The sequence below is a fragment of the Betta splendens genome, chromosome 16, assembly GCF_900634795.4.
Source record: "Betta splendens chromosome 16, fBetSpl5.4, whole genome shotgun sequence".
Classification (NCBI taxonomy): domain Eukaryota; kingdom Metazoa; phylum Chordata; class Actinopteri; order Anabantiformes; family Osphronemidae; genus Betta; species Betta splendens.
Genome location: NC_040896.2, coordinates 19838443 through 19943888, shown reverse-complemented (window position 1 = coordinate 19943888; position 105446 = coordinate 19838443). Strand labels below are relative to the sequence as shown.

General features: G+C 43.5%; 4 protein-coding genes and 1 long non-coding RNA gene across 26 annotated transcripts; 3 read left to right on the top strand and 2 right to left on the bottom strand.

Annotated features, from left to right (window-relative positions):
- Positions 1 to 3166: 3166 nt before the first annotated feature.
- On the top strand, positions 3167 to 7897 carry prss35 (serine protease 35). Its single transcript, XM_029130462.3, has 2 exons — positions 3167 to 3373; positions 5555 to 7897. The coding sequence occupies exon 2, from the start codon at positions 5574 to 5576 to the stop codon at positions 6837 to 6839; it is 1266 nt and encodes a 421-aa protein (XP_028986295.1). The 5' UTR covers positions 3167 to 3373; positions 5555 to 5573; the 3' UTR covers positions 6840 to 7897.
- Positions 7898 to 8070: 173 nt separating this feature from the next.
- Positions 8071 to 32808, bottom strand: snap91a (synaptosome associated protein 91a). 17 transcript variants are annotated; one of them, XM_029128865.3, is made up of 28 exons: positions 32009 to 32808; positions 23398 to 23540; positions 22455 to 22530; positions 21846 to 21948; positions 21454 to 21547; positions 20910 to 21021; positions 20728 to 20834; positions 20593 to 20634; positions 19217 to 19278; positions 18589 to 18601; positions 18315 to 18493; positions 18112 to 18206; positions 17996 to 18010; positions 17519 to 17719; positions 16327 to 16404; positions 15575 to 15826; positions 14582 to 14665; positions 14223 to 14291; positions 13825 to 13929; positions 13402 to 13473; positions 12827 to 13036; positions 11265 to 11450; positions 11164 to 11182; positions 10930 to 11020; positions 10491 to 10580; positions 10279 to 10401; positions 10069 to 10157; positions 8071 to 9911 (listed from the first exon to the last, which is right to left on the bottom strand). In XM_029128865.3, exons 1-27 carry the CDS (start codon positions 32136 to 32138, stop codon positions 10077 to 10079), a joined length of 2832 nt encoding a protein of 943 aa, XP_028984698.1. In that variant the 5' UTR covers positions 32139 to 32808; the 3' UTR covers positions 8071 to 9911; positions 10069 to 10076. The 17 variants fall into 17 exon arrangements, with proteins under 17 accessions (XP_028984698.1, XP_055358896.1, XP_055358898.1 ...); XM_055502921.1 differs by having other exon boundaries at positions 15578 to 15826; XM_055502923.1 differs by having other exon boundaries at positions 16327 to 16383.
- A 562-nt stretch (positions 32809 to 33370) lies between these two features.
- Positions 33371 to 52573, bottom strand: dop1a (DOP1 leucine zipper like protein A). 5 transcript variants are annotated; one of them, XM_029129504.3, is made up of 38 exons: positions 52395 to 52573; positions 50792 to 50987; positions 50410 to 50591; positions 50148 to 50318; positions 49728 to 49917; positions 49300 to 49398; positions 48825 to 48924; positions 47994 to 48103; positions 47269 to 47383; positions 47045 to 47165; positions 46807 to 46926; positions 46514 to 46631; positions 45728 to 45757; positions 44705 to 44971; positions 43234 to 43756; positions 42850 to 43133; positions 42613 to 42765; positions 42429 to 42529; positions 42042 to 42307; positions 39814 to 41929; positions 39189 to 39300; positions 38814 to 38996; positions 38382 to 38507; positions 38074 to 38208; positions 37784 to 37839; positions 37244 to 37348; positions 37093 to 37159; positions 36793 to 36937; positions 36447 to 36526; positions 36193 to 36302; positions 35790 to 35939; positions 35513 to 35574; positions 35119 to 35271; positions 34861 to 34997; positions 34728 to 34783; positions 34486 to 34650; positions 34213 to 34342; positions 33371 to 34000 (listed from the first exon to the last, which is right to left on the bottom strand). In XM_029129504.3, exons 2-38 carry the CDS (start codon positions 50927 to 50929, stop codon positions 33692 to 33694), a joined length of 7485 nt encoding a protein of 2494 aa, XP_028985337.1. In that variant the 5' UTR covers positions 50930 to 50987; positions 52395 to 52573; the 3' UTR covers positions 33371 to 33691. The 5 variants fall into 5 exon arrangements, with proteins under 5 accessions (XP_028985337.1, XP_028985336.1, XP_028985339.1 ...); XM_029129503.3 differs by having other exon boundaries at positions 52386 to 52572; XM_029129506.3 differs by having other exon boundaries at positions 47994 to 48076; positions 52386 to 52572.
- A 3007-nt stretch (positions 52574 to 55580) lies between these two features.
- On the top strand, positions 55581 to 83767 carry LOC129603182 (uncharacterized). 2 transcript variants are annotated; one of them, XR_008692886.1, is made up of 4 exons: positions 55581 to 55708; positions 56132 to 79090; positions 79225 to 80095; positions 80626 to 83767. It is a non-coding gene; the product is annotated as an uncharacterized LOC129603182 (long non-coding RNA). The 2 variants fall into 2 exon arrangements; XR_008692885.1 differs by having other exon boundaries at positions 56132 to 80095.
- Positions 83768 to 84783: 1016 nt separating this feature from the next.
- ube3d (ubiquitin protein ligase E3D) lies at positions 84784 to 97273 on the top strand. The gene is made up of 10 exons (XM_029129986.3): positions 84784 to 85083; positions 87709 to 87920; positions 88464 to 88554; positions 89600 to 89819; positions 90201 to 90273; positions 90358 to 90436; positions 90833 to 90941; positions 91301 to 91467; positions 94012 to 94150; positions 97053 to 97273. The coding sequence occupies exons 1-10, from the start codon at positions 84992 to 84994 to the stop codon at positions 97071 to 97073; spliced, it is 1203 nt and encodes a 400-aa protein (XP_028985819.1). The 5' UTR covers positions 84784 to 84991; the 3' UTR covers positions 97074 to 97273.
- The last annotated feature ends 8173 nt before the right edge of the window (positions 97274 to 105446 follow it).

Here is a 105446-nt window from a genome sequence, read left to right as displayed (position 1 = left end):
GACCGAGTGACCGGCCCAAAGTATTCTTCCCTGTTGTGAGGTTCACATACTCGTCCATGATGGCTTGTCCAGCACCGTCATCGGATCTGGAGGGCGTGGGAGACGCTGGACCAAGGAACGAAGGGAGGAGGGAAAGAAAAAAGCAGCAGGAAATCCAGCCTGCATACTGTACCTGCGAGGTCTGATCAGGGCAAAGCCACAGTCAGGCCGTTATCGCTGCAGTTTAACAATCACACATGACTGAATGGACTTAAAAATGCATTCTAGGTTTTTTACACCGTGTAGTGGTTCACCAATGATAAATAATATCCGCGGCTCTGTCAGTATCCTCCTCTCTCGCGTGTTTCAAGTCCTGGCAGCCGTCTGCGAAATGAAAACACCTCCTCTGTCCAAATCCTCGCTATAAACAAAAGGCCTGTCGGGGATAAATGTCACATTTCCACGTGTTTCTCTTTGCATGTCTAAACAGCTTTAACCCCGCGAGGACACGCTGCAGCTCTGTTGTCTTCAGCGCCATAAAGCCATAAATAGTTGGTTCCACTTTCCTCTGTTTTGCCTGTTGAGCTTTGTTGATGACACTGTGTAATCTGCAAAATACGGCCTTGCTGCTGAGATTATTGCCAAATAGAGGAACTGATTCATGTCTGCCTGCGTCTTGTGGAAGCCCTTGTTTAAAATGCAGCCGGGCCTGGTGTGTGTACCCATCATTATCCTGATCAGAGTTAGGCTCGTGTTTGCTTTGCTTCCTCTTCTCAAGTCCAGAGTTTCTAAAAAACTCTTCTCTCACTAGAAATGAATTCAGCGCTGCTGTACCTTATAAACTTTTCCTAGTGGTGGAATTTTGGGTAGTCAACGTGTAGTCAAAGATGATGTTCAAAGCATATACGGCTAGTGTGCAACTCATTGTATATAATATATAACAGATCACATTTTCACAGTGAAGAATCCATTCAGCAGGAGACTAGAGCTCCAGTGATGGATGATGAGGATGATGTGACGTTGGTGGAGGGATGAAGTTTGACTGCTATGCAATGATTGGTTCCCAGAAAAGGCCCAACCTGACCTCTTCTGCATGCTCTTCAGCTGCCGACTTCACCTGTCAGTCACCCACTGTAACCTCACTCCGTGATAACTCAACTTTTTGACTGCAGCACCTCAGTCCCATCCACTCTTGTGCATCAGCAACATGAAAATGAGCCCTGATTGGAAAAAGCTCCCGCTGACGTAAGGAGCAGGCGGTTTGCTGTCGTAGCAGGACTGTAGCTGCCTGTTCATGTATAAGATGCTAAAGAGCGTGCAGGACTTCACTCAGCCTTTCATCACATACAGTGTGCTCTCTGAAGCCAGCTCGCCGGACAGTTTACCCAAATATTGACTATTAAAAAGGGTTATAAACTACATGTGGCTTTAAGCAGGACCTTCAACCGACCGTCACGTATTTATCATAAATACTAAGTTAATGCTTGTGTGAGTCCTGTCACATCAATGCTTTTCTGTTCGGCGCGGAGCAGAACTAAAAGGCCATTGAGTTGTTGTCGGAGTGAAGTCGTGGGTCGGTCCAGCTCAGAGTTGCTTTATTGCTGTGGTCTGCGTGGCGGCGGCGGACGCTCTCCGTGCGTGAACGTCTGAGCAGAATGAGTCAAAAGGTCACAGAGTTGTCTCCATGTGTTGGTTTCAACCAGTACAACCAAACACGACTAATGAAATTCCTAGAAGCCCACGATGAACCCCCCCCCACCAGTAAAGCATCCGGGGACCACAGCACATGCAGAGGTAGCCCTCCTCATGAGGGTGTGACCCCCGACACACACACACACACACACACACGCACAAAGGCTCCTCTATCCACATGACCACGACTTCACTCCCTGCTTTTCTATCTGGGGGTCGCGGAGCACGGAACATACACACATCTCACCCCGTTTTCATAATCCAACGCTTGAACTTGAACTCAACTGAGAACATCAACATTTATTGTGTTTCTGCCAAGATCACAATAACACAACGTGTGTTCGGACATCTGTCCTGTCTCATCTTCATCTCCCCAAACTGACTCCTGTTTGAACGTACGGCACCTGAACACAACTGTACATTTTTTTTGTTTGTCAAATGGGGCATAAATGTCCTGGTGGAGCTGTACAGTAGTTCCCCAGACGACCTGTATCCAAATCACACTACCTGAGTCCACACACTGCAGCTCCGAGCAACTTTAAACGGAGGGAGATTTAAGAAGTCTGTGGCTGCTGCAGATCGATGATGCCACTTCTGCTCCACCCACACAATTTAAATAGCGTGGCTTAGGAAAGTACCGGTACAGCTCCAAAACGCCATGCGTGACGTCACACATGTGGTTTTGTGAGTGTCTTCTTATTTAGCAGATAGAATAAATATTGTGCTCTGGACCCTGTGACCTGTGACGAATGACAAATGAGCTGATCTCTCAAAATTAAGTTTTTTATTTTTTCATTATTATATTATTATACTTATTATACTTATACACACACACACACACACACACACACACACACACACGTCTAGCCAGATGAGCATCATCACACCTTCTCATCCGCACGTGTTTTCCGTGTATTTGCTCAGCTACTGTAAGTCCGACCTCACTCACAGCAGGGGCCCGGGTTTCTCACCCTCTGGTTCTGACCTTAAATAATGACACAACTACACACAGCGTTGCTCTGTGGAATCAGTGAGGCAGTACCCATCCATCCATCCTGTAAAGACGGATAGAATAGAATAGTGAAGGTAAAGGGTGACAGGCAGCTGAACATAATGTCTTCCTGCGGCACCCAAGCATCCTCACACATCACATATAATCATTATTTAAACCGAATATTCCCTCTATGTTTATTACTTCAGGTTCTAAGCCTTCACTAAGTGAGGCTGTGTCCATCTGCCAGGTTCACACTCGACTGGACCTGCAGAATAAAGTCGTTCAGTTGGAGAAGCTCAGGACACAAGCCATTGTAGAAACCAGTGGAACTAATTCCCTCTGAAAGTCTCTGTGACAGGGCGCTCCACGCCTCCGGTCAGGGCTCCACTGACTCCCCTCAAGCCTTCAGTCGGGCCTCGATGTGGTCCCACCCATATGTGAACGGCTTTTGTCACCAGTGAAAAAAAAAGTCCTTTTCGCATTTTGTCCTCCCCCCTTCCGCGCTCCTCCTCAGCATCAAGTGCAGCCCGAGCGCAGCGTCCCGGCCGCGACTTTCTCTCAGCGTCTCTGCAGGAGCAATGAGGAGCAGGGAGCCGGGCTCGCGCCGCTGAGACGTGTGGATCTAGCGGGATCACGGCTGCGTTTGTGTCCGGGCCAAACAAACAATACGCTGCTGACGTAGCTTGTCCATCAATCGGATGCAAGCAGGTAAGACGCCTTCGTGTCTTTGCGCGGTCACGAACCGGAGGAGCGCAAAATAAAAGCCTTTATTTTTTTATTTATCGGATTTTATTTTTACTTTCTGTTTGATTTTTCAAAGACTTTCCGGTGGTTGTTTATTGTAGTCTTGTGACTGATTATTATTTATCAATTTTCATATAATAATTCGTATTCATGTTTTTTACTATTGCCTCCATTGCTTCTCTCTGTCTGGCACTCTGTGCTGAGGCAGCTGCAACTATGTGAAATATCTCATTTAATACGGGTTCGCGTGTTTATGAAATAAGCTGGAACAGACTTTATTGGATTTCTGTCTTGTCACAGTTTCTTATAAAACTCTTTATTGTGAGACTGCCGCATCGTTGTCGGCTTTAAGCACTGAGCAAACCCAGCTCCAGGGATTTCGGCTTATTAACAACGGTCATAATAGGACAAAGGAATGAAAACGCCCATTTTAATAAAGGTGGTGTTGAACTCGACAGCTGAATTTGACCCGCGCTTGCTGGGGTAAAGACAGCGTTGCTCTCTAGCGCCATCCTCTGGCCTCTTCGTGTCCTGGCCGCCTGTTGATTCTATCCGTTGGGGGATGCGGAGGGCACAGCTTCCTGTTCAGCTGACTGCTGTGGAAAATAGTTCAGTTGAAATTATCCCCTTGTACAAGAGCCGCCATGGCAGCATATCACTTTCCACTCTATGCTGAATAATTGCAGGCTCTCTGCTGTACTCGTGTTATGTCTGAGTCTGGCAGTGGGAGTCAACAACTGGACACAAACTAAGGGTCCTTCATGAATGAGAGTGGACTTTGTCACTGTACGTTCATGCTGTTCATTTATTGGATGCTGTGTGGTTAAAGTCGCCTTTGAAGGCGAACTCGTTGTGGGTGGTAGTGCAGATACTGACAACTCAATCAAAGGGTCTGACTAAACATAGTCCACAGATGATGGGCATCTGGAATGTGTGTTGGTGGACCTCAGTCAAGGCCACAGATGTGCAGGACACCTCTGCATACAGCCTGTCTATCACGCACACAGGACGCTTGGCTCAGCTGTGCCACTTTAGCATTCACATGATCGTCTATTATAGTGTTTGAACTCCCTCCTGTGACGTAATGCCTGCAGCAGTTACAGTAGGCGAAGGTCTGCAGACTCTAATAACACATGGTGATATTGTCATTATCTTTAAAGAGTATGTGGATTATTGGCAGCATACGTACTGTAGCATGAAGCAGCATCCTGTGTGCAGCCTGCATAGACGTTGTGTGTATAGACAAGGAGCAGAGAGGCGCAATAAAGAAACCAGATCTGGTCATTACTGAAGGAGGAGGTTAACCATTGTGGCAAACCTCCAAGCCACTGTCTCAGCCCGTTCAGATCATCAGGGTTCATCCTCTCCTTCCACCCGCAGCCTCCAGCAAGACTCAGGGGACATAAATCTCCACTTAACCACAGAGCAAATGTATAAACTATAAAGAAGTGCTGCAAGAACTCGAGAGTATTTCCCCTGAGGAACAATGACGACAATCTTTATTCTGCGAACATCAGCGTTTTTGACGAATTGTGCATTTAAAGTAGTGAAACGCTCTCTAGAGTGTGCTGAGCTGACAGAAATCCCCCGAGCCGGCCTTGTGGTAGCTTAGATCCCTGCAGCCAGTGAATGGCTCTAATATTCTGGGGTATACTGCCTCCCTGTTGTTGTAAATGGGTAAATGAGCCATGGAGGCCTCAACGCTAAATTAAAGACCTTCTCAGTTCTGGAGAGCTGCTTTTCCCACATTTAGGCCGTGGCTAAGACTGATTGAAGACTGTTTGCAGAGCTTTCCAGCTCAAAGCAGATCCTTATTACACTACAGAGCCTCCACGTGGGCCGCTTCTCTAAACAGAGGTGTGCACTGGTTTCACAGATGCTAGCGCTGATTCATCGCTCTCACAAGCCAAACCAGTTGATTTTGAAACGTGGGCTTGTGTTGAACTGAAGGGAAACATAACAGGCTGAGTTCGCTTCTAGGTCCAAGACGGACAGGATGGTGAAATCCATGATTTTACAAAGCATTGATGTCGACACTAGAGCTTCACTATAACCTGATCTCAAAACCATGAATGTCAACAAGAGTCAAGAGAAAACCTTACCACCAGCTTTTTCTTAGTGTTGCTCTCTATTGTTTGCTTTCAGAGCAAGGCCCCAGTTAACAATGGGCCCCATACCCCTGCGCGTCCTTCTCCCGCTGACGGTGCTGGCTGTGGTGGTGGCCGCGGCCGCTGAGGAGAGCGACGAGTATACCTGGCCGCAATGGAAGGTGCCTCTGGTGAGGAAACGGCGAACCGTGCCCCTCAGCACCCCGGAATTCTCGGCTCCCTTTCAGCCGGAGCTGAGTGGAACCTGCGGGATCGAGTGTCAGCGGCGCCTCCCGTCGCCCTCTCTGGACGCCCTGGAGCACTTCCTGTCCTACGAGACGGTGTACGAGAACGGCACGCGCACCTTCACCTCCGTTTCCGTGCAAGGCCTCAGCGAGGCGACCGCCTGGTCCGGGAACGTCTCGTCCAACTCCCGCCACAAACGGGAGGTGTACGGCACAGACACCCGATTCACCATCTCCGATAAGCAGTACTCGACCAAATACCCCTTCTCCACCTCTGTGAAGATCTCCACTGGGTGCTCTGGAGTTCTGGTGTCACCAAAACATGTTCTGACCGCAGCCCACTGCATTCATAGCGGAAAGGATTATCTGGATGGGGTGCAGAAGTTACGTGTTGGTATTCTGAAAGAGAAGTCCAGACGGGGGAAAGGGGGTAAAGGAAGAGGAGGACGAGGGAAGGCCAAGAGGAGAAAGGGAGGGAATGGTAAAGAGGAGGTGCAGGAAAAAGAAGAGATTAATAGGAAGGAGCAACGGAAAGAAAAAAGCAAAGGAAGGAAGAGTCGGAGCCGCCGAAGTGCAGAATCAGAGAAACCTTCATTCAGGTGGACCAGGGTCAAGCAGACCCAGGTTCCAAAGGGTTGGATCAAAGGTGCGGCTGATGGACTGGCTGCTGATTTCGACTACGCTGTCCTAGAACTGAAGAAGGCCCCCAAGGTCAAGCACATGGATCTGGGGGTGATACCCTCCATCAAGAAGCTTCCTGCCGGCAGAATCCACTTCTCCGGCTTCGACGACGATCGGCCCGGGAACCTGGTCTACCGGTTCTGCTCCGTGTCCCAAGAATCCCAGGATCTGCTGTATCAGTACTGCGACGCCAAACCGGGCTCCAGCGGTTCTGGGGTCTACATCCGCCTCAAAGAACCCGGCCAGAAGAAGTGGAAGAGGAAGATCATCGGGGTGTTCTCTGGTCACCAGTGGGTGGATGTTACCGGGGACGGGAGGCAACAGGATTACAATGTGGCCGTGAGGATTACGCCCCTCAAATACGCTCAGATCTGTTACTGGGTCCACGGGACCTCCAGTGAGTGCCAGATAGCCTAAGACAACCATCCGATCAAACACCTCCTTACAAAGGGCCAATTTAGCTTTCTACGCCTCAGGCTCCCGTCACCAGAGGCCAGACGTGGACTCTCCTCTTCCTGCTTGGCTGTTACCTGCTGTGCTTCCCAATGACCCCTGCTACAGTACACGGATCTGAACCCAAGAGAACTATGACCCTCCAGCTTTTCTAATTTATTTTTTAAAAAAACAAGTCAGAGAAAAAATATCTGCCTTTTTGATTTCCGCTTAGTTTTTGTAAGATGCCAGACATTTTGGAATACAATGTTGGAAAATGTGTACAGCCACAAAAAGCTCTAGGATTTTAAAGGTGGAGAGACATGCATGTTCAAGTTTTTCCACTGTATAGAGGAACATATGCAGTGACTTTGACAATAATACTGTAATAATAAGCCTAGTTGTACCAATGAACCATACGGAGGAATTATTGATGTTATGGACTTTTTTAATGAATGATCTGGAGTTTCTCATTTTTTTTTGTATCACTAAGTTTGAGTTTGTTTTACAACTACCTTTTTTAAGTCAGCCTGTTTTCTGTCTAGTTAGAGGAAGGACCCTGGATAAAGGATCTTTCTTATTTGTGAGTCTCGCAATGTTTTCTCTGTTCTCACGACACGGTGAAATGTGGTTGCATGGTTGTGCACATAATTATACCGGTGCTTATCCAGGAAACGTGGTGCTAATTTATGAAACTGTAAACTTTTATGGGGGGCACGAGGGAAAGACCTTTTCCAAATATATTTTGATAGCCTAGTACTGTAACTATGTATTTAATGCGAGGCTACAAATTTGGGTTGTGTTAAGATGGGACTAAACCAGTCAATAATTTACTTGAGTTGTTTAGATTTCTCTACATCTGAAGGTTAGAAAAGCAATGTTGTGACAAAATACCTATTTTAAATTTGGGATGTAGTATTTTTTTGCCTTACCACATTTTTATGTTTTAAAAACATTAATGACTATTTCTTTGAAATACCAAATACCTGCAATTATTTAAGCAGATAGAATACTTCTAACCATTAAACAAAGGTTACTACTTGTCTGTGTGTGTGTTTGCTTTCATCCTGAACAACAAGGGGTTTGAGATTCCGGCCACTGATACTAACTGTTTACTCTACAGCTTAACTAACTAGCTGAACAACCCATAATACACTGGGTCACCAGATCACTGGTCACTATGCTCAACCAAGCCCACTGAAGAATAAAACAGGCATTTTAATCCATCATTGAATTTATTGCATCTCAAAGGGCTTACATGCATTGGGGTGGGGCCATTATAAGTAAAATAAATTTTCAACTGAACAAAAATACTATTTGAAAAATGTTAATAATCTTGTTTTTTTTTTCTGAATCACAGCAGATACAAATGCTTCCACAGCCCACTCAAAGGACGACACAGAGTATAAGCTTCATAACTTCTGGTAGTTCACAGCAAAGGACTGGGGAACGCTGTCGTCAGTGGTGTGAAAAGATGCGTTAGGATCAGGAATAAGCTCAACAGTGACATCTAGTGGCGTCATTGGTCTTTGCTCCCACGTGGCCACATACTTAAGGTCAATTAAAGTCGGTCAAAAATCAGTGTTGATCAAATGAAGGAATGTGTTCTAAGGCAACAACTGATTTTTTTGGTTCAAATATCACTCGTTATTTTTCTGGAGACAAGAACAGATTAGTGCTTTAAACTAAGGTTTGCAGGATTTTGTCCAATAACACTAAGTGTTAAGATACAAATCAAAGGCACCTTGGGGAGTTTTTGACTGCATGTTTAAGTGGGCCCTGATTTTTTGTAAACAAGAGAGTTTCTTATTAATTTCAGTTACAGCTGCACAGAGCAAGAAAACCTGAAAAGCTCCTTCCTGCTGGTTAACCACATTCTTATCTGTTAATCCTTGTCATCAGTTGCTGGGATGCACTAGCGATTACAAAACCACACACTGAAATTCAAACCTGATCCTAGATCTGATTGTGAACACAGCAGCTGACTGAGCCGTGGAATGTCACACTGAACCCAACACAACCTCAATATACAGGAAACAAACAGACCCAGGCCTATGTTGGAATGACAAGACAAGCAACACACATTGGAGGTGGTCAAATTGCAGGTACAGTGGACACTTGTACAGTTACACTTTAGGGCTGATTGAAGTGGTCTCTGCGATGACTATCTGAAGTGCTTTCTCTGGAAGTAAATTGTGGGATGTCCTTTAATAGTAATGCCAGCAAGTTTGAACAGCAGCCTGGAGGATTATTCAAAAGGAAACAGAATATAAATAACACAAGAAGACAAAAAAAAATAAGCCACGAGTGAAAATAACAAACAGATCAAAGTGATTCAGAAGCCGGAAGAAGTTTCTTAATATACAGTATGTTAATCATATAGCAGTTTTATTTGAATCCAAATACTCTCAAAGAAAGACGGGAAACAGAAGGATACTCACACAACGTCTTACAATTTCATGTCGGATTCACATTTATATTTCTCTTCAACAGACATACAGAATAGAGACATAATCCTCAGCGGAGAAGTCTATGTACATTAACGAGGACCCTTCTGTAAACAACACACAACATGTTTCTTTGAAAACCTACTGGGACTTTGTTTTCCACTCTCATCCAATCAGAGTGGCACAAAGAAGAGCTCCTCCCCCTCCACAAAGGGGCGGGGACAACAAGTGGACGATGAGTGGAGCTCAGGAAACCAAAGCACATCCATTATAAACGAAACACATACACCTTCACTTGCTCTCACTTACTCTTGAGGACTTTTTTTTTCAATCAGGGTTTTTGTGATTTTGTTTAGACAAAAGATTAGTACATCTACATACTGTAAGCACACGCTTGGATTTTTTTCCCTCACATATTTATATATATTCCGCTATAGTTCACTTTCACAGTCTGTGCTACGACATCACACAGTAGAAGGGTGGGGTGATGATGGGCAGGGTGGAGAGAAGAGGCTCTTATAAGGTTGAGGAGCTGGAAATCGCTGCCGTCCTGCGACGCTGACAGACGCCAGGTAAGAGCTGAGAGGCCCTGCATCCGAGAAGAAGGAAGCTGCAAGACAGTCAAGGCAGAACAGAGAAAAGCTGAAGCATAGAGCATAGAGTCCATCAAAGGGAGGAGCTTCATACATAGACGTATTTTGGCCCCAGAAGATGTTGGATATGTATTTTCATGTTAATAAGAAACAAATTCTGTGCTGAGGTCCTACCTGGGCCGTTATAAGAAGTCCTTGAGGTCAAGTTCTGCCAAAGGGTCCTTGGGCTTCTTGGGGCTCTGGCTTGTAGGTCCTGGAGAAATCTGAATATCAAGGAAAAGACAGACAAGGAAGACAGTGGTCATAAAATACATCCATGACAGAATCACAGCTTTACTCTATGGGCCTTAGGACCTGAAGGCTGGGTTGTGTGTGGCCCGTTACCGGTGCTCCTGGTGCTGCAGCTCCAGCCACGGCTGTGAAGGGAGGTCTCATCATCGGCTGCGCCATCATAGGCTGGCCCATCATGGGCTGCATCATGGGAGCGCCCGGTCCGGCTGCCGGAGGCTGGTCAGACAGGAAGAACAAGCAGATTAACCATGAACTGCGGAATATTTGAATGATTCAATTCGACCTAAGAACAGAACCGAGCTCACCATGCCAAAGCCGGCCTGTGCACTCAGAGGAGCTATGGCTCCAGCAGGTGGAGCCACTCCTGCCCCCGGAGCTCCAGGGGCGGCAGCGCCCTAAACACACAACACATTGTGGGTGACAATGACATCAGAACAGCTTGTAGGCTCTGTGGGCTTTGATGTGAGTCCATGTGGTTTGTCGATGGGGTGGTCTCTTCCCCATCACACTGTTTTGTGTACAGCACCACTGGTACAGTACAGTAACTCTGGCAGAGAAGGTGGAAGGGAACGCTCACTCACTGTTACCAAGCAGACATGCCGCCCACACCGGTACTGTCTGGAGAGTTCTATTGTTCCTGTGCACGGCTGAAAGCAGGTCATGCCAAAAGTTTTTTTATCCAAAAGACGCTTTTGGATAAAACGGTGGTCGATGCCAAGGCGGGAGGATCGCTGCTGTTCTTACCATGGGCGCTCCTGGTGTTCCCCAGCTGGTGGGGGCGACCTGCGGCATCCAGTTGGCGCCTCCGGTCAGTTTCTTCTCACTCTGAGGGTCTCTAATGACAATCAAACCCAGGACGAGTACATCACGTGAATAAATAATAAGAAATGTCACAAAATACATGCACAGTTTAAAGTACGTCTATGGGAGCCACATACCACCAAAGAACCACATTCACATTTTTAAACACAAACTTACTTTTTCTTTACTCCAAGGTCTGAGCAGAAGACAGAAAAAACGTGTTAATGTGTTACTATTTATTACACAGGGAAGGTTTGGTTTCAAAACCGGGAGTCTACCTCCAATCAGGTTGGCTAGCGACGAGTCCAGGTCCCCTCCGACGGTTTTGGTTGGAGGAGGGGTGGCAGGGGGAGCGCCCGCGATGCCTCCCCCTCCGACCGGAGTGCCCATGCTCCCCGCCGTGCTGCCTCCCGTGCTCTGGGGCGTCACAGCGGGCATCAGCAAGTCGCCTAAGCCGCCAAACACTTGGGGAACAGGGAGGAATGGAAAGGAAACGGCACACGTTACAGACCCGTACATCCCCAGTCTACCGTAGCTATGACACAGGCAGATGGTTCACAGAGGGGGGCGAACTCAATGCTCAGCTGTGCATCACACACATGTAAGTGTAAAGAGATTCAATAATACACAATCACATCAAAAACTTGAGATTTTCAGAATAAGGCTCTGGGTTTGAAGGTGTCATCAAGGTCAAAGACTTTGCAGATATTTCTAACTGACCATTGGTAGAAGCTTTGTGTTCTTGTAATGCGGATGAGAAAGTACCTAGAAGATTCAGATTATAATACATGTACATATACTGTAACAAGCAATAATATACAATAATAATTCAGATAACGCCTAAACATCTGTTGCTATTACAGTACCTTTTCCTTATTGTCTTATTAGTTGTTTGTTCCAGTATTAGTGTGGAAAGTCTTCATTACCTTCCATTACCTTTAGATAATAGCTAATATTTAAACCTCTCTGTACCACAGGCTGCTAATACGACTGACTCACAATAAAGAAAAAAATATACCTGGTCAGTTTTAACAATTTAGCAATTCAGAGTTCAGCCTGAAGAAGGCGTTGGCGTAGCTGTATCAGATTAGAATGCACACCTGCAGACTACTGCAGACAGACTTAGGCCTTGATGGCATGTGGAGATTAGCAGTCACAGATAATAAAGATGCATTTTACAAACATGAAATAATTGTAAGCTGTGTCTCATGCAGGAGAAAAACATGCAAAATCAAGATATTGCAAAAGACACAAGGGGAGACTACTCTAAACTGCACGTAATGCAACGCAGCGCAGAGTTGGACTCACCAAGTACACATTAGAAGAAGCAAGTAATGGGCCAGAAGGGACATGAGCGGGAGCAAAGAGATCAGATGTGAGCAGAACAGCGAAAGTGTGAAGCAGAAACAAAGAAAAGTGGAAGAGATGCAGAGCGAGAGAGAGAGAGAGAGAGAGAGAGAGAGAAAGGGTGTTGGAGACGGAGCAGGAAGTGAGGAACGCACAGTGTTCAGAAGTGGCAGATGTCCAAGAGAAGAGAGGAAAAGAAATCATTGTGAGAGAGGCGGCAGTGCTGAGGAGTTAAGCAGTTTTCCATCAGGAGGACAGTGAAAGCACCACACACTGGCAGCATGTGTCATTCATGCAGTAGTCAGGCGTCCAGCAAGAACAACTAAGCCCAATGTTTTATACAACAGTTTTCATGAAGCAATAAAGCAGCAATAAGTGCACATTAACCAGAATATCTACACAAATAGGAGCATAACACCTTGTTCTAATATTTACACTTCACAAGACGGGGACGTTGAATGAAGACGGGTCAAGTAAAGTGTGTGTTGCTTACTTGATGCATCAAAGCCACCAGAAGGTGCTGTTGGGGCAGGTGCTGTGGTGGCTGCCGGCTCCGCAGCAGGTACCGGCGGGGTCGGAGAGGGCAGAGGGCCCAGAGAGTCAAAACCTGACTCCAGGAGGTCATTCTGCACCGGGGCTGAAGCCGGAGCTAAGGGAGCCAAAGCTGGGACAACAGTGGGGGCCAGGGTGGGGGACATGAGGCCTGAAGGACACGTCAGACAGCGGGAAAGGACACCGCTTAGATACAGGCAGAACCATGTTTGTGTTTATTCATGAGGGAAAAGCAAGGATGTCAGAAACTAGACGAGGGCTCACAGCCACAACAATGCTCGGACTTGAATTAATTTCCTACTAAGTTTGAAGCCACTTTGGAAGAGCTGTGTAATTAGTTCAAGCCTTCCTGCCAACTATGAGTCATTATTAATTTAGTAAATGTGTCTGAAGTCATTACTTACCGCATAATCTCTCATTCAGCTTAAAACCTTTCCATCAGTCATTTGTCAACATGAAAAAACTTTTCTTGCCAGACTTAAGCTACAATTTAGAGCCAAGTCCGTGGAGCCTCACCTCCCAGCAGGTCGTCTCCGGGTCCTCCAGGAGCAGAGCTCTGCGTCTCCTTCACAGGACTGTCGAAGGAGTCTGCAGGAACATCAGGTTATCCACAGTGCAGCATGGAGGGCAGAAAGGGATGAGAGGTGAGCCCGGGACCACAGACTGAGACACAGCAGGGAGTGGACATGATCAGACGAGTCAGACTCAAACTAAAAGCTGATCTTATCAACCTACAGTAAGGTCTATCTGTAGTCTACTATTATTACAGATTGACAGTGTCAGCATCATCATACAAACAGTCAGCTCGGGACTTACTGGAATAATTTAGGATGAAAAGAGAAAAGTCATAAACACAAATGTCAGCTCAATTTTAACACTCGCTACACAGCGTGACATTTCAAAGCAGCGGGTGCATTAGTGCGTTGGGGGGTGCAGTACCCAGCAGGTCGATAACTGGCTCCGGCGCCGCTTTGGGTGGAGACGATGGCTCTGGATCAGGAGCTGCAGCCGGAGCAGGGGCGGGAGCTGCAGACGCAAAGGAGTCTATGGTGGACAGGTGGAGACAGAAGAAGACGGCCACTGAATTCCTGATGAGCTTTATTTATTTAGATCCGAGAGGAGAATGCTCTGCTCATGCACTGTTTATTCTGCCCGCTTTAAAAGGCGACAGCAGACGCACACAAAAGAAGCAGGAGAAAGAAGCAAGCGTCCCTGCATCTGAACTGTGCACACACATCCCTGGAGTTCAGAGGTGACACCAGCGTTGTACCATGCAAGAAAGTCTGGCTGCACCCGTCATGAATCAAAGGAATGGAAAACAGTGACGCTAGACTCACCCGTGACAATGTCTCCAGCCGAAGCCGGCTCGGGCAAAGGAGAGGGCCCGCGTGAAACAGCAGGGAGGTCTAATTGACCAACGCAAGCATGAGGCAGAATACAAGAAGGAAGAAACCGTGGAAGCCGGGGAGCAAAGAAAAGCATTAGCGAGGCAGGTAGAAAAGTACAACGTAGATAGAAAGCAGCCACAACGACGACCCAGGACTGAACGGGTGGGCACATGCACAGGGCTCATATCACTATGGGGGACAAACCAAGACGTGGTGAAAAAAAAACTGTTCACAGAGGAGTGGACGTATGGCAACCAGAGGAGATGAACAGGTTCCACACACACAGAAATGGATATCAGCTCCGGTACCTGCACCAAAAAGGTCTACGCTAGGAGTGGTAGCAGCTTTGGGTTCTGTGGTTGGGCTTTGCTCAGGCATAGAATCAAACATATCTAAGAACAAGGACAAACAGTCATATGTACTGTACGTTCAGAGTTCAAGTCCACTGCATTCAGAATGATGAGTTAGTAAGAGAGAGAGGGAGAGCAGAGATCATTTGCTAAACAGGCTGCTGTGTGTCTGTCCAGTGCAATGCAAAATCAATGAGTGCAATGGTTCAAAGGGAATATTGCCTCATTTCACCATCATCCCAAATTAATCACTATCTGTGATATGTTTCGAACTAATTTGAGGCTGTGGTGACTGAAAGGTGGCTTAAACATTTGTGACGATGAAGTGATGTTTTAGAAACAGTCCCGTGACAAAATGTGGACTAACATTCATTCCTATCAAAGACAAACAAGCACATTTGGAGTCACCAATCCAGCCAATATCTGCTGAAGAAATCTACATCATTGTTAAGAACCCACCAGGCAACAACAATCCGATTTTGAAATCAAGCAATATTCCCTTTTTTGTGCATAAGCTACAACAGAGCATTCTCAACTAGACTCTACAGTCAAAGAACACGGATCGCAGGCCAGAGAAGAAAACGATTCTCGTTAGTTTAAGGTTAATAATCAAAGCAAGTTGATCCACCTCTGAAGTTAAGACATAAACAAACCACTATGATTCTGAAAAAAATGATTCTTAATTATTGTATTAATTTAAAGTAAAATATTTTACTTTTACAGAGGAGGTCAAGATGCTTGATTATGCTAAATGTTCTCTATTTGAGGGAAAAGCACTATGGGAAAAATAAATCTAAAATGTAGGGGCTGGGAAATTTGTTATCATCATCATCATCATCATCATCACTAGCAAGAACAACACAGTCATTAAAACTTTCATCATCAATATCATCATCAGTCATAATGCAAGGCAATGTAGTGAGAGGCTTAATGAGAGAGAGAGAACTTTACCACCAAAGATATCTAGAGCTGGGGCGGCTGCGGTGGTGGTGGAATCAGTGGTGGTAGTAGTGGTGGTGGTGGTGGTGGTGGAAGGGGTGGGGGCAGCGGGGGCAGCGGTGGGGGCGTCGATGGTCGGTGTCTCGCTAGAGGCAGGAGGGGTGACGGCGGCAGCAGCGGCGGCCCCCGTGTCGGCCGGCCGCATGGCGAACAGGTCCAGCTCCGGAGCCATGGCTGCGCTACCCTCCGTGGTAGCGAAGGGGTCTTCGTGAAACGGCGTGGGGGGGGCGAGGTGTTGAGCAGCAGGGGCGGGGGGCGGGGAGGGGAGGTTTAGGGAGGGGGTTAGAACAAGAAACACCGTAAAAAGCAAGACACCTCTGAAGATCCAAATCAAGAGAAAAGCAGGCACACGGTCACTCAGTATTCTTGGATCAGTATCTATGAACTTGGACCCATCACTGTTATTAGTATTAGTCAGATATTCATCATTCCACACTGTAAGAGGTCAAAGAGAGTCCGTAATATCGAATCAAAACACGGTATAATTAGTAGCTGTGCCGCTTTTTACTGCATTATTCCTGGGGTTAATATTGGAGGAAGGGAGGCTGCGATGAGAGAGGAGAGGGTCCATGACTGGGATATTAGAGCAGGATTTGGGGTCAGACAGTGTTTGTTCTACTGTCCGCTATGGAAGCAAAAGCAGCGACAGGTTTCACACCCACGCACACGTCGCACACTCACACTCGCACCAGTTTGTCACCCACCAGATCCAACAAACGCATCCGCAGCGGGGCCCACGGCCACGGCGGGAGGACCGTCTCCTGGGGAAGGTGCAAACGCATCTATGGTATTGCGGGACGAGAAACAGCCAGAACGCAAAAGAAAACGGCCGGGCCAACGTACGGACAGACACGTGGGACGTAAGGAACGGAAGATGAGCAAACACATGAGATGGACAGGGAACAAAGATGAGAGGTCAGCGTTAGGAAAAAGCAGAGAATACAAGAAATATGCAGCCCAGTCTGATCGGACTATAACTCCCAGAATGCATTTCAGAGGGCTGCATAATGCTGCATTCAGCAAATGAATTATGAGGCAAGTTGTCACAAGTTAGTTGTGACAAGAGGGAAAATGTCAAGTTAAGGGATGAAGGAGGCCAACTCTGTGCACAGGTTCCCAATTGTCTCAGTTTAGTGGCTCAAACCCAATTATTCATCCTCTTGACATGTGCAGTTAGTAGGTCATTAGGGAGGAAATCATTAGTGGTGAGCAACAGAAACAGCACAGAGTAACAAATCCCAAAATGAAGAGCCACGAGAGGGGACGAGCAGCTCTGCATTGGGTTTATGCACCATTAGGACACGACTGTTGATTGAAAGTTTGAATAAACCCAGTGGAAAGCCAGTCGTCCACTGAGTGGCACACATTTTTGGCAAGTGTCACAAATGGCAATGTTTCGCTCTGAGCTTCATGCAAAACGATGTGTTTGGAAACTTGACATTACATTAGCGCGTCACAGTGTAAACTGTGTTTACCTCTGATTTACAAAACTCTCAAAAAAATTTTTTCTATCAAACTGGGACAAAAACTATACAAACAATATTATAGTAATATAAAAATATTGCATTAAAATTAAATTAATGATCTTAATATTTATATAGTATCATATGAAAAAAAATTACTTTGACAATTTTTTAACTAAAATATAATTATAATAGCAGAAACATAATGGCTCTACTGTGTTTATCTACTTCATATCATAATGTAGGTTTACTTTGTGTTTACAGTACTTCTATCTGCCTACATTACAGTAAAAAAATAAATATTCAAATTGTGAAAACTTCATGGTCATAATCTTTTGGATCAGAGGCCTGCAGATATCATTTAATTTGAATAAACTGTTTAATGCAGTAATAGTCCATCCTGGTCTATATTATATTCATGGACTACACTGACCTCCGAAAAGGTCGATGTTGGAGGCTGAGGCGGTGGTGGGAGCAGAGACAGGCAGTGTGGCAGGCGCTGGCTTGGCTGCAGCAGAGGCTGCAGGAGGAGCTGCTGCAGAGGGAGCGGCAGCAGCAGCAGGAGTAGCAGCAGCATCAGCAGCCCCCTCCACCAGGAGAGCTTCAGAGGCTCCGTCGGCAGCAGCCGGGGTTGCTAAACAAACATACCCCATAATCCAGCGGCCACAACCCAGTCACAAGCCCCGAATAGGACAAATGGAAGGAAGACAGCAGTTCAAAAATACAGACTTGGTGTTTGGTAAAAGATTAGAAAAGAAGGATTTGGATGCTTGTCTTTGCTACAAAAGCCAGTCTGACATCAAAACAATGAAGAAGTTCAGGTAGAAAGTCAACACTGGAGAAAAATCAAAAGCCTGCAGGAGTTTCAGGTATTTTGTCTGTAGCAGTGAAATGTCAGCAGAATACTCACCACCAGCTAAAAGATCTGCATGAAGAAGCAAAAGGAATGAATTACCATACAGAGCGGTATCAGTCCCAAAATTGATCTGAAGGAGCGGGTTTCACACTAACCCCAACTGCACTCACCTCCCCATCCAGTCGTAGTAGAGGCTCTTGCACCACCGCCTGCTGAAGCGGAGGCGATGGGATCTAGATCCAACAGGAAGCCGTCATCGAGGGCACTAAGGAAGCAAAACACGAGAGGCAGCTGCTGACGGAGGGGATCCATTCGTAACACAATACAATCACGGCACAGACCAAACACTGTGATATACTTGAGCGACCCCTACTTGCTGGTGGCGGTGGAGGCTGGGGCCGGTGCGGTGGGGGTGATAGAGGGCGGAGGGGGTTTAGCAGGCGGCCCAGGGCGAGCAGGAGGCCCACCAGCTGCAGCAGGAGGCGCGGGCTTGGCCGGTGCAGGGGCAGCGGCCGCAGCAGCGGCGGGCGAGCTGTTGTTGGCGCTTGAGTCCTGCCGGAGAAATAATCACGTTAATACAAGAAAGATTTGAGCTATATGCACGCAAATTGTTCAATACAAAATAAAGACAATTATTTGGGGCTTACCTTGGTAGGTGACCTGCAAAAACAGCGACAGGACATGGGTTAAAGAGCAAAACCACAGTTTATGCTAAAATATATCAGATATTGATATGATGCAAGCAAAATGAGGGTAACACAGGCAGCATTGCAGCAATTCCATTTAGTTAGTCCACTGCAGTTAATGGTTCTACTGGACACTGAGTAATAGCACTGGGCCTAACTCCACCCAACAAAGCTTTTAGTTCAGTATCGCAGACAGAGAGCAAGATACCGAATAGCATGCATGTAAAGCTTTGCAGCGAAGTGAGGCCCGAAAGAACAAGATGTCAGGAAACTCTTCAGTGGGTGTTCTTCAGAACTCACATCTCCAGCAAAACGCAAAGATGGTCTATAAACTATGAACTAAACTGAACAAAATGGTTTGTTGTCGAATGATGGTAAAATAAAGTTTGTATATTCTGATCCAATGGACAGGAAATACTTACTTATCCTCCCTGAGTCAGGAAGAGACAGGAGAAGTGACATGTGAATAGTGGGACAGAGCAGCATGATGCCAAATAATCATAAAGGTCCCGTAGAAAGTGCTCAACCAAAGCCAGGAACCAAATATATCTATATTGCGTTAAGCTAGCAGGTGTCAAACACTACTTACGGCTTCTTGCCCTCCAGAGTGTTGAGGTGCGTCTCCAGAGACTCCAAAAGACTTTCTGGAGCCTGAGGAAAGACAAAGACAAACTAGTACAACAGAGATTGTGCAGCATCAACTGGAAGGAACACAAATCACTGTACAGCACACTGTTCACTTCAGGAGTGTGTTTGCTGAGAGAACGTTTTGAATAAGATCTGGATTTCTGATGCGTTGCCTCAATCATGGTCACATTCCAAAAGCAACTGCACATTGTCCAATGTCTGCAGCATGAGACTCTCCATTAGCTCCAGTAACAGCAACATTGACTTGACAGAACTGACTCCAACAACACTCATCTCTGAACGCACTGCTGCAACTTTTCATTCATAGAAAACTTATTCCATTGACAATGGAATAAACGCTGCTCAGCGGTTTCGGCACCGTGCGTGTCTGAAAGATTATGTGATATGACACTCAGCGCACATACTGGACAGTACACGAGTGATGACATAACAGCACTGTCAGAGTCAGTCAGATGGGAATATTATACTGTTGGAGCTGGTGTTCTGTGTACAGTACCTCCTGACATTACTGTACTGTCAGCTGCAGATTTGTTTGTCTATACTGAAAGAAGCCCACAGGTCTCAGCAATCATCGTTTGGCTGAAAGGCAAAACATTTTCAAGACCCTCAAGCAAACCCGGGTGCCGCCATTAAAGGATGCTTTTCATGCAGGTCAGGACTCAGTGCTACACCTGAAAGCACAACCTCAGCCGCAGAGTTTCCCACAATGCAACAGATGCTTTTCTACGACTCGAGTCTTTAACTTGTGATTGCAGAACTGAACTGGGCTGTTTCCTTGTACAGCTGCTGAGCTAAAACTCCGTTTAGCAGCAGAAACGGCCGCGCGGTCAGCAGCATTGCTCAGCGCATCGCAGCGTGTCCAATCGGCTCCAGTCTCATCAGAGCACCGGATGTCTGTTTGCTTGGGTGTGCACTTGCTGCCCTTTAGTTCAGTGCACTGGAAAAGTTCATCCGCTGACCCTCCCTAAGCTGTTTTGCCCCCCAAAGCTAGCTCTGTGCACTACTCACACTCTCAGCCTGAATGATCAATCTGCATCTCTGGAAGTGAAAAGAAAAAGGGGGAGGCACAGGGGCCATGAATCACCAAAGAACCACGGCTCATTGGTTGAATGGAGGATGGGCGTGCACATGGGGCACAGTTGGATATGCTTCATGTTTACATTGGGGTGTTTATGTGTCTGAGTGAGAGAAACACAGGTTTAAACGTTCACATTACATGCAAGACCATAAAAAAGACAACACTGACATGCACTGTTAGTATAAAAGCAACTAGAACTGATCCAGGAGTAATAAATCAGCAGCCTTTGTCAAACTTACCTGAGTGAGTTCAGGAATGTCGTTTTTGTCTATTCCCACTTGCTGTGAAAAGGAGGAGGAGACGTTTTAATGCAGCAGCTACAGTAGCTGTAAAACTAACCCCCAGATACAAGCAGTGAGGTTTACGTTTGTTACCTCAGCAATTTTGAAGAATTCCGAAACCCGAGTCATTCGCGTCAGGAACCGTTTGTAGATCTCCAGCCCGTCTTTGCACTGGCTTCTCTTCATCTGAAAAAATTTTTCTAGACAGAATAGATTGTAAGACGTGATTATTTTTATACCCATATAAGACTAAAATGATCTCTGATCCTCTGTACCTAGCAGGTTGATGATGCCGTCGTTGTAGCAAGCGTATAGCTTGATCAGATCTTTAAAGAGCAGGAGAAAGCAGGCGTTTATCACACCGTTGTTCAGGTCCTGTGGATGAATCTATGGACAAAAACAAGAAAAGCAAGAACAGCTGCATAAGATGGAGATTAGTATCTGGAAGTATGTAGCTCGTTTTTGAATATCTCTATTATGTTCTTCAGGTTAAAGGATATTGGACCTGGATGTGTCAATAAGACGTCTGTAAATTTCCACGCCTCCTGTCATGCTTCAAGCTTAATTTGCATATGAGATGTGATATGACATATATGACATGGGGCAGATCAGGTCACAGGTCACAGGTCACAGGTCACCCTTTGCTCTGAGTGAGGCAGGCCTAAAGATGACAGACCCCAGTCTATCGACAGGGTGAAGAATTCAAAGGCCGTTCTTGGGAAGGTTTGGTCTGTCTTCACAGAGTCTGTGTGTTTATTTCCCAGTGAACCCAGTAACCTTTTAAAGGCCCACTGTTCTTTATTAACCAGTAGCCCTCACTTCAAAGTCCAGCAGCGCGTCGATCTGGCTCTGCAGTGTGGGCATTCCTTTCAACAGCTTCTCCACCGTCATGGTCCTCATCACTCCGTCAGCGCTGGGAAGGAAGCAGGAAACGAGACAGAGGATGAGGACTTTAAGTTGAAAGATTAAAGACTATAAAAATTATGATATACTGTGTGTAATTATATCTAACTATAAGCAGGTTTGTGTATGTGGTCCATCAAGCAGACATTTGACTTTCATACGGTCTCTCACCCGTGTTTGGACCTGTCACACAGTGTATGGTGTGAGTAATTTCTAGTGTCAAGCTATAAAGGCAGAGTCTATATCTTCACTCAATCACAAACTGTGCTAAACAGTCATACCACAAAACTGATATATTGAATCTCTACCCCTTCTTGACTCGGCCAAAATCGAACGACATCTGTCTATATGCGAAGGCCTTCTCGTTGAGATAGCGGCTGTAGCGTCTGATGAATGTGGACATGTCGTAGCCTGGGGAGAACACACACACGCGGACACACACGCGCACACACGTCAGTCCACATTTGATCAGCGCAAGGAAACAGGTAAAACAATGTGAACACAATAAGTCACCATGGTAAATGTTAAGGAATAAGGGCTAATCTAGGACATATGAACATGTAAAGTACCAAGCATCTTTATTTATTCAGTAGTTCATGCATATACTATTACACATGTTAGACATAATCCTGCAGCTAATGTGATGTGCCGTTCAAAATGTGGCCTGCAGATCCTAGAGCCACAGTGGCAGGAAAAACGTCCTTGACAAAAGGCATGAACCCAGTGTTTACTGTCATGGGGGGCTGCATTCATCTCCATGGAGATGGGTTTAATTGAGGGGAGCAAAGAGTATAGACCTGGAGCTGAGGGCTACAGTAGATGGAGTAATGGTCGAGGGGGGAACATTCAGGCTGTTTCAAACATGTTGAAGCATTTGAGCATTTGTACATGCAGCAGGAAAGAAAGGCTTCACGCACCATGGGAGCCAGTTTTGTCCAGGAAGTTGCTGAGGTTGAACAAGGTGTTTCTAGATGCCAGGAACTGCAGGAATCTCTGCAGGAGGACAAACAGAGGGAGTACATGAAAAGTGAAGCGGGCAACATGCAAGTTGGTTAAAGATTTGCAAACAGTCCAATATACTGTAGAGAGAGAGCATGACCTACAGCAGTACAGTAGGAAGGCGTCTTTCATACAGTGAGGAGAACATTATACTGTATTTTTGCACCAATGTAGAAGGCATAAAACTGCAAATGTTTCAGGGGTAGGGGCAGAATATAATTTAGACACATGGGGAGAACTAGAATGGAGATAATAGCAACAAACAAGTTCCGTCTGCATCCTCGAGGAAATAAAAACACAGGACACAGACTCAATGCTGATGCTTGTTCAGTGGGTCAATTTGTGCAAAGCAGAGTATAATAGAGTGAGGGGAGGCCCTCCCTGAACAGTTGGTCAGTGACCCATCCATTCTGCAGCAGCTGTGACTAATGACCAACACGACACTTGCCCTTTTAACTAACATCTGCAGTATCGACAGCAAAGCCCCATGCTTTCCTGTGCGTGCTGGGAAAGGCTACAAATGAGCTGGCAATAGAAATCAAATCATAAATTCAGCATATAGTATTTTCTCTATACCTTATATTTGATGAGGTACGGTTTGCATTGCTGTGAATTTCAAATCAGTCTGTTGCACAGAAACACATTGCATCTGTTCGTCTCTGGGTTTTCCCTTGCTGTCCATTCAGAGCATTTCTTGCCTTTCATCAGTCAGAACAACCGGGTCAGAAGGTCAGGATCAAAATCCTGAACGTCAGGCCCTCGGCAATTTCCATGACTGCCACTGAGCTAAAAATGTCAGCTATTGGCTAAGAGTGGATTGAAGCATCTACGTGAGTCAGGACGAGCGCGGCATGAGCTCACCTCGTTGCCGTTCACCATGATGTGGTGTGTGGTGATCAGGGCTTTGAAGACCACCACCCAGCTGGCGTTGCCGGCCCTCTCCATCAGCGTATCAGCCATCTGCGGGACGTTCACGGTGGTCTCCTGCGTGGCCTGGATCAGGTCTGATTAGGAGGAGAGGTCACAAAGAGGTCAGGAGATGGAGATCAGACACAAGACCGCTCAGGAGAGCGCTTCGACGTTTGCATTTTGTTCTGCAGAGCCGAGCCGGTCAGATATTCATCAGCAGTAGCAGATTTCTCTCCGCGAGCGGAGCTACTCTTTATCAGCAGAATTGCCTTTGGAAGCTGCGTTTGTCGATGAGATTAGTATTTCACACATTATGCCACCACCGTCTAGTGACAGTCTCACTGGCTGCTGATTCATTTCTGCACACAGTTCTTCACCATTCCACACTTAAAGTGGTCTGACCCATAATGCAGTCCTGTGTAGAAGATTCAAATCAGAACATTTTAATTAAATCCTGCAATAAATAATGATATTATTACTAATAAATTAAAAGGATTATATATAAATAAATGGGTGAATTTCTAATCAAATCCTTACGGAATTCGCCCACTCTAGTTATGAGAAGCATCTGACTGTGTTTCAGTTCACTGTGTTGTTACTGGAACCTACAGTACAACTTAGTCTCATATTTATATTAATTTCTACATTCCTTGGACGCCAGAAAGACAACTGAATGCCAGTGTTAATATTATGTCTGCTACAGTAGATGTGTAGCTAACATAATAGCTAATAATAGCTTTGCTGCTCCAACACTATCAAAAAATGAACAATGCTGCTTTAATATTTACATGTCCTGAAACCCAGGTAAAGTGTTACCACAGAGGACGTGACATCAAGCACACAACCTGCTGATTCCCCCTGAAGGAAGCCAGGCTTCAGGGTCCAGGCACCGGTAAGCATGCTTAGTTTCTACAAACAATTAAACAAACAAAATGACTGAGTGAATGACAGTTTTTGTGTATTTTGCACTGACAATGGAAAAGCACTCATCATTGCCATCGTCTCTGGGTATCTGATGAATTCATGAGGCCTTTAAGGTCACTTTGCTGTGAAAACCATTGCTGTTTCCTCTATCATGCTTTGATCTCGCTGTCATAACTGCTGTGCCCTTCATAGTTAGGCATGCACGCACACGCGCACACACACACACACACACACACACACACACACACACACACACACACACACACACACACACACACACACACACACACACACACACACACACACACACACACAGTGTGAAGGATAATCCCTACAGGGCTGATGAGTCAGCAACCTGCATCATCCCACAGCTTTCTCTCTCTCCGTCTGTCCGTCTCACTCTCTGCATGTCTGTCTCTTTATTTCGGAGCGTGAGGGGACGCAAGTGTGACAGAAATGCAGAACTACAAAGAAGCTGTCTCAAATTTACTGTAATTCATGCACTGCATTATTACAGATTTACAATGTATTTGCTTAATTATTCATGGCCATAATGTTCTTACGTCTGCACTGCAGTGGTTCAGATGTCTCCTTTCTTTGTGCATTCTGCTACTGAGGACACCGCTGCTCACAAGAAAAGCTGCACACTGGAATATTTTCTTACAGGAAACACCCTTAAAGTGCATCGAACAGGGAAGTGACATTTGATTTGAAGATGCATTGAGAAGTACATTAAACATTATCTCCACACGCTGACGACCACAGTCCTAGTTGTGCAGAAAGTACACGAGAGCGCCTGAGCAGTGATTGAGATGCCGAGCAGCTATTCAGCGGGATCTCCTGACTCACCGCCTACCTTATCAATTATTCACATGCGAGCGTGAGTAAGAAACACAGACCGTGAGAGAGTGAGAGTCGGAATAGCTGGATTTGCGCTGCCCGTCAGATGCCAGCACACACAGATAGTCACGCTGACTAACAATTATTTGCAGGCTCGGGATTTAGATTCCATAAACAATATACAGTACTGCAAAATATAGGAATCCCAAGAAGGTTTCTTCAGTATTAATTCTATTCTAATTATTTAAACTGACATATAATCATCCACTGTAAAGTGGGTGGCTGGATATTGCATTGTATTCGGCCTAAACAATATGACATACAGTATTTCCTGTGCAGATTATACTGTTGGTAAAAGAGATCTGAAAATCTGTGACGATTCAGGTGTGAATAGTGTCAGAAATTCAGAGCTTTGGTGACAAAGTTAATTTTCACATTATGTGCTACCTCAGAGCAGCGACTGCCTGACAGCAGCCTGAAGAATGTGCAGAATGTTAATGTTTTTACTGTGCTATAGTGTTTAGACACCGAAATCTGTATCATGACATGAGTGCAATGGTCCCAACACCAGTGTAATGTCTGACAAGCGCCTAAGAATATACATGTATGCACAATATGCAGACCCGTCCTGTAACTGTGGGAAAACGCCATGATACCATTAAACGCTGGCACTGGGAGGCCTCCCTTTAATCCCTTTAACGCCACACAGACACTAAGATGAATGCATGGACCTGAAATAAGGTTTGTTCACAGCTGTAGCCTAAATGCAGGACTTAAATTTCAAGATAAGAGTTTTCTGTGACTGAGTAACAGGCAATAAGCTATACTTGTTACTGAAAGACCAAACAGCTGCAATTAGTGTAGTCAGTCAGTGTAGTCGATGTAGTCTATATAATCTTTTGCTCATTAGCGTGCTATCATGCTGACATTAGATAGTTAGAAACACTTCACATAATATGAATAAAGGCAGCAGGATGTTACAACCCACATTCAAAGGAAATGTGTAAAACATAAACAAAATCAGAATGAAATCATTTGCAGTATTCATAACAGAACACCAACACTGTATTACACTGTATTGGAACTGCGACGTTTGACCACTTCCTGCCAAATATTAGCTCATTCGTAATCTGATGCCAGCTGCACGTCTCAAAAACTTTGGAAGAGGCTCAACAAAAGGCTAGAAATGCAACAAATCATAGAATGGAGGCGAATTTGACAGCTATCAATAAGGTGATTTGACAACAGGCCAGTGCCTGGACTGGGAAAGAAAAGTTGAGTTCACCAGTCATTGTTGGACTGGAGAGGAGCGTCATATCACAGTCCTGTAGTGCACATCAGACGCATCAGGCCATCAAAAGGGTTCCGATTTCAACTCTAGTACCACTCATCAATAAATGGAACCGATACCACGGCCCCGGGGTGTGAGCACAACTGCATGCGCATCGCTGCAGAACTGCACGACACGCTAATATGCCTCCTCATGGGCCCACACTTTTCAAAGACGGATATACCAATAAGCAGCACCGGGGACATGCCAAGGTGGTTTCCTAGGCAACAGGCTCTCATATTTGTAGCGGCATCAAGGATTCAGTCAAATTCTTTTGAAATCATCACCAAAGGTGCAAACTCTTACGGCAGCGAGTCGGACGGGGGCCGTGCAGTCAAAGTCACGTGTGCAGTGGATGAGTCATCACCATGAAGCGTACAGCATTCATACTGTAATACTCTCCTCTGCTCATGAAACCTTATTATTATTCTTTTGCTTCCTAGGTATGTTCTGGTAGGCGTCTCATAAGCACGGGGATCTGTGCAACCGCTGAGTGTTTGATTTACGTAAGAGAGCGGGGCATCATACAGGCCATGCTGCATGAGTGATCCCCTGTGGAGCTACACATGAATGGCCCATGAAAGCGCAGCGTTTATTTATAGCAACCCTCACCCCCAAGCGACCAACAGCGGAGAAAAAAAAAACAGCAGATACCCAGAATGCAATGTGCTCCAATGTGGCATGGCGGGCGAAACGATGGAGCCCGCGTCCTGACGGCTGCTGTCTGCTGGTCTGCAGGTGGACTGTCCCTGATCATCGTTCAACAAAACACCACGTGAGACTGCAACTGCAACTGAAACTTTATATTACAGTATATTCTCAGTCTCACGTGTCTTGGTACCTCTTCTTCAACGTAAAGCGTCCATCCTGTTTGCTGAACCAAATAACGCAGCCATAAATCAACAGAACCAGTTAACTCAGCCATCAGCAGGAAACCTAAGCCCTCCTGCATTATTGACGACAAGCGTCCGTTTTCCATCACAATCCACCAATGCATGTAAACACGCAAAATCCCCCGCTGATAACACTGCACTGTCATAATAACATGTTGCCTCGAGACGTGCAGGCGGTCGGGAGATCAGAAGGAGAGTTTAGAGGCGCGGGCAGAGGTGGGCGATGAAGGAAAGAAGAAATACATTGGTTTAGCCGAGATCCAGCAAAGATGATGGTCGAGTAGCAGCGGCAGGAGGAATCCTGGTCCCGGCTCATTAATCCAGACACACACTGTGGTTAAAAGCATTTAACTCCCACACAGCGTTTGATGCCCGAGAGTCAGACTCGAACTCTCAAACACGCCTGCTGTGAGAACGGCCACTGTAACTTGAGGCCTCGTACGGTCATGTTCTACTGTACGTGCACCACAGCAGCAAGGACCGTGGGAGGAACGATGGAATGATGGCATGGAAGGGTCCCAGTCAAGAAAAGAAGCAGTGTACAGGTAAAGATCCCTGTAGTGAAACTAAAACATTTCCTGGTAGAGTTTTGAATGTTACACAGGGACATTTAATACTTATTATTATATTATACAGTAAATGTGAAAGCAGCCTTATTATTATCTTTAAAGAAGCTTTAATTCCTATCTCAGCTTATTGCATTGTGACAGCAGCGAGCGGCCAAACGCGGTGCAATGAGGCTGTGGAGCAGCCTGAAAGACAAACTAACCAGCCACAGAAACAGGGTGACAGCGAGAGAAGGAGCTTAAGAATGATGCCGCTGCTTCAGTGAAAACTCTCAGCTACCGCCGACATTTCTGATCCAGCTTTAGTTCCTAGACTGACGGTCTGAGGACACTGGAACCAGCAGAACGTGTGGCTGTTGCTGAGAGACATGGAAACCCTCCTACACATCTGGCAGGTTAGTACCAGGTTAGTAGGAGGAGAGGTGAAGCTTAATATTTACAGGCTGGCAACCTGCTGAGCTGCTGTTTCAGCGGCTTCTATTTCCAGTGGCAACAACAACAGCCATCCAGATGTTTGCGTGTTGTTCATCAGTGCAGCTCTGGGCTCGGCTGTGCCGATATCAGCTGGTAATCAACAGGAAACGCCTTGAAATGCGATGAGGCACGGAACGGAACGGACCAGGCAGCAGCTCTGCTACCGTCCTCCCGTCGCAGCGAGACAGTCTGCCTCTCAAACGTGGCAACACATTGATGGTGACTAATGTGGTCATAACAGCCCCGTAGCAGCCAGAGGGGCCTCGGCGCCCGGCGCACCGTCCCGCCTTCGCCCGCGCTCACCGAGCGCGCAGACACGCTCCATCTCTGCATGCGCTCTGAGCAGAGTGTCACCGCGGCGCCGGTTAATTGGAGTGACTGGATTTAGAGCAGCGGCGGAGTGGGGGACAATGATTGCAGCGAACACGAGCAGAATCTCACAAACAAGGTCTTAATGATAAACACTGGAGTTAACAATGATTCCGATGTAAAAAAAAAAAAACACGAGATGGAATAATGATGTCATCTGTTCTAAAAATGTACTGGAAGCCGTGAACTTGTCTGAACTCCCTTGACAGCAGGTTTGGGAAACACGAGTAGCAAATGATAAAGATGGAGGCTGTTCGAGGCCGCAGCACAAACAGAGCAATCTTCATTTGGCAGACGCTCAAACCCGGTCACACCGGGTCCCTGTTTGTGTCTCTCAGGGCTGCACAGACGCTGCACGTCCTCTGATCTGCTGCGTGTTCTGGGCCTGTGGATTAACAGCGAGAAGCACAAACTGCACAAACGCTGCCTTCAGTCTGAATCGCTGCTTGTTGGATTGCACCTTTGTCATTTACAAAGGCTGCCGCTGTTTTGGGCTATGAAAAAAATAATAGAAGTCGAGCGGCAAAACGTTTGGTCACGGGACGAAGGGGAAAAAGATAATGTCATTGATAATTTAATTAACCCGCCCAGAACTTTCAGTGCAGTCAGAACCGCCCGATGAAGCGCTTCCTACATGACTGTGCTACAGTAAGCAGCCATATACCGTACAGTAAAAGAACATTTTTGAGTTCCACCGTGATCTTGAGACTTGTTCAGTGACCGCTTAATGCACTAACACTGCATAGCTGTCAGTGAACAGGGCCGGCGTGTGCCATCCCTCCCTCCACAAGGAGCCCGAGAGCTATGAGCCTGCCAGAGAGCCAGATGGTCACAATACATGCACCATGGAAAGACATATTCAAAAGCTAACTGTTGAGAAGAAAATACTTCCTTCCTGAGCAGCCCAGACTCAGAGGGGCCTCATATGCATATATATATATAAATGATTAGAACACTGCCATATTCTTTGTGCAATATCAGTATTAAAATAAGAAGAATAATAAACAGTTAAAATTACCGTACATAGTTGTACTGTAGATGCCTGCAGAGAATCACTGCTCCACAGAACTAAAGGTAACTAACAGGAAGTGGAGACATTGCTGAGGCAGCTCAATCAAGTCCTCTCCACCATCCTGCTCCCATCCGAATTTAAAAAAATGAACAAAAAAAGTTATTTTCAATATTGTAGATCCTCACTCAAAAGCTGGAATGTTGCCAATTATAGATCATGTGCACCTTTCTAGTGCACGCACACACACACACACACACATACACACACACACACACACACACACACACACACACACACACACACACACACACACACACACACACACAGCCAAAGCAACTCCCAAATATCACATCCTTTATCCCACAGTTGGGCCATGTGGAGCATCAGCCAATCGGTGCTGCAGCCTGAGCTCTGATCTCCTTAGAGTTTAGGAGAGCTCTGATCTGACAGGATGCTTAAAAGAAAACCTGTCTCTAAATTGTTGCCCGCCTTCACCATGTGCTATTACTGGGATTGCTTTTCTTCTTGCAATTTGGTCACAGTGCAGGACCTCAAGAAGACAACTTGCAATGGATTTGTTTCAGGGGATAAAACAAACTAATCGTAAGAGTTTCCTGCAAAATGAGATGATTGTCCTAATATGTTCTATTTATGGTGCCTTTAATATTCAGAACACGGGATTGTGCATGGGTATCTTAGATTTGTTTCTCTGTGTTGTTCTGTTTGGGGTCAAACTACATGAATTTAAATTAAATTGAATTTAAATTACTAATACCGTACGAATAAACAAAAATTAATAAATAATAATACTGTAAGGGCGACATGGTGGTGCAGTGGGTAGCACTGTATCCTCACAGCGAGAAGGGCCCAGGTTTGATTCTCGGGGCGGCCCGGGTGTTCGCGTGGGTTCTCTCTGGTTCCTCCAGCTTCCTCAGACAGTCCAAAAACATGCATTAGGATCATTGGTCACTCTAGATTGCCCCTAGGTGTGAGTGTGTGTGTGTGAATGGTTTTCTGTCTGCGTGTGTTGCATGTTGCACATGTTGCCCTGTGAAGGACTGGGTGTACGCTCCAGCACCACCGCGACCCCGCATGGAACTAAGCGGGAGAAAATGGATGTATGGATAAAACTGTACAGCATTGCTTGTGTGGTTCATACTGATTATGTGCAAACAGCCGACATGACCAATAATATGACAGCTTTAATAGTACAATGGGACCTTTGAAGTGGAAGAGGAAGCTAATTAAAAGATAAATGACTTAACAGAAGGCGCTGATAAGGTCTGTATATGGTGGAGGGTCTGACTTTGATGAATCGATAGTCATGGGCCTCAAGCAGAATATTTAGTAAAAAAGCAGTTCAGGGTGAAATTGGACAGAATTTCAGAAAATGTTTAAGAGGCAGCATCAAAGCAGGTCATGCCATGTTTGATGCCACAGCAAGCTATTAGCATTAGCCACCATGTGCTGGTGCATTTAACATGTGAGCGTGTTCATGTATTTAGTTAAACTGTCGTGTAAATGTGTGACTGTGTAGGAAAAATAAATGTGGAATACACACGTTGTTCTCATGTTGTTGTGCGGTGATTCCATCATGTGGTTTCATTCCCTAGTCTAGATAGGAACAGACGGGAGCATTGATTTCTCCTACTGGCTCTGAGTTTGGTGCCAGGAGGAAGGTATGAGCCATGCCACTGTGTGATGGCTCTCACCATGCAGTTAACGCCACATTAACCCGTAGCTACTACAACAGACACGAGAGGCCTCCAACATTACTATGTATGATGCAGGTTCAGTGCAAGGTTGGGTTTTCGTTGAAGGCTTAAATGACACAGTATGCATGGGTATGATGGTATGACGTGTGAGTGCACATTTTTTATGTGTAAGTCCCCCAAGCACAGTACCACATGCTGGAGGAGAAGATGGGGGAGGCAACCATCACTGGTATAAGGCCTAGTTATATAGTAGGTACATGAGGAGGATGAAGGAAGGGTCAAAGGGACACGGATGGATGGATGGATGGATGGATGGATGGATGGATGGATGGATGGATGGATGGATGGATAAATGGATGGATGGATGGATGGATGGATGGATGAACGGGTGAATGGACATAGACAGATAGATGGACACAGAAACAGCTACACAGACTCACATTCCAGGTGCTTCTTCTTTGGGCCTGTCTGCTCGTGTGTGGTGGCTTTACACACAGCTCGACACACCTCGGATCCCGTCAGCGTGTACTGCGCCGCGGCGATGCGGTCCGTCAGCGTCTGACCCGACATCTTCTCTCTGTGGAGTCCGACCTCGACTACCAAGCGTCCAGTATGATCCTACACCCCCAGCGCTGAAATGAACGAGCGGCCACGGGAATCCTAGCTGTGGCCGAGAGCAGCGCGCACACTCAGAGCTAGAATAAAGGGCGACAATGGGACACTTTCTACTGATCTGATGCCAATCTGGGGCGCAAAGCAATCCTGAAGTCCCAGCTCAGCTGTGTTGGATCCGCATGCGCTTCTGGAACGATCATGAACTGACTTTTAGCGGATTCCTCTCTGGAAATGCCAATAACCAATCAAAACATCCAGATGCGGAGTAAGATTTGTCTGATTCTGGTCTTACGGTTCTGTGTCGCCCAGCCGCTCTGACAAAACGTTCCTCTTCGGATGATGCTCGCTGCTGCCTCCCCCCCCCCTCCCTGTCTCCTGGATAATCCTCACCACCAGTCCCGACAGTCCCTGTGTACAAGCGGGGCGTGCAGGGGAAACATCAAGCCCTGGCTGGCATCATCCTCCTCCCCCACCACCCAGAGCAGTGCGTTTATTTCCTCCTCCTTCCCTGCGGGACGCGTCCTCTCCTCCGAGCACGAGCCTCGGCGATGCTCGCCACAAACCGGGTCGTTGTATGGCGGCGTTATCGGTGGATGAGCGTCCCGTTGTTTATTTAATTATTAATTCATTTATATGGACCACCGCGGCCCGCCCACTTCCCTCCGAGTCAGATGACGCAGTGCCAATCCTGTTGCCGCTTCCTCATCGCGAGACCTGAGAGGAGACGAGAGCAATGATGGAAGCGGTGGGAAAAGAGAGCATGAAGGGTTAACAAAAGCTACGCTACAGCTCGGCTTGCTGCGTCTTTACTATGAAGGTCATACAGTACGAAGCGTTCGGCTCCCGGAAGCTCGGGTTTCCAGCTGTTCCCACCCAGAACCTGTCAGCACCACTGCCTTTGTCTCTGTCCGTGGTGCTGACATCTCACTTATTAGGGGTGGGGGTTGACCACAGGTTCGTTTGTTTTCTAAACTACATCCTGCTGCTTAAGTTCGTCCAGGAGGACTGAGTCTGGGTTAATTTACGTTACCTGGATACCTCTGCCACACTGAATTTAAACATATGAACTATATACAGAACTTCATGAACTTCATACAGAGCAAGATGATGCAAGCGATGAAGATTACCTCCATTTTTCTAAGGTCAGAATATGCGGAGGGTGACAAAGTGTAGACGTGTTTTACATGTCAAGATGACATAGTTTATTTAACCCTCCCATTAGAAATCTTTATTTAATAAGTCACACCAATATGGAATGGCATAGAATCTTCACTTTGTCCCGTAGGACTTACATTACATGGTAAAAGTCAGTCATCAAAGCTGTTCCATATATACAAATAACTAAAATTAAATACAATAGCTTCTGAAAAGTAAAATTATAATTATAAATACAAAAATGTACAAACAATTTCTCCATATGTCTCCCCTGCTCTTCTGTGCAGGGTGAGGTTTTCACTAGTGTTGATCAGTTGTGTGTTAATCTTCCTGTTCCTCTCATTGTACTGTCCTCACGTCTTGATAAGTCCCTCTAAAAAATCCTTCTCCACCATCTCCTCAATGTTCTGCCGAGCTCGACTCCAGAACACTTTCTGACTCTCCAGTTTGTGGCCCTCCTTGTGCCCGGGGAAGGAGGAGCCTGTGGGGTTGTGAGTGAAGGCTGGACCCAAGCGGCTGCTGGCCTTGCTGCTGAACACCTGGCTGAGCAGGTTGAAGAAGGGCAGTAACTGCTCCATGCTGCGGATCACGTAGAGGGTGAGCATCAGGTGCCCCGGCTCCCAGGTGAGGGTTCGAGTTGAACAATCCTCCTCTGGGTTTTTCTAGGAGAGGAGTTAATGGTTTAAACGTTTTGAAAAATCCATTTTTCATGCGGCAGATCCTACAGCTCGGTAAAGCTATTTAGATTCATTTTTTTCCTTTATCAGTCCCAACAAACACTCACATGCCTTTTCCTATAACAAGCATTTTCCTGAACTCACTTCATTTGTCTCCCTATTTTAGAACCTCAGAGACTAGAAAGAGGATGAAATACCTTGGCTCGTTTCCGCAGTAGTTTAACCAATCTAACTACATAGGGCTTAAATTCTCTCTGATGAGTCCCCTGACGTCTCACTTCCAAACCGGAATCATCTGAAGCCTCTGGGATGAAGGCCCAGCGGTACCTGTAACAAGGAAGGACCAACTCAGATATAAGAGTATTTTCACCTACACAAAAAGTCAGCGAAGCATTAAAAGAAGCAAAGGGCATTTCTTATAACAACATGCTGTATAAAGGCTACGATGAGCCAGGTTTGTTTGTACTGACATCTGGAACTGAGGCAGGCTCTCAGGGGGCAGGGTTAAGGCCAAGTCCAAGAGCTTGCAGGCAGAAAGGTAGAGGTTAAGCCAACGCTGGCTGTTGTACGAGGTGGAAAAGCCATTCCCTCCAGAATATGTGGTCTCCAGTCCAGCTACAGACGGCCCTGATGTCCTAAAGAGGACAGATGATAAACATTATAATTAAGTCAGAAAAATGCTTTTCTATTCAGCTTGTCCCATCAAAAATACCTTGTCATATCTTCATCTGCTGTCAACTCCTGTTCCATCAGTAGAAACACCTGAACCTGAAGAAGAACCCAGTATAAGAACAGTGTATGTTTATATTATAAATAAAAACTAGTCAGAGTAGTGCAGTACTCACCAATTCAGTGATCATGGTGGGCCAGAGTGAGGTGAGGTGTTGAGGTGACATACGCAGAAGCAGCACTCTGAAGAACAGGAAGACCTGAGCATGAAGGATGGGCACCTGAGGCAGACGCAGGCTCTCCACCAGACGCTCTGAAAAACACAGACATCAAAATACTCACTATGTCCATCAGACCTCACGTTAAGGAAGGCAAGAGAGGAATCAGAGGAAGCGAGACACATGTGGCTGCATCATGTTGTTGCATCAGGTTACCTTGGATGTCCGGCAGGTACTTCTGATACTGGTCAACTTCGCTGCTGTAGATGGTGAAGGCCAGGCGCTTGAGCAGCATGGCCCTCTGCTCCAGCTCAGCATCTCTGTTGGTGAACAGACTCAGAGAACTGCTTTGGGCTACAGCCACTCGGGCTAAAGGGAAACACAGACAGTCGCCGTTAGTGATCTGGCTGCTGAATGAGCAAGGTGTAACTGGAGCGGAAATACACTGTAAATATTGGTCCTAATCAACACTGGGGGTGTCAGATTAGGGGAGATTGATTAAATAAAAAGGCAAGAGTCACTGCCTTTTAAGTGCTGTAATTAGGAAATCCTGAACTGCCAAGTCATTATGTGCATGTTAAATATCACTTCATATATTAATAAAACCTACTCATCAGGTCTCTGAATGTGGTCTTGTCATGGGTCATCAGGTGGTCAATGATGGCTCTCCAGCTGAAAAAAAAATTATGCTGATATTACCGTAATTCTCCATATACAGTAGAGGCAACTTCTAATTAGCACATGTAATTATGTAAGTAGTTTTCATTAAAGGGTTTTATTGCTTTTCTATTTATTCCACATGCACACAGCAAATGTGTTATTTTTTTCTCTCTTTCATTAAAATCAATTACGCTCCACACCACTCATCCATTTCCTCTCCTACTCACTGGCTGACGCAGGAGGAGTCCATCTGGAAGAAGGTGTGGTCCATGAAGAGGTCGAAAGCCTCCTTCTTCCAGGCGCGGCGCGTGTACTGGTACCCACTCAGGCTGCTTAATAGCTGGATGCAAGCCCGGTAGCTGGGGGCGTTGTGAGCACTGGCAGCGAAAACAGAAAACATTACGATCTGATCTAAATATATGACTCATTTTAACACGCTGCACTTTGCTGCATTCCATCCTCCCTATGAAGTCAGAAGCTGAGATTTCATTAACTGGTGATATCAAACGTTTTCCCATCTAAACTGTGCTTTTCGTATTTACAAAATATATGGTAAACAGCACTAAGTGTGCAATGAGGTGATGAGAAATGTCAAGTCTAAACAAAAACAGACACCAACTGTCCACAAACCTGTGGTTGCGAAGGTAGGGCACCACATAGTGCATGATATTAACCAGCAGTGGGATGACCCTCTCCTTCTCGTCGCTGTAGAACACCATGTCCAGAAGGTGAGCCAGCACCTACATTTACATTTAAATGATTGGTTAGGTTATTAATGCTAAGTGAAGAAAATGTGGGGAGGTTGTTGTACAGATGGATAGGTTCCTGGCTGATAGCCTGTTATATGACAGCAGGGCAGGATAGGGCAACGTGAAGTGTCTTACCTCAGCCAAGAGAGTGAGGGCGTGAACACTGTATAATGATGGAGTGAAGCTGGAGGCCTCCATTACTGTGAGCATTAGATCTGCAAACAAACACACAGCGAGCATGAATCTTAGATTGACAGCCAAATGCAATGCAATGCAATGCAGTGTAAAATGTTCCTGCTTACTATTTTTAGCAGATTCTATAACTGTGTTATCTAACAACACCAATATAACCCAGAAAGCCTTTACTCTGTTATTACAACTAGTGTGGAACTAGTTCTAGCATGTATACAGTATAATAATGAGTGACACAGGAAGTCTTGAGTGCAATGTTAAGGTGGACAAGTGGTTGAGAGCAGCACACCTTCTACATCCGCTTCCAAGTTGGTGCCGTCTACAACTATCTGAGGAGAAGCCTTAACCTCAAGGTTTCTCCTCAGCCACGTAGTTTGTTCCAAAGAAGAACCTGCAATTGTTCCAATGGCCTCCACAATCTTATGGGTCACATCCTAAAATACACAAATGAAAAGGATTCCATATTCACGGTGAGTATGATAATTTTACTATGGTTCAGTTTATATTTCTGTGCAAATGTAGACAGTCAGTAGTAGTAGCTCTTAAAATGCAAAATACAGACATAATGTAACGAGGTTGGAGTAATTACCTGGAGCTCCCGCTGGTCCTTCTTACTCTCCAGATTAGGGTTCTTCAAAATGAACTCATTCAGCACTCTGGAGAAAAGAAAGACAAAGAAATAACGATGATGTGTCAGGAAGTGGATGCTATGGTCTAGAAGTGAAGAAACAGAAACCAACCCTAGTATAAGAAACTGTCCCGGGGCGGGCAGGCCTAACTGCACAGAGTCCTTCAGCAAAGCCAGGAGAGAGGGCCAGCTGTCAACTAAACTGGACACAGGGATCCTGGAACACAAACAGGGAACAGGCATGTGCAACACTTCACAAGGCTTGGCACACAGTAGCAAAGACACCCCTGTGTCTAATGACTTTACTTAGAGAAAATGCAGTGAACTAATCTTTTTACAGTGTACAGTTTTACATGTTTTTTAAGCCCAGGATTCAGATAATTTTTAGCAACACCTCTGCTAGCAGTGCGCAGTACTTTACCTGAGCTTTGCCAGAGATTATTTATTATTATTTATTGTTTCTAGGGAATCCCTAATAATCTGTGCTGTTTTCGAGATGTCCACCACTGTGCATTTCATTCACTCACTGATGTTTAAGGTGTGGAAATACTGTGATGTTCTTTCTGATGTGATCTTGCAATTTGCATGTAGCTCTGTCTCTGCTGATTGCTGCTAAGCGTGAATCCTAAACATCAACATACAAGGGACTCACCTCTGAACGTAGGCATAGAAGAACTGCAGCATGCAGACCTCCAAAGACAGGTGTTTCTGCAGGTATATTGAGGAAGAACAGCACAATGAACAGTAAGATTCCAAGAACAACAATTGTGAGTATACAGAAAGGTTCTAACTAATACAGTTACACCTTTTCAAATAGAACAAAGTAAAAATGGGGCATGACATCCTTCATCTCGGCTTATTTCATACGCCTGTGTTACTCTCGACTACAGTAATACTGTAGTAAAGGTGTTGATAGTAGCAATAAATATGTAAAACACAAACCTTGTCTTTAGCGATGGCAGGAGGCTGCTTTAGAACCTCTTTGACTGTCTGCATGACTGTTTCAGTTCGCATGGCGCTCACTGAACGAACCAGCTCAACCAGCAGGAGCTGCTCTTCACTGGCTAATGGGATGACCTGAAAGAGAGTAGTAGTTTAAATAAAAAGTATAGATAATCATAGTTCATATTATCTGTACTTTGCTAAAACTAAATAATAGAATAAGATTTTATTGCTTTTGGTCAGAATACCTGATTTAATATTATTCAAATATTACAGTATGGGAAGATTTTATTCTGTAGAACACCCACCTTATTTCTGACAGGAGTCTTGACCTGCTTCCTCTCATTCCATACATATGCAATAGCTGCCATGAAGTGAGCACCATGGTTCATGGAAATTGGTCCCAGCAGCTCTAGTATTTGCTGGCGGAGGTTCTGCAGCACAAATTATAAAGAGGAGGTCTTTTAGTGTACAGTACCTTTCTTATGAAAACTATCTGACCTTCATAATAAATATCAAACACTTACTGAACAGTTGTTCTTCCATACTGGATCCCCACCCCAAATTACATAACACGATAATTTATATTATCTACATTAAAGCTGACCTGTTTTTAACTACTGCTTGAGAAAAGTAGTAAAACAAACAGAAATAAAAAACTTTTTTAGGACAATAGTAGACTGGCTAAATCTGTACCAAATAAAATTAAAATTTGATGTAAGATTTCTCAATACTTGTACCTTAGTGGAGCCCAGATTTATGTTGGAAGTGGAAGAAGCAGAGGCAGCAGCTGGTTTGTCAGAGTTGTCAGCTTGGTGAAGGATGCTCCATAGCAGGGTGACAGAAGACATGATGGTATGGAGGATGGAGAGGATGCCTGAACGAGCCTCAGCAAGGTGCTTCTGGTCAACACTCACCTGTAACTAAGAGGAACAATACAAAACACACATTTAGTACTCAAAAAGTGTACTATAGTGTAACTATAGTGTAACACTAGTTGTGTACACTATAGTCAGATGGTGAGGTCATAGAAACAACAGAGAAACATTTGTTTATAAATAATTAATTATAAGGCGAAAATTTAAATTTAATAAAGTGGTAAACAGCACCCCCACCTGGTGGTACTGGGAAGTGGGATCCAGCAGGCAATAATGGATGATGGCTGTCACCCCCTCCAACACTGTCAGTATCAAGTCAGGAGGGATGCAGAGGGCCATCCACTGTGGTCTAGAAGACAGGAGGAAAATGACAATAACAGATAATATAAATAAAAATGATCAATCCCCTGGGAATATGCTTGTGGACAGGTTTAAACTTGTGATCAGGGGCTTAGTGAATGTCTGTCCTACACCTTTCTAAGGTCACAGGTTAATTATTGTATAGTATATATTACATATTATTGTTTTCAACATGTTAATGCAAAGTTTTGGAAAAGCCACTGAAGAGACAATAAAGAACAACTGCTCTGCTTGATTTCCAAAAAGCCTTGACCTGTCCACTGCTGATCAGGTAAGTCAAACAGTCAAACTCAAGTCTTATGTGCAGGAATGCTTGGAAACAAGCAGAGCTGGCCATCTCTGGCACAATTAATGATCATGGGGCCTCTGGTGGCCAGACCACTTTTACAGATTGCTCCTTTATGCATTGTATTGCCTGTACACTGCAACACACCTTTAAGTTTTAACTATGACATAGGTGTACTACATCAAGGCAAACAACTTTAGTTGCAAGGTTTAATACCTGGCGTCTGTTATCCCAGTCTCGTAGCGATACTGCTGAAGAAGATTGTCGAGGTTTCTGCACAGCTGCAGGGTGACTGAAGCCACCACCCTCCTCAGCACCCTCCCCATGTATGGCAGGGTTGCAGTGATAAGTCCAATCCACTGGGGGTGCATCTTACACGCGTGGTGCTGATGCAGCGCTCTGATGACTGCGCACAGAAACATGCCCTGCGCTGTGATTGGCTGCCCGTGGAGGTACTGCAGCGATGTCATTGGTTGCTGAGGGTTTACATGTTCCACTTCCCCGCCCAGCATTTCAAACCCCGCTCCAACCCCACTTCCTGCCACTCCACCACCTGCTCCTCCTCCCACAGGCCCCCCTTCACCGCCTTCGTCCGCTGGTATCAGGACCCTGTGCTCAAGTACAACTAAGCTCTGCAGCAGCCTCAGCAGCTGGGACTGGACGGCGCTGCAGCTGTCTATATGGTCTTCTGACAGGTTGATCACACTGTCCTCGGACAAACCCTCTTCCACTGTGGCCACGTTGATCCCTGCCACTCGCTGCTCATGCCACTTTTGGGCGCTGAATATGGAGGAAAGCAGGCAATGAAGGACAACCTTCTGAACTTTACACTTAGAGAGGACATCACCGATGAAACTAGCGAAGCCTTTGGCTGAGCCACCTGTTACTTTGGACAGCTCAGTGAAGAGGAGAGTGAGAACCTCCACGCTGGTCAGCTGCATAGCCCGGTTTCCTGCCAGGTCCTGGGGGCTTGCTGTCACATGGGCAGAAAAGTAGCTTCTTAGGAAGTAGAGACACAGGGAAATAATGATCTCCAGGTACATTGCACTGCGAAATGAGTGAGAGTGTGAGTCCTGGGGGATGGGGCAGTAGAAGTCTTTGCCCATAACAGAGACCCTGTGCCGGGCCAGGAGGTTCTGAAGCAAAGACAGCTGTGGAGTGTAGGTGTTGTTGATGCTGGTGGTGGAGATGGCTCCTACAAACCCTGAGGGAGCAGCTCTCAGCATGGCTGCGATGGCTGACAGGGCGTGGAGAGCCCGGGACGAGTCATACAGCTGGAGATAGAGGAGGACGTGCTGGTAGAGGGGATGGATGTTGAAACGAGGAGGAGCAGAGGATGATCTGCGTCCTGTGACACTAACACCCCCGGCAGTCTCACTGCAGCCCCCGCTGGGAGAGCCAATGTCACTCTCAATCTCTGAAACCTCTCCTTCACCACAGCTGTACCAGTTCTCTAGATCGAGACTGTCCCCAAAGAAAATACTGGGGGGCAGCTTCTCAGCTTGATTCGCTGCCTTTCTCTGTCTCTCCTCCTCTTTCCTTTTGCTCTTCTTGAGCTTGGGTTTTGCCCCGGGAGACTTATCTGCTAGCTTCTCCATGATCTTCCCTTTAAGGCTGAGCTGGGTGCTGCTATGGCTACGCTTACGGGCCTGAGGGTCGTCCACTTGTAGACTTTGGTCCGGTGCAGCTGGTTCCAAACTGTCCGCCAACGTGACAATGGAAGGAGATGAACTATGACGAGTGATACCTTCTTTGTGCTGCTCCTCTGCGGAAACATTAGCTGGTGTGACAGAGAGGAACTCCAGCGTCCCTCCAGCTAGCATCTCTGGAAGCGTCTGGTGGATAGGACCAGACTGAAGATGGGGACCAGTAGAAGTATCTGAAGATGTACTGTCTGTGTCTGTCTGTGGCCAGTTCTCAGGAGAAGGAGGTACTTCAACAAGACCATCATCTACTCTACTCAAAACCCTGTCTATTAGCTCTTTTATAACATCAGACACTACCTCTTCAATAGAATGCTCAGATATGTCATCTGAGGAACATGGCTGTTGGTCTGAACTACTAAGTGTGCTGTTTACACCTTCATGTTCCTCAAAGCTGCCATTTTCCAAAGTAGATGAATGAGAACCACTGGACTCTGAGCTTTGGGGCTCCCCCTGTTGATCAGGAGGATGACATTCACCAGTGAGTTGCAAATTTTCACTGCTCAGGCTCAGTAAAGATAGACTGTCACTTAAGGGGTTGACAGTCAGACAGAATGGCTCCATGTCAGACATTCCCAATCCTCGGAGTTCCTCTTGTGTCAACCTCTCCCCCTGGCTGTGAGTAAAATCTAAGAATTGAAACAAGGTTTTAATTAATATTAAACTATTTTTAGTTTTGATGAATATAAAAACTACTTTAATGTAGTAAAACAAGGAATAGAATTCACAGCCAGTGCTTACTGTCTGAAAAGCCAAACTCTCTTGTGTAGCTCGGTTCTAATGGATCTTGCTCAGGGGGGTCGGGGAAAGCCTGGGCCCAGTGCCGCTGAGCTTGGACCCTTTGAATGGACACTCTATGCGTCTTGGGGTGAAGCAGGAGGAGGAGAAGAGGCTCCAGGACACGAGCAATGTCATGTCTCTGAAGAACTTGATTCAACCAAGCACGGCCAACTGCACTGGTACACGGATCCCAAAAGCTCAGGCTGTCGAGCATTATGAAGAGAGACCTGAGGGACAAAATGTGAAGATTTAAAAGAATCAAATAAAAGAAAATGCAACCAAAACACAACTGTTATAATGACTAATTTAAATTTAAGTAACTGAACTATTTGTGTGTGGACCACATACCTATCAAACGTGCGACTAAAAGGAGACGACTTGGTAATGTTCAAATCTCGTGTTAAATGCCACAACACTGAGAACTTTACATGAGCCTCCAACCGAATCCTCTACAAAAATAGAAAGAAAGTTGTTGTATCCACAATGAATTACGTAGTGTGTGTAGCTGTTGGCTGTGTGGTCAGGTATGCACCTTGTCTCTGTGCATGAGTTGCTGGCTGATCACGTCCTCACAGATGCTGGAGGAAGGCACCAAGTTGTGCAGCTGGTAGAAGAGCTCTACACTGCGCTGATGGTGCTGAGGTGTTCCTTCACTCAGCTGGTTCCACAGGATTAGAGCCACTCTCTGTCCCAACAATAGGATATTAGGACAGCAGGGAAAATAAGAAATGCCAACGGACCCGCTGCAACCTTGAAACAAGAATCCTACCTTAAAAAAATCCGTCTGGTCCGCAATGTGCTTTAGAATTCCCTGAGTGAGTGGTGGTCTGATGATGACAGCCACACGACCCTGACTGGGGCTCATGGTTTGGTTAGACTCAGAGCTGCCACCAGATGCCGCGCTCTCAGCGGTCACCATGGCGACTGACTGCGCGAGTCCCACCAGGTCCATGAGCAGGGAGATGGCTGCACCTTGCAGACTGAAATCACTGGCCAGGCAGCATGCATCCATCAGACTCTGCAGCCACACTGGCAGACGCACCTGCTCGCTGTCTGCGTGAACAAAAGAAGAATATAAAGACATTTAAATGTGGCTTCAGCTTTTGCAGAAAATGAGGAAATTGTGCATGTCATGAATATGTGCGTTCCTTACCAAACTGCTCCTCCTGTGTGGGTGAGGACTTGACATTCCCCTCAGCAATGTAGACAGGGAAACTGGAGCATTCTAGGAAGAGCTGGCAGGCAGCAGTGAAGGCAGCCACACACTCCCTCTGAATCCACCCACAACCTGACTGTGACTCTACACGACCATTGTGCTGAAGGTCTTCTGAAACCAGAGGCCCTGAATGCATGAGCTCGTTCTGTTTAAGCTCAGGTTTCTCCACTCGGCCAGGGCTGATATACAACACTATGAGGCGGGAGAGAAATTGCTGGAAGTGCTCCAGGCAGCACTGCATGACTGGTTTGTCCAGAGGTTTAGCTTGTGATGACCCTGATGAGCGACAGCTTGTTTTGACCGGGTGGAGGTGAGGCGTCTGACCCGTTTCCTCTTGGCCGTCTCCTTGGTACTGTATAAAGTCTGTGAAGCCACCTTCTGAGGATCGACTGCTGGGAGAATTTCCTACATTCTCAAATACGTCTCTAGTGTCAGGTAACTCCAGAGTAGTGGAGGTGGCCTGTGAGAAAAGGCACATGTGACTCTCATTGTTATTTCAGACAAGACAGAAATTTACATTTTAATTTAAAACAATGTATTAAATTTCCTGGAAACACAATATGTGATGGCATGTACAGACACTAAGGTACAAAAGTATTGTTGTAGTGAAATAACACTTTTTTATGTTTATATTTTACACTTGTGGCACTTATGAGACTCTTATGATCCTAAGCGCTACTAGATGCATTTTGATTAAGCCAACATATGCAGCCTGGATGCTGGACTCAGATGGCACACTGACTAGCACCTTTCATTATGGCCCTGAGGGTGGGGGATGGAAGCATTATAGAACTTAGTAGATGCAAGCTGTATGTTTTCCACTCAGATGGATGCGGCCCACCCAACAGGCATCACAAGCCAGTCTACTCTTTGTTTTCCTCAGAGGGGAACGACAAGCTGGGGCTCAGCTGCTGATTTCTCATCTTCTCTGTTTCTACTATGGTCTATGCAGGCCCCATCTATGCTCAGACTAACAACTAACTCAACTTCAAATTTAACTTTCGAACACCTAAGCAACCATGCCGCTGAGCAAAGACCAGGGCTGGGAGTACGAACTCAACAGATGAAAGGACCAGGGCACACTGTCAACAGCATGAACTGCTTTTTGTCACATGTAGAAAAAGTGGGTCAAGTGCTAAACTGGGATTTGCTCTGTTTTTATCTGAATCATTTTTTGAAGGATCAGAGACATCAGAAGGCAACGCTTTTCAAAGAGGCTTTCTTGGCAGTAGCATCGCTTTTAATTTGTAACTTCAGAAAAAAAAACACAATGTTTTCTGACTGCCCACTAAAACACTCTCTGATCGAGCTTAAAGAGGCAGTAGAACCTGATCCTCTACAAGACGGATAAATTTTGACCCTTTTCTTACAAATGAACAGCACTGGAATATTATACAGGGTTCCTCACCCTCTGGTCCTCTTTGTCCCTGCTATTTTCCCTTGTTGTGTTTGAGGGGTTTCCTGTGGCGTTGGAGAGGCCCTGAGCCTGGGAGCCTGATGGCAGGGCCAAAGGAGAGACCAGCGGGGGCTGCACTTTACTAAGGATCTTCGAACAGAGCCGAAGGCAGTGGGTGAGCTCTCCGAGGCCCAGAGCCTGCAGGTGACAGGTCAGAGCTGCCACCATCCGCAACAGCAGCTGAGGAAGATGCTCGGTCTGGATCTCTATGTATGTCTCCTGGAAATATTGGAAAAACACAAAGGATGTCAAAATTATAAGTCCAAGTAACAAATACATGTTACTTGGAGGGTGCCTCTTTTCAGTAATAAAAGAAATGTAGTTTTAAAATTGAATTATAGACTAAGCTTCTTCTTACTAATCAACACATTTTTTAATCTATATTTTTGAGCTATTATACAATTGTTACCAAATTTAGTGCATTATCAGAACAAACCCTCTGTGTATTTAGATGCAACATAATTACATTGTGATTGTGAGAGACAATGACAGATTTAGTTGCCTCCTTGCATTACATTGTGCGTGCATCATGTGTACTGTGATATCAAAATAAAAGCATATTTTTTTAAAACAAATATGAGCTAAACATAACGAGGGAAATCATAGAATAAGCGTGTGAAATCGAGTTCGATTTCTTACAAATATGTGAGCACTGCAGTAGCATATAAGTGCATGCATGCTTAACATAATCACATACACACTGGGCGGAGATTTCATTTTCACAAGATCCACACCAAACAGTCAGGGGTAGAGGTTTTCACCACTCGTAATGACTGCTATAATCCCACGTCTCTCTTGGGATCATGTAAATGTTCTGGATTAGATGTGACATCGAGTCAGTCATTCTGACGCGCTTAGTCAAAGCGGGACACGAACAAAACGGCCTGAGGGATGTTGGCAGGACATTGCAGAAATGTTATCGTAGCCTCAATGAAGCAGGGTGAGGTGAAAAAGCAGGAAAGAGCAGTACTTTACCTGGCAGATTACCCTCATGCTTCTAGTAGGCTTCAAGGAGAGAGAGCAGATAGTTTGAACAGAGAGGAGCAAGCAGAGCACAGGCAGAAACACACAAACACATCAACCTTGCAGTCACCTTTCGCTCTCATTCTACACACACACGCATTTAAACAGGGTAATACAAGAGTGGATTTCCAAACTATTCAGATTGGAAATAGACAAGCTTATTTCTAATAGGATGCAAATAAAAAATCTTGGGCAGAGAAACACAACACACAGGTATTTTTAACTTGTGTGAATACAGCATAAACACATACAGTACTGTACTGTACATACAGTAGATCTAGAACAGGACGGGGCACACACCCCCAATGGGTGGCAATAACATCCCAGTGGATATTAAGTTAGAGCATGAATCTCACAACATGGACATTGAGTTTAAATTTGTGGAATGTACTTGTAAAAACAGTGGATTTATGAAGGTGGTGTGTGAGCCAAGACAGCAAGGGATTAAAAGACAAGGAAAGAAAAGCCAAGCACTGGGAGGACACAAGGCAGAGTAGATGGTGAAAGAGATATGATGAGGTGAAGAGGTGTTTAAATAAGATATGAAATTAAATAAATGAAGACAGAGAAAAAAAATAAACAGAAAGAGAAGAAATTACAGTGGGAGTGAAAATAAAAATGGAAAAGGTATAATTGAGAAAAAGTCAGTAATGTTAATCCAAAGATTGAGAAATAAAGACTTGAAGATGAAATTCAAAACAAAGTAAAAGGAAAGACATGTCAGAAAGTAATTCTCACCAGGGAAACAATGTCCAGCAGGAAATCGACCAGCTGACAGAACTCCACCAATGACAGCTCTGGAGGATCCGTGCCACCAGAGTGCCGTTGCGTGTGTGCGCTGCTGTTCACCGTCCTCCTGCAACGTTGGTTGAAATGTCTTGAGTAAGGAACATTAAGCAGTGAACATTTGGTTTGATTCTGCATAGTATTTGAGGCCACCTCATCCAATGCCAGAAGATCTGGGATGGGTAAAAAAGCAGCTGAGCATCAAACAGAATCGTGAATTACAATCACCAGACATTTTCACAAACCTGCAGCACTCCTCAAACCAGCGAGCAATGTAGTCCCACATATAGTACGGCTCAAAGGAGTTGAAGAGGAGATTGGCCGTTTTAATAAGTTCTGCCGTCTTTTTGTTTTCTCGTAGTTTACTGATGATGACAAGGCAAAGTTAGCATCACAAATCAAAGGTAGCAATGTGTGGCTACCACATCGATTTTAACAGTAAATTTAAGGGGTGCAAATAGTGGAGTTGAGGACTGGACTGACCTGCTGAGGTGTGTGTGATCTTTGCTGAATGAACTCTGGTTCTGGAGGTTCAGCTCTGTTCGGCACTGTGTGTGGAGAGTACGATACACCTCGATCAAAACATCCTCTAGGATGGCAGGACCTGAAGAAAAACACACGCAGAGACTCTGCATGATATCTGCATTTGGTTTATGGAGGACGATGACGCATTTTATACTTGTATTGCTTTGGATGAGAGTAGTTACCAAGCTCTGGCTTGTCCAGCAGACTTATAAGGATGCGAAAAGGTTTGAGGTCATGCATAAGGACGCTCTCCTCTTCCCCGCCTCTGGCCTTGCCCTGCAAGATTCCTACCATTGCCTGGAAACATGAACACACAGGCACGCAGAGCGTTACTGTACAAGAGAAATCAGTAAATATCTGCAAAGCCCAAAACCCCTTTTGGTGCAGCAAAGGGCAAATTTGTTTTTTTTTCCGCTATAGTTCATCTGGCAACATCAATCTCACATTTGCATCCAGCCTCTTGTTCTTCTGCTTCTACATATATTTCACGCTTCGTCTGCCACATAATGTGGCGAAGCCTGGAACAGAAGCTCCCTGTAGGTTTTAACTTGCCCCATCGGAAGGAGCTCAAATAACGATCTCAGAGCAGATGGCAAAGAAGCAAATAAAAAAAATAAATAAATAATAAATAAAAGCAGAATGTTCCCTCATGATTTCCCCCTGTTGCAATCCAGAGCACCAGATTTGGTCACATTGTGGTGTACTGGGTGTGACAGCACAGGTTACACAAGTGGGGGGGGGGGGCAACTGGGAGTTGTCTTCAAAGCACAAACTGTTGAAAGGAAATGACTAGAAAATGTATTCAATCCCCAAAGAGAATTTAATATAGGTGACTTTTAGAATTCCAAACAATGCCAAAGCCTTTTTTCATGGTGACCTGCTTTCTTAGTTCATGCTGAAGCCTCACCTGTACCAGCATGTCCTTAGAGAATGCGTTGAAGTAGTGGCTGGCGTGCTCCTCCGGGTTGCTTTGGCGCGTGCTTCGGGGCCCTACTCTCACACCGTTGTTGTCAAATCCTTTAAAGACCACAAGATATACAGGTTCAACACTGTACTGAACTGCACAAATATCAAGCACATTCAACAAAAGGCACAACAGAAAGCACTGGTAGAATCTGGCCCGGAAATAGAATCAAGACACCTTATTCTATGCAGGCACTTACCAGCACAGTGGTCCACAGGGAGTTGCAAATAAATGAAAAAAATTAAGACAATGACCACAGCTCACACTAGATTACTGAATGTACTGTATTAATAAAATAAGACAAACATGAATATATAGTAGTGTACATGTTCAGGCAGATCACACACACAAGACCAATGGGCCTCATTCACCAGTATCCTCCCACAATAGGTTTATGTACCTTCTGCATGTACCTTCACTCGTATATTGAAGAACCCAATAACCCCATTGTTTTCCTATGTGTGTGCATATGTGTTCTAATTCTACAAACTGCATAAGTTAACAAGTGCCTGGATTGTACACAGAGATTAAAAAGAAAACAGTGAAACTGTTCTTAGGAAGCCATTGCTATCAAAGAACAGTGGAGAATGAGGCCCAACGAGTAAGTAAATGCCCTTAAAGTATGTAAAGGTTCCCACCATGTCATAACTCTGTTACATGAATTCATATCTTAGTCCTAATTCCAATTCCACCAGAGTTACAAAATGAATGGCAACCCTGATGTTGCATACTGTATCCAAGAGTCAGTATTGTGTCCGTGTGTGTATTTCACACCCAGCAGCCAGGCGTAGAGTCTGCGGTTGAGGGACATATCTCTTCTCAAAACCACATGCAAAGCTGCTGACAGGATCCGGATCATGTCAGGGCGAGTAGCCTGAACACAACAGAACACAACAGAACATCTGTGACTGGTTGGTTCTTCACTATACTGTACATATCAGATACAAGCTGTGTCCCTCATGAGACAACATGACAGATCGGGAAATGTTTTGAGGAGAAGGATTGAACAAGCAGCCCCTGGCTGTCTGTGTAAATCACCTCACTGTAATCACACATACATCTGCAAAAGCACAAACCGACAAAGTGAAGCACTTTCATCCCATGTTAATATTGATGCCTGCATAAACACTTTTTACTACACAGTGCATCGTTTGGATCCAGTCCAGACATGTACAGTGTAAGACGTCACATTCAGGTTACACGGTCCTGGAGTTTCAGTCAGATCTCACATATTGTTCGACTTTCTTACCTGGCTCATGTGGAAAGGGAAGCAGAAAAGGATCAGGTCCAAAGTGCTCCTCTGCACTAAAACGCTAGAGTCTTGGACTGAGGTACTGACTGCCTCCACCTGGTGAGTATAAAAACAGTCCGATGACCATCTACATATACAGATAATGACTGTGATAACCTACTAGTGAGTTGATCAATGGCCACCGTTGTTTATATTATCATGCACATGTACGGCCTGAGTATGAAGACACCCAGTCATCTACCTATATGATCTATTAAGCTGCTTTAAAACATGCAGAGAGATCTGGGGAAGATGCATGAGAGAAAGCATATATGTCTGACTACTGCCGCACAGAGGATATCCACAGGCAAAAAAGTCTAATGATGAGCATGTTGCTACTTGAATATTCTGACAAGGCATATTCATAGTGAGCATATGTCGTGTACCATGAGCTCAATGTCATTGCCCATGACATAGAGCTGGTCCTCCATGGAGAGCTTGCGATTGAGGTGCAGCAAAACAAAAGACACCCCCGGGAGGCGCACAGCTGGGCTGGTCAGGATGCTGCCCCACAGAGCGCTGTAGAAGGCTGACTGCTCCACGGCAGCAGCCACCTTCTCCAACAGCGTGTTGGTTCTGAGAAGAACAAGGGTTGTGATTATGAATGATCACACACCAGGATTTACCTTCTGCAGTGGCAAGTCCATAGAACAAGGCTGATGTTGGTTTTCACAATTTGGGATGCTATTCATTCAATTACATTAACAAATCATCATAATTAATTAAAATAATGATTAAAATGACTACATCAAACACTGGCATTCAAACATACAAATGTTATATCTTTTTATTTATGTCACTCAAACCTTTCGTAGTACTCAGATCCCTCCTCCAGACCAGGAAGGACCCCGGTCAGCAGCCCCTGTAAGCCTGGCTTCAGAGTCTTGCCCAAGGGCAGGTAGTAGGTCTCATAGAGCCCCAAAAGTACAGGCTTTACGGACATAGCAGCATTGGAGAGTAATGGGAAGAGCCCAGAGCTGTAGTGATAAGGAAAACATGGATGCTGTTAAGAAACTATATGAGTATGTTGGGCCCAACCATTTCCCTGCCCCTTTATCATAGTATTACCTATAGAGGAAGAGGTCCTTAGCCAGCCTCTTAGAGCCAATTATCTTGAAGATGATCTCATAGGTCTCCAGAGCCTTACGGTGGACGCCGCTGGGGAGGGCAGGATGGAGGCACTGGGCCAGCCGTTTCCCTATTGTCAGCTTCTTGGGAACAACTTGGTATTTTGCATTATTCTGCAAGACCTGTAACAGGAAGCAAACCTTGGTCACATGTGTGGAAGGGAAGCATGGCAGAGACACACCTAAACGATTCTTCAGAGATACAGTATGAGGTCTCTCCATGATACATATTTATGTTCCAATGAATTGCTTAAGTGAGAATACATCCAAAACCAAACATTAACATTTTTGACATATTCAATATGAAACACTGAACTTTTTACCTTGTTGAGTTTACCCAGTGCAGAAATAAGATCTGCCCATTCACTGGAGTACTCAAAGTTCTTGAGGGCTTTGTCCACTGCTGCCACATAATTCCTGTACTTGGAGTCACTGAGCAGCTCCAGCTCCTCTGCATTCATTCTCCTTTGAGGTTATTTTGCTATTGTAGAACACCTTGCACACATATGTGCATCACACCTGCAGTGAACAGAAACAAATAGCGTGAAGATCAACCTAACATTAGTTTAATCATTGTATGACACTAAATCACAAAGCCTGAGTCAGTCAATCTGAACCAAGGTGTGGTAGCAGGGTTGTATTAAGAGCCAGTGAGAGCCAGAGTGTGATATGAGCACCAAGCTTTAGGATTGCGGGTTCATAATGAGGCAAAATGACCCATCTACTAAATCCTCCCAAAAATCTTTGGAGAAGAAGCAGAGTCATCACCTTTCACACAAAGCTGACTTTTCATCATTCATTCAGAAAAAAAGGCTCATTGTGAAGGTATGACATTCCAACCAACAGATTTCTGCAGCTGGTGGAGAGGAATCTTCTTGGTATTTCTTATTATAAGTTTGCCCGAACCTCTTCACAAAGATTACCGGTAGTCAGACCTAACCATAGTGCAAAGAAGGCACAATATTTAATGTCATTTATTACCGTATTATACCTCTCATCATCACACTGTGACCCCTTACAGCTTGAAAAAACATTTTAAATATAACATCACGAAAGTTAAAAATGATAGAAGAAAAATTATTTTAGGAATTATTATGAACAAACTGTAACATTGTGTAACTGAAATATGAACATCTCCTGGTCTCTGAAGGAACCATATGACGGTGACAGGTGTCCTAGGTTTAACATATGTGCCCTGTGACGTCCATATGTCGATTACAGCAAAGATGCAATAAGCAAACGCTGGTCAATCTTAATAGCCCTAGATAAAATACAGTGCCAAAGTCAACAGAAAATAGTTCATTGACTTGATGCTTATGTTGTCTCACACACCGTTGACAGCAACAGTAAATTACTGGAACTTTGAAAGAACTGATAGTTGAATAACAATTCATTTCACTGCTGGATAAACAAGCTGATAAACTTCTTCCTACCAAATACCTGTGGCATATGTCAAGCACAGCTGATAAGTAACTGAAGTGAGCTTGTTCGGTTTCGCCAAAACATTGCCGGAAACTCTGGCCGCATATTGTGCATTAGAAGGAAATCACATTGGAGGAACAATTCATTGATTAGCTAACGGCTAATCTTTATTTTCCAAGCTAGCGTTAGGTGAGGTGATCCCTAGTTAGCCACCGCACGTCTCACCGTATAAAGGCAAAAAACAAGCAGATATTCAAGCTAGCGGTCCTGGCACACTTAGCAACAACTGTCATACATTTCTTCGCCTGCTCCTACGACTAGAAGCAGCTGACATCGTCAGCGCTATGCCTAGCAACCTGGCTAAGGTTAGTAGCATGTTGTTAAATGATGGAGAGGCAGGGCCTGGCTTCGGTGTCAACCGATCACACACAGCAGGTGCCGGGACAAAGGGGTGTGAAAGCAGACAATAGGTAATTATAGTCGACATGTTCTTACTTGTCTTACCGCTGCCCCGCTGTTTGTAAATAAAGCGCAACGAACGCATCAGTCGCCTCCAGTGGCAGAGATACAAAGCGAGACGATTGACAGCTCCCAGGCTGCACTGCAGATCGGCTGAACGTCCAGCCGCTCTTCCGCATGGACGTCTTCCGCCTCTCGGCGGCGTCAAGTCACTCGCTGCTACGCCAAGGTCTCTCGGAAGTGACGTAATCAAGCTAAAAATAAAAGCGCCATCAGCGATGACGTCGTCCTTCTGTTTTAATACATGCTATTTTAAATTGTCCTGTTGAGGTCAGTTAATCAGCGAAACAAAATAAATAGTTTTAATGTAAAAAAGAAAAACTGAAAAAATTATAAACCACAATTTCACGCTATACACTTGTTTGTGATTTTGTCATGTTTTCCTTTACTCCAGCGACTTGATTTTGTATATTTTCTGCTTATGCATGTGCAACCTTGCGATCAAGCTGAACACATTAACCCTATAACATTAACATGTTATTATGTATTAGGGTTTGGTTATAAATTGAGTAAGCATACATGGCACCATAACATTTGCACATGTGGCCTTTTAGTTAAGGTTCTCCTCTGGGTGCCAATATGCTGATAATAGTAGCATACAGAGGTAAGAGTGGATTACTTCAGCTTCGGATATGTTATAAGTGCAGGTACATTAAGCACTGTTCATACTAAGTATTTAAAGCTGGATCAATAATGCTAATATTAAATGTTATATTAAACTCCAGCACGATGAGGATGTCCTTCCTGAACTTCCAACACACAGGAAAAAATATGAGAATAGAATTTTGTTGGCACAAGAAATATAATAGTGTTGAAGGCTTAAAAAAAAAGGGCCCGGCCGGGCACAGCCCGAAAGAGCGACGTAGGAACCGTAGGGGGCCGGTGCAGAGTGGATTGGGCGGCAGTCAAAGGCGGGAGCCTGGGCGCCCCAATCCCTGGATAACCAATCTGGTTATTGGGACATGGAATGTCATGTCACTGGGGGGAAAGGAGCCTGAGCTTGTGCAGGAGGTTGAGCGGTACCGGCTAGAAATAGTCGGGCTCACCTCCACACATAGCCTGGGCTCTGGAACCCAACTCCTTGAGAGGGGCTGGACCCTTTTCTACTCTGGAGTTGCCTGCGGTGAGAGGCGGCGGGCTGGTGTGGGCTTGCTCATAGCTCCCCAGCTTAGTCGCCATGTGTTGGAGTTTTCCCTGGTGGACGAGAGGGTCGCTTCCCTGCGCCTTCGGGTGGGGGATAGGTCACTCACCGTCATTTGTGCTTACGGGCCGAATGGCAGTGTGGAGTACCCGGCCTTCTTGGGGTCCCTGGAGGGAGTGTTGGAAAGCGCTCCAACTGGGGACCCCATCGTTCTTCTGGGAGATTTCAATGCCCACGTAGGTAATGACAGTGATACCTGGAGAGGCGTGATTGGGAGGAACGGCCTCCCAATCACTCTTTGCTAAGGGCTGTTCGGTCTCTGTACAACCGGAGCAGGAGCTTGGTTCGCATTGCCAGCAATAAGTCAAACCTGTTCCCGGTGCATGTTGGACTTCGGCAGGGCTGCCCTTTGTCACCGGTTCTGTTCATTACTTTTATGGACAGAATTTCTAGGCGCAGCCAGGGGCCGGAGGGGGTCTGGTTTGGGGACCACAGGATAGCATCTCTGCTTTTTGCAGATGATGTTGTCCTGTTGGCCTAATCAGGCCAGGACCTCCAGCGTACGCTGGGGCGGTTTGCAGCTGAGTGTGAAGCGGCTGGGATGAGAATCAGTTCCTCCAAATCTGAGGCCATGGTTCTCGACCGGAAAAAGGTGGTTTGCTCTCTACAGGTTGGAGGAGAGTTCCTGCCTCAAGTGGAGGAGTTTAAGTATCTTGGGGTCTTGTTCACGACTGAGGGAAGGAAGGAGCGTGAGTTTGACAGACGGATTGGTGCGGCGGCTGCAGTAATGCGGTCGGTGTATCGGTCCGTCGTGGTGAAGAGGGAGCTGAGCCGAAAGGCAAAGCTCTCAATTTACCGGTCAATCTACGTTCCTACCCTCACCTATGGTCATGAGCTTTGGGTCATGACCGAAAGGGCAAGGTCACGGATACAAGCGGCTGAAATGAGCTTCCTCCGCAGGGTGGCTGGGCGCTCCCTTAGAGATAAGGTGAGGAGCTCTGTCACCCGGGAGGAGCTCGGAGTAGAGTCGCTGCTACTCCACATCGAGAGGAACCAGCTGAGGTGGCTCGGGCATCTAGTTCGGATGCCTCCTGGACGCCTCCCTGGGGAGGTGTTCCGGGCATGTCCCACCGGTAGGAGGCCCCGAGGAAGACCTAGGACTCGCTGGAGAGACTACGTCTCTCGGCTGGCCTGGGAACGTCTTGGGGTCCCACCGGAAGAGCTGGAGGAAGTGTCCGGGGAGAGGGAAGTCTGGAACTCTCTGCTTAGACTGCTGCCGCCGCGACCCGGCCCCGGATAAGCGGATGAAAATGGATGGATGGATGGGCTTAAAAAGAAAATCGATTTTCAATGGGGGTTGACCAAAACGACCTCGGGTAGTATGTAAGAATTAAGGGACACTCAGATTCCTCCATGTTTTCTATGCAGAGAAAGGATCTTTCATTCCTCCAAGGCATCCTGGAGCACTGTTTGCCATGGACTCACAGACTACAACTAATGCGACCAGGACAGCATCTTCCTCCTCCAAATGACATAACTCGTCGGCGCTGTACTGTGGCTCATATAACCAACCCCGAACATCAGACTTACAGGCGTATGCGAGATAAAACAATGACAGACAGAGCAGTTGCGCTCTAATATAATGATATAATTAAAATATTTTAATGCAAGCAGTTAAATGAGAACTGAGTTTACTAATGTTGATTTCTAATGTTTTTCCACTAATATAGTGCCTAACATAGCAATAAAAGTATCAAAAATATATGTGAATAACGGTTATTTCTGCATATCTACTAAATATATGACTGTTCAGCTGTTTCCAGTCGTTCAAATATGTCATTCCAACCCCCGTCCCGCTGGCAGGTGGCGGATAAATTGTTCAGTATTTTTCCACAGTGGGCGGCCTTCTTGGCAAAGAAGGTGTCATTTCACTCGTTAGAACAGGGGTGTCAAACTGATGCCGATGAGGGCCGCTGCCCTGCTGGTTTTCCACCCCTCGCTGCCCCAGCTTCTACTGATTACCTTGACCAGGAGTGTTCAGTCATTGACAAGTTGGAGAAGCCAACTGACACACCTGATCACGGTAATCAGCATAGAGAACAAACCAGAAGGGACACTGGCCCTCGAGGACCGGACCTTGACACATGTGCGTTAGAAGGTATGCTATTGGCCCACCTCCACCAACACGGGATTGACAGCATAGCCTGTCAGTCAAAACCCACCAAACGTTGTTGCAACGTAAATCTGGTTCTGTTTGGTTTGGTTTTGGTACTCAAGTGGGGCCCAAATAATTCAATAACACGTCTCACACACAACAAAAAAAAAACTGATTTTTGTTATTTCCAGGACCCACCTTGTGTTAATTGTACCAGTAGCTAAAGAAATTACAAAGTCAGAACTAAGCTACATGTTCAACAAATTGTTTCAACAAATATCCCCATTGTGGCGTAATAAAAGTCATATCCTATCCTATATATGCAAAGATTTAAAAGTTCATACCGTTGCAAGGAAGTGTTTGAAATTTATTATTTTATGCATTTTTCATTTTAATTTAGAAGTTAAAATCGTGTTCTTTTGCCAGGGGAATATCCTATGTTTTAGAGAGGTCAGTGAAGGCCTCATCAACGGTTTTTGGTAGTCGTCGGCCAAAGCGGGATCGAGATGAAGAAGATGCGGTCAGTGCGGGAGTTGGGGAGAAGAGAAAGCGGAGACAAAGGGGAAAAAAAGATTTGACAAGTTGTGATTATCGTGGTATGAAAGTGCTAGCAGCCGTTTGTTGTTTCCTCCAGTCTGGAACAGATTGGGTGCCGTAAGAGTAAATTATCGACGAGGAGCTAGCTTGGCCGCATCGTGCTAGCTGCTTCGAAAACACGGACTGCACGTGGGGAGAAAGTGTGCGCCAGTCAGTGTGGTGCAGTATGAATGTGACCGCAAACGCTTGGTGGACTTCTCAGAACCAGCTAAATGAGCCTGGTCTAATGACGGTCGCCGGAACTCTTCGTGCCACGTTTTGGTCCAGCGGAACAAAGGTTTGAAAGCGAGGGTGGACGTCATTCAGGGTACCAGGAACAGTGAGTAGCCATAAAAACGCACAACAGGAAACCACATGAGCTCCAACATGCGCGCCAACGATATGGTACCATAGACTGCTTTGAACAAAGTTCCAGGTGGTGTTTATTTGTTCTTTGAAAATATAGGAAGGGGAATATTTATAAAAGAGAGTTTATTTTATTTGTTTGTCTTTTTTGTGTTCATCTGTTATGACCTACTGTGTGATGTGTAATATAGAGAATTGAACCACTTTTTTTTTCCTTTGAGAGGCACTGGAGTTACAGATTACATACAGTAGTAGTGAAGCTACAACATAACTACCCAGGCCTCTATGCACCTTAGTCAGAGTCATACGTATTATGTGCTATTGGTTATTATTTTTCTTTATTGGTTATTTACATTTAGTTGACCCTGCACTCATTCTGCTCCCGTACACATGTGTTCAAGGTCTAGATTTCAAGATAGACCCCTGATTTTACACACATATAGCCAAGTGAGTGGGGAGGGGGCTACGCGTGGGCTTTCTATGGGATCACAGTTTTATATTTCTGTGGATAAAGTGAAGTAATAAAATTTGTTCTTAATTTTTTAAGACAGTGTAAAAATATTTTTAACTATAGGCTTAAAGCTCGCCTATCTGTGGTTTAAGGGTTTTCTTAACAGCTTGTGTTTTTCTGTTTTTGTAACATGGAGTCTGAACAAATTCTTAAGTGGTGTGAAGACAAGTGTATTGATCTACAACAAGCAATTGTACTGAGTGGGGTATCTATTGATGTAACTAATGAGGTGGTTTACAAAATATTGGATTGAGTTAAAATATTTGGTCATTGCAAAATAAGGGGGGGGTGTTTAGGACACAGTGCCAAAAGCCAACTGGTTCTAGTTAAGACTTCCAAAGACATGTAAAAGTTGTTTTGTTGTTTAAGGGTCAGTAAACCCAATGACACTGCTAATGACTACCTAAAGGCTTAGGAAACTGCATTTGGTGCTACAGATGGAGCAGCAGATCTCATGGTGAAGTTTTATAACACATTCCAGCAAGAAGGTGAAAAACTGTTTTCATACCTACTTAGGCTAGATAAACTGTGGCATGCAGTCCATCGCAAAGGTGGAGTTAAAGTGGCACACTTTTAACCCATTAGCTATCAAGCCACTTTTTAATAATTGACATACCAAAAATCTATATATAATGCTATTACAACACTATAATATTACAAATTAGGCAGGATGGTTGAATCTGTAGCCATCCATCCAGAAACACCGAGCTTTGGGTTGGATGATATCTGTCGGTGAGGAAAGTGAGAGGGAGACAGAAAAAATGCACAAAGTTACATGCAGAACAATGATGCCAGGTGTGCGGTCAGTAGTGTGGTGGCATAGGCCTATATCGCTTACACAGATGGAGCTGACGCGGGTGAGGGTCAGATGATGCCTCTATGTGAGGTCAGAATGAGAGGAAGACCGTGAGGGAGAAAGAAGTACTCGAGAGAAAACACAAGTTAGTTACACATACAACTAGAATACATGAACTTTGAATTGCATCTGAATATATGAACTTTGAATTGCATTTGAATTATACTATATTTGTATAACAAATGTGCAACTATACACACACACTGACAGCACTTCTCTTTTAGAGACCCATCTTGTCATGCCAGGCATTGAAGCAATCTCTCTTTGCAATCTAAAAAAGCACAGAGAGAGATTGCAGGTGCAGCAATACACAGGCGTTTTTACATGGCAAAGTGCACATCTACGCCTGAGCTCTGTGCCATCAGTGCTGTAGTACATCGGCCTATGATACTTAGGCTGGACAGTGTTGTAATAACTGATGAGGCCATCTGATATGTCAACTCCCGCCATGCTCCTGTTGTACTTTTTTATTGCAGCTGGAATTGACACATGTCTTTTGGACCAAATTCCTGTGGTTCCCTTGACCCTCTAGACAACCGTCTCTCCATCAAATGCTTTGTGCATTGTGGAGCACATCGTTACCTAACTTGTGTTCCTCCAGCGTACAAAAAGAAGCTGCTTCTCCCTGAGCCACCGGATTGTTCTTCGTGGAGTGCGTCTTGGCATACCATTCAACTGTGTCTTTGGAAAGCCTGTTCTGTTAGGTCTAATTGTCCCACAAGCGAGGATCTTCTTTTGAAACGGGTCTCTTGAAAAGTGTAGGACTGGTGTAGAAATTGTCCACAAACAATTTCTAACTAGTTCCTAAAACTTTTACGTCCACCAGCTTCATGACAGAGTCATAACTCAGCCCCTTGGCGTGCTCCAGCACCGCCTTTCCTTGATGCACGAAAAAGATTCATGTGTAACCACAATTGGAGTCAGCCAACAAAAACAACTTGTAGCCCCACTTGTTTGGCTTGTTTTTCATGTATTGTTTCAAACCACTTCTCGCCTTTGACTTCACCATACGCTCATCTACAGAAATGGCTTGAAACGGATGCAAATAGCTTTTACATGTCTGCACAATTTGCTCATAGAGCGGCCGAATCTTGCACAGGCGGTCATAAGCTTGTGTTTCTTTTTTGTCTTCGTTTTCAACGTCCACCTTGGGGTCACTGAGATGCAGCAAGGACAGAGTCTTCCAAAACTTGTCTCTTGACATAATGAAGGAAACGGGTTGGAAAGCATTGTACACCTTCTCCAGTAATCATTTAGTAAGGGACACTTGCTAATGCCCATTTAAATGGCTTCTAACCTTGCCGAAAAGAAAAGCTGAAACAAGTTCAATGGCGAGTATAATTCTGTCATAACTTTGTAGTAAATGCATTGCCACGACCCTTCAAAGATTGAAGCTGTGAAGTCCTGGCCACGGCCTAGTAATACTACTGCTCTCCAGTCATTTCTTGGCTTTTGTGGTTACTACAGAGGTTTGTTAAAGATTACAATATACAATACAAATTACCCTGCTTTAGAATCATTTGGATCCAGAGGGGATAAAAACTGAGAGTGCTTTTGAGACCCTAAAGAAAAGCCTTACTGAGGCACCTGTCATGGCCATAGGTGACCCAAACAAACCATACGTCCTGCAGCGAGGATCTTCTTTTGGAACAGGTCTTTAAAAAGTGTAAAACAGGTGTAGAAATTGTCCACAAACAATTTATAACTAGTTCCCAAAACGTTTACGTCCACCAGCTTCATGACAGAGTCATAACTGAGCCCCTTGGCGTGCTCCACCCCCGCCTTTCCTTGATAAATTAAAAAAAAGTTACATGTGTAACCACAACTAGAATCAGCCCACACAAACAACTTGTAGCCCCACTTGTTTGGCTTGTTTTTCATGTATTGTTTCAAACCACTTCTGGCCTTTGACTTCACCATACGCTCATCTACAGAAATGGCTTGAAACGGATGCAAATAGCTTTTACATGTCTGCACAATTTGCTCATAGAGCGGCCGAATCTTGCACACACGGTCATAAGCTTGTGTTTCTTTTTTGTCTTCGTTTTCAACGTCCACCTTGGGGTCACTGAAATGCAGCAAGGACAGAATCTTCCAAAACTTGTCTCTTGACATAATGAAGGAAACGGGTTGGAAAGCATTGTACACCTTCTCCAGTAATCATTTAGTACGGGACACTTGCTAATGCCCATTTAAATGGCTTCTAACCTTGCCGAAAAGAAAAGCTGAAACAAGTTCAGTGGCGAGTATGATTCTGTCATAACTTTGTCTAGCAAATGCATTGCCACGACCCTTCAAAGATTGAAGCTGTGAAGTCCTGGCCACGGCCTAGTAATACTACTGCTCTCCAGTCATTTCTTGGCTTTTGTGGTTACTACAGAGGTTTGTTAAAGATTACAATATACAATACAAATCACCATGCTTCATTTGGATCCAGATGGGACTCTAAAGAAAAACCTTACTGAGGCTCCTGTCTTGCAGGAGTCCTGGCAATAGGCGACCCAAACAAACCATACGTCCTGCACGTTGATGCAAGCAGGGAAGGGTTAGGAGGGGTCCTCTATCCGGGCTAAGGAGGTGTCTTGCGCCCAGTTGCTTTTGTAAGCAGAAGTCTCACTGCTTTAGAAAAGATTTATCCTGCAAACAAGCTTAAGTTTTTGACTTTAAAGTAGGCTGTCACAAATAAGCTGCATGACTACCTCTATGGGACCAAGTTTAAGGTTCATACGGATAACAATCCTTTTACATATGTCCTAACTACAGCTAAGTTGGATGCTGCCGGACATCTCTGGCTAGCTGCGCTGTCAGGATATGATTTCAACCTGAAATGCCCTGGAAAACTAAATATTGATTTCAATGTTTTGTCCTGCTGCCCTCAGACAAACAGCAACATGCTTCAGGCAGAGAAGGATGACATGTCTGCTGCAACCATCCAAGCCATCTGTCAAATAGCACCTATCCGTCCACACGGTTGTAAAGATCCATTAACCTAATTTGCACATCCAAAAATCCAGTGCCAAAAGCTTTTTGCCACTTGTCTTCCTTGAGTACTCAACAGCTCTCCAAAAGAGACCACACACTCTCAGCAGAAAGCTGAGCCCATGTATTAGAGAAGTTTGGTGCACAATTATTCAGGGAAATGTCAGTAATGCTAACAAAGAAAAACATCATGATATGACACTCTTTCCCAAAGACTGGAATAAGCTGAAAGTTAAAGACTCTGTGCTGTACAGAATTGGTAAACCACCCAACAAGGCAGTGCAATAGCAGATGTTGTGCCCAGAGGAGTTTAGGGCCACTGTACTCCAGTCTTTGCATGACCAGTGTGGCCACCTTGGGTTTGACAAAACCTAAAGTCTAGTTAGAGCTAGGTTTTATTGGACTTGCATGAAGATGCAAGTGGAAAGGTACTGTAAGAACTGTGCCAGGTGTATTCAGAGGAAGACCCTGCCTAAGAGAGCAGCTGATCTGTCACATTAGTGACAGATCAGCAAGATCCATTGGCACAGTAATGGGCCAATGGATCTTGTCTGTATGGATTTTCTGACAGTTGAGCCTGATTCAAGGTACATCTGTAATGTGTTAGTAATTACTGACCACTCCTGTGAACTCCTCCTAATAGTGGTATTTTACACCTGTTTCATTTTAATTTGGACATTAACTTTTGCATTTTCTTTTAAGGGGATTGTTCTATGTTTAGAGAGGTCATTCAAGGCCTCATTTGTTTTTTGGGGGGACTAAAGAGAGGTTGGGAAGAAGGTGTGGTCAAGCGGGAGCTGGGGAGAAGAGAAAGCAGAGACGAACTGACACAAAGAATCAACAAGCGGTGATTATCATGATATGAAATTACTAGCAGCTGTCCGAACGGAGCCATTTGTTATTTGCTCCAGTTGGGAACAGATTGGGCGTGGTAAAAGTAAATTACCGGCGCTTACAGAGGAGCTAGCTTGGCTGCATTGTGCTAGCTGCTGGGAAGAAACTGCACATAGGGAGAAATGCTGCAGCAGCTTCAGGGTGGTGCAGTTTGGATGCCACCCCAAACGCTTAGTGGACTGCTCAGAACCTGCCAGCTAAAGGAGCCTGGTCTTATGACTGTCGCCGGATCTCTTCATTGCAATGCTTTGGGCCAGGGGAACGAAGGTTTGAAAGTGAGGGTGGACGCACAGCAGGAAACCACATGAGCTCCAACATGCGCGCCAACGATATGGCACCATAGACTGTTTTAAAACAAAATCCCAGGTGGTGTTTATTTGTTGTTGTTTTTTTTTTCAAATATAGGAGCGGAATTATTATGACTTTTTTTTTTTTTTTTTTTAGACTTGGATTATTTTACTTTGATTATTATATTTGTCTCTGTCTTTGTTTGTTCTTCTGTTTTGACCATAAAAAGAATTGAACCTTTTTTTTTTTTCTTTGAGAGGCACTGGAGTTACAGATCACATACAGTAGTAGTGAAGCTACAATACTACCCAGGCCTCTATGCACCATAGTCAGTCATACCTGTTATTTGCTATTGGTTATTACTTGGTTAATTGGTTATTTACATTTAGTTGACCCTGCACTCATTCTGCTCCCGTACACATGTGTGTAAGGTCTAGAGGTCAAGATAGACCCCTGACTGTACACACATATAGCCAAGTGGAGGGGGCTACATGTGGGTTTTCTATGTGGTCACTGTTTTATATTTCTGTGAAGGAATACATTTTTTTCTTAATTTCTTTTGTAAAGCATATTTAAGACAGAAGTTAGGTGAGCTTTAAGCCCATATTTAGCTATCTGTGGTTTAAGGTTTTTGTTCACAGCTTGTGTTTTTCTGTTTTTGTAACATGGCGTCTGAACTAATTCTTAAGTGGCGTGAAGACAAGTATATTGATTTACAACAAGCAATTGTACTTCGTGGAGTATCTATTGATGTAACTAATGAGGTGGTTTACAAAATATTGGCCCAGGCCTCTGTGCACCTTAGTCAAAGTCATACCTATTACATGCTATTGGTTATTACTTTTGTTTATTGTCTGTTAACATTTAGTTGACCGTCTACTCATTCTGCTTTCGTGCACATGGGGTATAAGGTCTAGAGGTCAGGATAGACCCCTGACTGTACACACACGCGCGCGCACACACGTTATTCCTCCCACATGGGGTCCACCAGACTAGCAGATTACGCATGTTACGTTTGTAGTTGTAATAAAGGCATAATCATAATGTACAATTTTTTTTACACCCCTAAAATTTTCTTTGATACTAAAATCTCTCAAGTTTACAACACTAAATTTCTGTCACTGAAAACGTGCTTTCAACAGGCCTATGGTCATTTCCACCCAGGCTCTTGTTCTGCAGTGTGCCACATTAAAGCGCTGCTGGGGGCCTGCTTCAGGTTCTGGGTAAGGGGTCAGTAGTGTGGGCTGGCATGGGTAACCCCTATCTCCCAGCAGAAAGCCGTCAATCTCTCCTAGAAGAAAGTTTACATTACTTTAGTGCTGCATAGAAGTGTTCCTGTGAGTGTGTAGCTCATGCATTGAAATAAGTTAATAGGACATACATGTACTTACCACAGTGCAGCCTGTTACTTAGGGTTGACTCACGATATATTCGCGAGTCATGAACAGAGGGGCCACTTGGCCTCCATGTTCGTGATAATATTTGCAGCATCACCACATATGATCTTGGTGGTACAAGAAAAGATACATGTCAGTTACAGTATAGTGATGTAGTCCTTCACCGTAACAAAGACTAGTCAGTGTACCTGCACATTTATACTGTGGATGGACCTCCTGTTCACATAGTCCCCTTCATTTTCAGAAGGTGCATTGATGGGAATGTGTGCCATCAATGCATCCAACCACATTTGGAAATCCTGAAGGAAATTCTATTCTAATTATTAGTTTATTTCCAGAGGTCACAGCAAGATGTTATTAACTGATCACCATTTTTCACAATAGCCTAACTGAAACGAATTAAATACCACATACCTGCAATCCTGTGAAACTCCTCTTTAATTGCTCTAAGGGGTTTGTGGCCAGGAAACACAACAAAGATCTGCAGAAAGTGCTTGAGGGCGAGGCACACTTTTCTAATTACTCTGCATACAATGGCTTTACTAATGTGGTCAGCATCCCAGACGTTATAAAGAAAACTACCGTATGCAAAAAAAGTAACAACACAAAGAATCTGCTCGGATGTTTCTAATTGTAATAAAGGCATTAAAAAGGCATATTCATAATGTAAATTTTTTTATACCACAAAAATTGACTTTGGCACCAAAATCTCTCTAATTTACAACACTGACTTTCTGTCAGGTTTTTCCATCCAGGTGAAGACACCTGGAGGTTTTCTTATCACCGATCACCACCAGGTGGCGATTCTACAAAATTACCTGTAGGTAATTTACTTATACAAATTTAAAACCATGAGTAATACTTTGCAAAACTGTTTTATTTGGCTCAAAAAAATATTAGGTACAGTACCTATGCATGTATGCATGCTTTCATGTAGAAAAAGTACTTTGTCACAATTCACAAATGTCAACTACTACAAACCCTAATTTAAACAATAGATTTTTTTTCTTGTTGACATGTCCAAGTCTATTCAAGAAGTTTGTTTTTCAACAAATTCCAAAGTAAAACATTGATTCAAAAGGAAAGTGTGTTGCATATAGATTTGCGGAACAGCATACTGTATGTCTAAAAATGTGGGGCTCATTTTAACTACTACACTCAAAAAAATGAGATGTTGTATTTAATTAAGTTTGTTATGTCAACCGGTCCCACACAGTGTAGTTGAATAAATAGTAATCATTATACCAAATTAAATGCCACAAGGTTTTCTTACATTAATGCAACTTTATACCATTAATTAAATGCAACTTTATACCATTAATTAAATGCTATCTGTTGTAATTACATTCATTCAACTTAATACGATTACGTTCATGTACCTAAGACAATTATGTTCAATTTAATGATGATCAGATAGCTGCATTAATGTTATTGATTGTTATTAATTGTACTTAATTTATGCTTGTGCTGTTTAAGTTAAAACTCAAATAAATACAACCCAAATCACTTAACCTCAATTTTATTAGTGTTTTAATGAAAGGAGGTCACATTCATAAAATCTAGTGAATCATCCCACAAGGTAAATGTAAATGATACAAATCCAAACCAAGCTTAAAAATAATAAATTAAATCACATGAAATACAAAAAATAAGTGCAACAGCAATAATGAATAATTGCTTTTCAAAGTGCGCACTGAAAGCAAATCTGTAAACCTCTTGAGTATACATTTTTGTACAAGGACATTCAGATGTTCCAATAAGACAATATTTGTATATTGTACGTAGATACATACATACAAACAATTGTCTTTCACAGCCCAAAAATAGTAAAACACATTTAACAAACAAAACAGTGTGGCTTCTGAACAATGAGCCTTAATGCTAGAAGTAGTGAAAAAAAAGCCTGAATATCTTTCCAGTGCTCTCCAAAAACAATTTCAAACCATAAATTTCAAAATAACATTTCCCAGGTCCCAGTTTAGTTCAAGAAACACTGCCATTTGCAATATATTTTAATGTTTCAAACCAGTCATTTTAAAACAGTTGTTGGATAATAGAAATAAAATAAAAAATTGTGCCCTAAATGTGGGTGTTTTTACAGGACAGCTGGGTGAAACAGCACATTTGATCCAACAAGACAGAAGTGGGAAAGACTTCAGGATATTGTTTGCACATAAACATAAATATTCATTCATAAAGTTTGTTTTTGAAGATTTGCATTTTGAGTGACAGCTTGGCACCATCCAACTCCATCGGAACTTTCTGAAAAAACTCAAGTGTATTTCAGGTCTTTGGGGTAGCTCAGGTTTAAACAATAGATAAGGCCAAGTAGAAGGGCACATCCATGCGCCACATCCTTTAAATCTTGCAGCACTTCACATCCTTCGATGATAATGCCCACATCTGCAAGTGCGTAAGTGGGCTCTGCTCCCTCATGTCGAACAGCATAGACCCCCAAGACCAGTTGTTCATTCTCTCTTGCTGCTTCCAGATCAACATCCTTCAAACAATGGAAAACCATCAATTCAATATATCAAATTTTGTTTTTAACTGAGTAATATTTGTCCCCATGTTCAGAACTGAATGCATGATTAGAACTACAAGTAAACAAAGAACAGCAATTCTAAAACTGTAAACATGACATATCAACTAATCATCTAATAATTAAAAAAATTAAAAAAAACAACACTTACCAAGTGCTCTTTAACAAGACATTCGGGTTTCACGTTTAGGTAAGCACAGATTGATTTAAGAATGCATTCACGTCGTACCTCCACACAGGGATTCTGTGGAAGACCAAGAAAATCAAAAGTGTAGGTCCGGATGACCCAAAATCTATTAGGAACGCAGGACAAACTTCTATAAAAGCACAGGTAATTATAAAAGTAAAACAAAGAGAGGGTTATGTTCATAGCTGTAGCTGTATTATCAAGATCATGTAATAAAGCATATTTGAACCGGATGAGAGAGAAAATATTAACAGAATGAAACAAGCAAAAAATAACCAAGTAAGACTAAACCCATGGTCATCGCCTACATTACACAAATATATGCACATACCTTGTTCATGGCTGCCATGATGACACCAATTTGCCATCCTACTGCTCCACCCTTCTTTAACACCTTCATTAATTAGCTGGAGTAGTGATCCAGCCGTGACATTAAGGTTGACAGCAGAGGAACTGTAGTGATGCGTGTAAATTCTGCATTTATCTGTAGTTGAATACAGGCAGCACAAGCAACAATCAACTAAATTTTATATTGTTTATACAAAATGTATCCGCTGATGTTTGAGAAAATAGTAGGTTAATGAAATGATAAATTTATAATTACAACAAAATTATAACGAAATAATCTTACCTCATTTTCCATAAACAGTGCTGGCCATCTGTTTTTAAACTCAGCAATGAAGGGCATATCCTTGATAAGCTCCTGGCGACTGTGTGCAAATGTTCTTTCCATTTTTCTTCTGATAGCTGCTGATTGCGTTTTTTCGTTGCCATCTCCAAGACAACTTCTTGCCTTTCTTTTTCAAGAGTCTCTCTGGTTTCCCCTGAAGGATAGTCCGGGCAGAAATTCACTTCAGCTTTTCGTGGCTTCTTTATTTGGTTTGGACTATAGCCCATGGAACTTCGCTTTTTTGCGGAATTTATACTCAGTTCTGAGCAGCCAATATTTCTAAGCCTAGTTCGGTAGTTGGCCATTTTGTACTTTAAGCTTATCTTCCATCCATAGAAGCCAGTGACAGATCCTTGCTCTTTTAAACAGGGATACTTTTTTACCAAAGCGAGTGCCACATCATCCAACTCTGCACCTGAAGGATATACTTTAAATTTAACAATTTCAGATGCCAAAGCATCCAGTATATCGGATTTGAGTTTGGTACTTAGATTTAGATGTGTTCCATTGTTGAAGTTATTGTTGGCCTTTTGTAACTGAATGTCTATCTCATAGCTGAATTGAGGTATTTGAAAGGTTTTGGGCCAAGGCTGTGACCGAAGGGAGGAACCTGAAGATGTAGATCCAGACGTAGAAGGAATGTCAGTATCTGCTGCTAAGGACAATGAAGAACTTTCATATATTTCCTGCAAAGTTGATTATGAGCTTCCAACTATCTGTGCCTCCTCTGGCAAGTAAATTAAAATAAACTTTAATTGTGCTCTTGTCCTTGATTTCAGATGTTGAGGTCAAGTTCACAAACTCGTCAAATTCAACATCTCTGTATTGCAATCTGAAATTTCCCAACAAGCCAAAGTGTGTCCTGATCTCTTCTTTAAGGCTGTCCATTGAATCTGGTATCCCAGAGGATAGGCTTAACTTTGATGCGTCGTCAAGTCCTAGTATGACCCTAAGAGTTGCAGACATCTTGTGCTTAATCTGTGGAACAAAAAAAAAGTTAAAAAAAAAAAAAAGAAATCGATATACTTATTCTTTAACAATGTTCAATTAGGAGATAACTTGACATATGGATATAACAAAATATATTGAATATAACTATGTATTAATTAAACTACAAATTTTGCTCTAGTACATAACTAAAAGACAGACACAATGAGTCAGTAATTTCAGCATGCAGTATCTCAAGACTTACGGGCCTACGAACAGGCCAACAGGCTTACGACTTCTTTTCTACTGTTCAGTTGCAATTCATTAATTCAGTTTTGCTGAGAAGTTTGAATCATGAAACAATACATTTATCAAGTTACCTTTCACAAGTATAAATCTTTTTAAAGTCACCATTTGGATGGACCCAACTTTGTAGTCCGCCAAAGGATACAGGTCAGCAAGATCCATCAAATCAGCCACTGACAGCTCTCTTGTTGGATGCAACTCAAAGGCTCTGTAGTGCTCTCTATACCATGAGCACATTTTTCTAATGATAAGACTCAAGTGGTCTTTTACAATGCACAACTGAATAATCTCTGAAAACTCTGCCAGGCCCCCCACATGATCCATGCACAACTATCATGCCTATTTTTTAGTTAATGCCATTAACAGTGACACTTTTGGAAATGTTTACAGAAGTGATTTCAGGGTACTTATGTGTAAGCTTATGCACAATATCCTCGTTAAGGATTTCAATGGAGACTTTAGAGGTTTGTGTAACCTCCAAGGACAAGTTCTCAATGTCAGGACGAAGCCTGTTATAGGCCATCATTAACTGATGTTTTGACGCTAGTGAAAACGCTATGTTCCTGAAGTTGTTTGTATGTCTAACAACTTTTTAAAAAAAGTTGTGCTTTGCCTCAAACCTTATGGTCCACAATGTTACAAGAGGACCAAAACATTTAATCATTTCTGGATAGTGCTCCAGGAAATGATGTTTAGGAAGCAGCTTTTCATCTGGAAAGAGCTCCTGGTATTGCCATCTATGCTCTAAGATTTTGCACTCCAAATAAGCAATTGATTCAAGATTATGAACAGGTGCTACTAATTCTCCAATATCCTTAAGATGCAAAATCACCTACCAAGCAGGTTCATCATCAGGAATAAGTGGCCCAAGAATGAAAGGAAGTAAACGAAGTAGACACCAATTTTTGTGGGCGTTGCCTCCTATTGTGTGTTTGTTTTTTAAAGTTTTTGGTAATAAATGAGGACTATTAGTTTCGTCTCCCCATTTTTAAGGAAATGAGTTAAGAAAATTGACGTGTTCAAGAGTGAACAACTTCTTGGACAGAAGCACGTCAATGCACTGAGCAAGTTCTACTGGAACTATGCCTTCGAAAAGGTCGTGTACAATGTTTGGAGGATAGCCACTTACCACACTGAAATAAGACAGACTATTACTGTAGTTAAAACACAAGCCGTTTTTACCCCAAAGCAGCTCACGCCTTTATCCTGAGCTTGGCTTATGTGAAGCTGATGATTTTCCTTTGTCCTGCGCTCAAACACTCCAGATTTCACTTCCTGCTTCTGAATTTCAGAAAGCTGAGCTACACAAAATCGGCAAAAGTATTTACCCGAGAAACTCTCTACAAATCCTGCTAACCTGTGAGCTCCCAAATTATCGGCTACCACACAGTGTACTGTGCCCTTGATAAAAGACCCTAACTGTGGAACAAAGAGTCCTGCTCCAAGGTTACTAAATCAAGCAAGAGAGGCTCAAATGTTCTTTTATAACCAAATGCTTTAACATAGTCACTTTTGCACAATAAAGCCAGGTAGATAGAAGACAGGGTTGAACTGGTACCAGGAAGCAAATTACCTAAAATCCAATACACTGCACAAAGCTTGTGGTTTCTGCGTGAGGTTCCCAATGGATTGCAAACTTCAGAATCATCTACGTATAAACACAGAAATATGTAAATCACTGTCTGGGAAAAAAAAGGATTGTTTTTGTAGTGGTTACCATCCCGAAAAGACACATACTGATCAACATTTGCAGAATGGGCTGCGTGATTTTCTACACCTTTATCAACAACATCATTTCTACTGAACAGCTGTTGTAGAATCTTTAGTATAGGAACATACTGAAAGGTTTTGTTAGACCTTGCCTCTAGTATATACACTCAACAGGTTCCACAACGTTAAAATGTTCCTTATAATACTGGTGACGCTTAAAAGATGAGCCTAGTGGACCATCTTTAGCTAAAGCTTTAACTAAAGGATTATCAGCAGAAATAGCATGGCATAGCTCAGTAATTACATGCTGATCAATCTGGATGTCATGTTTTTTAAAAACATCAGCAGCGGTAATGGTTGATAGAGGCCCTGCAGTGGAGGAAATGATAAAATGTAAATCTGTCAACAATTCATCAACTGCAGAATTTGGCACATGTGACAAAACTTCTAATTTCAAAAGGGAAGATGCCAATTTCCGATTTATTGTGTCTTGCAGGTTTTCATTTTCTGTTAAAAACTCATGCAAATTGTGACTACCTAAATCAGAACCAATGTCTTCAAAGTCAGCTGATGGCTCTTCACATAACTGACCCTCAGTACTTCCATTACTACTTTTTACAACCTCAACTTTAAAGTCTTTCACTGTGCAATTGGCATGCTTCCTGTTCTTATGAGATTTAAAAGTAGCGTATGTTTGTTTGAAAAGTACAGTTCTGAAACATACAACTCACTGTTTCATACTGCTTCAAGTGGTTGTTAACATGGGAAAAGTACTCTTTGCTGGAGGATAAAACACTTCCAGGACACAAAGAACATGTCAACATTATCAGCTCTGGACTTTTTTCATGTAAACTATCCACATGACATCGGCTTAAATGACTTTTAAGAGCATTCCATGTTTTAAATGAACATGGGCATTCATAGTGTATGCATGGATATGAGTGTCTCAGACCATACTGGCCATGCTTTACAGTAGTTCGTAGTGCCTTAATAACTGATACCTAGTTGATAAAGTTTCAGAACACTGTTTGCATCTCCACATTCAAATTCTAAAAAATAGAGACATAGGCAATGGTCAGAATTGGTGATAACTTCCGGGTTCCAGTATACCATCTATCTATAACTATTACAAGTTTTAGATTAGAAAAGAATACTTAGAGAGCTCAACTCTCATGAAATAGACCAACTTCCCGCTGAATCTAAAATCTGTTACTCGGAAGAATAACCTTGAACACAGAATAAAAAGAAAGTGTATTTCATTTAAATTTAAATGGTTACAATATAGAATCGTAATTCAAGTGCTATTGAGGTCATTGAAATTTTGCAACCCAAGCAAAAGTAACAACTGCATTTAAAAATACATACTTTAAGTAGTTTTTCATTAATTATAAAAACTCAACAAAACCTTAATTCATGCTTTTTCACTTTCATGGTTTTGCAACACCCTTCTGTCGTTATCGACATCACCTAGTAAAACTAATAATAGAAAAATATATATGGACCTTATAATATTACACGTGTCTTATTCTTGCATCTAAATTATAACTCGTGGGTGTTTTTAAAAGACATGCCTTGTAAAAAGTAATACACACTAACAGTATCATTTTAACTTCATCAAGTGCATTAACTTAAAAGTACAAAGAAGATATTTTGAAAACGATGAACCTGACAATATTTTACAAAAAAGATATTTGTACTTACCAAATATTAAGTGGATGCTAATAGATTTCACTGCGGAGCAACATGCACGTGTCAAAGCGTTCAAAAATGGTGTCATCTGCAATGCGCATGCGTACCGAAAACTACGGAAAGTGTTTTGGGACATTTGTTTCTAGGTTCAATGCTGTTCGTGCGTTTTAAATGAGTTAGTTAAATTTGGTTCAAATTAACAGTACAATGTACGTTTGACATCACAATATTACGTTGATTCAACGTAGCTGGTTTGGGTTTGTCACTAAAATTAACCTTTGTTCCTAGTTTCAACATAATACAGTGTAATGCTAACAACACCTGAAGTTCATTTTTTTTGAGTGTATGAACCTAATATAACATGTTAACGTTTGGTTTTACTATACTGTATACTCTGTATAGACTTCTTATGAACGTAAGATTTGTAAAGAATAGGGTGCAGGTATAAGGTACCCTGTAATAGTTGTGTGAAATACCGTCAATATTCTAGCATTGATAAAATGGCCACAAATTATATAGCTGCCTTAAAATGCATGACTGGAGAAATTAAAGTACAGAGAGAGAAAATACAGACATACATTGCTAGCAGCAGACCATCCTCGGTCACGTAAAAAAAGTAAAAAATATAAATTATGATATACAGAGTAACCGCTGCACAATTAAAAAAAAAAAAAAGAAAGGAATTCTTGTCTGTGGCAGGCCTAAATCAGAACAGGCACTAGCACTTCACAAACAGCTTAGTTTATTAGAATTATGAGACATAAGAAAAGTCCCTTCCACTAAAACAAAATGATATAGAACGCAAACACTGTACAGTACCTGTGTTATCTTTCTCCCTTAGCATGAATGCAGAAATGTAAAGACCTACCTTCTTTTGAAAGATTCTCGCTTTAAAGAATCAATGCAATTTTTTACGTAAAATTTTACTCCCAAGATCTTCCTCTTAATGCTGCAGGGGATTTCTCTATGCATTTCAGACAGTCTGTTTTTCCAGGAACTCTGCCAGAGATGATGTAGTCCATCATAGTCTTCTCGACAGCTTTGACTTCTTCTTCAGCCCACTTTCTTCTTTTATTTTGGGATAACCCTGCATAAAGTAGACAAAGAGTGTCCTCAGTGACACAGTGAGAATAGCAATGTACACAATACAGTGTTTATCAAAAAATGGAATAATTTGTGTATACTGTTACAAAAGAATATATAATTATCGAGCAACAGTTTGCTCGAAAGAATCGACTTTGAGACTGCAAAAAGTCATATCATTAAAGCGAAAAAGTGTCTAAACACAAGGGATATCACTTGTATCTTATGGTGGATACAATTTCACAAATTTAACCAAACCAATAAATACTACAAAAATCACATCAGATAATGAGATTACGTAGCTGCAGTGCATCAATAAATGACTCCTTTTAACAATCAGGGCTTAATCCACACAGGAACAGTGTACCTACTTTACACACAAATTTAACAATGTTTCCTGCAAATTTGGATTTTACTTGCGAGGCTGATGGCCAACTGTAAGATGAATACTGTGTCATATGAAAATGCATTGCTACATAGCAATAATAAAAACATATAACCTGCAATCAAAAGGATTTATTTGCCACAGTATGTGATTGCATATAAGATATTTTCTGACTTAAAACATAAGCTGGTCTTGATTAAATTTTTGATGTGATGGATTACTATATGCCATCTTCATCTCTTGTATTTCACTCTGTACAGTAATCTAACATTTGTTTAGTGTGATACCTTACACTAAATAGAGCTGTTGTATTGAAATACAGCTCCTTCCAACGGGTGAGGACATTACAGAATGATACCTTGAGATAACTTTGTGATTTGGCACAATATAAATAAAATTAAAATTACTGTACCCTATATCTGGAATGGACAATTTTGGCTACTTACAGCACTGTTGCTTGTTTCTGCACCAAGCAAATTGACAATAACCATAATTGCCTGCTCATTCAAGGCAGTGGGACTCAATTCTTTCTCTAGCTCAGCTAACATGCTATGAAATTTGACTAGGTTCAGACATAAGCATTACAGGACTTGTTTAGGAATATTCGCTGGTATGCATTACTATTTTACACACAAAACAAACAATCCCAGGATGTTTGCTTCAACCACAGACTCAAAGAAGTGACTTAACTTGCAAAAATATATTGTGGGCATGGAATAATAGGTGAATGTTGATAGCGTAAAAATATTTTGTAACAAAATAAATAGTCAGTGCGTTTACATGCACTCACTTAACCAAAGGCAAGTATGCAGAGTTATCCGGGGGAAATCTCTCAAGTCCCTGATTACAAGAACCATGTTTTTCTACAGTACATGACAATAAGTAACCCAGTTACTTGAGCACAAGAGCAAACATGTCATATCCTACCTGTTTCTTGCATTCAGAATGGAAGCCATCGGTCATATCAGCAACTGTGAAAAAATTACACAAAATTCTTCATTGTTACATTTTGTCATGCTGGTCACCATAATCTGACTGAATTGATAGAAATTGACTTCAAAATCTATTCATTAATTTAGCAATAGTTTTAGCTATTTTATACATACATGTATCATTAGAATTGTGATAGGTGTTACAAATCATGGAAGTCAAGGATTAGATCAACCCAACAGTCAATAAATTTAACATAAGCCTTGTGTCTCTAACAATAAAGCCTGGTCAGGTATACATAGCTAAAAAGTCTACTAAATCACAACTACAACACAACCAGTCTTTACATGAATAAACAGTCTTTACATCAAGAAGTGGGTGAAGTACAAAATAATTAAATACAAATTAGTTATTATTCCTCTGCTGTTGAAGTTAATCCCTGCCAAGCACCCAGTCTTACGGTGGTCTTAAAGTGCAAGTCCCAAAAAAACAAATAGACGAAACGGGACGACATTAACAAAAAACACGGCGTTAACAAGAACGACGACATTTCAACATTACGGAAAGGGTAGGGACCAGGTCTTGTTTCTGATTGGTCACAAGCTAAGTCAGTCTAACTTTCAATTCCAGTTATTACCTGCAAGCTTAAAACTGCGCTAATTAAAATATCAAGGGCTATTTAAGGAAGGGTATTATCGGAGACAGGTCTTATAGAAACATCACTGCCATTTACAGCTGCGTGGAGACAGAATAACATTGTTGGTGCTAAGATAGAAACCTGAAACAAAACATTTTTTCCCCGCAAAGTCCTGATAAGATTGCTCTTCCCTCATCTTATTAGAGTAGACTCCGTCCCACTGAGTCCTTCTTTTAGTTTCGGTTTGGGCGTCCGAATATTTAATGTTAAAATATGTTGACAGCATATCGAGGCTTGCATCCAATGAAAGCCTTTTATGAATAGCCCTCAAATTTATGATCTTCTATTAACATTCAACTCAAGTTGAATTACTGCACAGCAAACTCTAGGCTTTGAAATGGACTCAGTTCAATTTTACTGTATCTTACATGTCCGTGTGAGACCACTGAACAAACTGTAGAGCTGAGTTGCAGTAACGTCTTTCTCTGAGCTGGTCTGATCTTAATCTGAGTTGAATTTCCTCTGCCATACAGTAATATTTATAACTCAAGTATCACTCTAAAAGCATAATGCCTTAGATTGAATTCACAAAATACAAACAAACACAGCATCGATATTCCTCTATGTAATCTTTACTTACAGTATAACAGCATAGTAATGGTTTAATATACCAGTTAAAGTAGCTGCTGTTATGGCAGATAAACTGGAAAATGTGTGCTTTAACATACATGTCTGGCATTAACTAAAAAACAATTTAATTTATTTAATTTCACTGAAAAGTCACTGAAAGTCACTGAAAAGAACAGAGACTCATTCTATCCAATGTCAGTAAAACAATGTTTATGCAGTAACATTACTGGACACCTTTTGTGGTCATATTCTATGAAGTACCAAGTAAAACTGTAAATGATCTAATTTTAGAAATAGGTTTTACTTTTTTTTTTTAAAGTATTCAGTTGTAGTATAATTCATTCAGTGGTGCTTTCAATATTAATTATAAATGTAAGCCAGTAGCTCTAATAAAATTTTGCATTGTTCACACATGCAAGTCTTACGGCTCTTCTCGCTTATTGTAGCTGTGATAATCTCATGAATCCCACACTGCAGTGACTGCTTATTAGACCACGGAAAAGCAAACTATGGACCGCATTCTTATCAGGTCGTTGCTTATCGTACCATTAGAATATTTTCATACACACTACTTTACCTGCACTTTTGTATTCTCCTTTTTCTTAGGGTTCTTTTAGCAGAAGAAGAAGGTTTGCCTCTCCTCCGACTTCTTTTTTCGATGATGGAGGAATGTAGTGAGGTTCGGCATATTTGAAGTTGTTGGCGAAGCTATGCAAACAAATGAAGGTTAATACTCTGTGTAAACCATTTCTCCCCGTTCTGTAATGTTAAAAGATAGTTTAAGAACATAAACGACCATCCGAAAGTGTAAGTCTTAGTTCTTACGGAGTTACGTGTTAGTGTGATTCACTGTGTTGTGACTACCCACATGGTAGTCGAATATTACTGGACGCAGATGATATTCTGATGGCGTCACAGACTGAAGAATGCATGAAACATGTCAGGAACGCTCGGGTGAGGACCCAAATGCACAGCGTACACAGGTTGACGGTGATCAAAAGGGTGGTTTATTCCAGGTTTAGGCAGAGACAGCGTCAGGGACAGGCAAGGTTCATACACGATCGATCAGCAAAACCAGGATACATGAAAACACGGCCGGACAGGAACAATGAACTGGGGGAACAACGATGACACACGAAACAACGATCTGGCAAGGGACTATGGGAACAGGTGGTGGTTAAATACAAAGTGACTTGATTACTGATAACGTGCAGGTGTGGGTAATAATGACCGGGTGAAGCAGGAACAGCTGTGATGTAACGTAAACCGGAAGGTGAAGCTAGAACCAAAAACAGAGACCGGGAGATTACCAAAATAAAACAGGAACTACGGTGCTAAAACGGGACACAACAAGAAACAAAACCTCAGATCGTGACAAAACATACTGTAGCACTTTTTTCATTTCTGGCCACAAGGTCAGTAAAAACAAACTAGCTGTTGAAGAAAGAAGGTAAATTTTTAAAACAAATCATATCAGCAAGTGGACAAAAAAATGATCCAAATAAATGTTCAAAAGTCAGAAAACCTAGACCAGATTTACAGGACAACCCAATACCTGGTTCTGTAGTTGTCTTTGTGGATGGATCGAGCACAAAATCTGAAATTGAGTGACTATGCAGTTTTGACTGGTGGTGAGACCATTTTTTTTTTTTTAAGCAGTACAAATACCAGAAAAAAAATAGCCATTTGATGCACTGATGCAAACGCACTGCTCATACTAATGCTAAAGACAGAGTGTTAAAAGTAAAGGCTAAAGACAGCACACTCCTACAACAAATGCAAGACAGCACTCCCAAAAGTGAAAAAGATGAATGGACTTAAAAGAGCAACTGTTAATACAAAGTTACTATGTTTGACAAGAGGGGGAACCTTTCCTACCAGAAATCCTCTACAAATAAGCAACAGTATTGAGCCATGGGCCTTGCCATGTCTCCTTGGGGGGGGGGGTGGTACAGATAATGAACAAGTACTATACTACTTATGGATTTACAAGTTATTCTAAAAATCTTGTTCCCAATGCATCATGTGCGCTAAACATAACCCTCAATGAAATATTCAACAAGAACATTCCTTAACGCAGAATATCCATTTCAATATTTACATATGGATTTTTGTGAATTAACTACAGTAGATAAAAGGTAAAAAGCAGTGTTTGATAATTAACCTTTTTCCAAATGGGTAGAGGTGTTCCCCATAACCACGAATGATGCACTAGCTGTATATATAAATACTAGAACGAAACATAATACCTCTCTTTAGAATACCAGAAAGAATTTATAGTGATGACGGACCACACAGATCTTTCCTACCTGCTACTATTAGACTATATAACCAGAACTGTTAACTACCTCTCGCTACATTAACTCACCCACTGCATTAAAGTGTCGAAGGTGTTAAAGGCAGGTGCAGGTTGGTGACTGGGTGTTCGTCAGAGTCATAAAATGCAAGAATTGGACCTCACCCCGATGGGAAGCCCACACAGAGTGACATTGGCAACACCTACAGCCTGCAAAGTCCAAGGCCTCTCTAGGTGGATACACAACACACACACTGTAAAAGACAACAGGTACAGGCAACTGAGTAGTATTGTCCATGAGAAGATACCCAACTGAGGGAGGGGAAAAGTCTGCCTACAAAGGGGGTCAGCAGCGTTTAGAGCACTGGTCGTCTCAACGGCAGTGAAGAAACCAGCGGTACCCTCTCTCACTTAAGGGGACATTCTCAGGAGATACTATGAGGGGACACTGTCCAGCCACGGTAGTTGTACTAACTGCCCTTGTACTGTTGATTGATGCTAAGCCACTCCCTAACCTCATCGAGGTATCCATGAACAGTTTATTTTGAAGAAGCAAACAAAAAAACACTCCTTAAAAACTAAACAAAATGCACCAGGAGGCACAACATAGCGGGGCTAAGGCTTGGCAACCTGGGTCTGAACAAACCGACATGGTAACACTGGCATCATGGCATGGACACAAGGCTAATACATGGCGTGAATGCGAGGCTAATACATGGGGTGAATGCGAGGCTAATACATGGCATGGACAAACAAAACTAAAACTACACATGAACAACAGAACTAGAGCATGGCAACCAACCTGACATGACCAGCATGGTGCGATGAGGTGATACAGTGACAAGGCAGTAGTGAGACGATGACACAGCACAGAGTGCTGTGCTGCAGGAGTCTTTAAAGGGAGGCAGAGGGAAAGTGCAGGTGTGGCGAGTTGGGCTGATTGCTAGGAGTCTACAGAGGGAATAAGAGGTAGTGGGCATGGTCCAAAGTCGAGGCGTGGCATGGTGAGGGAGAAGGTGTGGTCCAGGGTAACTTCTCCACAGACATCTTATTTGATGTTCCTTTTCCTCCTCAGTTCAAGGGACACTGTTTCCAGAGCAGTAGCTTTCCCCTTTTTTAAGGAAGGAATTCGCCAACTCAGTAGAGGAAGTTACCCTGGAACACTGCCACATTGTGAAGGTGCCTTGCACTCCCAGTGCCACCCATTTCAACACTTCTGAGGCACCAAAGGGAGTTCAGTGTGTCTCTTATTATGATGGTCCTGATTTAATGGGAACCCTCCCACAGTCTGTTATCAACTATGTCTGTGGACACACAATCTATGTGCATCTTCCATCCGATTGGGTAGGCTGTTGTGTTCCTGTTTATGTTTCAGATGGTTCTTACGTGATAACACCACAGCAGACGACTTCCAAGCGAGAGATCGACCTGAAGAAAAAGTGATCTGGGGATCAGACGTTCCCATGGACAAAAAGCTCTGGACTACAGGCCAGAAAGTGGCACTATCACTATTTACAAGGTTGGGGGTAGGAAAAATCATGCTAAGAGTTGAAACCATAAATTATTGCATGACCCAACAGGCAATCAGTGACCTACAGCACATATCCAATGTGCAGGTGGCTGACGTAGTGTAAGATGAATCCTGGTTTGATTGGTTTAGGTCTGGCACATGGAGTGACATTCTGATGAAGATTTTTGGACCGGTTCTACTGATTGTGTTGTGCGTAATTCCCTGTTTGGGGGCCACGATCATCAGGCTGGTGAATCAAGGCCTTCTCAGGGTGTGCACAGTCATGCACTCTCGACAAATACACTATACACCTTTGAAGCTTAATAACTGTGAAGAGAACCTCCACGATGTTGACGGAAATGGACGCTAAACTGTACATATTGTGCTTCTGTGCTTTTGACCCTGCCTACGATGTTGTAACATTTATCCATGTTTTATGACGGCTGTTTTATGATGCTTCAAAGGAGGGAAATGTTGAAGAAATACTGTATTTAATCATTGAAACAATGTTTCCTCCCTTCTCCTCTGCAAGAAATAGGGAGTACCGGTGTGTAGCATCCTTATCTGATATGCCCAAAGCCTGCTTTGTGCAGAAGATATTTCTCACGTGCGACTATGCACCTCCCAGAATGGAATACATATTATGAGCTGAATCCTTGTTTCTCTTCAGTGGAAGGAAGTTGCCTTTGCTGTAAATTGCTCACTCCTTGCACGTAAAATCCTGAGGTCTCAACTGATTGTCTGTTTTATTAAAGATTTATAAAGAAAACTAACAATTTCCCTAACAGTGTGCGCAGTTAAACATGTTCTGCGAGTTAAGTTAATTTAAAAAGTGTTTCCATAAACCATTTTTCTTGTTGTTTTACACTTTGGCGCCAGTGCAGTCACAAGCCAGGTGTCACAAATTAAAGCCTCCACCCTCACCTCGGCTTTCACTGTGTCCACTGTCCGCACGGTGCTGGATCTTAACTCCCCCCTTGGCCACTGAAACACACAGGCCAGATGGCAACAGCCCAGTCAGGTAACTGTATTAACACATAGCAGAGCTCACCCACTACTGTCTTCAAGCACTAGTAAAACAAACTACTTTGTTGCGTTTACACCTGTGCAGAAATCAATCATGATCAGAAAAATCACGAGTTTGTAAAATAAGAATTATTGTTAGGAGTTGCTTTGGTGAATTGAATTAGACTCTGTATGTATGGTATGTATCTCTTCTGACAGGTGAGAAACTAAGTATATTTTACTGCTAGTACTGATAAATTGGATAACCTTTTACTAAATAAGAGTAAGGAAGTATTTCATAAAAATTAAACAAATGGGAATTGTTCTGTTACCGTTGTATATAATTTTAATAATAAATCATAAACATAGTTTTTATTTTATAGTTATATCAGTCTTTATTAATATATATATTTTTTATAAAACCTGCATTATGTACCTTTAATACATTCTTATTATTCTTCTCTAATAGTATAGTATATTTATCATATTATATAGTTATACTTTTCTGTGAAAAAAAGTTTCAATTAAATTTCTTATGTTCTATAGGGGGAAACAGAGACTGGTGCAATTGCAATACATACTTCCAGAAAAGGAAACATAACTTGGACTGCCATACCCCGTGTGACCATGAGGGGCACCCAGGGACACACAGTCACACACTTTTGGTCGGGTAGTGGGGACTTCTGATAAATTTGCAGGGGCAGTGTCAAATACTTTCTTGGAGCTGTTGGTGAGATTGTGCCAGTGGGGATCTAATTTAAGGCCCCACGTGTAATTGTGTAATCATGTTAAAGTCCTCATGTGGTCAGAAAAACAAGTGCGCGCACACACACACACACACATATATGATATATATATTACTACATTTACGCATGTATTTCTTAGAGTGTAGCCACAGAACGGCTGCAGGGTGTGAATGCAGTGGTTGAGAGACATAGAGAGATGACAGTGGTTTCTGAGGATCAGGAGGAGCAGCTGCCCACCCAGCGAGGCATTGTGTAGAAAAGCTACTTATGAATGGACTGTAACAGTGAAACTGTCTATCACAAAAACTGTAAACTGTCACTGTAATTGCAGTATATTGTTAAGAAATGAAGTTATCTACAGGTATAGTGGTACACAATATAAAGTAGTTTGCTTTCTTTCGTTTGAGACCTACAATGCTGCCACTGGATGTAAATGACTAAACCTGTGTTAAAATGTAGCTCATTAGCGTCACCTTAACGTCACTATCTTAACAATTCAATAACAATTCTCTTATCTACAATATTAAACTACTACTGTGCCAGTAACAGGCTGGACAACAAGTTCTTGTTTAGAAGGTTAATTGAATAAACATAACAGTAGATAAATGGTAAGGTGTTGCACAGTATACTTCTTTCTCCAGCTTATTGGGAGGACAAAGACTTCAATCTAGGGAAAACAGAATGTGTTATTTCCAGGAACCACCTTGTGTTGATTGTATCAGTACCTAAACAATTTACAAAGTCAGAACCAAACTAGATGTTTAAATCAGTCAGATCTGAACACAAAGAGATCAGAGACAAGTATTGAAACAAAGAACAGGTGAATATCAATTCATCTAATCTTATGACATAATACATGCGTTAATTCACTCTTCATATGACCTTAAACCTTCTCATTCCCTCCCTCTGAACTCAGTAAATAAGATAAAGTCATAATAAATTCATATAGCATCAGCTGGCTGTGCAGTTATCTCCTTCGCTACACACTGATGAATGGCGCCACCACAGAACAAGCGCAACTTAAACGGTGCAGACTCTAAATGCAACAGCAGCATTAAAATATGATGACATGGTTCTTAGTGGTTGTCACTGTTACCTCAGAGCCAGAAGAAGCCCAGGAGCCTCTGGAGTTTACATGTTCTCCCGTGTCTTCATGGGTTTTCTCCCACAGCCAGGTTGATTGGAGCTGCTGCAGATATTCACATTGGAACAAAACTCTATGCTTCCTTTGTTTATTTTAAAAAGACAAAATTGAAAATTAGTTTAAAAAACCCTCAAATGGATTTCTATAAGCAAAAACATCAAACAATTTTTAAAAATTCCATCCAATTAATCGGATTAATCAAAAATAATCGACAAATTAATCAATTGTCTAAATAATCGTTAGTTGCAACCCTAATTCCTCCTCTCCGCCTCTTCCTCCTGTCCTCGTCTCCTGTTCTCTTGAGCTCCTCCTCCCTATGAACCTGAACCTTCGTCCCATACTCGTCTTGCCTCTTCCTCCCTCTAAATGTAAATGTGAAGAAATATGATTCATTTTTACATAAGTTCAACATTCATACATTCATTCCTACTCCTCTACTTCCCTTGAAATCAAGTATTAGACTAAGAAAACCACAAGAGCAGATGACTGAATATTACAATGCATCTGTAAAAAAAATGATATTTACATTGAAGAGAAGATAATTCTTGCTTGTTTTGGCCTCCAACCCCCCTACTCCTCATTCTCCTCCTGTTTACGTTTCCTGTTTTCCACATCTTCTCCCTATGAATATAAATATTATAAAAATTAAGTATCAGATTCACAGAAAGACATGAGCAGGCGACTGAAGGTTATGTGTATGATATCTGATATCTGATAAATGGATATTTAGAAGGTTGGCCTCCAAACTCCTCTCTTTCTCCTCGCCACCTCCTTCTAAAGCTATAATTGATAAAGAAAGGTGATTAAGATTATATATTTAATGATTTGTCTATCAAATCAGAAAATCATTCTTGTTTTTTTAAACCAGAAAAAATATGCTTGCTTTTTTTATTAATTTGTCCAAAGAGCATTATGTAGAAAATGTACCTATAAATTATTCTGCTTTCTCATTTTTCTATTACATACTATTGTCAACCAATCAGTTGACATAATGGTCAGTACATCAGCCACTGCTCCCTGTGGTGTGGTGCAGGATTAGGATGGCAGACAGCCATGTGCACCCTCCATAACACATGATGCTGCAGTCCTCTCCTCTGCCACTGAGGAGCTTCACTGGGAAGACATGAGGCCATGTGCCCCCAGTTCCAGTGGAACTGGACCCACCATCGCTGTGGAGAAAATTATTGTTACAGTAGGATACAGAAGCTGCCCTGCCAGGCGCTGAACTCAGCCTTTAGGGTGAAAGGTCAATCCAACCACCATGCTGAAATTTAAAAACAGACGCAAAGGCTAGTTCTCCTGATTAAATTGTACAGGTAAACTTGTGATAAAGAAATAAAAAAGAAAGAAAGGCCCCAGCCAGATGCAAAAACAGTAGGAACAGTTTGTCCTACTGTCTTTGCATCTGACTGGGGAGAAACTGGTCCTACTGGTTAGAAACAGAGGCCAGAGGATGAAAAAGCTGCTGCTCCATCCAAGCAGGCGCCCTGGGTCAAATACTAGACCCGTTTTACCGTGAGTCACAGTTTCTCACAGTAATACGGCGCCTCCTGGGAACAGCCCCCTCCTCATCCCTGTCCTCCCTACCTCTCCTGGAGGAAGAGCAGAAGCCTCGTCATCCCCATCATATGCTGCAGTAATGCTTTCCTCAATGTCCACCTCAGAGCCTGAGTCCTGGAACACAGGAGACAGGACATGGGCAGCTTCGGTAGTGGAGGCGCATGGCGGCTCATAAGGAGACACAAAGGGTTGAACCAGAGGGGAAGGAGGCTCTGCTGCTGCTATTGTGCAACAGCGCAATCTTACACAATGGTAGATTGATTTCTTAATATTCTCTGCTCTCACATGCAAACTAAACTGTAGTTAACATGCAATTGGCGTTTCAGGGATTCAAGATGAACTTAAATTTAAATTTTTAAGGGCTGTTTTAACAAAAGTATCAAACTACCAGACATATTTTAAAATTATAAGAACTCAAGAGTTCTTTTTCATTATTTAAAAAAATATTATATATATACTCATGTTAGTATTCCTCTCTGACCCACAGCAACTAGTGGGTCTAAAAAGAATCCTTTCTTTTTTTTGCTGCAGCAGCAGCAGCAACAATAAACAAAGAATTCCAAACAAAAGTATGGGGAGGTGTGCATTTTCAATTCACACTCTAAAGGTTTAAATTATTTTTAAAACTTTAAGTTTTGTTGCTTTAATAAGTTCTACAGGTTTGCTCCTAATAAGGATGACAAGAAATACAAAATAACAATAAATTCAAGGTCAAATATTTACTTTTCAAGCACTTTTTGTGTTTTTATTGGATGTTATCCAGTTGTTTTGTAGAAAATGAAAACCTGTTTGTGGCTATTCGCTATACTAAAGGACGGCGTGAGATATTGCGCGATAAAAAAGTAGCTGTTTGTAGAAAATTAACGTGTAGAAAATGCATGACTATTTTCTGCAAAACTTTATATTGGCAATAAGCTATGAAACAGAAGCAGAGTATGAACGTATATTTGACGGTTTAAAGCTCGGAGTCACGGAGTTTTTGTCTAAGCGCAAACCACACCGTTTGGTATATTCATTGAAATACCCCTTAATAATTAAAATAGAATCTATTAACATTCAGTTTTAATTTAATTAATTTAACAACATTTAATTGTTTTGTGAAATGCTGTGAAATGTTTTCTCTTTCGCCGTTGTTTTACGGGTCAGCGTGGAAATTCATTTACTATAAGCAGTTCAGCAGCTCATAGTATAACACTGAACAGAGGTCACAATATACAACGCGTCTTGCTTTATTTTGAAAACTGCGACCGGACGCTTCCTTTTACATTGACTCACTTGACATTTGCGTTTAGATCACGCTGCAGACAACCTCCTAACGTGATTCTACTTTATCGGAAATCTGTGTTTTTGGACTTTTTGCCTTGTGTGTCTTTCATTAAACGTTTTCCAGCTACACACAATTTTCATGGATGTTTGATATGGATGTAGTTTTTAGTTTGGCAAATTATCCGTAACTAACTGAATGGCAGGCACAGGCATGCCGACCAAAACACATGGAGCTGGAGTCTTCGTAGAACTGAGGAGGAGGCTTCAGAGTGGACTCCTTATTGTCGGGTAATTATCTTCTGTCTAATAATGCAGTATTACAACATTATTCAGCCAGTGTTCTTCTCACTAATATAGCAGGCCTAGCTAGCTTTAGCAAACAGAGGTTAGCTTGTTGCACACTATCAATGTTTAAAAAGATTCACGTGGCAGTTCGGCATCTTGAGACAAAAGTAAGATTGTTAGAAAACCTACTTCACTGGTGACTGATTCAGAGGTTTGTTATTAAAGCAAAATTCAAGATTCAGGATTCAAAAAACTTTATTAATCCCAGAGGGAAATTTTTTGCACACTTTGATCGCTGTCACAGTTAGCGGTACACACAAGAAGGTAGGGAGATTAAAAAAAATAGAATGCGAACATATACTGTATACACACACACTCACATCTAATTACCAGCCCAAGTTTTAGTATTATTGTTATTATTATTTATTATTGCACGGATGAAGATCAACCCTTACAGACAGAGGAGGAGTGGCTGAAGGTGCTCCCCTGTCCAGCCAGCACATTGTGTATGGGGTGGAGGTGTTGTGTAGGATAGAGAGGAGTTGAACCAGCATCCTCCTCTCAGATACAGCATGTAGGGGATCCAGCTCCACCCCCAGGAAGTACATTCTGCTCTGAGCCTTCTTGTACACAACTGAGGAGTTCTTTTTCCAGTCCAGTTTATTGTCCATGTACATTCTCAGGTATTTGTACTCGTTCATCACCTCCACCTCTTCATTTTTAATAGTAAGAGGGCTGACAGCACTCCCAGATTTCCTAAAGTCTATCACCAGCTCCTTAGTTTTACTGATGTTCAGTTGGAGGTGGTTCTATCCACACCAGTCCAAAAAGCTGTCCACCACTCCCTGATTGTCTGTGATGTCACCACCCAGGATACGTCCTATAATAGCAGAGTCATCAGAGAACATTCAGAGATGACAGGACTGAGTTGTACCTGACGTCTGAGGTGTACAGGGTGAAGAGGAAGGATGCAGGACTAGCTCCTGTGCTGCAGAGCACGGTGTCAGACACAGTTCTGCAGGCGGACGTACTGGGGGTAGTTGGTGAGGTAGTCCAGGATCCATGAGATCAGGGGGGGCTCCATCTGTATGTCCTTCAGTTTCTCTCCCAGCAGTGCAGGCTGGATGGTGTTAAATACACTGGAGAAATCAAACATGATCCTCACTGCGGCGCCAGGCTGGTCCAGGTGGTTGTAGGTGCGATGGAGCAGGTGTATGATAGCGTCATCCACTACATTCATTTATGAAATGATGCCATGTTATTTATTAGTTGTGATATAATCGGTCATATTGCTCTACATTGTAAAAAATAATATGAACAAACATAAAATACTTGACCTCAAAGTACTCAATGAATGACTACTCTGAGGTCAACCTTTCTTATTCTGCTTGTTTTATTCTGTATCATACTTTAATGTAGTTTTAAAATACCTTCATATTTACTATATTTTTCTTTTTGTTATTCATAATTATTTTAAAAAAATCAGTGAAATATTTATTTTCCTTTTAAATTTATGTTGTATTGAAGAAATAGCTGAAAATGGATGTAGTGCGCATTGACGTCATTAGATGGCGCTAAAGACTCGAGACACTCATGTTTAGGTCTTTCTTAAAACATGGATGCAGTTTAAAGAAGTGACTCCATAGACTTATTTCACATTTGCTACAGCAAGTTTAGGACTTCAGGGTATGTAGAAAAATAGACACTGATCACTCAGAATAGTACTTTACTATACAGTACTTACTGTATACTTTAACCTGTGTGTGTTTCTGTTACTGCAGGAAATAATCTAATGCTACATATAAGAAAAATCAAGCATCCTACATTTTTTCTGATTAAAATGGGGCCCTTATGATTCCAGCTGTTATTCTTTACTTCCTTTAGCTTACACTACTTTGACATCATTATTCATAAAGGTCTTTTACCACTCTAGGCTTAGATGTGGAGGGAATGTATCGGCTCTCAGTTCTTCTGTGGCATTGTTTTCAAACACATGACAAAAGAAAACTTGTTTTGTTGTGCGACCAAGGCTGGCTCATTATTGTACTGTAAAACTGTACTGTGACTAATTACAGATTCTTCTCGATCCATATGTCTTGGAAAAAGAACAAATCCATTTCTGCAGCCGATGATCGAACGTTGCCAAGTTTTAGAGAAACTGACTTGTTTGTTCTAATATTGTGCCGAGCAAACTACAAAATGATCTCGACAATTTTAAAAACCTAACAGCAACGCTTTTGGAACTAAGTTTTTTTTTCTTTCAGATGTCACCCCTGAAAAATAATGATGAATATTTATTATTTTTGAATACAAAAAAAATCAACCATTAAGAAAACCTTTAATAGTCCCACAATGGGGACATTTCTACTACGACACCTGTAGTCACAATGTGAGAAATGTGCTTATAATTATAGTAATCATGGTAAAAACAAAGTACTCATTTCATGTTGGTCATGTTTTCAGGTTGCTCATCAATTTGTCACATTTGCAAGACTGAAACAAGCAAATGTTTATTTCGCTTGCTTAAATAGACTTATAATTATGGTCCTCTCTCTAAATGAACTGGCTAATTGAGCCTTAAGCCTGTGTGTTTGTGTGTAAAGCATCTGCTCCTGTTCTCTCTTCCAGGAAAGACGTAGCTCAAAGCCCTTCTGACGTGGTCGTGACAGGTGGTGATTCCTCACTCCATGTCCGGACTCCGCGGGGTAACCTGAGCCTGACTTTGCCGGCAGGAGTCACCTTGGAGCCGGGATCCTGCCTCCCGACACCTGCAGGAGATTCCTGCGTGGAGGAGCTGCATTTCAGGCTGCGCATTAATGTTGCACAAAGCAACGGTGACGGTAAAGCTCACACGCGTGACCGATATGAAGTCTCTGCTCTGCCAGTCTCTTGTACCAAGACAAGAACAAAGACTTGTCGTAGCTATTAAAAGCCTGCCGTCTATTCTGAATTAATTGGACTGAGTCGATTGGTCATCTGAGACGGGGAAGGTTTACGTTTGCTCTAAGGATCCTCAATAGCCCACCGGCGACAGAGTCGAGAAAGTACTCCATTTGTATTTTGAATTGATTTTATATCATCATCATACGCTTTATAATATTCCCAAAGCGCGTCTTTTGGCATATCCTGAAATTTATCATGTGACTCCTGAGTCGGGAGGAAGTTATAGCTAAGGACAGTCATTGACAAATTGAATCAGTTCCTGATTGATTGCCGGCTCCCTAGCCAAGCAGCTGTTGCCACAGAGGATTTTATCTCTCCCCCTCTCTCTCCCCGTGTTTGATCTCGCCTCTCTCTCTCTCTCTCTTTCTCTCTGTGCTGTTGGGTCACCACCTATTCACTAAACCCGGCTCATTTATTTGTTTGCCTTCGGCCCTCCACAGAGACTTCTGACAGTGTGATGGAGACGCTCAGTACGAAGGAGACTTATTGCTTCCACTGCCAGAGCTGCATGACCAGGCTGTTGGAGGACAGGTGAGGAGCAGATAGACTGCAGGAGAGCAGCTGTGGAAATGGGTTTTATTGATGGTGTAACCCAGTGCTAGAAGTGATGATCTAGAAAGGGGAGTTGATGGATGGAGCCAGAGCCAGACTCCAAACTTGTCAGCCTGACTGGGTTAGAAGTATGGAGTCTGTGACGTAACGGTCTGCGCTACCCATTAAAAAACAATTGTCTTTCTTACCTTGAGGCAGTTCATCCGGACTCGGGTATTGGTCTTTATTGCTTTCAGCTTGTAGCTTCCTCTGATCAGCAATGTGACATGCTGAAAATTGCAATAGCTGCATTAACGGGGCCCTTTGTCTTCTGGCTGTGTTCTTCAGCAATAACCTACTAAAAATGCCCAAAACTTGCTTTTTGCTTTCAAGGTTTAGGAAAAGTAGAGAGCTCACCAGTGCTCTCAGCAAGGTAAATGTGGTCATTTCTGCAGGAATGTGCCTCATTGTGCTTTGTAACAATGCCTGCCCTGAGATACTATTGCTGCCATTAACTGCAATTATCACATTTCCTCTAAAAGTTCCCTCTGTGAACCGAAAGCCCCCCACCTGTCCACATAATAATGCTTCACCGGAATATAAAGAATCAAGTGGTAACACAAAGAATGGGTTGAATATAAAAAGGGACAATAGTAGAGGTCATCCTGTGTATTATTATCATCCACCGTTTCCCTCAGGTCTCTTGAGATTTTAACGGCTCTGCTCAGTGCTTTGGTTTTACGACCCAAAGCATTTGGTTTGATTTTGAAGCATTTTTTACACATATACGAGATACAACTCAAATATAATCTTAATTAGATATTGTTTTCGATCAAAGGAGCAGAACACTATCTAAATAATGAATTCTATGAAATCTATGTTTGCTAAAGAATTCATGGTGTCTTTTGAGTGCTACTATTTTCCCTGGCTCTCACTGAGTTCTGGGCTTAGTGGGGGTGATACTAGCTCTCTCTAGCACGAATCAATTAATCCGGTTTCCACATATCACCAGGCAATTATGCCTTTTATTTCCCTTTGTCTTCAGGGCGTTTAAGCGAGTCCTCCCCCTCCCAAATGGCAACTGGAACGCCATTGTGGACGACTGGTGTTGTCACCCCGATCCATTTGCTAACAAGAAGCTGCTGCCCAGAGCAGAGGACTGTTTAACGGGCGACACCTTCCTGCTTGTCGCAAGAGATGGCAGCTGTGAGCAGACCCTCGCAGAGGAAGTGAGCCTCGTTGGTGGCGACAGTCACGACCCGAAGGTGAGGGAGACGCACGTACGTCTGTGTCACGCGCCACACAGTCAGTCGCTCGGTCCTCGGGTGGCTGCGTGAGCGACGTTAAACTGAAGCACGCAGAGAAGGATTGATCTCCCTGTTGTTTCTATTAGTCATTCCGTGCACGAGCGGCGCTCTTTGCATGACTGACGCTGCCGAAAAAATGGAAAGAGAGGCTGATTTAAAAAATAAATAAAAAAAGAGCAGGAGAACAAATGACAATTTGCCTGCAGTAAAGTGTATCTCTCTCTATCTGTCTTCCATCTTGGTTATAGTGGCTATTGATCGCAGCTTTATAACGGCCAAGTAAAAGATGGGTGTGATGTGCTGATCGATTTTTGTGCTTTATGCCCCTGTGACGTGCAGAAGCCCTGTCGCCGACTGACACTCCTCTCCTGCAAGAGCTGTTCCTCTGTGCTGGGAGAGGCCGTAGCGCCAGGTAGACGTCATTCTAATAGATTTTCATAAATAAGCATAAATTGCAGCCTTTCGAGCCTTTCGAGCCTTTCTCCCTATCTCACAGGGTCGCTGAAGCTGTACATCACACAGGTGGTGGTGGAGCCCGCAGTGGGAGACAGAAAGGCAGACGCTTCGCATAACAGGCGGGTTCTTATCGAGCCTTCTAGTGGTGATAATTAGGCAACTGTAGCTGTTAAATCAAGCTGCTTCATAGAGGCTGTCATGTGCAGGACATACAGGAGAGGAAATAAAGTCACATGGTCACATTTATTTTTGGCCCACGCACGAAATCACATTGTAAACCAATTGTACTTCATTTGTATGTAAGCGCCATCCAACACCTGCGACACCGATGTTGCACCATGTTGCTACTTTGCAGTTATAAATCAAGAATTTCAATAACTACTGTGCATCTCACACTGATGCAAGATTTAATAATCTTTCGCTTTGTGGGGGCTTTTGCTCACACTGAACTCGTTTGTTACATTCCACATAAAGACTAAATATGTAATTAAAGTGTTGTCGTCCGATTTGGACAGGTCTCTCTTCCTGGAGAGGACTGTAGCCGCCAGACTGTTGAGGTTGTCACAGTCACTCAGCACCTTCCACTTCACCGTCCAGACTCCTGATGGAAAGGCCTTCCTGTTGGTAAGGAACCCATTCACACAATGAGATGAAGGCTGAACATTTTAGGAAAGCAGTGTCCTTGAGAAAAGGACAGAGGAATAAACGCACTGTGATTTTAGAGTGGTTGAGCAAACTGCCAGGCTCCCCGCTTCTCGAAATTCAGCTGCGAGTAAAGCAACCAGCCACCTCAATAGAACCAGGTAATGTGTTGTGTGGTTCATGTAATGACTGGCTGCAAACACATCTACTTTAGCTATTGTGTTTATGCATTGATTTACTTGGCCGATAGCGATAGATATAAATTCACCTTGTCTGAAACTGGACCAGACGTCTATGACGTGCGTTTGACGCGTGACGTGACCTGGCTTCTCCCGCTCCAGCTCTGGCTGCTGAACAGCGACTCCATCGTCGCGCCGGTCCCGGAGACGTGCGACGAGGACGAGGCGCCCACCGGCTCCCCTGCGCGTCGCTCTCCGTCACCCCGAGCTGCCAGAGCCCTGAAGCTCCTCTACATCACCTGCTCCAGCGCCAGCATCCAGCAGAGAGAGTAAATGAAGACACATACCGCTCCAGCCTCCCCCCCTTCGATCTTTGCTTCCCCCTTCTTTATCGTATCCTTTCATCTTTCCCGCGCACCCTCTCAATCACCACCTGTCTTGGCTCGCTGCGAGGGATGAAAGACTGCTTTGTGAATCTGTGAAGAGATTTTAGTTAGTTAATAGAAGCGTCCATATATTCACATCTAATTGTCATCAAAGGTATTTATCCTCCTCCGAGTTGTCAGCTCGTGTTTTTTGCACTTACAGTAGCTGTTGTTTTGACTGGAGCGAGGCTCTGTGTACCTTGCTGTGATCCATTACAGAGTTGTAGGTGGATTCGCTGCATGTGGCCTACATGTTCACTATGGCAGCACCCCACTGAAGGAGCCTTCCACCCTCATTATTTTCAAGTGAATAAGCACTCAGCATTTTTCCCTTCCTCCTCCTCCTCCTCCTCTTCCTCTTCCCTGCAGCCGGGTAGAGTGAAGGCAGAACAAGGAAGTGTTGTTGTTTCTCCCACTTTGACAAGCCCACCGGCTGACTGACAGAGAAAGGGTAATTAGAAGCAAAGATCCCATGAAAGGAGAAATCCTGTATCCTCTCAGTCAAAGTAAGAGCCGCCTGAAAGTACATAATAAACTGCACTGTGAGAGCTGAGTGTTTCGTTTAGCTGCGTGCTCGTACCAAGAGAGTCATCGGCAGCGTAAAACGAGCCATCACAGCTTCGTGATCGGCGGGAATCAATCGTCACTGTTTTAACACAAACATTCGGGCGATTTCAAAGAATCAATTTCAAACTGCTGAGGCAAATGAAAGTGACAATTAGTGCAAAAGGGAGGCAAAAGCAGGACACCCCTTGAAAGTCAATGACTTACTTTCTCTTACAGCATTGACTAAACGCGGCTGAGCTTCTCTCCATGAGAAACAGACTTCAAGGAGCTCGACACCTGGGGTGCCAGGTTTGCCATATGAGAGCAGGTTCACTCTGAGCATGTGACGGGCGTGAAGGAGTGTGAAGACGAGACGTTGAGCTGCCTGTACTGTCATAGAGCATGACCGGTGTAACACTGGGTCACTCGTGTTCTGGAGGGGCATATCCTTGTATGACCTACATGTCACATCTGCTGTGGGGTTCTGGGATTTGTCAGATCTTATCTTACCATATTATCGGCACAGGTCTGGCTCTGGGAGGAGATCCACCAGAAACATGTGCATAGGGGCGCACAGGAGCCTGAGCCACTGATACTTCACTCACTGTGATGAATTTCAGGCAACTTGGCTGAAGCTGTGGTTTAAAGGTGCCTCTTTAAATTGAAAAGTGATTTTGAATACTGGCTTCTGTGTGTGGCTAATGCAATGTCATATGTCATTATTTATTAATTATATATAACATCTAATTTGTGATTTGTTAATTAATAATTGATTTGATGAGGACAGCCTGTATTGACACTTTATTTCAGAGAAATCAAGACACAGCAGTACAAATCGAAAATTGGAACAGTGTCACCACAGTTGTTTTTCTACCTTGGCTAGAACAGTTGTTGTTCTCTCAAGTCTCACAAAGGGAAATGCTGGTGTTACTCGCACCCTTGTTTCCCTCTACATAATTTACCATTCATCCTTCATCACTCATCTTTGACGTTTCTAAATTAAATGTTATGCTTGGGGAGCTGAAATCCCCGGCCGACAGCCCTCTTATTGGGGATACAGTCGGCTACAGTCGACTGCAGCAAGAGGTTGCAGTATGTGTTGTTACGAGTGCCGATAATTGGCTGGAGAACCAGTGAGCCAGTGCCTAAGTGGATTACCCTTGTCACTGACGGCACTCACTTGATTATTAGTTGAGGGAAAGTTGCCGGCACCATCACGGTCCGGTACAATGGGAAACACAAGGTCTCATACATATGGAAATTACATCTAATGGAAATTATATGGGCACTTGTTTTCCTAAGCATGGATTTTGAAAGAAGAGGAATCCAATTCTGCTTTATATTTCATTAACTACATAACCAGGCAAAACCATCATCACTTAGGCTGGTTAGAATCCGTGTAGGTTTTGCCAAGCAGACAGATTGAGCCACCTTGTGGCTAATGGCAAGTTTCCTGCATGCAAACGTAGCTGTCGTGTTTCCTGAGCGATGTCTTCAGTACAACTGCCAAAACTTGAAGACTTTTCCTTCTTAGGAGCTGCACAGATGGCTAAATGTCACCCAAACAAACTGGATCGGCACCACACTCGGACAGAGCATCAATCTTTTTTTTTTTTTTTTCTGTCAAACCCTCCTCTTCTCCTTTCACCCCCCCTTCATCCACACGTATACACACACCATCATGCACACTGATTAATTTCATACACTCACCATCAATCCACTTTCATGTAGCCCTAGTTATCCAGTTCAGTTTACACTCTAAAACGACTTAATTAAACACCCAGGGTGACTGCATCAACGTGGGATTTACAGCTGCTATTCTGGGAGTCGTGGTGGTTGTATAATGCCGCGGCCGTCACTATAAATCACTCCTGCTCTGTGTTTGTGTGTGTGTGTTTCCAGCATTGTAAGTAGTTGGGAGGTCAATGCCACCGGACACCCTGTGGAGCTGCCGCTGAAGGTGTGCGAGGAGCTGCTGCGACTGATAGAGGACAGCAACTCTGCGCTCCCCACATCGATGCGATGCATGAGGTCCTATGAGGTGAGTTGGTTATTGCTGTGACAAATGATCACGAAATGTTGTCAAAGATCCACTTTCATCTTTTTTAAATGGATGAGAATGTATCAGCAGCACAGCGGGAAACCGTTCCGCTGCAGTCACGTATTTGATTGACTTCCTACTTACAGTACCTTGTTTCTCCTTTGTTTAGTGGTGCTTAACAGTGCTTTTATCCCGCCTTTAATCAACTCTATGATTTACATCTTTCAGTTACCAGCTTTGCGTTAGGGATTATGTGGGTCAAGTGTGAGGCTTTAGCTCCATTCCAGCATTCATACACCTGTAATTGTATATTTAGCTTGAGTAAGATACAGAAAGTCCTGTGACTAAAAAACAGGAGGTGTTAACTTTGCTGTCAACTCTGTGCCTAACAGATTTAAACATAGTGACAGGGGTAATTAGCACCATTAGCCTCCACTTCCTACTCAGAATGTTTGGGAAGTGACTCCTACTTCTTAAACAAGTTTCCCCATCTGCTGACATTTGTGTTTGTCACAGAAAGTATAGGAGGAGATCAGTGGAAGCCTGAAGCCTGTAATACATGATAAAAATAGAAGGAAATTTTATTGAAAGGTTCACATTAGTGAGTATTTAATGACATGTCAAAACAAAAGCCGGTACAATTCCTGCTGCTCACTCACATGAGCTACAGTAAAGGTCACTTGTTTAAATAGTAACTGAGCTCGGTGAGAATGCTCATCTGAGCTGACGTAGATGATGGATGACTGCTGGAAATAAGACGTCTGCTTTTGTCTGCCTCTGTCTGAAGTGCACATCTCCATTTCACAAATAACTGTGGATTTTATATATATTACGAATGCAAGACTCGAGTTAAAAGTGCTTCGGCACCTTTTAAAAATTACTAAAATGGTGATACTTCAGTGTCAGCTTGGAAATAAAAATGAAAAAATTGTGTATGGGAAGCATTGTTTAAACTCAACTGGATTAGTATTTGATTTCTATACTCTACACAGTTTTCAAAGCAGGACGTCTCCTGGTGTATCTGCAGCATGTGCCTGATTATAAGGAAAGTCAGTTATCTGAATAAATAAATAAATGAATGGGTTTCTAAAGCCTGTTCCATCACCAAGCGGCATTCTGCTAAAAGCCCGGTTGTTGCTTCCTAAGATGACATGAAAGTATTGGGGGGGGGCTGCCTCAGACAGAGGACACAGTATCTGTCAGGTGGTGGAAGCAGTTACAGCAAAAAAGCGAGCAATAAACTGACACACCCAGACACCTTCTCATGGTAAAAACCCGTCATGCTCAGAGGAGCAGAGAATGAGAAGGTAACGCAATCACAGGGGCATCTAGAGTTAAAGGAGGTGGTCTGAAAACAGTGTGCAAATGAAGCAAAAATGGCTTCACCATCCACAAACAAAAAAAAAGTCACTTATTGGGGCTGATTATGAATTCTGTTTCAGATTAGGGGGGAATGTGCGTGACGCGTAGCGTTAGACAACACAAAAGATGGTACAGTATGTCTCACAAGCAATAACTTTGAAAGCCTCGCACCAGAAGCGCCGTGGAAATGAACGGCTCCCCAGTGGAAGTGGTCCAACGAACCAGAGGAATCCACGCACGGAGCGCTCAGCGACACTCGTGGTGACGCGGGCACGCTATTAGTTGTGATTCACGCTGCTGAAAGGCTGAATGACCCGAGCTTACTGTTAACGGGCAGTGTGAGTCGGGAGGCCCTGCTTTACATGGTGGGTGGCGTGATGGAGGATGCTGCTCGTTAATCATGTGTACACCTCATGAAGGCAAGACACAGTCTGTGTGTCCACACTTCAGAACCAGATCTTTAGGGTCCTTAGTTTCAAATGTAGAGCAAGTCCTTGGGGCGCGGTGACACATGAGGATAAGAATAGAAGGGCATTAATACATAGGTTAACAGCTTTGTCCTTGTTATACAGTAGCTTTATCAATCTCAGTGCAGAACCTGTTTTAGCGTCAGGTTTTTTTTTGTCTTTCTAGTTTTCTTGAGCTTTCCGTGTCTGGCTTTTCCCCTGTGCAAATGTTCTCTGTGTGGTTTGCCATGGCTGGAGTGTGATGATAACACGCGTCCCTGGCACCAAGCATCAATGAGCGTGTGTTTGGTCATCCTTGTGTCAGTGGCCTTTATACCCAGACGGACTGAGGAGCTGTTTTGTACAGATTTAAAAAAAAAATAAAAAAAGCAGTATTTTGCTACAGTGCAGTATGTGTAGCTTTTGCATTCATCAGTGTTAAGTCAGGTTAAAAAAGTAGTAGTGTGACCTTCTGACCTACTGTCAGCAGCTTAACCTTCGTTCATCACCGTCATTTTTACATGGCCTCATAATATAAACAATTTGTTCCAAAAAGTGATCAAATGTAAAAAGAAAGTTAACATTTGAAAAAACTAATTTTTTCTTGGACTCAGTCCTTTTACCAACTCACCTCTGTTTGCGCTGGTTGTCATTTGTAAGAATTACCACCGATGCGCTTCAGTGATGAGCAGACGTTGGCACAGGGATGGAGAAGACGGGGCCTTGAGCGAGGCAAATGCCTTCATCCATCATCCCAAGATAGAGCCCTCAGTGGAGCGCAACCATTGTCTACAGCGGGCAAACGCCCAGCAATAGCAGATGGAGGAAGAGAGAGAGAGCTGAGCCCATTCGTTTTCTGGGCTTTGTTCGTGTGAATGTGTGTTTTTGAACGTGATTAAATTTCTACCACCTGTGGTGCTTTTGTTTTGAAGGCATTAATTGCAGATAATGTGTCGCCGTGCTGATCATGGGATCTCTGCTTCGGGATATTTGCTGCTCTTTTTTTTTCTTTTTTTAAATTTATTTTGAAATATAATGAGTTTTATTCAGTTCAATTCAATTTCCTCACTAATTCTTTTGCTGTTTGTTCTTAGGTGGCCTACATGAGGCTGTGAGAGCTGAAGTCAGATGAGCCACTCTTCACTCTTTGGGGCGATGACTTGGACAGATGCTGGACGTGAAGCTTCTGTGAATATGAGCGTGTAGGCTTGCAGAAAAATCAAATACAGCCAGCACCTTGTTTAGCTTGTCACTGTGATGATCGGTAATGCATATTTTTCTTATCAACAAAACAGAATAAACTTTTGTACAAGTAGCACCTCATCTTTTTTTTCCCTTCTTACTCTGCTGGTTGATACTGTATGTGGGACATTGTTCTTGAGTTGGCTCATGACAAAAGCTTATTCAGAGCCTCTGTAGCCCCAGGGTGCGGCAGCATACCCTCCACTTGGGTGTAATTACAGCTTGAGAAGTGAGGTGATTTCTGTCTAGCTTTATTCGGGAGCAGTTGATGGTATTTATGTAACATGTCGTAGCAACAGCCGCTGTGTAATTGTAGAATTAAAGTACGTCTGGGTGTATTTTAACGACAGGACATTTAACAGCGGGCCACTGTGGCTCACAGATGATAAATCCAAATACTGGGAGATCTTTTCACGTTTTAATCTAGATACTGTAAGCTGTTTCTGTGTGAGCAAAGAAACTAAAGTTCTTCATCTAAATCTAGTTAAGAAGCTGAGGTATTGCCCGTCTAAACTGCCCTCTGGGCTCATTCAGCCTGAGTAAGCGAGATCATGCGTCACTCACCACTTCTATTTTATGGCTCATAGAACCTCTATACGTAGGTTATCTATGACCAGCATTGCCGCATAATATCTGCCTCTGTCTATTTTTACAGGCCCTTAGTAGGGACGGGGGAACTATCTTTTTCTGCTCTTGACTGCGTGCCTGGATCTGCTGAATGCTGATGCGGCAAGTGACAATTACCTTTAAAAACACAAAGAGGTATTGTGCCCACTGAGGCGGCAAAGCAGACAGTGAATTGGCTAATTAAATATATCCATCGCCGCAGCGTCAAGGGCTTCTCATTTCCTTTCTGCCCTTTCTCTACAAGTGCAAATGAAGTAGGCTCTAAATAACCCATTTGTTTCAAGCCCTCTTAGCACAAGGAGCTACTCCACATTAGTGGTTGCTGCTGGTGTTTTGAACATTCCCACAGGCCCAGTCACCCACGAGCCTTGAGGAGTCGCAGGCGTTCTTTGTCCTTCTCCCCTTGATGATAGACAATGGAAGTGTCAAATTAAAAGTTTTTTTTGGGGCCGGTACGCCACCGTCTGTTGACACCGCGAGGCTCATTAGCCTTTTCAAGCAGTTACCTCATGAAAAGTATCAGTTTGTACAAAGGTCTACTCCGTATTCAGCCCTGGTAATTACATGTCCATGGTTGGAGTACACTCGCTTGCTCTCCCTGCAGCTGCTGTGCAGTCGATAGAAAGAGGGAGATGCTGCTCGACTGCTCTTCAGCGTGAATGAAGATGAATAGAAATCTACACTAGCACTAGTGCTTTGTTTCCAAGCATTATAATTTAAGGCCATACTGCAACGTTGGACACGTATGACTGTTATCATGTCATTATTTTTATGTATGACCTACTGCAAACTCGGGGATCATGTCTGTGAACAATTGGCCAACATTCTGGACAAATCACTACTATTTGGTCAAGAGGGCACTAAAATGGTGAAAACAGCAGCGGCAAACTGATCAGTAGTCACAGCAAGTCCTTTAAAACCATAAACATCAGCTTCTAGGTAATGTCTAGGGCAAAAAAAGAAAATCTGGGTTCACTCGAAAATTAGAATCCATCAACTGGGAGCCATGAATATCACACCTCTTATGTCATTCAAGAGATGAGTCATCTTACTTAATTACAAACGTCCATATGCTTCATCCTCTGGGCACCGTGACGACGCATCCAAAAGTTTTTGAGCTATTTACGCAGCTGAAAACTTTAACCAGAGCGATTAACAAGTCTTCCATTACTCAGATTAATGCTTAACAGTGAAACAGGATTCCTCTATTAACATAGAAGTCATTGATTTCTCTGCAACTTATCTCCTGTTGAAGATAAATGTTCGCTGGAGCCATATGTGACATAAGGCATAGGGAGTGATCAAGTCCACAAATGCCACTGTATGAATTTCAAATTGGATTTTCCAGGCCTTTGCCTTTGCTAATGTGTTTGATATTATTTTTGAATTATGCGAGACAGCGATGTGTGAGATTACAACGTGGCCGTTGCCGTAGAACGACAAGATCCTGCTGGGAGAGGTCAAGTCGTAAAGCTTGTCTCATCTCTGAGAGGAAATGAGGCATCAGATTGAGTTCCCGTTTTAGTCACCCAGTCCTAATGGGTCATCTGTCCTGAGAATCTCGGAGTGATTGTGCGACGGAGGGATCACAGAGTCTCTGCTCGTCTCTTCTTTCCCTCAGTCGCTGCAGAGGTGAAATGATGAAGATGGAAATATCCTGAGGAACCCTGACACATCCTTAGATTCCATGAGTCTGTGGATACAGGGATGCTGCAGATTGACCCCACTCTGGTGTCAAATCCTAAACGATGTTGTGAATTTTTCATCATGAGCAACCAGAAGGTTGAGGTTAGTTATAGAACACTTTGTATCTAACTTAATATAACTATCGTCGGTCGGAGGATGAATCCTGCTTCGTGACAGTAAAACACTACAGATCTTCCAAAGTACCAGCGTCTTCGCCGTCAGCTTCCTCTACTTCGCCCTATAACTTGAAGCCCCCCCACGCTGAAGTCGTGGGGCTTATTAGCGAGAGCTTGAGGGCCTCATTAGTTTGGCCAGTGGTTCCTTGCAGTCTCTGTGGCAGCCTCGGAGCCGACCCCGTGCCCAGCTTTTAAACAGGAACAGCACAGGCCACGGAGTCAAGCAGCTCCTCGGGACGAATGACTGGGCCGCATGAGCGATCATGAGGCAAACAACTCCAAACAGACATGTGGGATGTACTTTTGGGACTTAATGCAAATGACAGCGCAGTGACAGGCCGAGGACGGCTTACGACCACGAGGAGCTGGTCCAGCATAAAAATACAGGATCCGGGAACCAAACTTGTCAAATGCATCAGCGATATTTCTGTTGTCTCGGCAGAATGCGCGGCAGCTTTTGATTACGGTGCCAAACATGATTTCTAACGATGGTAGGAAAGTGTTTTGGTAGTTGGGCCGACGCACACTGAAGGAGCTGACAGGCAGGAGACGTGTTGAGCTGACAGCTGACAGGGGAGATGGAAGCCCGGCTCGAATGAAGGGGGTTAGGATGCTGTTTCTGCCGCCGCTGCAGCTTGGTATCGCTCGCAGCCTCAGGGAGGATGAATCGGCTGCCGCCGCTAAGACTGGAGACGGAGCAGCTTTTGCCTCTCTGTCGGGGGCAAAGTGCTTATCAGCGGTTATGTTCGGCATTATGGAAAAAAAAGCAGTTCAGATTCCTGTTGCTGCTAATCCACACTCGAAGGAAGACACACGAATAGCATCTAGAAATAACAAATCAAACATCGTAAAGTTTGATTTAGAATGAACAGAGTTCTTTTAAAGGTAGTTTAAAGGGGGGCAGGAATAAGAAGTAAAATATATATAATGTTTTTATTACTTAGGAAATTTAGCGATAGCTAGTGGCTGATAACTATTTCTGGCATTATTATAGACATGTGTTCTAAAACCTCTAACTATCTGGCAAATAATAGCTGCACCCATGACTGAGATGACAGATATGGGCCGGTGCACTGCTGCCTCAGCAAGACTCTAAATGAGCAATGGATGGAGTTGGGAACAGGAGGAGACAGAGATGGTGGCGTTAAGGAGGGGGCAATCTGTCAACCGCCGTGAGACCGATGCTCCTGCAGTCACAGACGCATGTCCTCTGTGCACGCTGCACCTCATGGGTGTAGCTGCTGCAGCGGTGCTCTGGCCAACGGTGCTTTGGACCTTTGGATCAAGATGAATTGAGTCATAAAAAACCTTTGATCCCCAAAGTCAGCGAGGGTCATCCTCTGAGGACCATGAATATGTAGTGGAAGGAAAACTGACAGACTGGCCTTGTTTTCAGTGCAGCTACTGTAAAAACACATGTAGAGAAAGAGACAAAAACAGTTTGAGAGTTAACTTCTAGAGGGGAAAAAAAAGTGGACAAAATTGGACCGTCTATCTTTCCAACAATTGTAGAGAACAAAGAAAGTGTAGCCAGGGAGAGAAAAGACAATAGGGAATAGAATTGCTCAGCACATTTCTCTCCTGTCCACCCCCCCTTTTTCTCCAGGAGCGTCTCCTGATTGCACCCTCGGGTGCAAAGAGTCCTTCTGTTTGTGCAGCGGACCCGACCTCCAGAACCCTAGAGCAGCACATCCTTCATGGGACAAACCCAGGAGAAGTGGGAGATCGGAACCAAAGCGAATAATGGCCTGAGACATATTCCCACTGGCCAACTGGGATGGTTCCTACGGTCTCTCCGTGTGCACGCGTGCCAGTTTGTGTGTTACCCATCGCCCGGTGCCAGCCAAAGACTTTTTGTTTAATGTCTTCCAATAAATTTCCATGAAAGTATCTTCAGATGGGTCCAGTTTTGTGAATGGTTCCAGGACTGAGTCCCCGAGGCGCTAATGTTTGAAGTGCGAGAGCCCCGCTTCCTGGAGCTTCTCCCAAATAACAGCTCCCTCCTCACGCCGGTCTCCTAGGCAGCTCCTTCTATTAGACAGAAGCCTTTATTCAGCCGAGGGTTTATCGCTGCCACAGAACAAAGGAACCTCGCTATCCCACAGAGGAGACAGGTGGAGAGGAGGACATTATGATGGGCTGCGAGCATCTTCTCACCGGCAGCTCTCATGAAAGTGCCCTATAATCTTTGCTCATATAATTACTAAAAAATATACTAATATTGTCTCCCTACATACGTTTTATTGTCTTCATTCAATGCTTGGTGTGTGGGAGCACACTTGGTGAAACCACTGAAAACATGGGAAACCATGTTGTTTTATGACCTCATTGATATTATTATGAGAAACGTCTTTAACGCTAAATCTTTTTGCTCCTTTTTGTGACTGCTTCTCTCCACTGCATCACACGCAGAGTGGAGCCCGTCTTTACAACGACTGCACTACTGGCCAATGGGTGTGAACGGGTTGAGAAATGATCCCCTTTGATTCGCTGACGGCTACGTGTGCGTGGAGGATGAATCATAGTCACGATGTGCACGGTGTGTTGTAATTGTTACAGATGAAACGAGTGGGGCCATTGTTTTTGTTGCTGTAATTGCGGCACCTTTTATCATCTGCCGTGAACAGCGACATTTCCGCTGGAGACATCTTTGCAATTACTGTCCAGTTGTTTTTAATGTATTGTAATTAATCATTTATTACAAAAATAGAGACAAAAAAGCTTCAAAAGGTGTTTCGTATCATTCAGTATTTTTCCTCCCTAATTGTACCAGGACCTTGATTAGCCTGAAGGGGCATTGCTCCTGGTTTGAGACCAACTGGATCCACTAATTATGGGAGGTACTGTTCAGCTTGTGAGAAAATATTGTTAAGCTTTGAAACATAATCAAAAAGATGCCGCCGCTGGAGTTTGCGTGCGCGGTGCCACTGACACACCGTAAACGCGCCACGTCTATTCCTGCAGCAGCTCACTCTAGAGGCAGTTCATAATATCGTCACATAATATCTGCTCAGTGGAGACGGTTTTAACCCACAATCAGCTGTTCCAGCGTCTAATTCCACACAACATCTGAGGAGGAGAGCTTTAATGTGTTGCTTTTGTCTGTTGCGGCTCTCTGTTGTGTTCATACCATTAAATGATGCCTCTCAGGTCTGTCAGCGTCTCAAACGGATGATGTTGTTACAGCACACCAGCCTCTTCCCTCAGATCTTCCTCGGCTTATTATCCAGTAGCTGCTTCATCACTGGAGCCGCGCGATGAGGTCGCGATGCTCGTAGGGCCCAGATCAGCGCAGCTCCGACCGCGGGACGGGCACTAACTGGGCAGCGGGGACCGTTCCGTGGTCGTTATCATTTCACACCCCTCTCCGTAGCGTCCGTATATCAGCCGCCTGCTCCCCTGCCAGCCTCGTTCAGGATCACCGGTGATGAGAGGGGGATGTTTGAAAAATTCTCTTAATGGGTCCAACGAGGAGGAAGCGTTTCATTTTTGCACAGCAGCTGTTTGCTTGACTTTGCACGCCCTCACACACACACACACACACACACACACACACACACACACACACACACACACACACACACACACACACACACACACACACCCTTTTCTTCCTCTGCCACTTTAATTACCTGAGCTCTGTGAAGCTAAATCATCTCTCAGCTGGCAGTTTTCAAAAAGTGAATACCTGCAACACATTTGTTTTGTTCTACAGGAAACTGTTTTTACAGGATATGAGCTGTTTTAAGATCACAGGTGAATAAATTCTTTCTGCTAAGGGTCACACACTCTATTGTTCTCTTACTTTAATGTGATTGAAGCAGGAAGCAGATACTAAATAAATGGCAATAAGTCAAAAATGTATTATCAGAAAACTAATTGAGTGTCAAAAGCATTTTTCCCTATGGCCCAGTGATAGGACATCTCTGACAGTGTTTAGAAATGTTTACGGTTCTGCTTCTCTGCAAATCGGATCCTAATTTACTGTGGGATATATGTGTCAGGATCTAGATACATAAACCATAAACAGTTCACCCTATCTTTTTGTTGGACCACTGCGGACACGGTGGTGTCCCAGCAACACAGCTGGGCTGTAGTGGCCCAGCCATGTTACTGCACCTCTCACAGAAACCGTGTGTGTGTGTGTGTGTGTGTGTGTGTGTGTGTGTGTGTGTGTGTGTGTGTGTGTGTGTGTGTGTGTGTGTGTGTGGAGGGTGGAAATGCACAAATGATTACAGCACACTAGGTTGAAATTTAAAAAATCAAATCTAACTGTAACACTAGACAAGGTGAAAATAACATTTTACAAATGAGTGAAATTATCAGTTGAAAGACAATGTTTAGTCTCAGATGATTCATTCCGTAGACTCCATTACTCACCTACATCCTTACTCAGCTTTCTGGACGCTGAGCCACAGGGTCAGTTGTCACTATTCCGTTCATGTTTACCCCCACATTGTTAAAGGGATTTGTGAGAAAGTATGATAAATTAATCCTTCTTGAGCTCCACATTCTTGTTGCTCCAGTGAGCTGTAGGAATTTAGTTTGACTCAGCGCAGGTGTGTCAAAAGGCCAAATTGTACGAATGAACCATAATAAAAGGTCTTCACCTACGGTTTGATCGTAGGAACAATGTACTGTGCAGTGAGCCAGGGTGCAGAGTGGCTCGCACCTATGCTAATTACATTTTTATCCTGCTCATCTTTGTTTGGCTCGAGTACAGAGAAGTAACCTGAGAGATCCTAATTGCCCAAAGTGTTGGCTTGTGGACAGTAATAGAGGTATCGTCAAGTACTATCTGGTATCTGCATTTGAAGCTCACGTTACACAGCACTTTAGGAATATAGTATTTCGTCTGTCGGGATGCTGTCTGAGCCCGTATCTGGGAAGCCTATTTCATTATTCTCCAGTGCTGCTGCCAGACTGCTTTACTGGCACGAAGGCTCGTCTCATTTCATACAGAGAATAGAAAATGACAAGATGGAGTGCAAAGAGGCGGAACAACGCACTTGACAACCGGGGGGCCGAGATTGTAACTGGAGAAACGTGTAGTGTATCCACACTCAGAGGCTCCCGGGAGAAAGGGCTGCATCTGAAGTCTGGGAGATTATGCACACGCTGTCATGAACGGAAAACAAAGAGAAAGCTATGAAAATGTATTAGATAACTCCAAATTATGAATAATCCTGTCTGTGAGAAAAGGCAATAAAAATGTTTTATTTAATCTTTCATTTATGTCCTGTCCTCCTCAAAGCCAACAATGAAATGTAGTCAGCGCGTAATTGAACGCCTGTTTTTGTATGATGCCAAACAAACTGAATTATTATAGCTCTATATACGATGATGTGGAAGTGAGGGAACACGTACGTCATTAAATGTTGACCTATAAAGAGCTAAAAACTGAAACGACCTTTGATGTAACGTGACCTGGCTGCTTTAAAGCCCTGTGACGGCCCTTTATTGCATTCCTGTGTCCTCTGCTGGAGCCGCGGCCGGAGCTGTGCCAGCGTGCACTTGAACATCTCTTGTATCAACAGATTGATGGCAGGAGCACGGGTTTCACATTGTGCGCTGACCTTGTTAAACTACACTTCAAGGCCTGTTGAGCGTCTCTAATTTGATGTGCAAAAAAAGAAAAAAAAATGCTTTTAAAAGGAGGCTTCGCACCGCACGACCTTGCGCCGGCTCCCGGCCGCCGGTGCCGCGCTGCTGCCGCGCTGCCCGGGCCATTACTCACCGTGACGCCCCGCGCTCATC

Coding starts and splice junctions, on each gene's coding strand:
- prss35 (XM_029130462.3), top strand. CDS start 5,574: ATGGGCCCCATACCCCTGCGCGTCCTTCTCCCGCTGACGGTGCTGGCT.
- snap91a (XM_029128865.3), bottom strand. CDS start 32,138: ATGTCGGGTCAGACGCTGACGGACCGCATCGCCGCGGCGCAGTACACG. Junction 21,949..22,454: donor GGACAAAACTGGCTCCCATG/GTGCGTGAAGCC, acceptor TGTTCTCCCCAG/GCTACGACATGTCCACATTC. Junction 14,666..15,574: donor AGCTCTAGATATCTTTGGTG/GTAAAGTTCTCT, acceptor CCTTGTTCTTAG/ATATGTTTGATTCTATGCCT.
- dop1a (XM_029129504.3), bottom strand. CDS start 50,929: ATGAATGCAGAGGAGCTGGAGCTGCTCAGTGACTCCAAGTACAGGAAT. Junction 37,840..38,073: donor CTGCCATCGCTAAAGACAAG/GTTTGTGTTTTA, acceptor ATATACCTGCAG/AAACACCTGTCTTTGGAGGT. Junction 35,575..35,789: donor GACTCCTCCTGCGTCAGCCA/GTGAGTAGGAGA, acceptor TTTTTTTTTCAG/CTGGAGAGCCATCATTGACC.
- ube3d (XM_029129986.3), top strand. CDS start 84,992: ATGGCAGGCACAGGCATGCCGACCAAAACACATGGAGCTGGAGTCTTC. Junction 90,274..90,357: donor GGGAGAGGCCGTAGCGCCAG/GTAGACGTCATT, acceptor CCTATCTCACAG/GGTCGCTGAAGCTGTACATC. Junction 91,468..94,011: donor GCCAGCATCCAGCAGAGAGA/GTAAATGAAGAC, acceptor GTGTGTTTCCAG/CATTGTAAGTAGTTGGGAGG.